Here is a 118,708-nt window from a genome sequence, read left to right as displayed (position 1 = left end):
TACCACGCCTATTAAACAAAAGCTAAAAAAATAAAAAAATTCAAGTATTTAAGAGTAAGATTATTGTTATTTCATAAGAATGATTAATGATTGTAATTTCATCGGAATTAAGCATCCCTAAAACCTAATAGGAGTTAAAACACTTACAAAGTTACAATTACTTGGAACCTTAGTTTACTAAAACCAATGGTTATATTACACATATTAAGTTGTCCACAATTTTCATTCATTCTATCCCTTTGATCCCATGATGGAGAAATTTTACTTTTATTTCTTGGTTTGATGAATATTTTAAAAAAATAAAGAATGATTTACTATAATGATTTATAGTGAAATACGTGTATCTTGTAGAGGAAAAAAGAAAGCTAATAGGTAAGAGAGATGGGGATTGAGGTTAAATACAAAAAGACAGCTGAGAGAGGAGAGAGAGAGAGAGAAGCGGCTTTTGGAGAGAGGAAAGAGGCGTATAGAGATGGACAAGGTATAATATGAAAGAAGAGGACGTTTTTGGATATAAGAGAGAGAGAGAGAGAGAGAGAGAGAGGGCCCTACCAAGGTTTTTTTTGCAGTTTTATGCGTCTCTTGCTAGTGGCCAATCCTAACCCATGAACCACTACGTTCCCTTCGTCGTCCTTTTTTTTTTTTTTTTTTCTGTCCCTTTTGTTTTTTGGATTCTTTCTTTCTCATAAAAAAAATCCTCCCTTGCCTAATTACATTATTATTCAATTTTAAAATTACGATTTTTTATTGATCTTCTGCATAATTACTTCTTAGTTTTTTTTTTTTGTTAGCACAGAACAGGAGGTCTTTCTGATCCACCTGGGGGATCGCAATAGGGCATTAGGCATCGCCTTCTCCGTTTTCTTGGGGAATGGGTAGGGTCCACTTCATCACCATCACATATTTTACGATATTTTTCGATATATTTGCATATATATATATATATTTATATATATATTTTTTTAAAAATTATTAATTAAAAAAAGAAAGCAGGATAGTGGGAGTAGGAGTGGGGGGTGTGGCAATGGGGTTTCCTGCAATGCTGCGTCTCGCCGCATTTGGCGTGGACCCCACGGAACCTTCTCTCCTCCTTCGGATGTGGCTCCCACCGCCACGTCATCCTCCACCAACTTGCTCTTCGTCCTTGATGTTATCACCCACATTGTCCACCATTTTTGTATGCTACCCTTCAACTTTGTCAATTCTGTGTATCTATCATGACATTTCTTCCCACTACCAATTTCTCAACTTTCATCTTTCACTGTTTGAAAAAATTCCCATACAATCTATTTCACTTAGCTGATCTTTCGTGATTAAAATAATTGCAATTTCAATTTTTTCTTTGGGATGCCATTGGCTTCCTAGCCGGCACTTTTTACTTAATAGCACTATAGTAACCAAATCATTTATTAAAAATATTTTTATATTTTTAATAATATATTAATCTATTATTGATTAATACATTTACATAATTTAATATATATATCTAATTAGACAAGATTTTCTAAGTTTTCAACTTTTTTCATCAATTATGCCTTAAAATGTCCAAATTTAGGTTAAAAAATACAAAAAAATATATTCAATATATAACCAAATGATTAATGAAAGAATTTGTCGTATTGGCTGGGACTCAAAGAAAATTTCGATAATGTGGACTGCCTTAATGGGCTCATTTGGTAAGGTTTATGAGCCACAAAAACTATACATGCGGCTTTTTTAAACGGCTTATAGAGTGCCATTGTTGTATTCCTAATCTTTACGACTGATTAATTAATTAACACATAAGTGATTCTTATCTACTTGGTTGGAAATATATAGTATAATATATATTTTTTTTAAAAAAAAAGGCAGAGAAAGAGGGAGAGGCTTTATTTTTCCTAGAGTTAAGTTAACCCAAGGTTAATTTAATATAATTAAATAAATGCGGAAAAAGCAAAATGTGAGGGTGGTTGGGTTCCCAAAAAGAAATACATTGTGGGCGAGAATATAATATAAAAAAATGGGTGGCCACCAAAAATTATTCTGAAACCAGACGACAAGGCAGAGAAGCTGTGACGCGGATTTCATCAACGCTCACTTTCATTGAATTTCGGCAACAAGCCACAAATTCCAAGCTTCTTGGTGCACACCCAGTTCCATTTTCTTTTAATCATTTTAAATAATAGGCTCCAATTCCAAGTTTTCAAAATATCCAAACTTTGGGTAGTCTTATTTTATTAACTATTGGTCAAAGATAAGAGAGAAACAGTACAGAATTAATGGATAAACCTCTCTGTATTCTCCAACGTTTTCTTGCCAGACAAACACGAGGGATTTTTTTTTATTTTTTATTTTTTGCTTAATTAATAATAGTAATTATAATCATTTATCCGTTATTAAGATAGACTTGGTTATTAATTAAAACTGAAAAGGCTTATAGTAAATGATTAAAAGATGAATAAATCAATAAATTATACGTAAATAAACTAATTAATAGCAATAGAAAAAAGAATAGGTTTATTTTAATTAATTAATTTATTTATAGAAAGTGGAATTGTTTAATAATGGCAAGTTGAGAAGCAAGTTGATGAAAATAGGGCATGGTGAAGCAGTTGATCAATGGAATGAAAGTGATAAGTGGGATGACGTTGGTTGGTGGCCATGTTGTTGGCTTTTGAGATTCGGAATACTGCTCTGCTGGGTTTTGCTCATTGGGTTTTCAACAAATGAAATAAACAATTTGACTGTTTCTTTATTTATTCTTTCCTCTTCGTGACCTTCAATGGGTATCTAGTATCTACTATCTTCTACGACCATAACCTTCTCTGGAGGGTTTAATTTGCATCTTTTTTCTATACGCATGTGGCCCTTCCAGAATTTTTAAAGCCATTTATACATATATACAATATACACCCTTTTATTTTATTTTTTTCGTTTTTCTTTGATGAAAAAAAAAAAAATATATATATATATATATATAAATGTTTGTCCACACAAAATTGCTTTATAACCTCATCTCTATAACATAGAATCACCTGGGCAATAATTAATAACATAGAATTTAATTAGTTTGAAAATGATAAAATCCTAATAACTTAAGCTCATATTTTTCATCATGTTCATCGTAACAATCAAGTATAATTAATCTGAAATGTATCATTAATTAATAGCCTCTATAATTCATATAGCAAAATTATTATTGCAGCTGTACGAGCCCAATTATTTTGGTCCCCCTAAATTATCTATATACATATATACATACTTTTGTCAGGTCAAGAGGAAAAATTATACATAAATAACAGTTGTTGCCTGTTGGTATTATATATTTAGAAGGTCAGGTTTCTTTTTTTTAGCAAAAAAAGAGAAAAAATGTCAGGTTTCCAACAATATTTGTCCAGGGAACATTATGGTCGAGCTCTGGCTCCTACTGAAACAAACAAAGCCAACCCAAAGCAATACTGTAATTAAATATGGATCCAGATTATAGATCTCTCATCACACCTCACAATTTTTATTTTTTTTTTAAATGTACATGATTAATTAGCATCTATCCCTTTCCTAATCTTTAAGTTCATGAAAATATGCCTTTATAAGTAGCATTTCGATTCCAAGAAGAAGTACTTTAGCTCCTATATCCAAGTTTGTGTGTATAGGCAGTAGGCTATAGATCAATAAGACCTTGTTTTTTGAAAATATTTGGGTAATATTTAAAAAGTGCTTATTACTTTTAAAAGCATTTTTAATTAAAATTGGTAAAGAACGGCTCTTTTAAAAAATACTAGAAGTATGCATACTCATTATGTAGCTAGTAAGCTTACCATAAGGCACATAGCTAATTTCTTGTAACTTGTTATTGTTTTCAATTATAAATATAAGCAAAGATAGGCTAAGAAATCTAGGTTCCATTAATCCTTTAAGGGTCCAGATAAAATAATATGTACATTAATTTTTTAAGTTAATTATATTTTGATATTTTTAACATTCAAAATTTTGCAATTCAAAGTTTTAAATTATTGACTTACAAATTTAAACACTTGATTTTTTATTTTATTGCAATTTAAGAATTTTTTATTTTTGATTAAAAATTATATCATATAATTAATTTTCAACTGTATCAAATTGATATATTATAGGTGAACTGTATCATCTTTTTCTAAAAAATAAAGGGTATTAAAGTATCAAATTTCAAAAGTAATTTTAATATTTTTTATTTTAGTATGTTCTAGTTTGAAAATTGTAATAAACTGAAGAATGTAAGACTGAAATTATTAAGTTGAAAAATTAAATATTGAAATTGTAAAATCCAAAAAATTTCAAATAACAAAGTGTAATTAACAAAAATTTTAAAACCGGATAATTTTACTCTACTATAATTCTCAATTCCATGTCCATAAGGATTTCATACAACTATTTAGAGAACTACCTTAGCCGTAATTTGTAAGCATATATTATATATTTGTGTGCCATTTGATCTTAAAGAAGAGTATATATGTATATATATTATATTGGAACGAGCAATTCAAAGTTAGAAATTAAAATTATTATATGAGAAAATAATGATTTTGTTATTAGACTTATGTTATGATATTTAAGTATAGGTAAAACATTTTCAATGAAAATTCTATTAAGATGATATCATTTTCAAATTTTAATATTGACATTGAGTTCCTTAATGCTAATATTAAATTGTTATTGTTAAATTTTAGCATGCATATATATATATATATATATATATATGTATATATATATTAATCTAATGAGAAATTGCAAATATATTTAATTAAATAAGAGAACGGCAAAAATATCATAAACGATACATAGGTCTATAAATCTTTTTCTTTATTTGAAAATACAAAGAATAATTCAGCCAAACAATACATGAACGAGAAGTTTATATATTTGATATGTAAGTATATAATATGCTATAAATTAAAAAATACGAAACAAAAAATATGAATATTAAAATTAATTATTTTTAGTACATATAATAAAAATATAACAATAAGATAATAATAGTTTAATATATTAAAAAATAAAAAAAAAATAGTAGATAATTAAGAGAATAAAATTAAAAAAAATCTTTTCATATACATTTTTTATGTTGTCATAAATGAGAAAAAATAATTAAAATTATTTATTTTTTAGAAATTTTTTTTTCACTTGTGTAGTATGTGTTTTTTTTTTAATTATTTATTTTCCCCAAAAAACATATATTTTTCGTTCATTTAAAATGATATAGAAAACCATTTTTTTAAAAAAAGAAGAAGAAGAAGAAGATGTATTTATGCATACTATTCATTTAATTTTATTTTTATTTTTTTATTCAAAGTTCAAACTAATAGTCTTCCATTTTATCTTTAAATTAGATATGCTTTTAAAAAATTGACACCATCACTTCCGGTATCAAATATAGAATCTCAAATAGTTAAATGACAATGTCGCAATTCAGCACTTTCCAATATTAGAGATAAAAAGGGTGATCAATATATTTTAACATCCTATTGTATGCTCTTAGATATATTTGAATTTGACAAATCGAGGGGGAAAAAACTTATATATATAAATAAAACTTACCTCCCATATTGGATCATCATCAATTTTACCTCTCTTCTATATGATGGCATAAACATTATAGTAAGTTTTTCTTTTCCTCAAGACTCATCGTAAACTGGTTCGGTAATGCTCTAGTATAAGAAGAGATAGCTTTATCAACCTATAGTTGTACCCGTCAACGATGATCTTTCCTGCAATAAGAACTTCATTCATTACCATTTTTAATTAAGCAATAGCACCAAAACAAAAAAAAAACTATTTTCATTAACTTTGGAGCGATTGCTCTATCTTTTGGTTATTTTTCATTTTTTGAGGGGATTATATGTTGTCTTAGTTGTATCAATATAGCTTTAGGAAAATAGACCACAACTTTAATTTTTTTTGGACCCCATTGCCACCAACGCGTGCACATGTCAAGAATTGTAAATGCAACACGGACTTTGATAATCAATTGTAATTAAGATTCCACATTATTAATCTTCTAAATTGGGATGGCTTATAATTAAAATATGAACATAAAATTTTACCATGCAACCACAAGAAAATAAAATTGATATGGTGATTATGACATTAAAATAATAATAATAATTATTATTATTATTATTTACCGATAAAACAAGTAAGGATATTTGCCATTTACATTAAAGGTCCTTCTTGTTTTTTTTTTTTTAAAAAAAAAAAAAAAAAAGTAAATTTGCGCACAACGACGGCGTACGGCAGGAGAGGAAACGTGATGGGAGATGGACACGTGTTCCAAAGTGTGTGGAAGGAAAGACGGTTGAAGGACCCGGGTTTTGAATCGGGTAAAAAGAAGCCGACACAGGAAGGCCTGTGGGGCTGGCAGCCTGAGAAAGTCACGTGACTACACCCCAACTGGGCGGAAAAATCTGGAGCTAATCCACGCGCCGATTCGTTGACCATCCGGACTTCACTCGCTCCCAGTGGTACCAGCTGAGCTGGTGCCACCGATGCACCCAAGATTTTCTCCAGACTATGGGGAGAGGAGAGGGTTAGGTTTATCCATAGGATGACGTCATAAGAATGTTTTTTTTTTTTTTTCCTATTTTTCTGGCATGTGATTAAGTCAGAGCTGTCTCGCTTCCCTTGGTTGCTCTCTCATCCTGATCAAGTACGCAACTATGCACTGTATACGTTTACGGTTAAGAGGATTTTCCACAAATTGTATGGTCCACAACACATCATCATGACCCCACCATGTCTATCCCTTTATGCTTTTGAGTCTTTGGACAATCGTTCCCTTGCTAACCCAACCAATTAAAAAAAAATAAAAAATAAAAAATCTTCTGATAAGATTTTGACGTATATTTATTGACAAATCCCAATTGCTCAGGTACACCGTACACGTACACCCTTATAGTTTTGCTTAATGTCCACTTTTTTGTTTAATTACCTTATGGCATGCTTTTGACTGGTTTATCTCCAAAACTGGTTTATGTTTTTTTAATGCTTCTTAATCATTCTCAATTTGAAGCTCCAGTCTTTTCTATACCATGGTTATAATGAATATAGACAATAACACTAAAATAAGATATTGCTAAAACAGTTTCACATTGACCTCATCCATGTTTGCTTAAACGAAAAAATGAAAGGAAGATTGCAATTTTGGACCTCATATCTTCAATTTATGATTTATTACAATTTGGTTTAATTGGATTTATGACAAACAAAAGCTAATAGATTTCCACAGGAAGACCACATAGAGTTTGATGGTATAGCTGTTAATCATTTTTAGATGAACATATAACCAGACCACATTGAAGCAGATTATAATTGAGAGTTTGAGAATTGAAAATACAATGTCTAACATTAAAAGGTCCTAAATTTTATCAACTAAAAGAAAAAAACAATCGAGAATATGTTAACTAAAAGCATTAAACAGCTTGACCAAAACAAATATTATAACACAAAAAAGAAAAAAACTTTATTAGTATAGCTAATTTGGTTTTTGAATATTGTTATTTGCCAACATTTTTTTATCACGCTTATATATATAGTGACATAACGCTACTTTTCTGAATTCCTTTTAAAAATATATATATATATATATATATATATATACACACACAAAATAACGTTATTTTAGATATCTCAGGTAACGAGGTCAATCAAGAAGATCATTTTTAGACATATCAGCCCACAAAACACGTCGTGCTTTGAATCGGTCCCTTGGGTTTAGGCCCATGGGCTACACATAGAGGTAAACATCCACTTATATTTTTCAAGTGGCATTCCATTTGATAATTTTATCTTTTCATCTTCAATACAGTAATTCCTATTATAAAAAAAAAAAAAGCAAAAAGAAAGTAATTCCTAATGTTATTTTTGTAATTCCTAATATTATTAGTAAAATAGCTAAGAAAGCAATAAATTGGACTTCAAAATGAGAAAGATAGAATGTTCATAACATCAAATTATAACAGTTTAAAAGAAATTAAGAAAGATTTTAGTGGAGTTCAGAATATAAATTAAATATATCATACCCTTTTACATTTTTTTTTTTTGGTTCTAATATGATCCTATGAATGTTTTCTCAACCCTAAATAAAAGAAAATAACAAGTTATTCGACACTATAATATTGTTTCAAAAAGAGAAAAGAGAGATGAATTTATTAAAATACATCATAAAGTACAGATATAGATTTTATAAGTAACTCCTAAATTTTATAGTTTTTATTCAAAGACAAAATAAATGGGTAATATTTTAATCAAACCAGGGGATAATATTTTATTTAAGTTATTGGTTTTCTTAGTCATGTATAGGCATGTGCTTATTGAGAACAACCCTTAATATTTAATAACAAAATGAGTTGGGCTTAAACAAAATATCTTTAACTTAAAGCAACCTAGCTTGCGTGTCAGATAGACAACCAATCAATATGCCATACCTACTCTCTTCGTGACGTGACCCAAAAACTGCCCAATTTTTCTACATGGTGAGCAAGATGTGAATTATTATATACCTTTTGATGAGGAATTTTAATTGTATTATTGTATTTATATTTTCACAGATAAACAAAAATAATTTTGTCTCACCGTAGAGTTTTTTTTTTTTTTTTCCTCTTGGTAAAATTATTATGGTCGAGTTTCACTTTCCATTATTAAATTCTTATATAGAGACTCGAACTTGGTGATTTTAAAAAGATAGATTTACACCCGGACTCTTACAAAACTAACAAATTATCAAGGTTTTTCAGTCCCAAAGCACAACAATTGAAGATTCAAAAGGAATAAGAACCAAAAAAAAAAAAAAAAAAAAAAAAAAACAACAGTAGAAGAAATATAGTTGTTATTGTCGGTGATAAATGACCCATAAAACCATTGTTAGCATGGTACTTGATAACTGGTATTATTTAACAGTAATATAATTTATAGGTATTAAAATATTTATCAAATTTATTTATCAATGAAATATATTAAAATATTATTGATTGATATATTTATATAATTTAAATATAAAAAAAAAATCTTTAAATTAATAAGTAAATTTTAAAAATAAACTAATTAAATGTAACTATATTATCTGCCACATTATTTGATAAATATTTTGATAACTCTAATATGATTGATTATTTAATTATGTGTTGATTTTTTATTTTGAAACCTTAATTTGAAAAGATAAACCTTTTTTTAAATAGTTATTTAAATTATCAAATAATATATGAATTATATTAATTATTGTCACTAACAATGAAAATAACATTTTATATTGTATACAAATTAAAGATGAGAGTAATTTTTCTTTTTTAGACTCTAATAACCACCAATCATCTATTTGTATCATAGAGACTTGCATTCAAAGATATAAATACAAAGAACATTGTTATTTATCAATAGTGATGATAATCATAAGTGAATTATTATTGAAATGCCAATTACTATTTAGCTATATTTTGTTATTTATTGATTTTTTTAGAAAATATGATATGGAAATTAAACCTTTTAAGGCAGCCGTTTCCAATGGCAATATGAATTTATTAGCGATGGTTATCGCCATTATTGATAATCATCATTGTATTAACAATCATCCTTAATAGACAAGAATTTTAATATTGGAAACCAAAGAAGAAAGGAGAATTTCACCCAAATTCGACTTAACTTAAAACCTGAAGGAGAAAAATAAATGGTTGGTAACTTAATAACTTCATTTAAAGTTTCGGACTGGTGGGACTATTAATAATCTTACTTAAATACATAAACTAATATATTTTTCTAATAAAATAATAGTGCCCGATGAGTATATAAATTATCACTTTGGGACAGTCCTCTTTGCCATGACCGATAACAATAACACATAAATCATGAGTTTAAGGCAAGATTATGAAATCTATTTCCCAAAAATATAAGTAAATAAATAAATAAAAGGCACTTGGTTATGAAATCTCCATCCCTAATTATTAAAAAAAAAAATGAATATAAAAATTAGTAATTGATTAAATACGCAAAGGAAATGATATATTTTAAGTACTTTTTTAAGTGATAATTTCAAATTTTCCAAATCAGCTCTCTCTCAAAATACTGAAAATATGTACTAAAGTCATTTACTTTTTGTTTATACCTAAATGCAACTCAATCTCATCCTTTTTTTATTTTTTATTTTTTTAATATCAAATAGTTAATTGAAATTGCTACTTTTTTTTTTTTTGGGTGAAATAAGACAAAAAAAGTGTTTTATCCCCCAAAAAAAAAAAATTAAATAAAAAAGAAAACATTGCTACTGCTTAAAAGGTTTTTCTTTTGGCCCAACAGTTGATAAAAACACAATCATTTTTTTTATTTTTTTTTATTTTTTTTTATCGTTGCAGGATTAACATATATTTATAAGTCATACAGTTATTGCTAACAGAAACCCAAAAAAATAAAAATAAAATTTTAAGTCATGAATTTATCTTTGATAAAAAGTAATACATATATATATATATATGCATGTAAAAAAACATAAAACACTTTTTAAATAATAAAATATTCAATTATCAATAAATTAATAAATTATTCAGTATAATAAATAAATAACCCCTCTAAAGTACTATTTTTTTCTTCTTCTTCTTTTTTTTTTTTTTTAAGTTCCAGGAGTATTATTTTATAGGGATTTTACTGTAATATATTCTGGAAAAATATTTTAATCACGTTTATTATGTTTGCCAATATCTGGCCCACTAAAATGGTTGAATAATTTCTTCTCAATATTGATCTTTACCCTTACTTTTTTTAGAGAACGTATTAAAATTGAAAGCAATTAACCCAATATTCTTCTCATTTCTTCATTTACTTTTTCATTATGGTTCTCCATTTCAATGCCGTACCACGTATCGAAAATTTGAGAGTTTTGTTGATATGTGAAGGAACAAAACATGTATCGTCATGTCTATTAATTTCACCTTATAACATAAACGTAAACAAAACGAAAATTTTATAAAACTCCAGGTAAGAGGCGGAAAAAAAGAATATTTAATATGAATAAATAAATATAGTTTTTTTTTTTGGTAATTAAATAAACAAATATAGATATCACATAGGATGATTAGGAACCATCCAAGAGGCTAACTTCCTATTTATGGAAATATTTCTTTTTTTGTCTTCTAAGTTATCAATTCCGAGAAAATTATTTTCCTTAAAAGTAGATTGAATTTTGTTGTAATCTTGGAACGTCTCGAATTGATATTGAATTTTGCTTCATTATCTCCTATCTAACAAAAAGGCCTCCATCTTTCAAATTATGCAAATATGTACATCCTTTCTCAGCTTAATTATCCAATTTAAGTACAAAATATCCAAATGTTGACAAACTATAACCACTAAATTTATTTATCTGGTTCACAAGCAAAATCTCACCGAATGATTCCACCAAACGATAGATCCAACTTATTAGAGAAGGCTCCACGTACGTTGGGGATTGCTACCAAATTAAGATTTTCGTTATCTATAACTTTAGTGTGAAAAATATGGTAAAAATTCCATATGTCAACGGTACATCTATCTGATATATAAGACATATATCGGATCATTGTGACATATAGTATCTAGATACAACTAATTCTCCAGCATTGGTCCATGTCCATGGAGTAATCCTATATTTTCATCTTATAAAATGCAAGTCTCATCTGTTGCTTGGGTGACTTCAAAATAAGAAAATGTCCATAATATCAAATTATAACAATTTAAATGTAAAATAAGAAATATTTTAGTGGGCTTTATGTGGATGACATGATCTGCTATCTTCATTAATAGCTTTCAGTCCTCCTACTATTTTACATTTTTTTTTTCCCAAAAAAACTAAAAAAAAATCTAACCGGATCGTTTGGCATTTTGTCAAGTTTAAATGGAAGAAATATTAAGTTATTGGATACTATATATAATCTTGTTTCAAGAAAGAAAATATATGCTTTATAAAGTACAGATATAGATAACAAACGAGTAATATTTCAATTAAGTCGTTGATTTTTTGGTCATGTATAGATATGTGTTTTATTGAGAACTGCCCTTGATTTTTTAATACCAAAATGAGTTAGGCTTTTAAACTAAAAATTTTAGCAACCCAGCTTGCGTGTCAAATAGAAAAGTACCCACCTATACACCTATTTTCATACCTACTCTATAGCCGACGTGACGCAAAACCGCCCAATTTTCAGGTCTAGATACATGTCTGGCCTTTGAACTTTTAAATCTTTTTCTACGTGGTGATTAAGATATGAATTATAATATACCTTTTAATGAGAAATTTCAATCCTATTTATATTTTCGCATATAAACTAAAATAAATTTGTATTATCGCATAGTTTCACTTTCATATATAAAACTTATAAGTTGTGACTTGAACTCAATGACTATGGAAAGATAAACTATGCCCTGTTAAATTACCATTTTTACATTAAGTTTAAATGGTTAGGAAATGGATTCGATATGTATATTTAACTTAGGGTTTAATATTTAGTCCCAAAGCACATGCAAAAATTGAAGATTCAAGTAACAAAAAAGAAAAATAAAAAAAGACAACAATATTTGAAGGAACTACGAGGTGTAATATTCGGAAATTGTTGTTATTGTTGTTGTTTTTGTTTTATTTATATATTTATTTTTCCTACAACAAAGCACCAATTATCTTCTCTGTACCATAGAAATTTGCATTCAAAGATGACATATATACATAAATACAAAATGGCAGAACAACAAAGCTTTCATTGATTAAACAAATAATAGACAACTGCATTAGATGCCAACACGTAATTCATGCTTGTCATTAATTTGCTTTACTAATATTCCATGTCTATTAAAGAAGAATAAACAACAAGCTCTTATTACGTAATGATTGGGTGGCTGTTTTGGCTTAATACCATATAACTCCATCAAACAACTAGAACTGAAAATTGAATTTATAAATATTAATGGGATTGTCCTTTTTCCGTAGCTCAACATTCGAAGTTGGTGTCTCTGTATCTTTGGCTTCCATACGTTTTGGGTGCATGATTTCCCTCACCTTAATTTTAAATTAGTTAATAATAATCCTAAACCAGTGTGCCTTTGTATAATGCAAAATTTAAAACAAAAAAACAACTGCTTTATCAGTTAGGTATCTCAAAGCACATGCTTTACATTCCTTACTTTCATGCTTAAGCCCCTTTATGTTTTTTATGTTGTCTTAAGCTTAAAAGAAAACCAAAAGAGACCATGGATGGCAGAGAATTCCCTTTTGAGAAACTCCAAAACATGCTTCATGTATTTTGCCATGGTCCATATGTCCTCTAGTTCTTGTATCTAAAAGTTTTAGGAATCCACCTCAAAATTCTCTCACATGGACTTATTAAAATCCATTCCTTTTAACTTACTTGATTCTCTTTATGTGCTTTCCATGGATTCTTCTTTTAGGGTGTGCATGTGTTTTGCAACTCTGGAAAAACAGAAAAAAAAAAAAAAAAATTCAAAATACCATAACAAAGAAAAGGTGACCAAAAAAGTGAGTCATTTTTCTCAATTTAAATTTAGTTAACACTATTCATTTCCACTTTAAACAGTAGCTTGGCATAAAAACCCAATTTGGGAAACAAAACAACAACATAAAACTTTTTTGCTACTTTGGTGACTTATATTTGGTTTGGTAACAAAAACAGGGCCGTATTACTTTTTGTTACTTTATATATATATATATATCAAAACCCAAGTGCATATGAATTTCATATTCTTTTTGTGATGCTTAAAGAAGAAAAATGTGGGCCCAAACAAAGATTTTGAAATCCTATACGAACCAGTTTAAGTTGAACGGCCAGAAAAATGGTAGTAGTACTGCATGCTCAATCTGCGAAAATGCTACAAAAGAATCCATTATATGAATGAACAACGGAGGGGAAAAAAGCACAAACTAGGTGAAAAAGAGAAAAAAGAGATGGTACATAAATCACAAAATGGTTTTTGAGATTAAAAAAGGTGAAGAACATTGAGTTGTCATTTTTTGTTTTTGGGGTATCTGGATTGAGTAGTCTATTTGAGGTGGGGTTGAGATTAATAGGAGGGAAACCAGTCCTTGAATAAGGGAACAAAAAATAAAGAAACTATATCACGTGCAGTATGCAGAGAACCACATTAGAGAGCATATATATTTTTATATCCACACATGTATATATATTTATATGTATGTATGTGTGTGTTTATGCATTTATATCTGGAAAATATATATGTGTATGTGAATGGACCCGTTACAAAGACGTGCCCTTCACATGTTATTCTCATATATTAGATTCCTTCTTCTTGCTACACTCAAATCTGCAGCAAAGTATCCAAGAACTGGTCCTGGATAAGATTGTATATCACAAATTTGAATAAGCAAAAAAAAAAAAAAAAAAAAAAAAAAAAATGAAATGAAAAAACTTTTGTCAAAGATGAAAAAGAGAATGATTGAAGAGCGTAAAATTTATGCATTCCTCAGAAAGCATCGTGTGGGGATTAGTAAACTTGTTGTACATGTGCTGATGAAAATACTAAAACTTCAAAACCACACAAAAAAAAAAAAAATAAAAAAAAAAGAGGAAAAAAAAAAAAAAAAAGAGTAAAATATGAAAGGGACAGAACCAGAATGAAAAAATACCCTCTAATAAACTCCTATCATGAAGTTATTATTTTATAGATTATTAAGAAATGCATGCTTAACCCAGAAAGCTAGCTCTACTGTTAATCACTTGGATTTGTCTTGTTCTTTTTAAATCATTATCAGTTATTTATTTATTTATTTAATAGGGTGATTTGCTTTTGTTCTGTGTGGTGTGTTAAATTTCTTTTTTGATGAATGGTGTGTTTAATTTCTTATTATTGCTAATGTACTTTGCTATATGCTCTTGACTTTCAATTTAGTTATGCGTCCTCGTCTAATACGTACTCTGTTTTAAATACAAACAAAACTGAAGGTAAGAGAGAGAGAGAGAGTAGGCCAGGGGACCCTCTCCATAAGACAAAGGAATGGTCATTGTCGAATTAGCCAATGAGCTAGGCATAGCCACTACTCTTTCAATAATAGTATTATCTTCCTATCTCGTTATCTCTCATTAAATGGAGACATGGGCTAATAATAAACTGCATATATTACACATGGAGTCCAAATCCAAAACCTTATACACCTAACCGATACATCACTATCATAGTATAACAATTTGTTAAAAAAAAAACATTCAATAATTATTTTTAGGAAGTCTGCGTATTCTATTTTAATATTGTATGTAATTATTGAACAAATATGGTGACTATTACATATAATTCTTTATCAAGATGAAGAGGCAGAAAAGGGACTATTTTTTTGGATATAAGTAGAAAAAAATAAAAAGAATGCAATCATAGAGCTAGTGTAACAGAGGAGGGAGATATGGAAAAACAGTGCATAAGAATGATTTGTTCATGATATGAGATCATGCTGCCCGTGATGAGTATAAAGCGAGTGAGCCAAAGCTTAACTGCCACCAATCACCCTCCCCTTTTCCCATTACATGCCAAAATCACAACTCCCACATAAAGACAACCCCATGGCCGGCTACCTCACATGCCACCAAAATCCAACACAACACCAAAAAAATGAAAAATAATATTAAAAAAAAGAAAGAAAAACACTCAAATAACCTCTTTTTTTCTCTCAATATATCATCCCCTTTCTCTCTCTTTCTTTCAGACCTGATCAAAGAAAAAAAAGCAGCAGCAAAGGCGAGATATGAAAAAAGAGGGATTTAGGGGATTAGTCCCTTTTGTAGCCATGAAAAGGTTCTCTATAGCCATATTGCACCTACTTTTACTGTAAAACAACTGAAAAGGAGTCTGAAATATTTTTCTAGGATGGGTCTCTTTTATGGAATTTGACTTCCCAACATGTTTTCTTTTAGGGATGAGAGTTAAATTTTGATCTTTCTCCTGATCAGTCCCTTTTTTATTTTTAGTTTTTAAATTTTCTTCTTGCATATATGAGAAAGAAAGAAAGAAAGATCAAAACAAAATCCCCAAAAAAAAGCTGAACTGTCTATTTTCTTTGATTCAACTGCAGAATTCTCTACTGGTAAAATTTCGGAAAAAAAAAAAAAAAAAAAACATTGGGTCGTTTCCCAATGTCCAATGGTACCCACTACTAGTCTGGTCTTTTTCTCTCTTTCTGCACCTATCTGATTTTCTGAAACTTTTTTTCTTTTGTTTTTCTATTTTCTTTCTCTCTTTTGCTCTCCTCTCAAATCTCAATTTCCTACCCTTAATCACTTCTTTTCTCTCTTCTCTCTCTCTCTCTCTCTCTCTCTCTCTCTCTCTAAATGATGCAATTCACTGAGATTCCACCACCGTTATTGCACCACACGAGTCCATTATTTTCCAATCAAACACTTATGAACAAAAATCAAATCCACCGAACTCGACCATGGCCTGGTTTCCCTTCCTCAAAGGCACTAGGAAACTTCGGAGACGCCAATTGCATGGAACAGCTACTCGTTCACTGTGCCAACGCAATCGAAAGCAACGACGCAACTTTGGCCCAGCAAATTCTCTGGGTCCTAAACAACATAGCTCCTGCTGATGGGGACTACAATCAGCGTCTCACTTGCGGCTTTCTTCGAGCACTTATCGTGCGCGCTGCTAGAAGCGGAAGCTGTACAATGCTCGCCGCCATGGCAAATGCAAACAACATGACCAACCTCACCATTCACACCCATAAGTTCTCCGTCATCGAGCTCGCCAGCTTCATCGACTTGACTCCCTGGCACCGCTTCGGATTCACCGCCGCCAATGCCGCCATTCTTGAAGCTGTGGATGGTTACTCGATCATCCATATCGTCGATCTCAGCCTCACGCATTGCATGCAGATTCCGACCCTTGTAGATGCCATTGCTAGCCGCCACGAGGTACCTCCTCGGGTTAAACTCACCGTTGCCGGCGCCACCGAAGACGTGCCGCCGATGCTCGACCTTTCTTACGAAGAATTGGGATCGAAGCTCGTCAATTTTGCTCGTTCGAGAAACGTAATATTGGAATTCCAGGTGATTCCTTCGAGTTACTCGGAAGGTTTTGCAAACTTAATAGAACAGTTAAGAATGCAGCACTTGGTTTATGCTGAAAGCGGTGAAGCTCTCGTCATAAACTGCCAAATGATGCTCCATCATATTCCTGAAGAAACTCTCTCTTCCTCCTCATCCTCCTCCTCCATTGATCCGAATTCGGGTTTATCATCTTACGGTTTCGAATCTTCTTCATCTTCGGCCTCAATAACCTCTCTAAGGACGATGTTTCTGAAATCGCTTCGGAGTTTAGAGCCTACTATTGTTGTTTTGGTTGATGAAGATGTGGATTTGACATCGAACAACTTGGTTTGTAGATTGAGATCGGCCTTTAATTACTTATGGATACCATACGACACCGTAGACACGTTCCTTCCGAAAGGAAGCAAGCAGAGACAATGGTATGAAGCCGATATTTGCTGGAAGATAGAGAATGTGATCGCTCATGAAGGTCTTCAGAGGGTGGAGAGGATAGAGCCAAAGAGCAAATGGGTTGAGAGAATGAGGAATGCAAATTTTAGAAGTCTTAGTTTTGGTGAAGATGCGGTTTTGGAGGTGAAGACTATGCTTGATGAACATGCGGCTGGTTGGGGTTTGAAGAGAGAAGAAGAAGATCTTGTATTAACATGGAAAGGACATAATGTTGTGTTTGCCACAGCTTGGTTGTGTGCTTGAAGAATTTTTATTCTTAGTTTAAATAATTAATATCTCAATTTGAACTTCTTCTTTTGTTAAGAGTTAATTTCTAGTTTAGCCATGAATTTTTCTTTGTGCTAGTATTCTTTTTAGGAGTTGATGATGATGGAAATTAGAGCTTTAAATTTAATCATGAGCGTTAATGTTACATATTTGCTAAAAATTTCATACATTTATCTTCTATGGATTACTATAATTAAATTAACTCCAAAGGAGCTCGCATCTTAAATATTGGTTTGTGTTTTGTATGCTTTTATGTTTCTGGCTTTGTTGGGTGGCTTGTATATATAATTCAAAGAAAGGCCAAATTTGAGAATATGTAGCTAGCTAGCTAGCTATCTTGAATCCTTGCTTTTGTGAGAAACAGGTTCTTTATTAGCTTAGAACATTGAAAACAAAATAGTGTTTTTACCATTTAGTTTTTGCTTAATTCTACATAACTAATTAATAGCAACAAATTATGAAAACTATTGTCGTGGATGAATTAAACTCCTTTTACCATTTCAATGTCAAATTTAGATATCAAATGATTAAACGAAATTTTTTAGTTTATTGTTTAAAAAAAAAAATTTAACAATTTTGATTATTAACTTTATTTGCAAAATGGCTCAGTTCGATGCATGTTTATTGAAAAAGTTTGATCAAAACTCGCAAGTCTACCAACTTATTGTCTTCAGTTTTGCGTCTAATTACATGTTTGATATAATTCTCCATGTATATGTATTATTGCGGGAAGAGCAAGAATCGATAGAAGAGAGCAGATGATGATATATAAGAGAAATGAAGCCATAATGAGATTAAGACAGATCGAAATTCGAAAGAGAACAAAAATGAATGATCACGTGCATTGCATATGTTTGTGGAAAACTAAGGTCATTGATCCGGCGCCGGTGTTTGAGTTTCTGAGACTATATTTCAGACGAAGAAGTCATCATCATAAGCTTGGATGGGCCAGGGAGTCTAAAAGCTCAAACTTTGAAATTGAATATTTTTTTTTTCTTTTTATTTCTCTTCTTCTGTGCGCTCGCGCGGCTTCTTTTCTTTGCAAGTTTTCATGGTCCTAATTAATTACATTGGGAATTGCTATTTTGCTGCTTAAAAAAAAAATAACAAATAAATATATAAAATCTAATTGAGTTAGAAATTAGAATTGGGAAACGCAAACTAAAGTAGCTCTGGTACACAGATTGGATCCGAGTTCTACAAGTGACCACCCAAGAAATCTTAAGGGTGAGAGAATCTTTTAAGGTTATACAGACTTGCAAATTACTCAAAAAACAAAAAAAGATTGAAAATTGAAAATATTAATTGCACCTATAGGGACATCTAATGGTAAAGTCCATTCTTTTTCAAGCATAAAATTTGAATTGGATTTTATTTATTTATTTATTTATTTTGATTTATTGGAGGTGGAGGTTTTAAACTCTTATCATTGAAAATATCAGCTTGTCAATATTGTAAAAACTCCCTTTTTTCAAAATCAAAATTATAGTGTCTAAAAAGCTTATGATTAATTAAGTGAATTTTTTTTTTTTTTCCAAAATTCAAAGTCCTTTAAGGGACAGCTTTTGTAACGTTTGTATTGGTTGAATATCCAATATTCTAAAAAAATATATTAAAAGAAAAAAAAACTTGGGTAAATTTCAAATAGACAAGTATGCTAGCTAACCGTACTATTATTTATTTATTTATTATTATTATTATTTTTTTTGCTCTGATAAGCGTACTATTATTAATTGTACATATGATATGTGTATATGATATATATATATATATGTATATACATATATATTCAAATTCCTCTTTCTTAAGCCATTAAAAAAAAAAAAAGTAAAAAACTCATGAAAAATATGTACATATTATTCTTTGTACTGCAGTACTGTAGCTTCCTGATTCATTCCTCCAAAATGCATGTATTGGTTGAGATAGCAGGTGGGAATAAATTGACCAAATGAAACGTATCATGTCCTCTTGCGAAATTTGATTAGGTGAATTGTTCAATAGAATCAAAACATTTCCATCAAAGAGAGTTGCCATAAGCATATCCAAGCAATTTACGATACAATATTTGAGATAACAAATGGAAATAAATTATTAAATATATTTTTTAGAACTATTCTAGAATGTGATGTTCTATTTAAACCCAATAAAATTATGGGAACAAAAATTAAACAAGAAAAAAAAAAAAGCTTTACAAATTAATAGCCTATCTTTCTTTTGTTAAGCAACTATAAAATGATACTTGATTAATTAACACCTCAGAATGCCAATTTAGTAAGTACCACCCACACCAAATTTAATTTGATGCAGATGAATTTCAATTGCAAGCTTGACCACTTTGCCCTAAGATACGTTGCCATGGAAGCTTGAGTTTGGGTTTTCTCTTAGAAGATTGGTATAATTTTATTTTTGGCAGATTTTTATGCATTTGGGGGAAGTGTTAGTATTGCTCTGTCCTATTGCCACCTCTAGTTAGCTTTCGTACACGTTTGTATTGAATTTGAATATACACCATTTTAAAAATATTAAAAAAAAAGAAAAAAGAACTAGGTAAAGACTAAAGTTCAAATTTAGACAGCAAGCTAATGGTACTGCCATCAATTGTACATGTTTAGAAATTCAAATTTAAGTAAAATACTCATGAAAAATATGTACATATCTTTCTGGCAGCACAAATAGTACTTATACTCTTCCTGGTTATTTCATCCAAAGGGCATGTACTGGTTGAGATAGCATATGGAAATAAATTGACCAAATGAAATGTATCATGTCCTTTTGATTATAAGTACATGGTAAATTCCACTTTGATATTCTAGAGTTGTGTAATTTTGACCTTGAATATTTGTTTGGGCAAATTGATTTTTAAAGTTTCAAAATTATTGCAAATTGATATCTTACTTAATTGAATTAAGTTTTAAATTTTCAAAATCGTTACACATTGATATACTGAAGTTACAGTATCATTAAAATTAACGATACTACCAGTATAATATCATGGTAATGTCATAATTATTTTTTAAAAATAAAAAATATTTTTAAATTTTTTTTGAAAATAATACATTCGTTATATTCCATTTTATATTTATGATTTTTTATTTAAAAAAATTATACCCATTTCTTTTTTATTTAAATCAAAATATCGACAATCATAATTAAATACTTTTGATCTAAAATTAGATCAAATTAAAATTAAATTGTAATTTTGAGACCAAAAATTAAAAACAATTTATGCCCAAACCCCAAAAAAAAAAAAACCAAAATTAAAAATAAAAATAATTTTTGAAAAAAATTAAAAAATATATTTGTTATTTTTTCATTTTATATTTATGGTTTTTCATTTGAAAACTTATATCATTTCCTTTTTATGTAAATTAAATAGCTCACAATCATAATTAAATATTATTGGATATAAAATTACATCAAAAAATAAAATTGGAATTTCTAAAAATTAAATATTTTTTTACGCCCAAACAAAAAAAGCAAAAAAAATTAGAACAAAATACCAAAATAAATAATAATAATAATAATAATTTTTTTTTTCAAAAAATAAAGGTTTTTTATAAAAAAAAATTGAAAAAATATATTTGTTATTTATATTTATAGTTTTTTATTTGGAAATCGTTTCCATTCCTTTTTTATTCAAATTAAAATATCCACAACCATAATTATATATTTTCAAACCTAAAATTAGATCAAAAAATAAAAATTAAAATAAAATTGGAATTTTTTATTTAATAAAAATAACTTTAGCAGATGAAAATTTTAAAATAATCATACCAAAATAAAAATTAATTTTTACATAAAATATTTTTAAAAAATGAAAAAAAAAAGTTAGACCATTCATTTTATAAGCCAAAATGGAGGCCAAAAATGAAAAAAATTAATTAGAATAAATCAAAATGGAAAAATGGAAAAATGGCTTACCTTTTATTTTTTTGGTCTAAGTTTTACGTATCCATTTTAAAAGGTTTATTTTTTGGTCAAATTGAAAAAAAAAATTCAAAATGGAAATATTGGACCATTTCAGTAAAAATTGGAGCAAATTTTTTTTTTTTTTTTAATTTTTGGCCTAATTTTTATTTTGATATTTTCCTCTTTTTTTTTTTTTTTTTTTTGGGGTTTGGGCATAAAAAAGATTTTTAGTTTTTGGTTTAATAAAATTATTTTTATTAGATCAAAAATTTCAATTTTATTTTTTGATCTAATTGTAGGTTCAAAAATATTTAATTATAATTGTGGATATTTGAATTTAAATAAAAAAATAATGAAAACAAATTTTCAAATAAAAAATCATAAATATAAAATAGAAAATAATATATATATATATATATATTCAATTTTTTTAAAAAAATATATTTTATTGTTTTTGTAAAATAATTATGACATCAGCATAATACTAACATGATGCCAACACATTAATTTTAACAATACTATTATTTCAAGATACTAATTGCAAATATTTTAAAATTTTAGGATCTAGTTCATCCAAATTCAAAGTTTAAAGATGAAATTGCACAAGCTGAATCTAAAAGACACAAATGTGTAATTTACCCTATATATTTTAAACACATTCATTAAAAAAAACAAAAAAGATGTTTAAAATACTAATTTTTTATGCTTAAAATATATTAATTTAATTCGATAAAGTAAGCTTTCTTACAAACTATTCAATTATTTTATTTATATGATTTGTTCAGGCTACATTTATACGGAATGTATCGAGTAAAGTTGCAATAACCATATCGAAGCCATTTAAGATACAACGACTTGAGATATCAAATGGAAATAAATTATTATGTATACATTTTTACAACTATTCTAAAATTGAGATTAAAAAAAAAAAAAAAAAGCTATACAAATTAATAGTCTATCTTTATTATTATTTTTTTTTTCCTGCTAAGCAACTACAAAATAATATTTGATTAATGTAACACTTTGGAATGCCAATTTAGTAAGTGTACCACCCCAGCAATGTTCTGCAAAAAGTAAATTATTCCTTACACAAATTGCTTTGTTCCAAAAGGAGGAAAAAAAAAAAAAAAAATTATAGTCGGTCCACAAGAACAACAAAATCCGAACTTCCCAAATGCTAAGAAAAGAGTGCACGCGGCCAAACATGACACTATTATTAACCGTACATTTCCAAATTTAAGTTAATCCAAACACGACTTAACCCAAGGGGTTGACCATTGATTGACCTTTGAGAGTGGTATGATGAGAGTTGTTCAATGGTTCGGGGGACTCTCAACTAACAAAGAAGTCATGTATGTAAATATTTAGCAAACACCGAAAAGAAGTTGTTGCTCATCTTCAGCATCAGCAGCTCGATCTCGCTCACATTTATTTTCTGCATAAACACACGTGCCTTTTTGACTCTCGTATGATTAAGAAAAAGTGATCCCAGAATTACAGTTCGTACAGTAAAGCTCAAAGGTCAAAATTCAATCTGCATACTTTGTGAAATTCGTGTTGGTTCTCTTTTCGCTTTTTCTTTGTTTTCAATTGTCTGAATTGCTTTATGGGGTCATCATTTTTTTCACTCAAATTCTGTATGTGGGTATCGATTTGAACTTGAATTTCTTTACTTGGAAGTTTTAGAAACTTCAATTTTGTAGGTTCTAACAGTTTTTCTAAGTTCGTTTATCTGCGAAATCGAATTCGAGTAGTGGAAATTCTGTTTATGTTGTATTTCGTGGTTCCTCTTTTTGATTTCGTCTGTGATTTTGCGAATTTGTAGTTTAGGTAGTAAAAAAGAAGTAATCTAGGTTGTCTTTGAGCTAAATCGCTATCTCGGTTTTGATCATTCTGTTACGAATTTCTGCAATTAAGCTTAATACCAGGAGGCACTATTGACTTCTCGTTCAGATTGGAATTTTATTGCCAATGGGGGAAACTTTAAACGGTAAAAGGATTTTGATTTTTAGATTGAGATGGGCAATGCTGGTTATTTGGAATTTGTAGGCTTTATAATTCTTAATCGTGAATTGTAATGCTGTTTCAATTTAGTCGATCATCAAAAAACTTGATTTAAAAAGTAAAATGAACGTACAAAATTGACTTTTTAGCTGAATGGCAATTGTTGTGTGGCTTTTATTTATTGAACTACATTATGTTATCTGGCATTGTTGAATTGTTTTGATTGAAATTACTTGTCGTTTATTACTATTAGCTTATGAAAAAAAGAGGGAAAAGCTTCGGATTTAGGTTGTTTAATTGAAATCTTGAATGCTGGTTATTTGCTTAATAGTGGATATTCTTTTTAACTGGTTGAATATTTTATTTTGATGGCAGTCAATAATTTGGAAACGAAAATGCTGGCAAGTCGATATTTTTCTTGGCTAGATACTATGGAGCTGAAAACTGAGATCGAGAAGTAGCTTGGGCGATCAAAAACAGAAGCATATAGTAATCTTCTAAGAGGATATTTGAGTCTAAAAATTTGCAAGCTTGAGTTTTGTAAACTTTGCATTGGTACAATAGGGAAAGAATATTTCCATCTGTATAATCATCTTATCAGATCTATTCTAAAGAATGCATGAATAGCAGGTTCTTTGAGTGTTAAAAGTGTCAAATGGATGCCAGAGAACTAGCCTTCAATCACTATACAGAGATTTTTCCCAATCGCTCTGAAAGGGGAGAACCACAAATCTTCGTGATCGCAAGTTCAGGGATTGATTGAGCCCCCTTGGGCCTCACAGGAAGGGTCATAGTATTATTGCATGTGAAGATTCAATACCTAAAATTCAAGAACAATAAAGTACTACAGAACTACTATCTATGGGTAGCAGACCCCCTTGTTCTGTGAAAGATGGGAAAGAGGTTAAACAAGCTGCTGGAGGCCCCAGCTTCCATGGTAAGAGTCCAGTTATAGCTCCTATTGGCCTCCCACAAAATGCTAAAAGGACAAGAAAATTGTTGTTTAGAGGATCAACACCCATAGCACATTTTAGGCTTGTCACAGTGATGGAGAGCTACCTGATACAAGCTCTTTAAAGAAGAGGCTAGAGCACAAATTAGAGGTGGAGGGATTCTAAATCTTTGGAGATTTTTCTGACTCGTCGAATTCTAGCCTTGATGATTTCCTGAAGAGATTGATAAAGCCATGTGTAGAACTAGCTAGTTCAAGATTTAAAGACAAAAACATAGACAGAGGACATTTTCAGTTCCCAAGTGTGCCCGGTTCTGCGTCCCTATGGAGCTGAACCTTCTGATACTTGGAGAAGCTTGTCCAACCACACTTGAGAAGGTTTGCTTGCATGCTTCAGAGGACAGCCCTGCAAAGTGATTAGCACATGATTTGGGTTAAGTTACAAGTGTAAGCTTGTTTTATGGTGAAGATGATTTGTGTCAACTCAATAAGCACTGGCTGAAGTACATAAAGAATAGAAGTCTTGGAAATTTTGCATCAAGGTAAGTAGATTGTATATAGATTTCCTACTGATTATATTTTGGGGTGGGATACCATGACATGATGAGGTAGAAAAATGTGGACACTTGAATATAGTTATAACAAATAGGTCAGTGGCCTTCCTTGAGAACTATCAATAGCTTGTTTCTTTATTTTATCAACTTCATCTTTGATAATAAAACTTACATTTGGAGCTAGCAAACTGTGATTGTTCAGTTTTTATCACATGTTACTCAGTATATTACATTTGGAATGATGAAATCCAACTCATTTAGTGTTTGGTGCTGTCTCTGGTTTTTAGTTTCTACATATCAACATACACTTCAATCTGATTTTGTTAAAGCCCTTGCATGGTAATGAAATCATTTTATTTCCAAAACTCAGTATTTCCAAGGAAGAAATCAATGTTTAAGAATGAGTTGTTATGAAAGAGTTGTCTAGGAAACTTGCTAGAAAAATTACATAAAAAATATAATATCCATAAAATAATAGCAAGGATGGGGTATAAAAAAAAAAAAAAAAAATTACAAATATTGGGCCTAAAATAATAAGCTTGTAAATATAAAATACAGAAAGCTTAAAAGAAAGGATAAAACAGATAAGTAAAGACTTGCTATATTTACAATAGCATGTACAATATAATCTAGACAAATAAAATGAACACAACATAGTATATAAATTATACTAATAAAAAGTATTATATAAAGAACCTGGTAACCAAGAAATCTGGACAAAGGTTTTGTGGTGAAGTCCGAGGCCTATGTTTTACACATTGCCCTTAAGATAGATAAGCCCCTCATTGGTTCTGGTGAATCTAGATGCATTTGTTTCCCATGATACAATAGAAGCTTCAAAATCTTGCACGTTTGAGTTTCTCCCGGAAAACTTGAAATTATCTTTTCTCTATCACACTAAAATCTATAGCCATTAAGAGTTACTAGACAAACACATAAAAGAAAAGCTTGAGAGCTTTTCAAAAAATCCATACTCAAAAACTAATAATGGATGTCAATTCATAGACTCATTTATGCAGGGGTACTAAGTCAGTGATTTAGTTTCGACATTTAATTCTGTAATGTATCTATTAATTTAATAATGTTCTAATTAATTCTGAAATGTTCAATTAATTTCATGATCAATTAAATTAGAAAACCATTACTAAATTAATTCCTCATAATGGTCAAATTAATCTAATTTATCTGGTCTCATAAGAGTCAACACCATTACAAATTTCATTCACCATTCAAGATGGTAATTAAGTACCATATTTTTTTCAACAAAATTTTTGTCACACAAATGGGCTGTTAGATTCCTACAAATCAACATACATTTCAATCTGACTTTATTAAAGCCATTTGACCTCTGCATGGTAATGAAATCATTTTTATTTCCAAAACTCGGTATTTTCAAGGAAGAAATCAGTGTTTAATAATAGAGTTGTTATAAAAGAGTTGTCCGGAAAAGATTTGTCACACAAATGGGCTGGTATGTTTGTTAATTATCTTATGGTGTGAAGTGTTTAGGCTAATGCTCATTTTTCCAATCTATTGGCATGCTGTTGATATCTGCTTTGCCTTCACAAACTAATACTCATACTTGCTACAACTCATGTTATATTCCTGAGCTCATTGATTTAGCTGTGTATCACATGCATACAAGACACACAAAAAGCACTTGTCTTGAATTAGCTACCCTACTTGATTATTTAGGAAAATAAAAGAGCAGAGAAACTAAAAGTGTGAAAGTGTTTTAAGTTCCACTGCATATAATTTTTTTCTTCTCATTTTTTATGTTACATACTTTTTCTCGTCACAGCTTTCTTGTTACTAAACAGTTGCAGGTTAAAAGTAACTCATTTTTTCCTTTTGCCTTGTAAATTCCAAACATTAAAACATAACCTTAAGCTTCAGTAAAATGGGAAAGAAAGAGGTAAAAAAAGTTAAAGTTGGAACAATCTCCTGCATCGAGATATAGTTAATCCATTTTGTTGTTCATTCTATCCGAACCCATGTTTAATCTTCAAAACAACCCCTGGCAGGTTAATTGTCAGTGTTCTTTTTCCCTTGAAGAGAAAACCTGGGTCATGATTTTGCTTCCCTCCATGCGGTGAGGGTTGGTCTGCACGAAGCTGTGAACTGCATTAGAGTTGTCTAAATTATGGCACAGTTCAATTTCAGTTGTTTATATACACCTGCTTATTTGATTGTAATTGGAACCTCTTTACTCTATTGGCTTGACGTATATCACTTTTCGGGTTGTTATTAGCGTATAGCGGGGTATGTATCATCTACAATAAGAACAACATTTATAGTTTTGTACATATAGTCAAAAGGGAAGTACTTCTTATTATTATGCACTTTACTGAACTGAAGGAGCTTGCTAAATCATATGTTTTTATTATGTAATCTGCATTCACTGAGAACAAGAAAACTGTTATGGGACATGCCTTCTGGTAGCCTTCTTCCAAACCTAATTTGAGTCTGATAGTGACAAGGAACAAGTAAATATACCTTCATTGGAAGCATCATATGGTAATGTATGGCACAAACCATTTTTCAGATTGCAAACTTTGCGTGTTTCTGTTTCCTGTTGGCTGTGGTTATAAAGGCATGAACCAGGATGTACACACACAACAAGAGTAACTGCAAGTAATTAACGTTGATATATGATAACCCTTTTGAAATGAATCCTTTCTATAAGCTAGCGCTTTTTCTGGAATTTGGATTTGTTTTTGTTTTTGTTTTTTGGTCTCTCTCTCTCTCTCTCTCTGTGGATTTTATAGCATACATCTGTGGTTCTTTATTGATTTAGAAAATAAGTCACAACATAGCATATTGCTTCGGAGTAACGGTGAGTGTTCTAACTGGTCCAAATTTGGTCTGAAGTCACTTCCTGAATACCCTAAGGTTTGAGTCTTTGTGATTTGCTGATACCATTTGAAGTAGCATTTGGAAACAAATCTGATGTAGAATGACAGTGAAAAAGCTAAAGGGTCTCGAGTGAGCAAAACAGGCCTTCTTTACCTATTTTCTAAGCTACATTGTCTTTGTCAATCTGTCCCAACTAGCACATGGTATGCTTGACAAAGACTACAAGGAATCTGACGAAGTTACGTGAAAATAAGCCCCCTATGGAAAGTACTATAGAATTGGCCACCGGCCACAGGTAGTCTCTTTTTGCTTTTTTAACTCTTTGAAGTAGTTTTGAATACAACCTTTTGCTCTATAAAATGGGTTTGGTTCGCTTTTCTACCTTGTGGTTGCTATTGTCTTTGCTTGTGATTCTTCATATTCCTTCGTACTATGCCAGTGAGTTGTCACACTTTTATAGGTTTTTGTTTCTGTTTTCAGAAATAATTAAATGCCCCGTTTCATCAATTTGAAGCTCTATTACGTTTCTTAACTTTTGCTTGTAGCATCTTTTATCAAAAAAAAAACTTTTACATGTAACATCAAATTTGCTTTTTAATCTACCATAATACAAACAAGATTCCTGATATGGGATTTATTAGTATTTTATATATTAAAGTGGAAGCATTATATGTTCAATGAATTAGAGACTGTTCTTTGCCCAAAAAAATTTATTAGAAACTAGTAATTATTAGCTTACTACAAAACAGACTGAAAGATTGGGGGCCAAATGTCGTCGAATTTTCCGACTTTTGTTTTTTCCATTTCGATGGTTGGAGCATCAAAAATCATTGTCAAAAAGGTGGTCTATAGCATTCAAGGAGCTTACGTGGGATTCTAAATGAAAAATAAGATCAAAATAGGCTATATATATATATATATACATATATGTAGATCAAAATAGGCTATATATATGTATATATATATATGTACATATAGACATCATCAAAAACTTCATTGGGCTTGGCTGCGTTCTTTTGTCAATCCAATGACAAAGGTTAATAGGGATGAGGATAATATAATCAAGGTCTTGAAAACGATCCCTTTAATCACATCAAGTATACTGTCATTAAAAATTGACGTGCAGAAGGTTACGTATAGTGTTTATCTTTGACTTTTTATTTATTTTTTATTTATTTTTAATTATTGGATGTTTGCTTTTGCTCTATCTAATTGTTGTGGCAGAAACCTACTTTGCGAGTAGGGATCGATGGAATTTTGTTCAATATTTAATGTACTATTTACACTCTTTTAAGTTATTTTTTTGTCCGTTTCTTCTCAATTTGGCTTATTAGAGTTCAATTATTTGAAAAATCATCCCGACTGGTACAGGAAAAAGAAAAAAAAAATGAAGAAAAAGAAGAAGAACGCAAAAGAAAAACCGTGCTTTCTTTCATTCACCAAAAGAATCAAGCAGGCTGCCTATGCCTAGTTCATTTTATTTTTTTGTCACCCTAAAATATGAACAGATTTATCTAAATTATAAGTTCAAATGAAAATACTAATAACAAAGAATTGATTATAATAAATAGTTTGAACTTTATATATATATATATATATATATTATTTTTATAGTTTAAAGATTTATATAACAAGATATACCAACATGTTAATCATTTTTGTCCAAAAAAATAGTGACCTATAATTCTTGAGCAAGAGAAAACAACATACTTTAAAGAGTCGGAAAAAAATACACCATTAGGAAACACAAAAGTTGATATGCAATATTTGACATTGACATTGCATAAACCAAGATGAAGAATTATCGCATGCAATGCAAACAAACCACCTCTGCAATTTGCATCAATATAATTGCATCCCAAAAAATAGTTTACAGCACATGGTATATACTCTAGGATAAAGAAAAGACAACGATTAGCGAACAAACTATAAGAAGACGTGAACTTTATCTACATCTTTGCACAAGTTTGGCTCTATATGACCACCTAACGACTATGATTATTAATGAAAGATAATGACCCCCATTCAGAATCTTTTATCAACTTCAAACATTGTGTAGCAGACTCGAGCTTTTTATAGGTCTACATCACAACAAACAAAAAACCATCTATCATTATTATTTTGTTGCAAAAAAGTCTTTAACATGATTAAGTTTGATACCAAATATTTTTCATGATTTATTAATTATTTGAGCTAGCTAGCTGTAATGTTTACTTAGGAAGAAGAATAGTATTTCAATATATTAGTCTAACGGCAAGAGAGGAACATTACAATTAATGATGAAGACTTCTTTCTTTTTCTTAGTAGCATGTTTCCATCATTATATTGATTAACATTTGGAAAATCACCATTTTATTTTTCTTCTTTCTTTTCCAGCACTACTACAATTTAGAATTATTAAATAAAATTTGACTATTGATGTGACAATGCATTAATATAGTAAACCTAACAAAAACAATGTCATATTTGTTACGTAAACTGGTATTTTTATTGGGGTATTTGGTGACTCTAATCTTGCTGTTTCCTTTTTACGGTAATGGACATGTAAGCTAAACAATTACAAATTAAAAGGTTAATATTAGTTTTATATAGATTGCAGATCTAATTTATCAGGATTAGAGAGGCTAAACTGAATGCGCCAAACACCACGTGCTTATCAATTTATTCCCAGACTATGAAAGTAGCTGAATTATTAAATTAATCTTGTAGATAAACAATGTTTGTCGGTGTAATAATTTTAATAGCAAGTTGGTAGGCGAAATGTGATTATCCTTTAAAATTAAAAAAAATGATAACATGTGAAAGAAAGAGAAACTCACATTTATTATTTAATAATACAATTGATTCAAACCCCAGATCAGACCACAACAAACCAAGCTGTGGATATTCCCAAATTACTTTTCATATAATTTTAACATCTTCTTTGCATTTTTATTCATTTTTGACAAATCCATGTAAATAAACACTTTCCTTTATCGAAACTATAAACTCCATTAATTAATAAAATCTAACTTCTTTTTTTTTTTTAATTTTATTTTCCAACTAAAGTCTTCAAGAAATCCGGGTTGCATTCCGGTTCATCTTCAAATTTTAAAAGAGGATTGGGAGGGGAGAGAGGATAGACAACGGCGTCGTCTTGAATTAATTAAAAGCACCACAATCTCTACGAATATTCCCATTTTTACCGGTTTTGACTCCGACCCGGCCCAACTTGGTCATGGCAGTGACGAAAGCTTTCTCAAAGGCCGTAGAACTGGTGGCCCATGCATTGACAGTGGGCCTAGATCTTTGGTCCGTAAAGAGGATTTGGTCAGAAGTGAATAGACCCAAACCTTGTTGAAGATTCTTGTAGTAGACGTTGTCAAATTTTCTAGGGGTGATCGGGTCCATGTTGATGGCTATCCTTGGGTCAACATCTTCGGGCACATCGCTTGGAGCTGACCCACATAAGTTTTGTTTATGGTGGGGTCGACTGGGTTTCCGTAAATCCGGTTCGCAAACTTGCTACAATGAGAGAATCCAAGGGTGTGCGCCGCTGCCCAAAACACATATTTATAATAAACTCTTTTTATCATTGTTATTTACCAGTAAAAAAAGATAAAATTAAATTTCTTCAAAGTTAATCATAAAATTAAATTTCTTCAAAGTTAATCACATATATATTTTTTTAATTTTTGGTAATGTTTTTCTTTTAGTCTTATAAAGACTATTCAAATCAAGAACTGGGCTAAACACTAGCTAACAATTTTAATTATAGTTATAATAGATTTATCTGAAAAACTATACGTTAAAAATTTTTCCACCAAAAAAAAAAAAAAAAAAAAAAAAAAAGCCAATTATTGTGCTTTAGAAACCAAAATCAACTTTTTGAAAAGTCATGTTATAAAAAACTAAATGAGGCATAATTTATATACATTATCTACTTATCTTTTGGTGGTCTAAATCCATGCAAACTTAATATTTGTGGTATTTTCAGCTTTTTAAAGTACCCAAAACAGAAAAATAAATTGCCGTGTCAGATGTGGCCCAGCTGGTAAGAAAAAAGGGAAAAATGGAATCGTTGCCTGACTCGGTGGGTATTGTCTACCTGAGAGAGCAATCATGTCAGTCTGAGTGAGGCCATGGGCTGCAAAGATGGAATTGAGCTGGTTGAGGTTGAAAGTAGGTTGTGGAAGCTTTCCATTTACACTTGCAGAGGTTGAACTCAGTCCGTCCAATCTTCCCAACTCAACCGCATATGATGGCCCACCAGACTGCATTATATATATGTACATACTTTATCTTTGTATGCTAATATTATTCTTAATGGTTGTTTGGGAAAGAAAGAAAATAAATTAATTAAAAAAAACTTTAGTTACCAGTGCAATGACATCTCTGGTTGCCATAGCAAGAATATCAGCGCAAGAGACTTTGTTTTTGCAAGCAGGAACTGCATCGACTGCGGCTTTGGCTTTGATCACTGTATCGAAACCATCTCCGGCTAATGATAGATTGTCAGGGTGGTCCTTCTCTGCAGTGTTTCCTCCAGCAGAAGCAATTATAACCGAAGCATCGCAGCCCTACATCATTAATTACTTCAGATCCAGATTCAGATTCATTTACTCGAGTTTTTCATTGCATATCCATATAAATGTGAAAATGGGTATCCATAAGTATAGTAAAATTTTACCAGCCGACACTGGACATTTTATGCTGGGGATGCCTAACTATATGTGATTTGTAAAGCACTTTGTTTCATGTTACATGTAATCAAATGTCAATCGGGCAAATAAAGTGTCCAACATCGCCTAGTTTACATAAATATATATATATATATATATATATATATGTTTTACCTGGACAAAACAATCATGGAAAAAGAGACGGAGAGTTGCAGGAACAGTAACGAAAGTCTGTTGGAATTTGGTCTTGACCACATTTCTAACAATGGATTCAACATTGGGGCAAACATTGGCGTAGTAATTTTGTTTGAGTTGCGCTGAAGAGGGAATAGGGAAGAGACACAACAAACAAAGAGAAAGCGACCACACAAGTAGAATATAACTCAGCTTGCCCATCTCAGAGGTCAGAAAGACAAAAAGTAGTGCAAATTGCAAATTGTGTTTGGGTTTCAAAGGAGATCGAGGTCGATCGGGGATATATATATATATATATACACATATATAAACGAAGGGTCAGAGAGACTAGTGAGGGTCATGTCTATTATGCCAGTTGGATTAAGAATCTTTTTATATATATATTTATATATATATACGTATACAAAAAACTAAAGGGCGTGCTTTTTGAAAGAGACGTTGATTTTGGGCAAGCTCTCTCTATGTCAATGGCCGCCTTCGCCCTATTTATTTATATTTTGCTCTTGTCCAAATATTATCAATCGGATTTACTTTTTGATTTTAACTTTTTGGAAACAAAACCAAATTCATTTGGCCTACAATACTTCATTAATGATCGCCAAACAAAAAAAAAAAAAAAAAGGACGAAGAAGGAAAAGGAAAAGGAAAAGAAAGGAGAGAAATCCCAAAACGTGGTCCAAGTGAGTAAGCACTAAATGAAAAGCGAAAAATGGACACAAATAGAAGTAGAATGCACGTTACGGTTGCTTCCTAGCTAGGGTCTTCCATGACCGAAAACAGTGTTAACATATAAACGACCAACCATGCTTTGATTCCTTGAAAAGACGTGATAGATTAGTACTACTCGAATTAGGGTTTTTAAGATCAATTTGGAGAATTAATTTGGTGAATAAACTAATTACCCGCTAGAAGGGTAAAATCTTTATTTCAAAAAATAAAAATAAAAAATAAAAAACAAGGCTAGGCAAAACCTAGATGCAGAATCAGATTGGATGGATATAAGTATGGCCCACCATTTTAGACTTAGAAAACCATGCCTTCTATTGAGCTGAGAGTTAATCAAGAATATTACACACATGGTCCCAGTTGTCAGTTGCGTAGTTTAGTCTCTCGCCCTAATTAAAAGAATCCTAAGAAATAACAACTTAATTAATGACAAGTTCATGTACATTAAACTAAGCTGCCGAGCAAATTGTATACATTTTACTGCTGTTGTCAGTTATATATATATATATGTATATTTTTAATGAACCGAGATAGCTTAGTTTTTGTCCATGTCCTTGTTACGATTTGTGAGAATGCTTACACAAAATGTCTCAAACATCAAATTTTCATCATTTCAGAAAAAAGACAAGACGTGATGTTATTATTATTATTTTTTTTCAAATAAAAAGAACAACAAATGTTACATGATATTGAGAATATATATGATATAAGAAGATTTACCAAGTTGCTTAATGTATTCACCAAAAAAGTAAAAGCTTAACTTTTTTTTTCTTTTTTTTTTGAAAAAAAGAAAAAAAATAGTTCGAAGGACTTTTTATTTTTATTTTTTTTATAAAAAATTTTCTAGTGTCTAATTATTCTTGCTTTTCTTTGTTGTTTGGTATAGTTTTTACTCAAGATGATGATAATGAAAATAGATTGGTTCTAGTCAAGATATAATAAATATTTTGATAGGAAAATAAAACATCATCCATCAATGAGTAGCATATTGGCTAAATTTTATTACAAGAATTATTAGGGGGGTTTGACTTGGAGCTAGAAGTTGGCAATTGAAAGCTCAAAACCCTGCAGGTGTATTAAACAACTATGTTTGGCTTTGTAGTAAAATATTAATTAAGAGGATCTGGATCATAGGGTTTAAATTCCGATTTTTTTTTCTCTTTTCTTTTTCTTTTTTCTATTTATTAATCAGGAACATATATAGAATATGATGGGTATCTTGGATATCCAAATATCATACATACACGCAGCCTATGCATACATATATATATATATATATGTATATGTGTTTGTGTGTAAATCCAATTTGCCTTTATGAGTCATGCCTTACAGCTATTATATATATATATATATATATATATATATGTATATATAGAATTAGTGAGAAATCCGGGCCCTTCGTAAGTTGTCATGTAATTGTCTGACGTAGGGGAAGGTCGTTACTTGGTGGTTTGGATAAAAAAGGGGGATTAGAACATGTTAAATGGAATAAAATAAGTGTTGGGTTGGTGGAGAGTATACTGTCTTAACATGAATAGCCAATTTGATGTTTAACCATTCACAAATTCTCCCGCCCACCTCTTCTTTTTGGAGTAAAGTCAACACATATGAGAAACATGATGAGAAAGAAAAATAGATTAAACTTTCCACGTTTTGATCAATGTATAACTTATAATCTTAGGAAAAACAAATTTGAGATTAATAGCATTTTAATACTATTTGGTTTTGCAATTTTGCATTTTCGACTTTAATTCAGTTTTAAAACTTGTCACTTTACTATTTTCATTTTGATCATACTGTTTGGCCATTTAGACTTTAATTCAGATTTAAAACTTGTCACTTTACGATTTTCATTTTGATCATACTGTTTGGCCCATTTAATTTTTCTACTGTAACGGAAGAATTAATAACTTATCATAAATTAAATACTACTAAAATGTAAATTTTGAAATTCTAAAATGTGAAAATATATTTATTCAAATTCAATACAAATTAATGCGCTGTAATTTTAAGATTTTGCATTTTAATACTTTTGAGTAGATGACCATTAGCACCTTCATAATCAAGAGTCAAATTGGGCTGAATTACATTAAATTGAAAATTTATAATATAAAATTGTGAATTTAAAAACCAATCGGTCAAGATTACAAAATTCCAAAACTAAAAAAATTATCAAAATGCAATAGTTTTGGATTTGATTATTATTATTATTATTATAATACTACTTCGTGAGACCAAACTATATGTAGAAATTAAGATGGTGGAAGCTGAGGGATGGATGGATGAATGGCTGGCTGAAGTAAGAGGATATGTAGAACACATAACACGAAATTTGAGAACACTGGATCAAAACCTCACCATCATGGGGTCCGCATTCAATGGATTTTTACCATTTAACTTTATCTATTAGACGAGGAAACACTTCTCTCTCATAATTGACTCTTTATTCACAACATTTTATTATATTACTTCATTATTAAATGTGTTCTGTTTCGTTACCTTTTTTTTAACTAGATATATATATATATTTTGGTGGTGGAATCCAAAACAAATTTTCAGGGGGTACCTTGTCACATTACATTTCTTTGTCTCCTTGTTTAGGGCTTATCTTTGTGGACCTAGAATGATCAAGGGGATTATCTAGGTCTTATCTTTGTGGACCTAGAATGATCAAGGGGATTATCACTTTAGACACTCCGAGTTTCCTCCTAATATTAAATTGTCCGAAAAAAGTATTAATTATTAGTAGAAAAAGTTCTAGAGATATGATGACATGTAATTGTCGCACTAGTTTGTTACTATACATCAATTCTTAAAAGCCCTTAAAAAGGTATATATGATACTAATCGTTCTATAATATAGCTTGATGTTGTGATATAGTCGAAAAGAGAGGTAGAAGAAAGAAGTTTCTTTGCAAAGTTTTTTTAATTATTATTTTTGGACAAATATAGCTAGGCTAACAAAAAATATAATATTAATTAATTAAGAATATTTAATAAAGTAAAGTAAAATGGTTAATTTGTATGCTTACATAATCAATATATAGAAAAATTAAATGCTTCTTTTCTTTTTCCCTTTTTTTTAACCTAAAATTTAAAAAAAAAAAGAAAAAAAAAGTTCGATCAATTAGGAAAACACCTATATCCATCTTAAACCATTTCATCCATATATATCAAATATGTGGATTGTCTTCTTCTTCTTCTTCCTTTTTTTTTTTTTTCCTCAAAATATCAAATCGTGGGATTGTTAAGAGAACTCTAGTTTTAAGATACTTTTTTTTATAGTGGGACCCCCTCATCCTCAATAATTCATTTCTCCAGCATATTCCAGTTGATAATAATTAATTATTTCATATAATATTGCTTTGCGTATAATTTTCCATACTATATTAATTAGATTGTACTACCATATATATTGTATGGATCTTACATATCCTTCTGCACCACATAAAAGAATGAAAGATGGAGAACTCTCGGTTGAAACCGGTATCTAGTCTCTCCCGTATAAATTAACATCAACCAGAAGCCATGAGTACTGGCTTATAGCTGGCAGCAATTAATTTCATTTTCACATTAGTCTTTGTCCTTGGGTGGCCAATGGACGGTATTTAAAACAAATTGACCTCTATGGGCCAGATTCGGGCCTAGCCCAATCTTCTAGCAACAAATCGGACATTTTGGAAGTGTGGACTCGTACCATATATGCATCCGGAAAGTGGGCCGAACCATCTGGCAAACCAAAAAGCTAAATGTGCAACAAAGACTTTCTATATTTTTGCTTCCATTTTTTCAACACCTATAAATATATATATTTGTATTGTTTACCTTGAAACATTTATTATTTTTTGTTTGTCAGGATTACAATACAATTATAATCTAAAAGAGAAAGGGAGGGTAATTCGTGGCCTCGAAGATATGGATATAAGGGGCAGAGCATTAGGCTTCTCGATCATGGAACTAACTCATGGATTGTATTGATCAGCTTTGTCCAAGACCTAACATTTTCTTGCCCTTTTCTCATCTAACCAAAAAAAAATATATATATATATATATATATATATATAAACGGTTTTAGATATGGACTTGTAGCTTTATGAGTTTATGACCAATAGCTAGTAATTGCTTCGAAATTGAACCGAAATATTTTTCCATTTCATGGTGGGTCATTACGTTGGGGCACAAAAATTGGATAGTCTTCGGTATCATGCATTCGTTGACCACCCTATTTGTTCTTCATTGGGCTCTCAGGGAATAAATGGTTGGAGCTGCCCGGTTTGGCATCTTTGTGTTCTAAATGTACACCAAGTCACCAAAAGACAAAACTTCCTTTGCTTCATGACAAAGTGGTCACTTTGTCAGCAGTGATATCACTTTTAACTTTTTCTTTATTATTATTATTATTTTTTATTTGAAGTCCCCAAATCAGATTTCTTAGGCATCTTTCTTTTTCCTTTTGTACTGAAATATTTTATGGATCAGCACCCTAAATTTCCAACCCATTTTGCATTTTAAAGAATAAAATGCATGCACAAAGACATGCGAAAAGCAAAATTTTTCGGGTTTGTGCTGGTGGTGTGGTGAATTGGAGGTGGCGACGAAGAGTTTTAATTAATTGATAAAATATATTATTCTTATAATAAAATAATAAAAAAAGGTGGATTGAAGTGAGTCCATATTGGGTTACAGGGTCCTGAAATGTGTGCAAAAGCATGATGGTGATGCTAGAAAGCATGTACAATTCCCTTGACCTATATACTAGTTTTTGGGTCCCACTCATCTATAACATTTTCCCATGGACCCTCACAACTCTTCATGTTTGGTTATTATTGGTGTCTTACGATTTATATTATATTGGAGGGTGTTATCATGTTTGTAATTATTCTTTTTCAAATCTTTTGTAATTTTAATTAATTTTATATAAGGGTTAATTAGTTCTTTATTTTTCTGGAACTTACTTTATTTATTTGTTTTTGTGGGGTCCAAGAATTGACATTTCCTATGGGCATCAACATCCAAATTCTAGTTTAGGCAAAGACTTCAAAAATAATTCAATAATTTACCTTTGGCTTGCTTTCATGACAAAGTAGCTTTGTTAAAATACTTCTTTTTGCTTGCATATAATTATTTTGTGGTAAATGGCAATGGCATACATTGTATGTTGAGAAAAAATAAAATAAAAAATGAAGCTGGAATTAAAACATACCTAATAAAAGAAAGCCATAGTGCTTGGATTTCAGAAGCAAATGAATTACATAGAGAGAAAAGGACAACTACATCGAACTGAATCGAAAGAGGTATTCAAACATTTAACCAAAAAAAAAAAGAAAAAAAAGAAAAAAGGTATTCAAGCAAAAAACTTTTCTATGGTTAATAACTAACTCCAAAAATTTTAAATATTCATGAACCCATGGCCTACTCATTATGAATATTCATCATATTCTTCTGTTGTTTGTTTTTCCTATTCCCCCTAAAATAAAGTGTTGTCTTCTGTTTTCATCCCTTCATTTTCTCTAATGCAGATTTAATATAATTAAAAATCTGTTGGTTAATTTTTTTTTTTTTGGGATCTTTTGATCGCTTTATTAGTTTTATATTTTTAGTTTCAATCTGTACATGATCGATATGCCTAGTACAATCTAGGATGAAGGAAAAGATTAATCAGAGCAAAATCAAAGTGTATCAATTTAGGCCTTTTCTCTGCATCATCATAATAATTTTTTTCTTTTTTTTTTTTAGTAGAAAAGGTTTCCCACACAGTGATTGTAAAACTACATCATATTCACTCTGTATAGGATATAATATATGCTTTCGTTTCATTTTCTGCTTCACTGTCCTGTTTTTTAGTTATGTATATTAGTGAGTTTTTTTTTTTAATTATTTAATTTTTTAATAGGTAAGGTTGTGGCTTGAAATCGTTGAGTAAAATAGCTGCATGCATATGGTAGTGATCAAAATGCCTAATTGTTAGTAATGTGTTATTTATGGAGCATTACGTGTGCACCACTTAGTAGGGAGATCTCCCACATTGTTTATTTACTTATTTATTTTTAATTCAGAACAATAAAATAAAATATCATTATCTAAAACATTTATTAGATTTTTTTTATTTTTTTTTTTTAAGAGAGACAAAGGAAATGAAACAAATGAGCGGAGTAAGAAGATCAGTGAGAATGGAGAATCGTTTATTATTTTCTTTGATTAATTTAGAAATATTCACATTTTTTTTTTATGTTTACATTTTATTTGGTTTTAGTTTTTCGCCCATAATTTTCCTTTAATAAACAATAAAATTAATGTTCCTTTGAATTCTTTTATTCATTAATATTTTTCTTCATTTCCATACTTCAGACATAGCCTTGCTTACATAGGATAAGTTCTCATCGGCCTTCCTATTATCTTCATCATTCCTCTTATGTCATTCTCATTTTTCTTATTTTCCTTTCTGGATTACCATCTAATATAATATTATTCATGATTTATAAATTCAACCTTAGACTATCATTACAGTTATTATTTTATATAACAGTTCGATCTAACATCGGCTTTATTCTAGTTTCCCCGGAATCTCATCTTAAAAAAACAGTTATTTCATATTAGATGCATTAATTTTCTAGTTAATTAATTGGCTACAGTAGTAGACTTTTATATAATCAAGTCCGTGACAAAGAAAAAGAAAGAACCAATAATTTGCATTGCGGATGATCGATAGTGACTTTTAATCTAATTCTCAACACTTAAATAAAAGAATTAAAATATTTCAAAAAAAAAAATAAATAAATAAAAAGAAGAATTGAAAATGAAATCATGTCATAGCTACTTCTTATAGAGAATCTTATTTGTCTAGTCCCCTAATCTTATAAATTATATATATATATATATATGTAAGGAAAATGATTTTAAAAATATATCAATAAAAAAACTCTAACAAATAGGTGTCCATATATTTAACTGCTATTGTTCCTCTTCGTTATTAATAACTTCATCATAAAAATAAAATAAAATAAAAGGAACAGATTGAATGAATAAACAAGTAAAAATACATAACTAAAAAATAAAGGGGAATATATATCATGAGAGTTACAGGTTATGCCCCTCTTTTTGCCTTCTTTGAATCTTAAATCTGATAAAGCATGATCAAGTATGGATTTATTTTGTTCCCCTTTTAATCAAGTCAACTGGCAAGTATAAAGTGACTTTAATTTCAACTTTTTTACAATATTCACATGCATTTTGACTCTGCAATTTTGATTTGCATGATTATATATCCTTTCTCTGTTCTTCCAAAATATCCTCCGACTCGCCTCTTTTCACATCAAATGATACTTATTTCATACAGTTTTTAATTCATTGGCTCAGATCTATACCTTTTAATTTCAACCTAATAGGACAAAATATAATATAAAGGGAGGATTCTATACTTAATTTTCACGACGGATTCATTTTCTTCTGAACAATTAGTTCTAACTTTGCTTGCTTGATTGTACATGTTTAGTTGTGTTAATTTTTAATTAAAAAAAAATTCTGATGGTGCAAATATCTTACTAACCAATTGACCCTTAAACAAAAAGAAAAAGGCTTAAGTACGAGATAGTTTTTAGTCATCAAATTAATTTGTTTATCAAAGTTTGAATTGCATAAATAAAATTGAATTAACTTGGCACATGTTTTCAGACAAATGGTAGGAAAGAAGTTGCTTGATCATTCACTTTGGAAGTTTGGTACGAGATGCTTCTTAAACAAATACATACATATACATATATATATATATATATATATATATATATTTATATATATATATATATATTTATATACATATATCTATGTATGTATGGTTTTATTTGAAAATCTTAAATATTCTATAATTAATTAATTATATATACTTCCGGTTCAAAAGTCATTATCACCACATCACTTTGAAGTTAAGAGCTAAATTAAATTGAATCAACCAAATTGAAATGACTTTATCATCCCATTTCTTGTCTCTTACAGGATTATCAATCACACTTTAAGAACATATATATACATAGATTTGATTTATTAGAATTATAGTTCTCACTTTATTATATTGACACTATTAACATTACAAATATTAAAAATTATTATTTAAAACTTTGACTGCTTATAATTTAAATAATTTGATGTAACACCATTAATATTTAGTACGTCAATTTAGCATGTCAATGCATTTCAATTTTACAGCGAGAACATGTGATCATTTCTCTCTCTCTCTCTCTCTATCTCTCTATATATAGCTAGTCAATGGGTGGACACATTAATTGGCTGTTGTCCTTTTCACTGTTCATAGGTTTTTGTTGGATTGCTAAGGCTTATCATTTCCTTATGTGGCTTTGCTGAGTTCAACCTCGATAATGTGAGGGAGTATACGTAATCATGGTCATCACTCAATTTAGCTATCTTTAATAAGGACTACTATTGCATCACCCTCGCCACTTTATTCTCAGCAAAAAATTTGGACCATTATTACTACTTTAGGAATTCTACTTCCTACATGTAATTAATACACCTTCAAGATTATCTGTTCGTTTGGATTTCACCAACTTAGATCCTCACTTCGTTTCCATATTTCATTTCATTTTAATTTACCAAACAACTTGATTTTATTTATTTATTTATGGTAAAAAATAAACTTGTTTAATAGGAAAGCAGGGTAACAAAAGAGCAATGCCTTAATTTATCATCAATATTTGAATTGTAGGCATAGCCTTACTATACAAATATATATCCATTTATATGCAATTTATAAAATAAAATATCTATCGCTAATTTGATGGATCTGTCCTCTATGTCAAAATCTGAATCTAAATTCCTGTGTGCAAAATTAGTAATAGATAATATAATGTGTAAGAAAAGTGGAAATCAGAAGAATGCAAAGGAATTTCCAAAAAAAAACTGGTGACGTTGGTGAGGTGGGGGTCCATGAGGACAACAACATGGCAGGGCCAGGGATGGATCAGATTCCCTCTGAGTCATGTTTGGAAATCCTGAAACACACTCACACTGCTAGCAAAAGTGGTTGGACCATCTTCTCTCTCTCTCTCTCTCTCTCTCTCTCTGGTTTTAAAAACACCAGAGAAAATTTGACAATTCTTTTGTTTCTTTCTTTCCCCACTCTTAACTTTTTTAATTATTATTATTATTTTTTTCAATTAAATGGTCTCTGGATGGAGGAAGGGAGATATGAAGAAGAGAAGAGGGTGGGGATGGGGGTGGGACCAAAACAAAACAACAGCGCGAGGCCATGGCTCAGCCTTTTACAGCAAACCCAATGGACCCACCGCCCCATACCACTGCACCTTCCCACACCGGCAACGCGTGCTTCTCTGTCCTACTACCCTTCTCCTCTCTCTTTCTCTCTCTCTCTCTCTCTCTCTCTCTCTCTTCCCCTAACAACCAAGTTTTTAAAAAACACCTAGAGAGAGAATATCCATGTGATCCTCTTCTTTGTTAAGTTCTAGTTTCAATTGCATTTATACTCTTTAAAATATTTGTATATATTATATAATTTTTTTGGGTAACAAAATCCATGCATTTCTCTCTTCAATATATATATATATATATGTATATATTTGAAAATATGGTTAAGATTAGTGTTTGGATAAAAGAGATTGGTGTTTGGATCTTCCTCTCTTCCTATGTGTCTGTTTACAGCTCCCTCTGTTCCGCATAACAAAGACAAACCCACTTCGGGTTTCTCTCTCCCCTCAACCCACTAAAAAAAATATATATATATATATATAAATATAAAATAAAAATACAAATACTTATCCAATCTGCCACAGAAGTTGGGTGTTTTCATCATCATCTTATTGTTAGATTTTATATTTTTGCCTATGTGGGTCCCATTTATCTGGACCGTTGATGTGATATCTGGCTTCGATTCTTTTCTAAAACACTACCCCCACTTCACATGGCCAATTAACGGCCACAATCATTGTGCTGGGTCTTCCTTGATGGCCGTGATTTATATATATATGTAATAGCATATAAAATATAATACATGTTACACTTATAACAACTCATCTGTCATATTACATTGTACAGATACATTTAATGCATGATTTCTTAAACTCTACCCCTTCCCCCTAAAATGGGGTTTTTCATAAAAAACTAATAAGCAATAATGATAAGTTTAATACTTTAGTTTTGTTGGATTTTGAGATCCTGTGGCCAGACTTAACTTACCTTTTGGATTCTTTGAAGAGGGTGGTACCCCACTTATCGTACGGTCGCGATCTAATTGTCGGCTTGCGAGAACATGCCATCACAATCTTTTTTTTTTTTTTTCCCCTAAATGAGTGCCTCTGCCTCTGTACTCGTATTAATGCAATCCATATGATATAACATAATATACATAATTGATCAGACAACTGTTTGGCTGTGTTACACTAATATATAATTCTTGAGTGCATGTGATTCAGCTTGTCAGGCTAAGCTGTTAATTAGTTTTGATGATAGTCTTGAGTTTAGCAAGTGTAATAAAAAGCCTTTCTTGTGTTTGTCATCCTCAACCAATTAGCTTTATATATAATATAATCGGTGATTAAGTTATATATATTTAATAATATTTTATGAATTTAATATATTTGCTGTGCTGGACTTATCTGAGGCATCTCTTTCACAAAACTTGAATAAGATTGGCTGAGGCACTGGGATTTGTTTGGCATGCCTCAAACCCCAAGTGCAACAACACTTTGGTTTCTGTGTGTGTGTGTGTGTGTGTGTGTGTAAGAGAGAGAGAGAGAGAGAGAGAGAGAATCTTAAATTCTTCAACACTTTTTTTTTTAATATTTTATTTTCATGTGTTTGCAGTATATACTGATGGGGAATGTGAAGGCAAATTCTTATTTCTCTATCAACCAAAGCACAAGTTTGAGTTTGTAAGAAAAGAGAGCTAGCTACCAGTTTTTGCATTCCCTCCAAACAATTCCTTAATATCTTTTATACATCTTCTTATATACATCTCCAACCAAAGCTGTTTTCTCCTCCTCTTTTGAACCTCTTACAGGTGAGAAAATTCATAACTTTTTTATTCATGTCTGTTAACTTATAGATGGATATTACCTTTAAATTGGATTTGTTACTTTAAATGTGATTGATATATTAGTCCAATTCTGAGTGATGCATTTGTGTTTTCGTTTTCTTCATGTTGATGCATGGTTTTATTGTGTTTTGAAATTCAACAAATGAATCTTTGTTAGAAAACCAAGACCCTTTTCTTTCTTATTGTCCTCTCTCTTTTTCCTGGATGGCTGAAAACAATGGTTAAAATTTCAAAGCAATTACCTCTGTAGAAATTTGCTTGGCTTCCTCAATTTCCAGTTTGCAGCTGATTTAGAATACTTCCCTCATTGATATGAATATCAGATGTTACAACAGCAAACCATATATAGTTATAAATGTTTTTTGTATATAGTATTAATCAGTTTTGTGAATATAAATGAATTTTATAAACCGGATCACGAAGAGCTGAAAAATCAATAATGTCAATGCCTAATAATAATAAGAATTTTATGTGCTTGAAACTAAATGAAGGTTAATTTGCTTAGTTAATGTAAATGTAATTCTTACATAAAATTCCAAAGCTTTTATTTTCCTTCTGATGATAATAACAAGAAGAATATTTCGTCATATCTATGTGATATTTGAAATACAAGATTGGTACGTATTCCGACAAGTCAACGATATTATCATAACATGTAGAATTAATATTAGGAACATGAAGAAAGAAAAGAAGATCTCTTAGGAATTGATATTATAAGCTGCAGGAAAAATGACCCAAAAAAAAAAAAAAAAAATTGAAGATCAGTAGGTGGTTGTACCTGAGAAGCAGACAATTTGAAAAGTGAAGGATGGATAATAACAAAAAAGCCACAGATGATATAAGAAGGGTTATTACTGTGCTAAAAGGATGATTCCCTGTCATGTGTGTTGGAAGATATTTTCTGTAATACAAATTATTATCGTGGCCCAAAAAGACCCATTGGAAGACTAGAGAATATCAAAAAAAAAAAAAAAAAAAAGAAGGCAAACAAATACTGTGCGAAAGACCATTTAAATTGTTATATTGTTATCAACCATTTGTTCTGGTGTTTAAGATTCCTGTCCCTCTTGCTCTCTCTCTCTCTCTCTCTCTTTCTCTCTCTTTGATTTTTTTCCTTTGTAATTAAACAAAAAAAAAAAAAAAACCATAATCCCATCAAAATAAATTGAAGTTCTTGACCATTAAACATTTGCAACTTTTTCCTCATTTGGCAGGTACAAATTGTGTGAAAAAGGAGTTAAAAGATGCTTTTCTGAGTTTTACAAACTTCCTGCAAAAAGGGAAGCTGTTGAATTGAATTACTTCCATAATTCAAGTTTCAGTTTCAGTAATTTTGTAGAAAAGAAACTTGTTTTTTCAGCTTCAAATGGAGAATCTTTTTAAGCCATATGATAAGGAATTCATGAAGATGGCCATGTTAAAGCATGAGGAAACATTCAAAGAGCAGGTATATGATTAAATTCTCATTCTGTTATATATTTGAATTTGAATTTTCTGAACCCCTTTCTGAGACATTCTCTCTACAAATTTGAGTTGATTGCAGGTATATGAACTTCATCGTCTATATCAAATTCAGAAGATATTGATGCAAAATATCGAAAAGAACCGGTCTAATCAAGAGAGGTGGAGCATAAAGAAAGAAATTTGCTTCCCTCAAATAGATCATCATCATCATCACCAACATCATGATGAAGCACAGAGGAAACTGGATTTAGAACAGCCTGCTGAGGAGTACATTGCAGACTCCGATGGAAATGGAATGGTAGAGATGATAGATGAGAGTGAGATTGAGCTGACACTGGGTCCGACAAGTTACAACAGCAGAAGAAGGAAATCAGAAGCACAACTAACTTCAGATTCAGGTCCAAGTTTCTCTTCTTCTTCAACCGGATCCAGCCACATAAACAGGACAATTTCATGGACCCATCATCATCATCATCGGATAAGGGATACAACAAGACTAGGAGTGAATGGCTGTGAACTTGGGCTCGTCCGAGTGACTGACACGACCTCAGGATGCCAAAATTCAAGTAAAAACAATATCGATGTAGAAGAACAATTAAGACAGGAGAGGCTGAAACAGTCTCCTTGGCTTTTCCAAGTTTTGAGCTTGAACATGACTTGATTTTTAATTAAGGTCAAATATGATAAGTTTTTTTTTTTTTTTTTTTTTTTTTTTTTTTTTTTTTTTTTTACTTCCTTAGGTTGTTTCTTATCAACTAATTGTGTGATTGATGGCTTGAGTGAAGTTTTCTGATTAGCTTTTCTAATGTAATAGGGTCATCAATGTCATGTATAGAGATTACTTTTCTCCTTGGCTTGGAATTACTTTTCTCCTTGGCTTGGAATGCCTCAAATAATTTTTTTTTTTTGGAAAAAATAATGACATTTTTATTCGTTACAGTTTTTCAAACCTATCAAAATCTGTGGTGATGCCTTATATGTTGGCCAAAAACTGTAGAAAATGTTCAAACAGAAGTTCACTGTATTGGTTAAAAGAAACAGAATAAGATCTAGTAATTTAAACCCCACTATAGTCCTGCTTGAATTTGAATTAATCCGCGGACCATGCTTTATAAGTATGCAACCAGATGTTTACTGTAATTTTGATTTGATACCATGGAATATTAGTCATTTTTCTCAGCTTATTCTTTCAAATGTTAAAAAAAAACTAAATTATTGGAGAACAGTGACACATTGTGGAACTTTAAATCTATGGCCGTTTCATTTCAGATTGTCCTACTAAGGTCAGGTCTGACGGCTATTTTATCTGGGATTTCTTTTCAAATTTTGACTAGGAAATGGTTTATATTCATTATGTCAAGGAAACTGAGGTAAGAGCTTGTTGAAATATTTTGCACATAAAGTCATTTTCAATTCCTCAATAAGTATATGATCGACGAATCATAACTTCCTTCTCTTCATACTTTTGCTAAATCCACAAAGGAACTTGAATCTTCATATATCCACAAGTAGAAAAAAAGCAAAGTTATGTCTGCCACTGGGTGTACCAGATCACTATTTTAAACTGTTAAAAAAAGAAAGATCTCTAAATAATTTTTGAGTAAGGCCTATCCTAAACCTCAGAAAGTTGAAAAAAAATTCTTTGTGAAGATCCATATTTTGAAGGGCATCATCTTTTAGGTCCATGATGTTTTGCCTTGGACATGGACATGCTCTACTGCTAGCCTGTCCCTCTACTTGGTATTTACTTTTCCAAAAGCTCTTTATCTGAAAGGGATTCAATAATTTAGAGAGACCCCACGAACAGCAATAATCGGGTATTTTTCACTTTGGGGTCCTAAAGTTTTTAGTTTCAACTTTGAGAGAGGTTCTGATTGTACCCTGGACTTCAATTCACTTACATTACAAACAAACTTAAGTAACTCTACTGAATAATGAACCAAAAGGGTGCCTAATAATATTTCAGATGAATGATTTCGGAGATTCATATATTACCTGCAAAGCATTGAAAGTTACCAATTTTCAGAGTGATTTCTGACGTTGGCTTCTATCTCGTTATCAGTATGCTAATTAATCTTTATTTGAGTTTCTTAGAGTTTGAATTAATCTTTATTTGAGTTTCTTAGAGTTTGATTGACCATGATACAAATAACTAGGAGCTAAATGCAATGCTGACAGTGAAGCTACTAGTTTTGGGCAGAATAAAACATGTCCAAAAGCAATACACTCAAATCAATTCCACTTGAACTTATGTAGCTTGTAGTAAACATAGAAAATAATATTATTTACAATATCACAGAGTGAAGCAGGAAACAAAGTAAACAGAAGAGAAAAAGAGAAACAGAAAAACCAAATATATGTAGTAACTAGTCATTATCAAGCCTTAAGAGAGAAAAACAACTAGGAAAGCAGACTGCTTACAAGGTAAACACAGAGCTCCCAAAATAAACAATGCCTCAAGATATGGAATGCCGCCTCGCTTTGTTCGGTTTTGTACGACCTTTTGGATGGGGAGTAGTGAGTCCATCAGCACGCATAAAGGGATAAAGTCGACTGAGTTTCTTGGATACAGAGTGTATAAAGGATTTCCGAGGCAGAGGTGGCTTATCAGAAGATGACAAAGTGCTTGCTGGACTGCTAGCCGTAGATTTTATTCCTCCTGATTTTTCAATCTCTTTCAATCTCATTTTCATTTTCACTAGCTCTAGCTTCAGGTCCTCATTTTCTCTTCTTAGACTGGAAAGCTCATCTGCAACTGGGAGTATGTCTGTAGAATATAAATTTGGTTTTGAAGGAAGAGCAGGGGATTCACTGCCTATTAGATTGCCATTCATGACATCTCTAAGGCGTTGTTGCTCATAGTAAAGGACTTGAACCACTGTTTGAACGGGTAGACGATCATTCTGTGCAGCATGAGCACAGGCCTCACGGGAAAGTTTCTGACAATCCATTAAGCTGCAAACTTTCTTCCTCTCCATATCACTCAAAGCTGGATGAGCCTGTCAATCATATTAAAAATATATATAAATAAAAGGAAAATTTTCCAATTGGATATCCACTGAGATTAATAGCAGGACATCAAGTTTTCAATTTGTCAAGTATTTTGGTTTGCGAGTACAACAGAAATATGGAAATTGACAAATTCATTGTATATTCTTTAGGAACATTTCAAGATCCTCATTTGTTATGCATGTTATATATCTCATAATTCATTTTATATTCTATAGGAACATAAGAATGTGTTCTCTCTCTCTTTATTTTTTATTCCTTGAGGATGAAGTTAAATGGGGATTAGAGACGTATGATGATATGGTGTGTTCGAAAAATGTTCAAAATGCTCAAAGAAATTTACTTTCAAAAGTACGGGAGGAAAGTGGTTATTACACAAATTCAATTACAGTGGAGTTTGAGCACCTATTTCGTTTCTTTTTCTTTTCTTTTTTAACGTAACCCTCTAGTTTTACCTAAAAAGGGCCAAAAGAATTATGAAAATGATATGTCACAGGAATAAAAGTGAAAGAAGATGTATATGAACTTGAAGTACACAAAACGGTATGCACCTTTAGGTAGATATCTATGGCTCTATAAATCCCATCTTCTGTCACCCTTGATTGTTCTGGAATTAGTTCAGCTAGGCCAATGAACCTCGAAACAGATAAGTTGCGGTCAGAGGCTATTTCAGCAAGGTAGTTCTCCATTAGCTTCCCAACTCGTTCCATGTCACTTGGTGGAGGTGACACGTACTCTTTCTCTGCACTGTACCCCAAATTGTTCCCATCCAAGTCATAGTCAAGGAAATTCATCATAATACGCTGCACAGAGTCCACATCAAACAATGTATCCCCAGTAAATGAATATGAAGGAATTAAGAGATCATCCAAAACTGCCTGTCCCAATTGCATCCCCATCCTCTTCTCCAAATCTAACCGGCAAGCGACTGTTGTTTCGAGATATATTGCAGCACGAAGCAGCATGGAAAGAAAGCTAACTGACATTGTATTTTTCTCCCTTGGCAGAAGACTCACTATTGTTTCCAACACAACTCTCTTTTCGTGTTCTTGCTGTGGCTCAACTTTCTTCCTTCCCTTTCCAAATATTTCCTGCACCAGAAAAAGACTTGGCGTTTAAACACATAAGGCCTAAATTGAAACAGCATAGTTCATTTTGGAGTGAGATCTCACCAAACCTCGTAGAGATTTTTGTGCATAGAGCATGAGTACTGGCCCAAGAGCATATTGTTTAAACCCTCTTGCCATCATTGCAATCAAAACCCTTTGGAACATATCAATTCGAAGAACAGTTAAATCTTCAGCCCACCAATCAACCATGGGTTTTGGCTGAGGCACAGTGGAAGAAATCACACCGTCGGATATGCTCTCGCTACTCCTACCTGACATGCAGAATTGGCTCTCCTTGCAGGCCAAATAAGCAATAGCATCTATGCATCTGCTCACCAATTTCACTTTCTCTGCTATTGGAAGGAACTTTTCTGACATGTGCAAAATGGAAACTGCACCTGATAGGCTTTTTAGTGCCACTTCATTCAAGTAGGCATCGGTTCTGCCCACCAAGTTTCCAACAGCATAGTCCTCTGTCATCTCAAGATACTCTGCCACACATCTGAGCATGACAATGTTTTCTGTGCCTATCTCGAAGTTTATTCCATAGCAGAATTTGGCTGCAAGTTCAAATGCTTCTGCTCCACCCGGAGCATTGTGAAGCTCGATGACAGAAAGATCGGCATCGCTTGATTCTGATACCAGTTTCCTAATGTGTCCACACTTTGAGACTAATGGAAACTGCAAATCAAGATATTAAATGACTATAAATTTAATTATATTCAAACAATAAATACATGTTATAGATTTTTGTTGCAGCTCCATGTTCCTTTCTTTTCCATTCATACCAAATAACAAACAGCAAATATTCGACAGGTAACTTAGATATATAGTTCTCTATAGATAGCAGTTGTAATCTTCCCATATGATTAAATCAGTTTCATGCCTCAAACTGAAAATTAAGTTACCTTATGTAATGAGAAAGAAACACCTCCAACATTAATACTAACATCGCTTGGAATCTCCTGAGAAAAAATCCTGTAAATTTCAAAACACCATCTTAGTGATTTTAATTTTTATCTTCTTCAAGAAGAACAATCAATCAAATGGCATGAGAAAAACATAAGTAAAGCCTGATGCTTTAGAAGAGAAGAAGAAAACCCAGAAAACCAAGAAATAAAATAAAAGAAAATAAAGCAAACCATTCACTGGTTCTCTTCAGGGCCGTGGAAAGAAGCTCTTTCTTTTTAGAGGACATGTTGACAGTACTAGATGCAGTTTCCTTCTGATCAAGATCCACCATGGCAGTGATTAAGGAATCTTTATCATGATGATTTCTCCATCATACAGTGGATGTTTGAAGCCAATAATACGACCCTGAGATATACACTTCTCCAACAAGGTAGCAGTGGTGAAGTTAGACTAATCGACATTTATCCCCGGTACTCTTTTGTTTCTTTTCAACTTTTTCAAACTTTCAATGAGAAGTTCAACTACAACATATTGGTTTTTCAATAATAATAGGAGTTAAGAAAGTGAAGCTCAAAAACTCTCACTTCCTCTAATAACTGAAGTTTAGCCAATCTCCAACCTCGCACAGAAACGTCACATTCAATGAATTATCTAAAATGGCCTCCTGACAATGGCTAGACAAATTAAAGAATTCGAAGGAGAGTAGAAGAAAAGGAAATGAATGGGGTATCAGGTATTAATGGATTTTAGAGGGGCAGTAAAAAAAAAAGGGAAAAACCAAAAATGGGGGAGGTTCATAGTGTGTGGTGTGGCTTGGGGAATTTGATTTTATAAGGATGAGATAGTTGCATGCTTATTGGCGGCTAACGTTATACGAAACAATCCCATCCACAAGATAAAAGTACCCAATACCCATCTTCCATTTTTTTTGTTTTTTTAATCAAACTTTTGATTATTCAATCTAAATATTAAATCCAAAGACTAATAAGCCTAAATCCAAGAACCAGAAAAAGAACAATGAGATAAAAGTAACCGAAAAAAAGGCATATTAAAAAGATTTATTGTCTCATTGATCACAAATTAGAGTTTGTCACAAATTTAGGACAGTACAACATTAACCTTCTGTAATTATAAACCTTTTTTCGTAGTCAATGGTTTTAACTTTTCAAGGTTAGAAGAAGAAACCAAATTGTAGAGAGAGAATTGGGTAAGATTTTCCGAGAAAAGTTACATTTTTTCCTATCTAACTAACTCTTTGGAACTCGCTGTTCTAGTTAATCATATTTTCATCTTCATACTATATTCATCTCCATACTCCTAAGTCATACATGGAAATTTTTATAAAGATGACAACTTTCTCTGCATTGACGTCAACGTCAAATACCTCTAAATGCAAAGAAAGTAAGAAGAAGAAAAACTTCGGTCTTCTGAAAAGTAAATCTATATATCTTTATCTTTATATATAAATATATATAAATAAACCGCATTCAATCCCGTTAGACCTATCCTTTTAGTGGTTCATAACGTTAAGGATTAAATGCATTAATTTGTTAACCGAGCTGTATTCCCTTCTAACTCTGATTAGGAAAAATTTACATATTGCATCTCGGGAAAAAGAAAGGTAATTGGAAAAGAAGTGAATTTGATAGAGCTTACTATTGAATGAAGAAAATAGCTCCAATCCTAGAAATCAAATGAGCTACTTCTAGGAAGTACCTTCACATCAATGAAAAAATTAATATGGTCCCTTCTAAATGTTGATTGAACATTAGACAGAAAGATCCTCCAATTGATCACAATGTGCAAAAGTAATCATACAACATTTGTATATTTCATTGAATTCGTACTGCAAATAATGCAGCACAGCAATTTTACGACCCCATCAATCAGCCTAAAAAATCCCTGCCTTCCTGGCCTCTACCAATTTCTTTTTAGAATTAGCTGTTAATAATTCAAAAAGCTTAGTTGGAAATTATTTAAAAAAAGAAAAAAAAAGGAAGGCAGTTTGCTTGTTATTGAGCCTGCAATTTGTCAATTTCCATATAAGATCCGAACAACTTTTAGACCCTATTTTTTTTTTTTTTTCTTTTTCCTCCCTACTCTTTTTTGATTTGCATATATAAAAACACTTATTCAGTGTAAACGAAACGGCAAATCAATAAATGTGTAGAATATCCAACAGAAAGAGACAGATAGAGACATAAAAATAAATCAATAAATAAAACATTGTCTTGGCAATGTTACCAAGTAAAATTAGAGTAACTACACGAAAATTCTATAAACTTGACAACTATTTTGTTTGTTACATAATATGTACTTTCCTTATCTTTATACAAAAACATTATTACAATGAAAATTATTCTTTAGCTTGATCCAGACGGTCTTATAATTCACAGATTACAACTTAGCTGAGTAAAAACATTTGGAAGGAACGAAGAAGTTGCTACCCCTTTGGACCCATATTGACACTGCATAATATTCTGTGGTGCCGAAGGTGCAAGGTGAAGCAAAGCTAAAAACCATTTTTTTTTTTTTTTTTTGTTTTTGTTTTTGTTTTTTTGGCTAAGAAGATAAGAAATGTGACCTGCACTCACATAAGAGGAAAAAAAAAAAAAATGATGATTTCCCTTCATATAAATATATATATGTGGGGTGGGTAGTGTACGGCCTACCGGAGGAAAATCATATACTTGAATGAATTCATCAACCAGATAGACATCATAACTAGTTTTGAATGTAATTCTGTGATGTATATCAAAAGGGCCATATATAAAACAATCAAATCAATAATTTTCCTTTTTTTCCCCACAAGCAACAGTACAATTTAAGATCCAGAATTTAAGATCCCTGCCGAATTTTTGATTTGTACCTTACACTTGAAAAAATTGCACTATAATTTGAGAGAGAGAGAGCTTGTTGGTGTAGGATATGTCACTTCAGATCAGCATATATAGCTCTTTACTTTGGCTGTGTGAAATTTTGCTTAAAAGTCAGCCATAAAAAGGACGATGGAACATTTCTATAGCTAAAACAAGACCCATTTGAAATGGTCCCCTTCACGTGGGGAGTGTAAATGCTGTGTTTGAAGAATTTGCTTCTGATATGTTCAATCCAGAAGTTAAAAAAAGAAAAAAAGGGAAAAATCTACAGCTACTGTAAGAAATTGTTTGCCTCAAGGCTATTGAAAAGACCTGGATTTTTAGGTCTATATTTTTGTAGCAGACATGCAAAAACATGGATCACGGGTTTACTATTTTTAAGGCTTATTGAAAAAATCTGTGATGGTGGAAAATGGATAAAGGGTGAGTGAAAATTTATGTGAAAGGGAAGATTGTTGACAGTGTAAGCCAAATTAGATTTACCACTATTTTTATATTCCAGTCCCACCAACAATCCTGGACACAAACTTTGAAATGACTACTAGCTGTTTGCGAGACAAAAATTTTAATAATAAATAAATAAAGCTTAAATTATATAAATGTCTAAGTTTTGTTAGAGCAAAATACCATTCTTAGTTGCAGAAGAGTTTTTCAGATGCTCAGGAGCTCTTTTTCTCCTCAAGTTAAAGTCGTTTCTTTTACCCAATTCAAAAGGAACATCTTGTTTTTGTCTCTTGAGTAGGCATATAGACTGCTAGAACAGGCCCTGAGTTTTCATCATATAATTGTGTTTTTCCTACTACAAGCTTTCCAACAAAAACTGTCATATAGCTATTTTACATACTCGTATTAGAGTGGAACATGTTCATGTGACAGCCAGGACATATTCTTTTTAAGAATTTTATTTGTATATATAAATAAAAGAAAATTAGGGGATAAAGTCTAATAATAGTTCAATTTCTAGTTTAATTTTTTCCTGTACCCTCAATTGCCAAAGTTCTATCATTGATTGAACATGTGGGTTGCTTCATTGCTTGGTGCATCCACATTTCCTTTTCAATTAAAGGAAAGGTGTATCCATTGCAATATTTTATTTTATTTATTTATTTTTTTGGGGTAACAAGTATCCATTGCTTTCTTGTTTATATCATATGTCTGGATTCTACACGTGTCATTCTCATATTTGCCATAAAATGTTGACTTGGAAGCATCCCTTTAAGAGATGCTTTAAATATAAATGTTGAAGACTTGAAGTTGTTTTCAATACAAATTCTAGTTGAAAGTGTAGTGTCTGGCCTGCTAACGATTTCCTTTTGGGATTGCATATGGTAATACATAGGATTCAATGAATCCATGGTAGCATACAAATTCTAGTTTACTGTGCAATGTCCTGAAACTAGAATTTTGTAACAATCTGTAAGAATTCCTTTCGAACCTATGAATTACAATATTGGCATCAGGGTCTTCTCACCAATATTCAGCAAAAAATAAAAGTCTTTCTTACCAATAACCGAATTGAGAACTATTATTGATTCTCTTTTGAACATCGTTTTTTATTATTGATTCAAATACTCTAGGTTTTAAAAAATTTATCATAAAGTAACATATGTTTCCTCGGCCAAAGATCTGGAATGATGTGGAATTTAAATACTTGCATTCAGAAAATAAACAAACAAATAAGTAAATATATATATATATATATATATAAACAACATTGATTTATTTATAAGGCATGTTTTATTTAATTTTGACCCAAACTATCTATCAAAAGCTAAATTCGAATTACAGACAAAAAAAAAAAAAAAAAAAGGTTAGAATTTGAATTTGTGGGTGATTTTTCATAGTTGATGTAGCAATAGAAATATATATATATATATATATATTCATAGTTAATGAACCAATAGAAACAAATATATCTCTATATATATATATATATATCATTGCTGTCAAATCCCAAACAAAGTTCTTGGATAAAGTTATTTCACAAATAATTTAAACCCTTAAGGCATATCCAATTACATTATATTTTTCTATTGCAACATGATTTATGTGTTTTCTGATAATATATTAGAGTATCTTCAATGAATTGTCATTTTAGAATTGCATTTCCAAATTAAACTATAACATATGAACAAATTTTACCAATGCCATTTTTGATCAAATTTGATAATAAATTTACAATTAGCAAAATTTACCATTAGGCTCCATTTGTATAAAGTTTGTATATCTCATGTCATTTAACAAATTAATTAATAGTATTTTTGCTTTAAATTAGTGAAAAGTAATTAAAGTGGGTCATATTGCTATATAATAAAATTTAAAATTTGGCATTGCTATCTTTTTAACATTTGTTGTTGGAGCATGAATGTAAAATTTGACATTAGCATCGGTATTTATCAATGGACAACTTACATCGATATCAAATTATAAAAATGGCCATGCCTAAATAAAATTTCCCATTGGAGATATTCTTATAAAAGATAATAATTGCATTTTTTGTGCTAGATTTGGCATCAAAAATACAATTGACATTTTTTGATAGTGGACCCTATTACAATTAAACCTGTGAGATCCACACCATTAAATATTATAATTTAAATTTTTTAATTGTTAAAATTAAAAGAAATGAGATTCAACCCAATATAATAATAAGATTAAATAATATATATATATATATATATTTACCAATGCCACTTTTTGTCATATATCATTAGATCATATGTAATGCCAAAGTTTAGCATTCGTATTAATTTACCATTGAAAAGGATATACTGATGTCAAAATTTAGAAATGTTAATGGAAAAATACAATTTGCCATTGAAGATATTTTTAATTAATATGATCTAATGTTATAAATTTCTCTTGTATAAAACCTATAAATTTTTAATATTCATATCCAAATACTCTTTTTATCATTTACTTCATTATTTATTCATATCCAAATACTCTTTTTATCATTTACTTCATTAGTTTAATGCGTTAAATAATATTTCTCTCTCTTAATTAAGTATTTCTTTCTCTTCAAAACCTAAGTATGCGAATTTTTTTTTTTTGGAACCTAATTTTCCAATTTCTAGTAGTATAAATCTATTAGAGCATCCAAAAGCTCATAAACCAAAAAGAAACAAAGAAGAACAATTGGGTGGAGAGTTTTTATGCCCAACAAGGTAAATTTGGATTAATGAACAAAGGATTGGTTGAGTGCTTGGATTTTCTAGTTTTTCATATGTTCAAATTGGGACTCAAATTTTGACTCATTAGATTTTTTTATTTTTATTTTAAATAATGGTAAGAATTGAGGAAAAAAATACGAAGAACTGTGCATTTTTTGTGCCATTTCACAATATTTTGTTCTAATAGATTGTTTTGTTGTATTGTATTGTCTTGTTTTATAAAGCATGGATTCTACATTAGAATTATAAAGTGGATAGATTTTTTTTTCTTTGGGTTAAAGGATAGATGGGTTTTGAAGGGAGAGAAGTATGGTTTGAAGCTTAATCAGGAGAGAAAAGTATTTTATTTACCCAAAAAAGGATAGAAAAGTATTTAATTAAGAGAGGAAAATATTGTTATAATAAGTGAATAATAAAAGAATATGTTTGGATATAGATATAAGGAATTTAAAAATTTTAAATAGAGTAAATTTATACAATTACATCATATTAACTAATAGTTTAGATTATTTGTTAAATATATTTATCAAAATTTTTTATTTGGGGGATACTCCTATATATATATATATCTTTGCTGTCTTTGTTTTGTAAATATATGTCTTTCTTGATATTTTCTATCTTGTTCAAAGGAATTGTCGCATTAATCAAAAGGATGTGCCACAAAACCGCAAATTTGTTTTACTATATATAATATTTGTTTATTAATTTTATGAATATCAACTGAAATTTTGTTTTTGTATTTGATTTTTAATTATACAATTAAAATGCTATTTATTTATATTTAATCTATATTAATTTTTTAATCACATATTATTTGATAAATAAATTACAAAGTTTGCTAATGTATATAGCATTACTCTCGTTTTAAGCGAAAAATGAATCCCTACGGCCAAAACCAAACGGAATGGAAAATATCCGAAAAACAGGAGCTAATAAGCTTATGCCACGCTTCCCCCACCTTATCCAGCCTCTAAAACCCTGCAAAACACGTCGCACTGTGCAAAACCCTCCATCAATGGCGGACCAAACCCAAGCCCATGATCACGCTGCCATTTCTCTATACTAGTTTGCACTGAAAACCATCTCAACGTTTTTATCAAACTAATTTAGTTATGGAACTTTCTTCTTATTCTTCCTTCATACATCTCCAGAAACCATGCTCATCCCCCTCTTGTAGCAATTACTCTTTCTCATCCTCCTTCTCTCCCTTTCCAATCCAAATTCGACAAAACAACCACAAATTCACAAACCCCACATCGCAAAATTTTCGAATTCTTGCTGTCGCTGTGGACCCACAAAAAGAACTCCCCGAAAACAGTCCCCAGAGACTCCTCAAAGAGCTCGCGGAGCGCAAAAGAGTTACTTCACCGAAGAAGAAGGTACCTCCAAAGAGATTCATACTCAAACCACCATTGGATGACAAAAAGCTAGCGCAGAGGTTTCTTAATAGCCCCCAATTGTCTCTTAAATCATTTCCTTTGCTGAGCTCTTGCTTGCCTTCTTCGCGGCTCAACAATGCCGATAAGACTTGGATTGACGAGTATTTGCTTGAGGCCAAACAAGCACTTGGGTACCCGCTGGAGCCGTCCGATAGGTTAGGGGATGAGAACCCGGCGAAGCAATTCGATACCCTGTTGTACTTGGCGTTTCAGCATCCCTCTTGTGAGAGAACGAATGCCCGGCACGTGAGGTCGGGGCATTCGAGGTTGTGCTTTCTGGGTCAGTATGTGCTTGAGTTGGCTTTCGCTGAGTATTTCTTGCAGAGGTATCCGAGGGAGGCTCCTGGTCCGATGAGAGAGAGAGTTTTTGCGTTCATTGGGAAGAGGAATATGCCCAAGTGGATTAAAGCTGCTAGCTTGCAGAATCTGATATTTCCTTATGATGATATGGATAAGATGGTTAGGAAGGACCGGGAACCACCTGTGAAGTAAGTTTGTTTCTGTTTTTCAACTTTGTCTTCAATTGTTTTTATTGTTTTCCCTTGACATGATTATGGATGCTTGATAATGTTGCTAATCAGTTGGATAGTCTTATTGAAGTTCAAAAGTTTTGAGTTTGATATTGACACAGTATAGGCAAGATTGTTTTATAAATAGGTGTTTAAGTAGTGCAGCAAATGATACTTATGAATCTTTATTGCTCGGCTGCATGAGCCATGAACATAAGAGTTTCTGGATTCAGAATTATATTTATCCTGTTGCCTTCTTCCACGGCTTTCATTGATTTCCTGGACCTTGTTAAAGGGCTGCTTACTCTTTTTTATTGTTCTATAGTCTACATGAGTTCAAACCTTGTATTACTTGTTTGCACCTCATGTGGAAGGTCCTATTGACACTCATTTAATTGAAGGTATTAAAGCATTCCTTGTGCATTTTATTGGCAATACTTGTTCAAATGATTTGATGATTTCAATTGGTAATTCTTTAGATTCCTACAGCTTCTAATTAGCAAGAGGATAATATTCTTTGGAAACTTTCTATATGATACTAACAGAATCAGTTTAAGGAAAGTCTCCTTACCCTTGTGTAAAGGGGGGTTGAAATTTTGACAATTGACAGAATGCAACATAAAAACATTTACATGTTTTAAAATTAAGATGCTACAAGGCTGCAGTTACCCTTCATACAAGACAACCGAAAGATTTATGCAAATGTTTTGTTTTTTAGTGTGAGAACTTTTCATGCGATGGAATGCTTATTTTATCAAACATATATTATTTCCTTTGACAGGTCTGTTTTCTGGGCCCTATTTGGAGCAATCTATTTGTGTTTTGGTATGCCAGAAGTATATCGTGTTCTTTTTGAAGTATTTGGAATGGACCCAGAATCTGAAGATAGCCAGCCAAAACTGAGGAGACAACTTGAAGATGTTGATTATGTTTCTGTTGAATTTGAAGGCAACAAACTTAGCTGGCAAGATGTAGCTGCCTACAAGGCAAGCTTTGTATTATTTTTCTGTTTTGTTTATATGGTTCATCCATCAAAAAGGAAATACAGAAATAATGCTCAAGCCTCCAGTGAGCTTTCGTAGGATGATGCAGTGTTATGAACACACTTTGCTTTGCTTACCCAAGCATGAGAAGTGAATAAGAGAAGTGATTATTATAGACATCTAGACATGGATGCATGCAGCTTCTGTTTAAGTCATAAAAGGGCAGTAGCTTTTCAAGTTGAGTGTCGAGGTTTTGTTGAGACCATAAATTAGAGGACTACTTAAGTACTTCTGTACTGGACAAGCATCTGCACTTTTATGAATATAGAAGCTGTTTTAGAAAAAGAAAGAGGGTAGCAACATTTCCAATTAATCATTCATGTTGCATTATTAAAGTAGTGATTAGTAGTCAAAAATTTCAATTATCTATAGTTTCAAAATATCTTGTAATAATATCTTTTATCCCTTTACAGCCTCCAGAAGATGCTCTTTTTGTGCACCCTAGGCTTTTCAGGGCTTGTGTTCCACCAGGCATGCATCGATTCAGAGGAAATGTATGGGACTATGATAGCAGACCTCATGTCATGCGAGCACTTCGATATCCCTTGGAAATGACAGATAGAATACCAGAAATTACAGAAGCCAGGAACATTGAACTTGGACTTGGGCTCCAGGTACTTCTTTAGCTTCCTATGTCTTGAAACGTATCTTGCTAACATTCATTGAAATAATATAGTGTACTTTAGAAGTGATGATGAATGAATAACCAGGAAGAGTAAATAAATGTTATGAAGGTGCATTGTTGTACAATCGCCACCTTTTCCTGACCAAATGCTCATTTTGTTTATTCTTTGATATGATATCAATTATTATTGATGGCTTATATTTTGTTTATTCTTTGATTTCCATTACATACAGCTATGTTTCTTGCATCCATCAAAGTATAAGTTTGAGCACCCACGGTTTTGCTATGAGCGTTTAGAATATCTTGGCCAAAAGATCCAGGTAAGGAATTTTAATGTATCAATGCAAAGGAAAGATAAATGCTTTTGCTCAAATTTTAGTTAGACTGCAATTTTGTTTTCTCATTTGTAATTAAATATGGGCTAGACATAATTAAAAACTGTCTATTCTTGTAATGGATAGGACCTTGTAATGGCTGAAAGGTTGTTGATGAAGCATTTAGATGCTCCAGGAAAGTGGATACAGGAGAGGCACCGCCGTCTTCTCATGAACAAGTTCTGCGGTAGGTATTTGAGAGACAAGCGACTCCATCAATTTATCATCTATTCCGAAGAGGTTCAAGATAAATACGAGCACAACCGGCGACTGAGAAATCCTGCCACAACAGCTGTTCAACAAGCCCTTCATGGGCTCTCATACACTGTATATGGGAAGCCAGATGTTAGGCGCCTCATGTTTGAGGTTTTTGATTTTGAGCAAATCCAACCTAAAGCTGTATGAAGAAATGAAACGAATATGGATCTCAGATTGCCAGCAATATATTGATGGAAAAGCATTCTTTCTCACTTCCAAGTTTTGAATTTTTCTTTTCTCTTTTTTCTTTTCTTATTATTATTTTTTTAAAATTTTGTTTTCCTCCTCTCCAGACAGAAAGGTATACTTGCACCCATAAAATTGAGATAGACCCTGAGACAATTCTTTTTTATCTAAAATAGGGCTGATGTATTGTGTGTGTCAAAGTGTCAGTTAGACAACATTGTAATTGCTTTGGAAAAAATTTAACTTTCGGCAAATTGGGTTGTTGTCAATGGCTAATCCCATATTTATCAGTTGGTGGATCGGTTTGGAACCCATATAGATACCATAATCATAAAAATTAAAAAAAAAAAAAAAGGGGTCCACATTTCTACATTTTGTGGGCACTGTAACGCACCCACAAGAAAAAGCCAACGCAACCATATCCAAGTGGCCGCAATTCACTGGTCTTTTAAGCTGCAACATTCAAACCTACCAGAATATTCAGTCACCTGAAAAAAAAAAAAAAAAAGACAAATGAAGTGTCTACGAAAAAATCTTTCTAGCATATATGGGAGTGTGAGATTAGGTAAAAAAATTCAGGTTGTATTTAACTCATAATTTAATAGATTTAAAATGAGTTATAGAATTTAAAGAGTTTAAAATAAGTTTTAAAATTTAAAAAATTTTACAGATTGTTATGAAATTTTATAAATAATTTATAAGAATTCAAAGAAATTTTTGGATTTAAAACTGAATTTCATATTAACAATTTTTTTTATAATTTTACTATTAAAATACTTTTAAATCAATAAAATCTATTATTTTTTAAAATTAATAACTTTTTAAATACTACTAAATTTTTAAAAAAATTTATAAAATTTTAATTGAATAAGATCTAAATTTTATAAATATAAAATTTATTAAAATTTAAATTAAATATTACTAAATTTGTTTAAAATCTAAATCTAATATTTATAAATTTTTAAATATTTTTAAAATTCTCCATATTCTATACTGAATACACATAATTATTTGCCAACTCAATAGTTAATAAAAATTGCCAAACAGATAAATCTAAAGCACTTGGAGAAAACCAGTCACGATTTGCCACGTATAGCGATGATTAACTCAGACGTAGAATTTAGGTCCAAGTAGATATACGGGAGCAAAATTTGACAGCCTTTTTCAGGATATTTACCGGGCCGAAAAGGCAACCGAACGCAAACCAAAAAAAAAAAAAAAAAGGAAAAAACAAACCAACCCAACAAAGACCGCAGAGAAGGGAAAGAGTGGGGGTGGTTTTGGTAACGAAATAAAGCGGAGCGCATGTTAATGGGGTGGTGGTGCGGCACATGAAAGATGCGCATAAGCCAGCACTACTCCTCCGCATCCTCCTAGTGTTTACCCTTCTTGCTAACCGTGCGCCGGTTGCGCACCTTCCTATCCTGCGCTTCTCTTTCCTTCCAAACCTACCTAACAACAACAACAACAACAACGACAGCATCGACAACAACATCATCATCAGCCTTTACAATAAGGTCGACCAGACCAAGCCTGCTGCTGAGATCTTGGGTTCGAATCTCCCACTACCACCCATGTCGAAAGCTCGTGTCTACGCCGATGTCAATGTTCTTCGTCCTAAAGAGTACTGGGACTACGAGTCCCTCACCGTTCAATGGGGGTAAATTTTATTTTTTTTTCCTAAATTTAGTCTTTTTCATGTTTCTTGAATTGAACAAAATGCTGATATTTTCTCTTTGTGATTCGATTTGGGACCGTGTTGTTGCGTTTTTTGGTTCTGGTTGCTTGCCGGTAAAATTATGCAAATGGAAAAGGAAAAAAAAATGGAGATTCTCAATTTTAGAATCTAGGGCTTTAGTTGGTGAGCTTTAAATTTACTATTTTCGTTCATTTTTTTTTTTTTTTTTATATTTTCCTTGAAGCAAGTAGGATGTAGGTGAGGAGATTGTGTGTTTTTTATGCTTGTGTCAGCTGGTTTCTGTGTTGGATCTTCTTTCTTGATTAGTAATTCTATTTGGAGGGAAGTGAGTGAGAAAGCTGTAATTTTTGTCTTTCGATAGCCCTGAAAAGATATGCTTTAATATTGTGAAAGTTGAGCAAGTTGTACTTGCATGTGCTTGATTATGGTTGATTCAGACAAGATGTATAGGTATATCAGAGTGCGGGAGGGAAGTAATTGTCTCACTCCATTTTCGGGTATAGGGCTATTAATTGAGTACCCTTAATTTATGTTGGGAATTCATTTTCCTCTTTGTTTTTATGCATTTTGTTTTATTAAAAGCTTTCTGTTTTGTGCCCTTTCAGCGATCAAGATGATTACGAGGTTGTTCGGAAAGTAGGAAGGGGAAAGTACAGTGAGGTTTTTGAAGGCATAAATGTCAACAGCAATGAGCGGTGCATTATCAAGATCCTTAAGCCTGTCAAGAAAAAGAAGGTAAGTTAATCTTTCAATCCAGGCGGACAGGTAGGTATAAATGATTTATGCTTTCATGGAGTCTATGATTGCAGGGATCGTGCTTTGTTTGCTGTTTGATTTGCAATATTCTAATCTTGCTCATGAGAGAAAGTAGCATATTGGTTGGATTTGTACCGAGTGCATTAGGAATTACAAGATACAAGTAGAAGTATTATCACGTCTAACGTTTGTAGTTTTATATCTGTGGTTATTTTGTTGTAAACATAGCTGTAATTTCATGATTATTTTTAAAAGCTAACTTATCTTTTTTAAATGATGTTTTTGCAGATAAAGAGAGAGATCAAAATACTCCAGAACCTTTGCGGTGGCCCAAATGTTGTCAAGCTTCTTGATATTGTCAGAGATCAGCACTCTAAAACTCCTAGTTTGATATTTGAGTACGTGAACAGTACAGATTTTAAAGTTTTGTACCCCACACTGACTGATTATGACATTCGCTATTATGTATATGAGCTTCTCAAGGTAATCTATGCATGAATTTATTACATTCTGCTTCTTTCTGCATCTTTTCAGTTTTAATCTTTCCCTGTCAATTTTTACATTCTGCGATGCTGCATTTTGTTGGATGGTGATAAGGATTATAACAGTATGGAACTAAGTAACCAATGGATTTGTCTTTTAATTTTAAGGGGAAAAAGAAAAAAAAGATATATTGAAATGAAAAAGTGCTTTTTGTCAAAGGCTTTCTCTGTTATTAATATTGTTTTCCATCTTTAACAGCGTTGGAACTGTGACTAGTACATATTTAACATCTCCTAAGACCATGATGCTGTTCATTTATTTAGTTGACTGGGTTTAGTGTGTGTAATGTGTGTGTGTGTTATTGCATGGCCACTAATCTGCATGTAGAAAACTGTTGATTCATTTTTTATATCTTTTCAAGCTATAAACTTCTCTAATGTATTTTCATATCCTATGATATGGTGCTATTATTCATTATCTACGAAGGTTGGTTTGCTCAATTACAATAAATGTGAAAATTATCCGTAACTGCTCAAAGCATGTTCGAAGTTTCAAGTTTTCAATGCGTTCTATGATATTAATGTCTAGATCAATATGTTCTTGTGAATATTCATGAGCTTGTATCTCTTTTTCTCTTACTACTTAAAAGATCTTAAGTTTTTGGATGCTGTGAGTTATTTTGTCTCGAACTTTACTCCAATGGATTTTTTCTTGCTTTTATAGAGAATTGTTCATTTATTCATTTTTAGATTATCCTGTTTTTGTGTGGTTTCATGTATTAACTCTTAAGCATATATGTAAGATCTGTTTTCGTGCTACCCATCAAATACTTAATTGACTATTGAAACAGAAAGAGAGAAAATAAAACTGTTAATGCCAAAGCAACACCTTGATTATCCTTGCTTTGCAGGCGTTAGATTATTGCCACTCCCAAGGAATAATGCATAGAGATGTCAAGCCTCACAATGTTATGATAGACCATGAGTTACAGAAACTTCGACTGATAGACTGGGGACTTGCGGAGTTTTACCATCCAGGAAAGGAATATAATGTTCGTGTGGCTTCAAGGTAAGTTTTCATAAGACATTGAATTGATATCAATAATAATGCACGGATTTTGCATTTAAAATTTTTTTCTGTTACTTTTCATATTTCAGTTGTAATTTTTATCCCTTGTGGAAAGATCAAAAGTTTCATTTCCTCTTCTTTTCAGATACTTTAAGGGTCCTGAACTTTTAGTTGACTTGCAAGATTATGACTATTCTTTGGACATGTGGAGCCTTGGTTGCATGTTTGCTGGAATGGTGAGATTCTAGTAATTGGATTCTACTTAGCATGCTTATTCTGCTTGACCCAAAATGGAATTTAAAATATTCTGCAGATAATTCAGTATGGTTCTAAAGGATCTATTTTCAGGTGTGGTTTCCTTATTTGACTTGTAATTTATGCAGATATTTCGCAAGGAACCATTCTTTTATGGCCATGACAACCATGATCAACTTGTCAAAATTGCCAAGGTGATGCTAATTCTGTCTTAGCTTTAATAACCTAAACCAATATGCACCTACAAACATTCTGTTAAATTTATCTCTCTAGCAGAATAACATATAATAAGCGGTTTTTTTTTTAATAATTTTTAATGGATTCATAGAATATTTATTTTAAGAACAAAGATTATGATGATATTGCCACTTTTTTTTTTTTTTTTTTTGTTACATGTTTATACATATGCAGGGATGCTGTCCAAAACAAACACACATGTAGAGACGGACATCCATGTACAAATATACATATATATATGGATATATATATATATATATATATATAGATAGAGAGAGAGCTTCTACAGTGCGGACCGTCCGCATAGGGACCGCACTCAAAAAGCATCGGCTTTGCTGTGTATGCTGTGTACACATACACAGCAGAGGGTGCGGTTCGCATGCGGATGGTCCGCACCCTAGAATTACCCCATCTATATATACAGTTTAGCTCCAATGAGGATGCTAACTTAAGGATATTGTGCGGTCGTGCATCATGCAGCATGTTGTGTGACAGACTTTGCTCCTGCAATGCACATCCGCACAATATTCTTAAATTAGCATCCTCGTTGGAGCCTAGTTATATATATTTTAAACATAAGTTATACTTTTCTTTTAATTTTTTTTAAATTCAAAATTATGATTATTGTGTACATGTGTATTTGCAGGTACTTGGGACTGATGAATTGAATGCATATCTAAACAAATATCACTTAGAGCTTGACCCTCAGCTTGATGCTCTTGTTGGGAGGTAACTTTGAAATAATTACTTTTGATGTGCAATGAATTCTCTGTGTTTATTGGAACGTTGATTTTTATAGTCTGTGACACTCTTTGCAAATATCTTAATGACAATGCCTTTTTTTCTATGAGTGTTGAAGCTTCCATACATGATTGAAGTCCTGCTGAACAATTAGCAGCTTAGAACCTGTATTTCCCAACATTTATTGAAACATGTATTGATATATATTTATATTCATCCATTTTCATGCAGGCATAGCAGGAAGCCCTGGTCTAAATTTATTAATGCAGACAATCAGCATCTAGTTTCTCCAGAGGTCATTTATCTTATATTCATTTTTAGCACCTTGAACCTTTAAATTTTAGATTCTTGAACAATGAATGGTAACTCTGACAATCAGCATTGATGTTTCTGAGGTATTTCGTGTGCAGGCCATTGATTTTCTTGATAACCTCCTTCGCTATGATCATCAGGACAGGCTCACTGCAAGGGAAGCCATGGTAATGTTACATGAGGCTGTTTGTGTTTATATATCTCATGCTCAAAACTAAACGAAAAAGGGGCTTGTGGCAGTGCTCATTCTTCTTTTCCTTTTTTACAATATTTTCTTTATATCGGTTTATTACCTTAATTTGTCATTCTATGGGGCAAAAAAATAAATAAAATAAAAATCCATCTACACATACCAAAGTCATGTCCACACGTTTTCTAATCATTTTTTTTTTTTTTAACTTTCATTTTCATTTTTTGGGGTTGTTTTTCTTGAACAATTCTCTAATACACAATTTAATCTTTTACAACTCATCTCCAATCCAGAGAAGTACACACTTGTTCACAGTTTCAAGTTTGACATTCTGATTTTTTGGGGGGCAATAGATTTTTGCTGAAATGATGGTACTTTTTACTGCAGGCCCATCCTTATTTCTCTCAAGTGAGGGCAGCAGAAAGTAGCAGGATGCGGACGCAATAGCTAGAGCGTATCACAGTCCATGTACAAACCAGAGTCGTGTGATTTGGGAATGTATTATGTACTGAAAGTGTTTTTTGCTGTCATTTCCCAAGCATTGGGCAGTTTAGATTGCCTAATTGACTTTTAACAGTATGATTGTTTTACTTTGTTTTGAGTTTGAGATAATATAGTATTTAAAATGCTTGACGCTACCAAGATTTTTAGGGTGTTTAATATTTTGGCCTACGCTTGATCATTGTTAGGTCATTTTATCATACTCTGTGTCATGAAGCTTGCACGGGTTTATCGTTTTCCCTTAAAAAAAGAATTAAAAATCTTTCATCTGTCTCTTGATTCTTTTAATAATTCAAACTCAGCTTCTAAATTTCATTTCCAGTTCCGGCTGACTCAGAAACAACCATCAAATTTGCGTGCTTTGTCTAAATGCTTTTGAAATTCACAATGACCCTCAAAAACATAAATAAATAAGTAGGCAGAAAGCTAGTTATGCCATTAGAACGCCCAATTGTTAAGAAAGTATTCGTGACTCCAAACGCACTCATTTAATGAATACTTGCTCGACATTGCTTTATAGTCGGGTAAATTGGAGATGCTCATATGGCCATATCTGTGAATGTATCGAGAAGAATTTTTATATCCTAATTGCATGTAGAGTATTGTAAAAGCTATGGTTTGGGTAAACTTTTATACATATTAAGGTTCAACTTTTTAACAAAACCCTACTGCTCTACACCGGCTTTATGGCTTAATGTTGATAGCCAGCAGAACTCCACATTCTTTTTAACGTTCCCTCCCCACGAGGGCTCTTATGATTCTCTATCCCTTCTAGAAGGAAGGGAGGGGAGAAGGAAGGGAGGGGGGTGGGGGTGGTTTTAAACCCAAAAATCTGAACTTGTGATTTCTTCTAGTCCTTCCACTGCACCAAAAAGTTCGAAAAAGAAATCTACAAATGAAACCAAGTAATCACAAAACCCTCCTTCCAATATGACCAGCAATGATTCATAATCATTAATGACCAATTTTTAGTTGAAAAAACAGATCATCACACACATACATTTCAAATTCTGTATCACGCAGTCATTAATGTAGAAGAATATTTGATAAATACAGTTCCAGAAAGCTTTACATGAGAGAAACTGAAGTCCACAGTATTTCCTGGTACAGGTCTTCTTAACATAGATCATTTCTTGAGATGAGGGAAGCAAGTAGTAACATCAGATTTGGGATGCTTTGCCTCTGCATGTTCCCTGCACTTAACCTCTGATGTGGTGCACATAAATGTTTGCATACAAACCTTGCACTGCAGACAACATACCACAAAATTATTCAAGTCAAAACATTATATAAATCACATTAAGCAATATAATAAATGAATGAATTGAGTGAAATTAGGTGGACCATCCTCAGCATTTTAACCTCGTATCAACGTTTTCGGACACATAGTTGAAAGCAATAGATAACATCATAAGTTGATTACAACTCACAAACTATCAAATCAACAAATAGTATTTGAAAAGAAGGATCTTAAGGAATCTATTAATACTAGAAAACCAAATACTTGAAGAATAAATGTGATACAAATTTAGAAACCGAGGCCTAGGGAACTCCTAAACAAAACAAATACATTTTTATGTGAGTAAATTGAATTGTTACAACAGTTAGCACAGGAGCATTTCTTGTGATCAAGAAAACATTCCACGCAGACATGATCCAAGGTTATAGAAAATTAACTCAATTATATAATTTAATAAAATATTTACAAGAGGAATAAGACTCAGGATAAAGAAATACATATTCTAATGTGTTTTCGTTGCTTCAAAGAGATTACTTCCAATCATCTTCCTAAAGGTTATTCCCTACGTAATTTAGTAGAGATAAGACATATACAATCAAGGAAAACATGCTCATATATCGCAGTTGATTTTATTGACAACTAAGTAAGAAACATTCTTTTACAAGATCCAAAAGTGATGAAGCAGACTGAGACCCCCTTCTTCCTCACAAATGCATCATAAAACATCATGTTAGCCAAGCATAACGACCCGGTATCACATTTAAAGTTTGCAAAATAAAAGCAAAAATCATTACCATCAAATTTCAAAGAATAAAAGCCACATTTAAACAGTATATCTTAGACAGCAATCTTATACAACCTATTACTTTCATAACAAATTAGCAGACGAAAAAACTCAATTCGTTCGAAACCCATTCAAACAGTCTCTATATCACACACTTGATCTGATTAAGTGAAGTAAAAATCTACAACAACTACATCTACACAATATATATATATATATATATGTACATATATAAAACATTACAAATTATTTAAATAATTAACAAGATTACCTGGATCGTCATCGCTTTCTTGTTTGATTCAAGCTGGCTTCCTGCATAAATCACACAAATTCATCGATTATTTAAGATAACCAACTAGATCTACGTCTAATCCATGTTAAATTTTCAAACAAAATAAAATTAGATTTAATACTAAAAATGATATCTTTATTATGGGATGCTTATTAACCCTAAGGATTTGAATTACAGAAAGGCAATTCTGTATAGAGAGAAAGGCGTAAAAATTAAATTAAATTCCATAACCATCTAAACAGAGTATAAATATAAAAACCAAAAGATTACCCTTAGCAGAAGCTTTACTCTTCTCCATGTTCTTCTCCCGAGCCATCTTTGCTTTTTGGCCGTTGCCTCCTCCCATTGCTAGCAATCAAGTTGGGATGAGAACCTGAAAACCCTAACTTTACGAGGAGCTGTTCGTGTGATTGTGCTGCCCAGAGAAAACAGCGATACTGTGTGAATAGGCTTCCATTTATAGCTCCACTCCAAAGCAAAATTATTTATATCACCCCGGGTAGCACCAAACCCCAATGTGAACGCCAAAAAAAAAAAAAAAAAAATTGCAAGAGTTTATTTAGTTTATGTTATACATAATTATCAGTTGTTATAAGAATGAGATGGTATAACTGTTATATGCAATTTTTTATTTTTATTTTTATTTTTTTTGGGAAAGATTGATCTAATTTAACCCATTATTTGTTTACTGGATTTGAAATAATGTAGTGTGAATTTGTCACATAGAGCAAAACAAATAAATAAACAAAAATGCATTTTAATTTTGAAAACTCTTCACATGTTAAAGTCATTGACTGGCAGTCAAGGTAAACTTTTTCTTTTTCTTTTTTTCTTTTTTTCTTTTTTTCCATGAAAGTCTAAGATAGGTTAGATTATTAGTTTGCAATATTATGGAGAAATTTTGATAAATGTTCAAGAGACTAGTCTTTGATAGGAGCTTAAAAGAAAGAATGGTCTAGGATAGAAGGGACTTTAATTAATTTATCTATCCAACCATTTCTTTGAAAACAAATTTCTAATGTAGATCTCTAATATGTCACTTCAAATTTTAAAGAACAATATTGATCATTAAATTGACTATGATGTAATAGGTCGGCTGTTGGCAAAATTCTTGACTACGACTTAATTCTTAATTTTTGCCAAAAGGTAGATGCATCAGTTTGTCCACTAACCTTGTTGGGAGTTGGGACATCTCCATTCTTGAAATTTTTTCAGGCCACTGTAAATAAGAGTTAACTAATTTTTATCAGGAATTATAACATACTTTATACTAAAAAGGTGAGGAAATTTAATCGGATTTAAAATTTAAAAATATATTTTGAATAAATTTTTCACTTAATTAAATCTACCAATACAAATCTAATTTGTTTATGAAATTTTCAATAGCAAAATTATTTCTCACAATTTATTTTTATATTTATTGGATGTCATTTATACAAATTAGTATCCTCTGCTATTGCTCTTTGAAATTGGGTCCAATATCTTATTATTAAAGTTTTGAGAAAATGATGCTTATCCATATGACAATGAAAAAATAATTTGAGCCTAGTGAATATTGCAATTAGTATTCCTATGAATTTGTTAGGCATTCAAGTACATATAACAAAGATGTCCACCACATGGCACACTTCATTCTAATTGTCAGCCAGCCTTCATATATTATCTTTTATTTTATTTTATGTATTTTTCTAATTTATTTATTTATATTTTTTTCTCAGAAGGCAATCTTCAAATAAAATCAATCTATCATGCGCCGCATCCATTTGGTAACGTATTGAGTTTATCTTTACTGCTACACGTATGAGGACAGCATTAATTATTGTACTATATATACATGCGTATTGGAATTAACTGAGAATTAAACATTTTTTTTTAATCATTGATAATTGTTTTTTACCGGGAAAAAATATACGCAATGTAAATGAGTCAAACTCATATTGAATTTTGTTATTCATTAGTTGTTTTACACGCAAATTAATTGATCAAGAATCTTATTCCTATACTGTAACATGTCCAATAAATAAGTGTATTATTGTAACCTATCACCAAAAAAAAAAAAAAAAAATTAATAAAAGGAAAAACGTGCATTATTGTTACCAAAACCAGACTATTCTCTCCAAATATAAATCTGTACATATAGGAATGGATTTTTGACCGTATAATACAACCTCCATATGCTTGCTACTATCAAACAGATAGCATTAGATTTTATCGAATAATCAAATTATTTGTTTAAAACCATAATATTCTATGATTACATTTGCTTCGCGGCAAATTTCTTATTATATTGCCTATGGAGCTTCTTTTAGCCTATTAATAAAAGCAATTTCTTAGAAGATAACGTAAACAACATATGACATTCATAAAAGGGTTTTTGTTTTTTATTTTTTATTTTTTTTAACATGCACGACTAAGAGCAAACCTATTTTCCCATATCGTTTAAAAATTAATATTTTTCTCCGTTTAACGTTGGCATTATTTTATATTATATGAGGCTTTCGTGAATCACAACAATGCCCAAAAACAACAAAAATTGAACCATAATTGGTGGAATATATATATATATATATATATTTTTAACGTAATTTTATTTATTTTAAGATATAATAAACATGATTAAGTCATGAAACAATTCATGTAGATCTAAAACTATTTTTGTCACCGAAATTACTGGTCAGTGAAAGAGTCTTTTTCCAATATAACTTTGGCTTTATAAACACTTTTTTTTGATAAATTTTGGCTTTATAAACACTTGCCAGCATAATGGGACCGACACCTAAATAGTAAGAGCAGAAGCAGAATATACTTTGCTCTGCTCTGCAAAATCCTCTCTGCGCTCTCTGTTTATCTCTCTTTCTTCGTCGTCGTCATCATCATCATTCTCGTATTTCATAGATTACAAACAAACTTTTGCCACCATCTATCTAATCCAAAACCATGGAGTTTTTCGCTGAGTTTTTTCTCACCATTGCTTTTGCTGTTGGGCTCTTTTACGTCATCTTTAGGCTCGCGTCGGCGGTACCAACCAACGATGCCGAGGATGTTAACAGAAAAGTTGGTGTTTTTGAGTTCGAATCCGAAGTCGAATCGGGTTTTCGCGATTTGGTTAGTGAAAGGCGAGTTGGGTTTGTTGGGAAAATTGTGGAAGTTGATGAATTCAAAGGTGAATCAGAACCGGAAGAATTCACCGTTGAAGAAATTGCAGATGAAAGGAAAGAAATTGCAGATGAAATCTGTGGATATTCGGGATTGTATGAAGGTTCGAAGAGTGATCACGAGGATGAAGTTTCCCTAGAAGTTCCGGTTGGTTCTTTGACAGAGAAACTTACTGAAAAAGAAAGCCACTACTTTGTAAACAAGTCGGTTGATGAAAGTTCTGAGAGGGATAATTTGGAAGAGCATGAGGTGGATTTGATAAAGGATCAAGTGGGTAAGTGTGAAAGCAAAGATATTGAGGTTACAAAGTGCGGTGACGATAAAGAAGATCAAGTAGAAATCGATGGAGCTAAAAACAATCGAGAAGTTGATGATGTAAAAGTGGGGTTGCTTGATGATGAGGATGATTGGGAAGGGATAGAAAGAACTGAATTGGAGAGGCTTTTTGGTGCTGCGGTGGCGTTTGTTGGGTCTAAGAGTAATGCTGATAAAATTTCTGTTCTTAATAATGAACTAAAGATGAAGTTACATGGGCTTCATATGATTGCCACACAAGGGCCTTGCTTGGAGCCCCAACCAATGGCATTGAAAGTCTCTGCACGAGCAAAGTGGTAGTAGTTAACTTCTTCTTTTTGTTCTATAGTATGTATATATATATATATATGTATATATGTATGTATATATAATGATTGTTGGTATGGTAATTGATTTTGTTCTTCTGGTTATTGCTATGTATAAGGGTAGTTTCGTGTCCATTGATACCTTTGTTCCGTCTCTCAAAGTAGTCTTTTTGATGGGGATTAAACATTTATTATCTCCCATGGCAATCAAATGATTAGGTAAAATCTGGAATTCATAATCTTTTAGTACAGTAGGTTGTAACATTAATGGTAGCGATAAAGATTTTTTTTTTTTTTTTTTTCCCCTCTCTCCTTATTATGAGTCCAAAACAAACCGTTTTCAGTCTCTTATCTGCATCACTGAGGCGCAACCTATCTTAATATTCTTACTCTGTTGAGTTTCTATCAGTAATCTTCAAAACTTTGGTGTCATATTAGATGGAGACAGAGCAAGCAGGGACTTGGGATGGATAATTTTAAGCATGAGTGCTAAGGTCCAAGGATAAAGTATATAATAACACAGAATTCAATCTCAAAAGTATCAATGCAAGTGAAATAAACATAGTATTAGCTTGATTCTTTTTGTAATGAAAGAGTTGTGCTTGATTTAATTGATGGGAGAAACTTTTAAATTTTGAAAGGAATGCATGGCAAGAGCTTGGAGAAATGAGTCGAGAAACGGCTATGGAGCTCTACGTCTTACTTCTTTCAAGAAAGATTCCTGAGTGGACGCCAGAGCAAAATGAATTTGGTGTAAGCATTTCCTTTACAAGGCAATTGTGATCTTTCTATCTTCGTGCTTGGATATTTTGTTGATGTAGGAATTACATGGTAAGCAGGTTTTTCCGAAAGGTGAAGCATCAGGAAAGGTAGCTTCTTTTCTGAAGACTGTGATACAAAACCAACCAGAAATTGAAGTGGAAGGTATGTTAGTTTTAAATCTCTGTTGTTAGGACAGATGGTGCATGGTTTAGAAGATATGCAGCTTCTCACTTTGTTTACTTGCTTACTTCTTACGCATCCAATTTCTTTCTACTACTTTTGTAGAAAACTTGAAGAACTAAAGCCTTATTCTTAAAGGCATGCTGTGAACAAGAGTCAGAATTTGTTTGGTAAGTTTGGTAGTTGTTGTCCGGAGAATTTTGGGTACATTTTCTTTATGTTGAATCAATATAGAAAAAATTACTAGTAAAATCCATGTCATTGTTTTCAATACCTGCACTGCTTTCTTACTTACGCAGAATTAACATAAGGAAAAGTAATTAAACTGAAATTCGATTCACAAGATAAATTTAATGGTTGGCTCAAATGTTCATTGAATTTTGTCTATTTTTAGTGTATTATATTATCGAACGAGTTCTTAATAGATGTCCTAACCAAATAATATGCAAATATCAGTCAGACTCACTTTTGATTGTTATTTCCCATATAACAAAGCTTAAAATCCTGGTTTTTTTCTCTAACTTGTTTTTCTTTCCATTTCAGGACAAATGGAAAAGCTGCAGAGTTCCTGATTTGCCAAAGGACGAGCACTCTCAAGGCTTGTTGGCATTTAGCTCCATAAAAATAACCTAGCCAAGTGTTCATTGCATTAGTTGTGATCCCTCTTGTTCCGGTTTCTTAGAGTCACTGTAAATTAAATTTAGGATGCAATTGGTTCGTGTTTTAAATATACTTTATTTTATTGAAAATCAACATTGTATTATGAATCAACCCTCACCAGCCAAAAAAAAAAAAAAAAAAAGTATATATTATGATGATTCATAAAATTGGATTAAAATATATATATATATATATATAAATGTCTATCAGTCTATATAATTAGAATAGGTAGAGAACAAGAAATGTCGGTGTGTATATAATTATTTTCATATCTGTATCGCATTCAAGAATAAAAAATAAAAAATAAAAATATTGTTTTGGCTGGTAAGTCCGGGACATAAAGTCCCACCCACCGTTGAGTATTTTATTTTTTGCCTGTTTACTTTCCATACATTTACATATATATATATATATATATATATATAAATTCTATGACGAGGACGTTTCTATACATTTATATATATATATATATATATAAATTCTATGATGAGGACTGTCTGCATGAGAACTGCAGTATTAGTGATAGTTTTTCATAGTATTAACGATGATTTTTTAGAAAATCATCACTAATATTATAAAAAACTGTTACTAATACTATGATCCGTATAAAAATCGTCCACATCATAAATAGATTATATATATATATATATATATATATAGACAATGTAGTTCTGTTGTGAAGCTGGGTTGGTAATAAAATTTAGAAAGAGAATTTTTCTTCTCTTTCTTTTTAATTGAAAGAGACATATTTTCATATTAATTATTGTTTGTGAGCTAATTATTATTATTATTATTTATGACCCAACAAAATGAATTTTTTGTGACGATTAATTATTGTTTGTGAGCTAATAATAATAATTATTATTTATGACCCAACAAAATGAATTTTTTGTGACGATTTTCATTTTGTTAGACTGAAATGGAAAGGCAATAATGCTACGTGACATAATATGCCAATTTTTTATTAATTTCAGGTTTACTAACAAAAGTGCTACGTGACATAATATGACAAATATTTTTCATTTAAACGACAAATTAAAGATAATATGACATATATAGAATGAAGGAAAAAATATATATTATTATTTTATTTTATTTTATTTTTGCCTTTTGTTTTTTGAAGAATATTTTCCCTTTCTTAAGCGTTAAACCAAAACGTTGGGAGATCAAGAAACTCGTTTGATAAGGAAAAAAAAATAAAAAAACGGCGTCGTTGAGGAGCTTACCTCTTTGATACCTGAGCCTGCTTTGCAGTTGGCAGTTGCTTTTACGGTTTTGATTACGCTGGCCGGACCGAATTCCGTCGTCAATCCGCTCCACCACTCTGAGATCCGAAAGCCGAACCCGTTTTCTCATTGTTCTAGCAATCCTAGCATCAATGGCTGGTGATCTAGGGCTTTATCTGAGATCCAATCCTTATTAATTTTCTTCGAAATCCTTATTTTCAGACCAAAAGGAAGAAAAAATCAATGGCGGTGGTGATTGAGAGCTCCGTTTGGGAACCAAATCCATGGATATACGTATTTATAACAGTGGCGTGTCTCTTATCGATCATTGTATGCCCTTATGCCTCCAGCACAACCAAAACTCCCAATGTCTTCGACCATGGAATCTCATCCCCTTCCTTTCTTCGTTTCCAGAGGAACTTTCTTCTCATCTACTCTCTTGCTTCAGGTCTGTAAAATTTCCTCCTTTCTATTTGGTTGCCGAGAAAATGTAGGAAAAGTGAACGACCGAAACAGAATTTTCAGCTTGAGCATGTAAAGCCTTATTTATTTATTTATTTTTATGCATCTTTCAATTTTCTTACATTTTCTAAGCAACCATAGAGGAAAAAAAAGAAATGGTGAAGTTTCGGTAATTTGCCATGTGAATTCGGATAAGTGATGTATGAATATTTTCTGTCAGTCATGGGAGGACTGTGGTCGGTGTTCGGTGAGTTTGAGTTAGCATACTATGGTATAAGCAAAGAGCAGATGGTAGATTATCTTTGTGTTGGATATGCAGCTGCTCTATTCGCTGGTACTTTTTTAGGTCCACTTTCTGATTTTATGTAAGTTTTCTCATCTGCTTGCGTCTATTACTTTGATCAAGTTAATCTTGTTTATTTCATTTTTTAGTAGTCAATTATAGAATTAGAGACAAACTTAATTCATAAAATATGGATTTCTGAATTGTCGAAAATTGTAATTTTTATTTGCAATTCAGCATTATGTTGGGAAAGTGTAGGCTAAAGGTTTGAAAATCTGTTGATGATGCAAATATCGATTTTAGAAAAGAACAATATCTGTAATCTGTTATAGTAAATAGGTAGCCTTAGGGACGATGTGCATGAATTATGGGATTACATCTTAAATTCATTAAGATTTGGAAATTTACTGAATTTTATAATATGAAATTTTAAGGGAGAGTTTTGGTGTAATTGCACTCCATTTGTCTACCACAGCTAGCACAGCTGTGAACTTTTGGTCTGCTTATGTCAATCGACAGTTGTTTGTGTATATCTTATCTAACTTTAGAAGTCTCAGAAAGTTATTATAATTCAATGATTTAAAATGAGAAAAGAAACTATATGCTTAACATTTTTTTTCCCTTAGATTTAAGAAACTGTTTTACTTATGTGCTTCTGAGTCTGTAGTAATTTATGCTCTGATCTCATGCTTTTGCAATGAATGTTTTATCTACCATTTTATAATTTATGGAACAGATGTAGTGACCTAAAGAATTTTTTTTATTCTGTGTTTTGTAGAGGTCATAAGAAAGTTTGTTTGCTCTTTTGTATCCTACACCTCTTCATCGGCTTGTGGAAGAGATTTTTTGCACATCCGAGTATTATGGTGGCTAGTATCTGTTTATCTCTTTCAGCTTCCATATTTTCATCCAGTTTTGAGACATGGATGGTACTTCAACATGAAAAGGTTTGGATGGGATATAATTCTTCATTTCCAGTTTTCACCAGGCAGTGTATTAAGTCTGGGTAGCCTTCTTTATGTTTTTCAGAACCCTAATGGAGTAGTTAGTTCCACTTTCTTGTCTCAGATATAGACTGCATTTGCTATTTAATATGGTGTTTACATGTTTATCTATGCAGCAAGGGTACAGGCAAGATACTTTAAACGACACATTTTGGTTAATGATTTTCTTCGAGTCTTGCTCTCTAATTGGGGGCCAGATGCTTTCTAATTGGCTCATTGGCGATAATATGGAGAAAAACATTTTGTCTCCTTCCTCGGCAGCTGTCTTAATTGCAATAGTAGGCATCATTTTTGTTGGTAGAGGATGGATGGAAATCCCTCAAACAACAACTTTTAATGAGTATAAGATGTCTTGCTATGCATATATTTTTGGTGGTAAGATTCCCATGCTTTTTATTTAAATTTCGTCCCCTTTTTTTCTTTTCACATAAGCTAAATTGCTTGAATGCTATCTGTTTGATATTTAATTAATCATTAAGTAAGCTTGACTGATACTCTAGTTGCACAACTAATGTCTAAAGGTCCATAGAATGATAGAAGTTAAATGGGATACAGAATATTGAATAAAAATTTATTGTTGAGGACCTATGTTTTATTTGCTTTTATTTTGATATCCCTTGCCCTTTCGTTTACTGCTCCTGTCTGCTTGCTTGTTGTTAAATTCATCAATCCCTTTATGAAAACCATTCTTCATCATATTTGTATTGGTTTATATGGTTAAAATGCCATTGGCTTTGAAAGAGAAGATGGACACTTTTCAACATTTAGTATCTGTATTCAAGCTGTGCTTTTGCGTTTAACTGTGGTTTTGCATGTGTATCTTTGTGGTTGAGGGGATTGACAATAGATAAATGATATGCTATTTTATGATGACGAAGCCGATCTTTTTTCATTGTGCCTTCATAGTTAATGCTGTAAGTGGGTGTGAACTTTTTTGTAAAAAGACCTCAAATTTATCAACCTTGAAATGCTCATTGAAATATTATTGGTAAATTTTTTCTGGTGATTGGCAGATAAAAGGATATGGCTGTTAGCATGGGCACAAGCTTGTCTTCACTTCTCCATTGCTGTTTTCTGGATTCTTTGGGCCCCAACATTGGTGGTATGATATTGAGATTTCAAATCTAATTACTAATAGAGGATTAGGAGAACTTGTTTTAGAATTTGAAAGCCATAAATTTTATGATACAGAACATTTTTTCTTGGCCTTGTTTATAAATCCAACCAATGAAGCAATAGAGAGTTGGTCAAGTCCATCAGTTACATGTGGAAAGAGACTTTTATATTATTTTTTTTCATAAAATGTTGCATCCTGAAAGGTGGAGGTTACACCTTTTGGATTATTAGATATATGTAAATACTGAAGCTTCAAGTTCTGTTTTTGTATCTTACATATGAATGGTTTTAGGCTGATGGACGAGAAGTGCACCTAGGCTTGATATATCCGTGTTTGATGGGCTCCAGAATGCTAGGAAGCACGGTATTTCCATGGCTTATTGGCGGACTATCATCACTTAGAACGGAGGAGTGTTTAGCATATGCATTTATTGTACTGGGGCTTGTAATGTCAATTATAGCTTATGATTATCAGGTAATGTTGTCTGTGGTCTAAGTAAATAAAATTATCTGTTCTGCTTCAAGTCTTTCTGAAGCTTAAAACTTTTTGTTCATGATTAATTTACAGGAAATTGGATTTCTAGTTACACTATTTTGCTTGTACCATGCTTGCATTGGCCTGATTTTGCCATCACTTGCCAGATTGAGGACAATGTATGTTAGACTACCTTTCTTTTGCCTCAAGAAAAAAAGCTTCATTAATTCAATTTTACTTTGAAATTTCATTATAATATGGATTTTAATTTGATTTTCCTGTTTTCTGCTTGGTGTTCTCAGGTATGTGCCAAATGAGTTGCGTGGAGGGATTATCACCCTTTCTCAAGCTCCTGCAAATGCAGCTATGCTGCTTTTTCTGTTGCAAGTGCGTCTACTTTTTCTTACATTTTTCTTACTTGAACACAGAAGATCTAGAAATAAAACTCCCTCCACCCACTGGGGTGATAATGGCCATCATGAACAGAGAACTGCATGATTTAACAGCTAAAAGTTTTTTTTCTTTTTGAATTTTTTATTGATCTCACTAATAAAATTTCTTTATCCAAATTGATCTTAATTGAATACCCCAGGCTAATCCATAGCCAGTGAACATCTGATTGACCTACAAAAGTTGGAGCAAAGTTACTTGTTTTGAGCATTTATGTTTGTTTCTGTTGTTATGTGCTAGTAATATAGACTTTAATTGCTAGCATGTTATTGTTGCAGGGAGGGTATTATCGAAACATTGGGAATTCAACAATTATGGCAATAGCTGCTCTTGGGCTATTTTCAGCAGCCGGTGGCATGCATGTTTTAAAACGGTGGGGAAAGCAACCTTATCAAAACTGGCACAAGCTGTAATTGAATTCTGGACGTCTGTTAACAAATTTGATGCATGATTGATGGAAACGACAAGTTTTACAAAATCAAGTGCCCTTTTCCAACTGAGGGACATGAAAACAAAAACAAAAGAATAATTAAACAGATGAGGATGAACAAGCGGTGGCAATCAGATGCTGCTGCTAAAATAAATTTACTAGCAGCACGTGATCTTCAGTGCACCATGATTGGAAGAGCATCTATATCAGCACTTCATTTTCTTCGTTGTAAGCTCCCCAGCACACCCCAAAAGAAAAACGAGAGAGATCAGAGCGATAGTAACCTTTTTTTTTTGTTTTTTTTTTTTAATCTTTTATTTTTTGTATTGAATAGAGATGGAAAATCCAATGTTACAATAATTAAATAGCTCCAAGAGACAAAATGGGATGCCAAATGGTTATTTTAGATATATATTTATTGGCATTAATTATTCATCATGTATAAACTCTTTAATCGTCTTGTTCTTGATCTCTGATCCACTTTGTTGCCACCCATTTTTTCCCTTTGATTACAGGACAGCTCCCATGGATTGACGTCTGTAAAGGTGATCAACCAAACATCACAATTAGAAAAATTAAAAAGACATCAATGACAACTCACAGAATGATGGATGTAAAAAAAATCAAGTTGATGGAACTTTTAGTGAAAAGTTTGTGGGTCAGTAAGGTTCATTTTTCAATTTTTATCTTTTTTCTGTTCCTTTTTTATTCTTTTAAATTGTATATAGTTTGTTTATTATAATAGTTTGTCAACTTTAATTTGGTTAAAATTTGTTAGGTATATCAATTAACTACAAAAGTGAAGAGAAAAAAAAAAATTGTAAGTAATGTTTGATTTTCTATTTATGTTTTTTTTTTTCTTCCCCTTTTTACATTTATAATTAATGGAGATGTTAACTACCATCAACAAATATTAACAATTCATTTAAGTAAACAAACTACATATAATTTAAAAGAAAAAGAATAAAATCAAAAAACGAAAAATGAACATGTTTGATAACGAGGCTTAAATGTCGGTTATGTGTAAAATGGATTAGTTTTGTGCTAAGATTGACTGATGATTACACCAGCAAGGTTGACGAGAACAAAAATAACTGGCATGTAATTGAGCGCAGAAAATAGCTTCACTGTCCCGAGACAGGAGTGGTTTACTCCTAATTGCTAAGATAAACATGTATGTTCAAGAGAAATGAGACTAACCACATCAATTGTACCATTTGGCAGCAATGAATAAAACAGAAGTCCATCACCTTTGCGTGGCTTCACTTTCAAACCAGTGCATTCTTTGAAATCATAGCTCCCATCCATGTTAAAGCCATTCTGCAGATCAAAGAACAGGATTACTGCTACTACTTTTTCTAGAAAATGACAAACCCCTAAAGGAAAATTAGAATAGAAACAATAAAAGAAATTTAGATCTTGAAATTACCTCAAATGGGAACATGGTTTCTCCACCTTCTTGCACATCGGAAAGATACAATAAGAAAGAAGCAACCTGTATTAAGTCAAAACAAGACCAATATTTCAGCGATAAATGTTCCAATCCAGTTAACATACAACCTGTTACATCATGCTTTTCAATCTAAAATGAAGCAAATTCCATGCTGGAATATTGTTTTATTAATATGTTTAAATAGTTCTAAAATTTTGCAACTTAACTTTCACGGCAAGTATAAAATGTATTTGGTTCATATATGCAATTCTAGATATTGTAAGAATTGATAAAAGAGATCACTAAGTGGGAAAATAATATTTAGCAAGCAAATTCATTGCCACTGCACATATGTGAAGTGTGTGCCCTACTGCACAGGAGAGATCCACAAACTATAAAGTCCTTCATTAGTTTACAATTAATGACTAAAGAAAAACAACTATTGTATGCTTAAGATGTACCCTTTGGCTCTTTTGTGGACCATATTCAGCAGGATTGAAGGCGTCATAATGAGAATTATACCTCTGTCCAACCTCATAGCGCAAGACATTAAAAGCCTGAAACATGATGAATCTCAGACAAGTTTAGAATTTCCCTGAAATTAAAGGTTAACTAATTCAACAAACAACAAACACTTTATTAAATACAGTAGTTTGTACAAGCAAAAAAGAACATAAAGATTTTGGGAAATTTAAAGAAACCAAAATTAATCGAGAGATGACAAATATTTAGCAGAAAATGGGCAAAATTATGAATTATTCAATAAATATTACCTCCCCATGCATCCTGGGAAGCATTGTCACTCTTGCAATCTTTTCCTCAATCACATCCAAAATCCCAGTTTTGTCTTCAGAAGCACTAATAAACACACCAGAACTGTTTGACAAGATGGGGTCAGCTAAAAAGTAACATCCAACCATATGGGAAAAGCTTGGTTCAGCGCATCTATAACTATTATTATTGAAAAATAATTGCAGCTTATTCACATGGAGATATAATAACCATAAGATGCTTAGTTGTTTATCAACAATCGGTTTCAACCTTTTGTCTACACCCATATCATGTTGCATTCCTCAAAATGTGGATAACTATTAAGTTTAACCGATATGATGTAATTTACAATAAGGGATTGTTAAATCCAGTTCCAAAAACAATATAAAATTTCTCTTGAAGTTTCAGATTCCAATATCGGAGAAGAAGGAAGATATGAACCAACTATTGGGACATGGGGTAAAATTCAATACAGAAATTTGTATTGTTCGTGTCATCACAATTAAGCATATTCTTAATGTCAGAGGAACTGCATCCAAAATCAGTTCCTTATGGGAAAAAAAGGAAAAACCAACAATCCTTCAGGACAAAACCTAAAAATCAATTTTACTTACAGAGAACTTCAGTCTAACCAAAATCTAACGGACTGAGAATAAATGATAGGTAGCTTACCTTGTCCGAATTCCTTTAGTATTTTCGACTGTCTCTCCTTTTCGCAGAGCCAAAGTGGACGGTCTAAGCCTTGGCTCTGCGATACTGATTATGCTATCACATTGTTCTGCTGTTGCAAAATTAGGAAAATATAGCGCCCGAGGATTCCAGCTCAAAACCTACACCAACAGATAAAAGAAAACCAAAAGTTCAAGAATTTGGTTCACATTGACAAAAACTCAGAATCAACCATTTAATAACTTAATTTAACTCCATTTCTAATCACACAAATTCCCTTCAAACACAGATTAATACACAGTTCATTTGCCTAATTAGGCTATACCATTCTCTACAATACCTTAATAACAAAACATGATACTACTGGAAAGTCGCTTTAAAATCATAGAACATCACGTAATTGAGACAAAAAGAGAAATCACTGCTTAATTATGGGAAAAAAAAAAAAATGAAAACAACCTGAAAGGGAATAGTGGTTATAGAATCATCTCCAGTCTCTCCGTTCGGCAACAACTCGTACTCGTTCTCGTAGTTCGTCGACTCCAGCAATCTCGCTCTCCCTCTACCACCACCATACACATCCTGAAATGTGAAACAACAAGTATATATATATATATATATTCAATAAAAAAAATATATACATATTAAAAAAAGAAAAAGCTGAAGAAAAAGAATTTCCGACAACGAAAGTATGAGATATGGACCTGTACGACGAAAGTGGAGGCGAACAAACCAGCAAGGAAGAAGAAAGCGCAGAGAAGGAAGACGGAAGGTAACCCTAGCTTGGTCTTCAAGGTCCAATGGGGCTTCACGCTCTTGCCTCTCATGGCTTCCCGACCATAAACCGTCGAATACCACATGCCAGCTAATCCACCGTATTTATTGGAGAATTAGTACACCAGTAGTTGTAATTTTAATAGGGGTGGTGTAGCGGTTTTAGCAAAGGACAGAGGTGGGTGCCCAAAATGGTGGTGTTTCGCGGTCAATCAGTGGTCAACCAAGGTGGAGATTCGTTCCCTCTTATTATCATTGAGTGTCTGCACGGGCGGGAGTAAAAGCTTTTTTTGATCCGTTGGAAAAAAAAAAAAACAAAAAAAACAAAAAAGATTGAATTAATGATTTTGAGGATCTGATTATGAAAGTTGAGAGAATCCAATGGGCTGGGATTGGATGGGATAGGTATATTATTCTCTTTTTTTTTTTTTTTGGGGGAGCTGTTTCCTTTGTTTTTTATTTAAAGTGCGGTTTGGCGTAATTACCAAATTACCCTCCCTGCATTTGCCCCGTAGGACAAGTAGCCCACAGAAATCAATAATTATAATGATTGTTTCGTTTTTTTAACAGACCAAGCTGTGATTTTTTCTTGGCATCACTCTTCAATCTGTACGGTTCTGCCAGATGCAAAATTATGGGGGTCCATTGATTGATTCGTTGGCTTACGAATTTTCTTATTTCAGTCATAAATTGAAATAAATTTTTTAGTCTGTATGTACAAGCACGTTTCCATGAATATGTTAAAATAAATAATAAAAAACTATTTCCATGGAAAGAAAAAGGAATAAATAGGCAACATAATTTTCTTTTTGTTATTATTCTTTTTCTTTTCTTTCCTTTTTTTTTTTTTTTGGTAGATGTAGAATTATTATCAAATTTAGAATTGTATGTAGATTTATTATCAAATTTAGAATTGTTCTTTTTTTTTTTGGTAGATGTAGAATCCTATCATATTTATTAAATTTTAATATCTATGTTAATCTAATACTTAAACTAATAATTAGTACATACAGTTCATCCCATATCAACAAGGATTAATGGTTTTAATATTAATTTTTTTATTAATTTTTTCAATCACATTAACATTTACCTTTAAAAATCAATTAATAATCTTCAATAATATATTAAAATTCTATTTTTTCAAAATGTATCCTATAATAAAGATTTAGAGATGATAAATATATTTTTAAAGCCATAAATTTTTTTTTTAATTTAAGCTTTCGAATAATCCAAAAATTTAAGATAAGTTTGGAAGTGCCTTTTTATACATATTTATTATATATAGCACTTATTTGAATAGCACTTTTATAAATAAGTATTTTATAAAATAAATGGCAAAATATTTGATTATATGTAATAAAAAAATTTTAAACTTATATGTGATACTTTTATATTTTAATTAATGAACTGAATGCTACTTTTTTTTTTTTTTTTCATCGAAATCATTTCTTTGAAAGATCACCAACTTATTTATTTTGGTGCTTTTAAGAGAAGCACATAAAGTATTTATTTTTTTATACAAAAAGCACTTCTAATATTTTGCCAAACATATAACCAAGTGTGTGTGTGTGTTTTTCTTTTCTTTTTTTGTTATTTTTGTTTTGACATTTCACCAAAAGAAGTAATCTAATAAAGAAAAACTTTAGTTTTTTTTTATCTCTTGCAAAAAAAAAAAAAGAAAAAAAAAAGAGGCTTATTTCTTTTATTTTTTTTTTATCTATATCCATATATAACATTGCCCAGATATATTAAAAATTAAAATTTTATTTCTTTTCATTTTACATGCCTCTTACTCTTTCCGTTATATATGCTCCCAACCTTTTTCTACTCAACTTAGCAATATTTTTTTTCTTTTTTTTTTTAAAGAAGAAGACATGACTAATTCAACATACATTTCAAGAACAGAAGCGGACCCAAAAACGTTACTAGGGACTCCAGCTTAAAAATGCTTTTTTTTTTTTTTTTTTTTTTTGGGGGTAATTTAAACAATGCATTCGTTATTATAAAAAAGAAACAAAAAAAAAAATTAATAATAATAATAATAAATGCAGCGATCTATTCTATTTGTTTGATTAGAGTGTTTTTTTTTTTTTTTTTTTTTTTTTTTTTTGGGGGTAAATTTGTTCAATTGGAGTTGGACCTTACTTCGGCCCAGTGACAACGTGAGAACTACACGCAGCAATGGCGTGCAAGGGAACATCTGCCACGTTGCAAGACCAAAGCCTCCAAAAGCCCATTTTTCCAGCCACAAAAAAAATTTATATCTTAAAAACGGGTCACATTTGGATAATGCAGTTCATAATTAATCACTCATTTTTTTTCCAACTTGCCCCAAATTTTTTCCTTTCCTGTCTAGAAATAAATAAATAATGATTTTTGAAGCCACACTTTTCCTCCACGCAAAAAATGCATGGTCCCTGAAGAAAACACAGCCATTCCCCCCATTTATATACAGTGCTCAAAAACCTTTCATTCCCTCTGTTTTATTTGGGTTTCACCAGAGACTTCATCAGAGAGATTCAAAACTATCCCTCTGGTGCAAACCAACCTCAGAGCTCAAATTCTGAAAGATTAATAGATGCTTCGAGCAAATGTGTATTGCACTTTGATTTCTAGCCCCTGCAGACAAGCGAAGGCTAGCAGCAGTACTAGCTATGGGTCATGGGTCATCCAGTATCAAAGTAATCGCAGAACATCTCTAGGAATTTCTATCAAAGCCCTGAAAGATGAAACCGGAGGCGAGACGAGTGGCTTCCGTGGCCAGAGCTGGGATCCCGGGATGGAAATTGAGGTTCCTTTTGAGCAAAGACCGGTATGTTTATGTTTTATGTTTCGGTACATATATATATGTATAGAGAGAGAGAGAGAGAGAGAGAGAGAGAGAGAGAGAGAGAGAGAGAGAGAGAACAATTAAGCTTCTTAATTTGAGCAACTTAAAGAATTTTTACTTAAACAAGTATGAGGTTTTATATATATATATATAGGTGAATGAGTACTCATCTTTAAAAGATGGTACCTTATATTCATGGGGCGATCTGGGACCAGGACCCTTATTTCTTCGCCTTGGAGGTCTTTGGTTGGTAACTTTCACAGTTCTAGGGGTGCCAATTGCAGCTGCAAGCTTTAATCCTTCAAGGGTAAGACTCAAATATTCCATTTTGTGAAACATAAATCATGAAATATGGCATGAAGATTCTTGTGTAGGCTGATTTCTCTAGAACAATATATAATAAATAATATTGGGATAATTCATTTACCATTTTCTACTTGTCTGTTCCTACGCTGCAGGAACCTCTACGATTTGTGCTAGCTGCTGGAACAGGGACTCTTTTCCTCGTGTCATTGATTGTTTTACGAATTTATCTGGTACAAATCTTCCCTTCCTTTTCTTTTCCATCTTCATCTTCATCGCTGTTTGGATATGTATGAGTAGCTCAGCAGTGAACATGAAAAATAATTAAGCTAAAATAATGAGAATAGGATGAGAGCATTTTCTCCAAATAGATTATATATATACATATATATATTTTAATTTTTTTCAAAGGAAAATAATCTTCAGATAGACCCATTTGAACCACGTGTACTGCAGGGATGGAGCTATGTTGGTGATAGACTTCTATCAGCAGTTATACCTTATGAAGAAAGTGGATGGTATGATGGACAAATGTGGGTAAAACCACCAGAGGTTAGCATTCTGTCTATATAAATCCTTTGCTTTGTCTATGTATTTTCTTTCTTGGAGACCCCGGATTAAACTGCTCAAAACCGGATGAATTTACCTTCTATGAAATCTTCAACCTACAAAATCCCACTCGATTTTCAACTTTAAGGCAGGGGTTAAAGGGAATATAATTATCGGAGGAAAATAGTGCCATGTCTTCTTCCAATATGACAGTGGAGCTCTATGGGACTGTGACCTAATCACATAGAAGAATCGCTAATGACACTGCAAAATTCAAATCGCTAATGACAAGCATGCTCTAGATGATTAGTTGAGAAATAAACAAACTTATTTTGAATTGAAAACAAGATCGAAAGGATGTCTATCAGCAAACGCAGATTTATGCATATAAAAGTGTTCGTATTTTCACTGTTAAATAACAGCGTGAAAAATAAAATATACATTCACGAAGATGGACATGCTTTAATGAGTAGGAAGACAAATAAGAAAATATTTTATTTTGGTTTGATCTCCACTTCATAGTTCAGGTTGCATGAATAATCAAGTACCCAATTCTGCAATTCAAAGCTAATGCTTTATTTTCGTTTTTCCTTATAGGTCCTCGCCCGTGACAGACTATTGGGCTCTTACAAGGTACTAACAGATGAAAAGTTCTGCAAGCTTTACTTTTGGTTTGAATTTTTCTTTTTTCAAGTACAATATGAAATTCATATGAAAACTTGACATGGATATTATGCTTCAGGTTAAACCAGTGGTCAAACTGCTTAAACAGACACTCGTGGGAACGGGGGTGTTACTAGTGACAGCAGTTTTTCTATTTATATTTGCGACCCCAGTGGAGAATTTCTTTCATACTACTTTCACCACAGAAGAAAATCAGTCAAAAAATCCAGCTTCGACGGTCAGCTCAAAATTCAATATAAGGTATTAATAATAAACAAACAGATATTGCAAGTCTCCTACCTGGGTATCAATTTGTATGTATTCCTACTCTGACCTCTCAACATGTCTTGTTGAATTCTTAGGAAAGAAGAGTTGCTTAAATTGCCTTTAGAGGTGAAAACCGATGATGATCTTGCGGCAGCTGCTGCTGAAGCTGCTGATGGTAGACCAGTCTACTGCAGAGATAGGTTTTACCGTGCATTAGCGGGTGGGCAATACTGCAAATGGGATGATCTAACTAAGTAAAGGGACAAAAGGGAATTGTACCCAACTCCATTTTATACATGTGCTCTGTGATTTGTACTAAAAAAAAAAAGATGAAGGATTAGAAAGTTTGATCTCATTATTTCAAGGAAATTACAGTTTAGAGCATAAGAAACGTCAGCAAAGTACGAAAGAGATAGGAACGAAAATATAACAAATAGTGACATGCTTGATTTATAATATAGTCATACATTATACATTAAGGGGAAGAGAGAAAAACAGTAACCTTCAACATAAGCCTTGCAGCTATTATCATAAGAAATCATAAACATATATAACCTGCTAAGTCAGACCTAATACCGCAGAATTGAATCTTCATGAGTTTGCATGGAAGTTTAAATACTATAAATTTCTTCTCAATTAGCCACCACCTAGTAATTATTTTGAATAAATTACCCCAGAATAATTTTAAATTTACCAGTCCTTCCATCCCTGAAGCAATGCCTTAGCACCTTTCAGAATATGTTGCAATAGCAACTGGATATCCGAAATATCCAAAAAACAATCTTTACAAATCCTGGTAGTAGAATGATTTATGAACATCAGAAGCGGGATACAGAATCGCTGATCATCATCCTTTGATTTCTTACAACCTTTATCAGCTGATAACAATGCAAAACCAAAACCGATCCTCTAACTTTGGACATGAAGCATTACACCAAGGCAGATGGCTAATGAATATGGTGTAAGAAAGCCCCAAATAATATTTTGCCAAATAAGTTTCTAGCATCTGCTGGATACTCTAGTCAACTGTCCTTTGATGATATACCAAGAGTTATCTTTGTGATCTCTATAGATCACTTTGACCAAGATACAGAGGACAAGTGATTTTGCATGATTACTGCTCTTTTACTTTGCCTCCAATGGCATCGAGAAAATGAAAAATGGAGTGAAAAAACAGATTATTCCTCTGTACTCCAAAATAAGGCATTCTCAGTGCGGAGAGATGAAGCATTTGATGTGTCAAAGGGTACATGTGTCCCTTCTATACAAGTTTTTTACACCACCTGAGAATTCTAGATACTTGTTGTTCAACAACCACTCTGGCATACCATTTCCTTCTTTTTGCATCTTCAAGATCTAAAGTTCTATATGCAAGAGCAAGAACATACATTGCAGGATGGAGTCTTCTGCAGTTAACACGAATGAGATAGTAAGTTTCCAAAGGCATGCATCCAGAACACAAGAGATACTAAATTTATATATATATATATATATATATTGCATAATTTATACTATCTAAAAATGGTGCATGATATTTGGGGTCAGGAGATATTATAGTGTCAACATTGTTCTCCATGCAAGCAGAACTCATTCTCTAGTTGATTCCAGACCTTGTAAGAAAATCAGGTTTATGTTAGTTTATTAGAAAACCAAAAAAAAATAAAAAATTCTGAAATAATGGCGACTGATAAGTCATCAGTCTTTGAATGACAAAGCTGGTTTATTAGCAAACGGAAAAAAATAAATAAATAAATAAACAAATAAAAATAAAAATCAATTTTTAGGAAATAGTAAGAAATATGCTGATATTGGCATTGCTTCTCAAAATGATTTAAATGTAATCTAAAAAGTTATGTAAGGTCCTAAATTTTCATTAAACTACTTAGAACTTTTCTGGTTTGTAGCATATACTATAAGTTGATAATGGCAAAAGAATCAACAATTGATGCAAAACAAGTTTGTAACTAAATGTCTGTTCCATCTAATAAAGTGGTCAATCACTAAAGCAGAGACAAGAAATTAAAAAAGCTCAAGCAAATGGCATCTACTTACTTATCAAGTTGTTCATTTGTATCAAAGCCATCCCAATACCGCTGTGATAGGACTGTCCGGCCTTTCCTGTCTCTACCAAAAGTTTCAAGATACCAACCACCTATATCATGCATGCCACATCGAGGCTCAAATAGCCAAAATCTGTTTGCATAGGCAAGTTTAGAAAATTGTAAAGTTTCTTCTATACATATATAAGAAGAATATTTGAAGTATTACAAGTAGGAAATCAGGAGAGTTATTTAGCATGATAGGGGTCATGTGATATTTTTAAATGACATAATTGATGACTGCAAACAAGAATTAATCTCAACCAGAGAAAACTGATAGTTTTAGATGCCGGTTTTAACTTCTTGATAAACGAATTAAACATTAAAAAAGATCCAAACCATTTTTCAGCTTTATAATTATGACAATTACAAAAATAATCATTCACGGAACAAACAAGCATGCATGATAAATCCGTAGCATCCTCTTCTGTAGCAAAAAGAACCACAACTATGAAAGCTCATGTACTTGCATAATGAACAACAGATTATATCCTTTTACTGTCACCTATGCAAAGCAATCATAGAATGTTGCAGCTTACTTGCTTGGTGGTAACCGGGCTCTACTGCACCTGCACTCACAAACAGAGACTTCTTCTCCAAGTTCATACCAGTGCATGTGCTTCACCTGATAACAATTTTTGTAAGATATATCACTATATAATGATCACTCGAGTCACTTGTATATTGAATATTGAGACCACAATGACACATATAATTACAATGACACAAGTAGACAAAGATGACTAAGAATAGCTCAAGACTCAAAAGGAAACATAAACTCGACAACCCAGCCAAATATAAGTTGCATAAGGAATCAATTGCATTCGAATGCAAATAAATAAGTTCAAGTTGGAGGATAAGTTGTATCCCAACAATGATAAACACTTGAAAACATAGAAGAAAAAATGACCAGTTTTACAAACCATCAGAGTCCTATGCTTCATGATCAGATGGGTTTTGGTACCACTGCTATTGTAGACAAAGCAAGACCCTTCTTCTGGGCTAGTCCCCAGTCCAGATATAGTTCCCAAGGGAATTCTTAATCCAACTCCATCGCCTGAAAAGGAATTCTTTTGAAATCCTTCATTAATATGTGTGGGATATTGAGATGAGTTAAGAAATACATGAATCTTATCATGAGTGTCTTCATTCTGCATCCCATCACAGTAGCCTTTAGGAGGGACTCTCGTTGCCATAGCAACCACCCTTCCAGATACATGCAATTCTAAATCTCTATATGCATCAGATGCATGGTCTTTTAGGTTGCATGTATTCACCTGTGAATTCTTTACGTCATTCATACCCTCAGAGTTCATAAAAAAGCTCACATCCTTGACAGATTGACGGACACCCATATCGCCAGAACTGAAAGATTCTAACTTTTTGTTACTGTAAAATGACAGTTCTGGAACTTTGTTTACCAAGCAGACCATCCCAAAAAGATCACGCCCTGAAACCAAATGAAGCACCTCAGGAGTTTCATACACTGACCTCTCCTCAGCTTCGAAGCACTCGGGAAGAAAATCCATAGACTCTATTACAGGGCCATAGAATGCTGCATGTATGGCTGAATAAAAATCCCTTTCAAGTACATCAAAATATCCATTCCCAACAACCACTCTTTTCTCTGACAATATATCATTTATAGCTAATCTATACCACTTCAACCATTCAACAACTTCCATTTGCTTATACGTTGTAGCATGGGTTTTATAAGTGTATAATGCTGCGCCCTGACCAGATTGTTTTTGTATAACCTTTCTCTGAGATAGTAGATACCTGTCATAGTGGGTCCTCCTTTCAGAATCAGAAAGAATCTGCAATCCATTATTGATTATGCCGTTAAGTCACTATACCTGTATATTAAAGCATAGACAAAACTACAAATCACCATTACCCACTATACAGAATAGTAATTATGATATCCCAGAATAAAATTCAGTGTATTCCCAAATGAAATTTAAATAGTAACAACATAAATAATATAGAAAACACAACCAACTTTATGAACCTTAGTTAAATTCTGGACCAAAGCAATGTATGAAGAATGAACTAACAATTTCCAATCCAATCCACAACTGCTCATGAAAAACATATTGGATGTATAATTTATAGCTTAAACGCTAGTCTACGTTGCTAAATACCATCCCAAATACAATGAACAGAGAATATAATGGCCCATAAATCTCCAATGTGTCCAGAATATCAGTACGGTATAGATGAAAGAAATGCATCGAGAGCCCGCGGTGTCCTACTCTTTCCTTTGTGCCGGCAGAAACATATGGTTGGTTAGAGGTTAATCATGAATTGTCTTATACCAAACCTTTCAATTTGATAAATTTACTATCACCATCACCAATATAGTACAATTCCATTGACGTGCGCGTGTTAGAGAGATTCAAAAGATATATATGAACAAAAAAAAAAAAAAAAAAAAAGCCATGAAAGCACCTCATAGGCTGCAAGTATTTGCACAAATCTCTGAGAAGCATCGGAATCTCTCTTGGACTGTGCAACGTCAGGATGAGTTTGCTTGGCCAATTTGTGAAAAGAAGCTTTGATTTCGGCAAATGAGCTGGTCTCTGAAACTCCTAAGAGTTCGTATGCGTTTTGTTTGGAGAATTCGGACCCAACTGAGTCCGCACTGCTACTAAACCGCTGACCTCTGCAACTCGGATATAAGACCAAGAAATACGACGAAGTTTTGCTGGGATTTCCTTGAGTTATTACCAGAGGTATATCCCGGCGGCGATATATTCCGGCCATATTGGAATCACCGACGAGAGCAGCCATTTTATTTTATTTTATTTTTTTCCCTCTTTTTTGGTTCGTTTGATTTGGAAGGTTTGGAAACGGTGGCATTAGAATTTGGCCTGCTTTGGAATTTTTTTTTTTTTTTTTTTTTTGGGTGGGGGCCAAGGGATAGTGAAGAGGCCGGAGAGCAGGCATTGCTAAACTCACACCGATTTGCATGGAATTTGATAGGTGTCACTCTCGATGCCACGTATCCGGAATTTTGACAAGAAGTGAGGTGTCCACCTTATATTTTGTTTAATTTTTGAAATTAAACTAAGTATGTAAATTTGTATTAAAATATAAAGGAAAATATCTCAATTTACATGAGAATTTTTGCTGGAACTCGGTTATAGTGTTATACATGTAAAGATAATTTAACATAAGAATAATTCATGATGCCATTTTTTATTAATTTATATTTTGTTATACTTTGTTTCAATATATATATATATATATATATATTGCTACACTTATCACATCATAATTGTTTACTTATCTCCATTTACCTTTTTTAAAGATTTATCTCTATTTATGTTATAATAAATTTTTAACTACTAAAAATATTCACAAAAAAAAAAATCAACTATTAAAATAATAGATATCACTTTGCTATATCATTTTAGTAAGCTTTTGTTGGTAGTCTTTCACTGCTCATAATTGTTTTTTATTAGAACTGCTCATACATTATTTTTTGATTTGATTTGATTTTTAGTTTAAATTATCCATTGTGGATCAGTTAAATAGTTTCATTTTTTTCTGGATAAAAAATAGTTTTAAAATCGAACTTTTAAAATTAAATTGTTATATGTCCTAAAAAAAATTGCTATTCATTATAATAACTAATAATTTAAATGTAAAATTAATATATATATATATATATATATATTATTCAAACCAACTATTTTTTAGTCCAAATATTTATTTGGTTGGGTTGATTTAAAAAGCTTATTGTTTTATTTTATTTTATTTTTTCCTATCCTAATTCAATGCCCTCAAAAACCATGAAAATTGATTGGACCCGATTTGGAGGATGTCAGGCCCTTGTTGGACAACGTGGCTCTTTAAGCCCATTATACTTATGTTCGCGGGCTTCTTCATAATTTCATGGGAAATTTGGCCCAATGCTCTCAATAAGGATGAGCTTCACGATTTTTATCTTTTTATTTGTTATTTTTTTTTTCTATCTTTCAATATCTATTTTAACCTTAAATCAATAAAGAATGACTTAAATATCTTTTTATATTTTAAACAAACAAAGAACAAAAATCTATTTTTTAAAAAAAGAAAACAAAGTACATGAAGTAATTGTTTTTACAAGAATACATAAAAATACAAAAAAACAAAACTTGCTGTGGGGAAGCCAAAGGAAGCTTCATCTCAGCACAAAAAAAAAAAAAAATACAAAGAAAAAACAAAAAAACAAAACTTCATCTCATCTCAACACTCTCCGAGGTAATTTGTTTTAATATTTTTGTTTAATTGTTGCCGTGGACCGGTGTGGATTTGTTTTTGTGTGGATTTTTTGCCTTGCCGTGACCGGTATGGATTTGTTTTTGTGTTTATTTGTTACCTTGTCGTGGACCCGTGTGGGTTTTTTTTTTTCTTTTTGTGTTTATTTGTTGCCTTACCGTTAAATACTTACAAATTTAGTATAATGTGAGACATTGAAACTTATGGTTTGTGTTTAGAACCGGTTAAAAATGTGAAATTTTTGAAGATTTAGGTTTTTGTATGGAAGTGATTATAACCTAGATTTTAGGATAGATTGATATTGGGTATTAGTAGGAAATGAAGAGAGGAAAAAAATGGGACCGGTTTGGCCTTAAACGGTGGCCGGAGGTGGGAGAAACAACCGGGTCAAGAATCGAATCGGGACCGGTTTAGGCGGGTTCAGGTCAACCCAGACAAAGGTTGAAGATGGATCGAACGACATGTCCTCTGGGATGAACGACACCCAGACGACACGTCGTTTTTAATTTTTTTAATTTTTTTTTAAATTTAATTATTATTATTATTTTTTTTTTTGGGTTCCATCGACATCCCTAAGCATGGAAAATAAATAAAGGATGAAGGTAGGAAAATCAATGAATTTGATGAAGAATAATGTTAGTTTGTAATAATGTTAGTTTGTAATAAAAAAACATAATATATGTATATATATATATATATTTGTTACAACTTAGGGATATAAGGATTAAACCCTGATCGAAGTTTAAATCCTAAAGCTAAAGGTGTTATCTCACTAGTGCATGATACTCAAACTCTGTCTAGAAAACTGCTTTTGTGGGTTGAAAAGAAGAATTTTTTTAAAAACGTACTTGACCCTTAGGAAACTAATTATATTTCTTTTTGGATTTGTATACAGATAAATCCTTGACCCTAAACTAATTATACAGATAAAATAAATATAAAGTGAATGATTTGTATAGCATATATAGGTGTCTGTAACACCCCGTCCCGAATCGCACTGGAATCCGTGCACGTTGACCGAGGTTGACCGTTGACCGAAGGGGTCAAAAGTTGACTTTTTGACTCGGTGGGAATTTCGAGTTGACCAGGGTACCGTGGCGAAGTGCATGACGCCCTGAGTTCGTAGACTAGTAGCACGTCGAAAACGGAGCTACGGTTTGAAAGTTATGGGCAAAACAAGTTGAAGTGTAAACTGTCTAAAAGGTGCCGGGAGTTGACTTTTTCTTGTGATGTAATTGTGAGTTGACTCTTGTATGGTTGTAAAGTACTCGTCGATACGAGTTCACAGACTAGCGGCACGCTCAAAACGGACATCCGGTTAAAAAGTTATGGACGTTTGAAGTTTACCGGATACCGTATTATTTTAATATTTTTTTTGGGTCGGTGAACAGTGAAACGCCACGTGTCAGTTTCTGATTGGTCCACGTGGCATGAACAGTGTCATGCAGGGGTTTTATTTGTTAAAACACTCGGGGAAGAGAGAGAAAGAGAGAGAAGAGAGAGAAAGAGAGAGAGGAGAGAGAAAGAGCCACCGCCGGCCACCGGATTTTGTCACTGTTCCGGCCGAGTTACTGTACATGCGCCGGACAGAAAGCTTGCCCACCTCATTTCCGGCAAAACCTCCAAATTTCACGGCGAACGGCCGCCGGACGCGCCCGGATCGGACGTCCGAAGTTTGGCGGCGATTTTTCCCCTCCACCGCCGGCCACCGCGAATCGGCACTATTCCGGCCGATATACAGTACACGCGCCATACACCCAGCATCCTCTCCTCAAGTCCGGCCTACCCACCAAAAATCACGGCCATCGGACCACCGACGCGCCGGGATCGGAGCGTTTTTCGGCGAGGGGTCGAAAATCTTCAAACGGTGATTTCTCCGCCGTCCGACCTCCGTTTTGCTCACCGTCGGTCCCGTTGGATTGCTCTCCTCACGATCTACAAATCTGCAAAATTTCACAGCAAACGGCCACCGTCGGAAATTACTGTTCCGGCGACGGTTGCCGGTGACGTGGCGGCCGCCGGAAATCACTGTTCCGGCGAGTACCCCGAAAATTCCGGCCAGCTCCAGTCCGCAGTGTTCGACCTCCTGAACCCAAATCCGACTTCCGTTTCCACCAATTCGCGACGGTTTGGGAGAATTGCGGAGCCGAAACCCGAAAAGCTTCCCGATAAAATTCCGACCCCGTCGGGTACGATCATCGAAAATTAAGACCGGATCTGGGATTAGCATCACTCGAGCTTCGATTCGGTATATAACTCGTAAATTCTAGATATCGTTTGTGTTTTGACCCCCCGGGTACCGGGTATTATTTACCCGATTAAAATATTAATTTATTTGACTGTCTGTGAATTTTGTTCTAGGAGCACCGGTGAATCGTAGAATTGATCCCGTAGTGGATCATGGGTTAATTGCGTGCTCCAGGTGAGTGACCCACCTTCAAATTAATTTTGGGGAATTTAATTGATGAATATATTATGTGTGAATTAAATATTTGGAATTTAATTTCTATATGCCAAATATTTATTGGATTTAAGAAAATGCGAATTCTACAAAATTATGCCGTGTGGAATTATTTTATGGTTTTGAGGATTTTGAAATTGGTGTGGTTTTAATGGTAAATTGGGCATGATTTGATTTTCAAATATTTCAAAGAAAATATTTGGTTATGTTGGTGATTTCAATTTTTATGAAATATGCCCATAAAATATTATGGGATTTGATTATGATATTTCGAGAAATTATTTATGCTTGGAAAAAATGTGGATATTTGAATTGATGGATTTGGGAGTTGGTGGATTTGAAAATCATGGGATTTATGGTATTAATTATAAGGAAATTGTGGAGAATTTCCCGGTTCAAGCGGATGGATTATGCCCGCTATGCTTATGAAAAATGTGAAATTTGTTTTATGATTTAAATTTATGGATTTTATGATTTTTAGATGCACCGTGCACGTACTGGTGTTCTGATTATGTGATATGGTATATGTGATATGGTTAGTGTGCACACGGTTGTGATTAGCGCGCAGGTGGGTGTGATTAGCGCGCAGGTGATGTGATTAGCGCGCAGGTGGGTGTGAGTAGCGCGCGGTTGATATTATGAGGGTGTCCTGTGGATGCCATCGGAGAGGGCGGCCACCCCCCTTTGGCCGGGACACCAGGTTAGCAGCGGCGCAGTGGGACGCCACGCGACCGTATGCCGGTTTCTTTCTATAACCTCCTGTCTGGCGGTACCTTGGGACGCTGGGTACTGTTGGCGCCACTGGTATATAGTGGGTGCATCAAATGATTTTCAGAACTGTGTTTTAAAAATAAAATGTTTGGAAACTGAATTGGAATTAAAAATATAATTGTTACCGCTTCTGGTATTTAATTGATGTCTTGGTTTTCGGGGATTATGGATAAAGGGTTTTATGAAAATGTTTTAAAAGGGGAACCTTTCCAACTGAGAGAATTGTAAGGGTTTTGAGAGAAAATATTATTTCCAAATAATTATTATTTATACTTATTACTGTGATATTATATGGTATAGTAGTAGGGTCGCTCACTGAGATGATTAGCATCTCACACTCTTAAATTCCGTTCCTCTAGGTACCAGGTTGTCGGCGTTCACTCGGAGCGGACTTGATCTTCCTCGCTGTTTTAGTTCGTGCTGTACCCTGTTTTTCTTTTATTGCAGTTGTAATATTTCTTTCATTCTTGTTGTATTTATTATGCACTGGATTACTGTATTTATTTTGAAGTGCTGCAATTTGTGGAATCAATTTGTAGTATTGTGGGAGGAATAAGGGGATATTTTTAGAAGTGTGTTTTCAGTGCAGGTAGTTTGTGGTAAGTAAATCCCTTAGGGGAGGCTCTGCCGGATTTTCCGTTGGAGAGTTCGGTAGGGTTTCCCTGGGATCAGGGCTGTCTAGGGTTCCGGGGAAGGAATTTTGGACGGGTCCTGACATGTTAGTAGGTCTGAGCTTTTATAACCAAATCAGGTTAAACACAAGCAGTATAGGGAAGAGATGTAGCTACATTAGCTGACATACTCATATAGAAGTGGTGGACATGTTGCAGTCCAGCTTAACCTATATGTTCAGATTATAGTCTGCAACTTTCTGTGCACATTTTTTAGACATATATTGTATGTTAAGAAATAATTAAATATAACATGAATATGATATGTATATATACAGTCTAAGGGCTGCTTTTGATTGGCTTATAACAATCCGTCTGTTGCATAGCTTCTATGTAGTCTTCCACCTCTATACTTCACTTTCTTGTTTTTCTATTTTGGGTGAATTGTCTACTTCCTCTCCAGTCATTTCAATATTTCACTTTATCTGCTTCTGCATGTAGCATCATAATTGGCCACAATTGTGGGTTGCTCTATTAAAACCCCACTTTAGACTATAGCTGCATTAGAAATCTTAGTTGCTTTTCAGACTTTCTTTTTTCTTTTAAGTTTTTTCTTCTTCCTTTTTGCTAGGGTAATTTATTACTAAAAATCAGTACTTGGAGATAAGAGAAAAATACTTTATGATTAATTAGAATTGAAGTTGAGAATTCCAGAGTTAGTACTTTTTAATTGTTAGTACTTTGTAAAGGTATATATATATATATATATATATGGAGAGAGAGAGAAGATCGGTGCATAAAATTTTAGGTACATGGATAGCTAGAAGCAAACACGCAAACACTTTATCCCCAAAAAAGAAAAAAAAAATTAAAGAAGAAGAAGAAGATAAAAAGATTTAGAAGTAAACACACTGCTATACAGTAAATGTTTTGTAGATGGCATACACAATATCCTTAGGAAGAAAGCGTATGAAATTGAGGATTGCGGATATTTATATATGTATACATAGTTGACAATGTGGTTAAAGGTAGATAAAAATTTATTAATGTTGTCAATGTACATTTGTAGGTTGTACTTTATAATGGCACCAAAGAGGAACTTGCGACGTCAACCGAAGAAGGAAGGTAAGAAGGTGGAAAGTAAGAGACGCAGTGGTAGCACAGCAACACCCGACTCTAAGCGTCGACGAACTACTAGGCAGAAATCTAAAGCTGAGACGGAAAGCGCCAAACTTCGAAATACTTTCCTCTCCCCCATCTGATATGGTAAGTTTTATATTCATTTATGTTGTTTTGTGCGGTAAATGATAAGACATCTGTCAGTATTTATTCATGAATGTGAAAACTCAAGAAAAACTTCACCCGATGGCCATTGGTAATTGCCGATAGGCCATCGGGATTTTTTTAGTTCATTGTAGGTTGATTACCGATGGTTACATCGGTAATTACCACTTGTGCAAAAATGTGAACTCATATGTCTTAAGATTTAGTTGGAAATTATTATTATCAAGTTAGGTTGGAAAAATAGGGTATGATTAAATCGTTGAGGTCAGTTCCATTTATGTAATTCATTTTGCAGCCCATCGATGCTCCAAAGGAACGGATCTTTCAGGATGCCGATATATTTAAAGTTCGGGCACATTCATTTGGGAATCCAATAGAAGCGAACAAAGTAATTACAAGTGTCCTCACAAGTGAGCAGCTGGAAAAGTATAGACAAACATGTTTTGGACACTTACTTGACATGAAGAACCTCCGGTTCTCTGGCCAGGTAGTGCATCACCTGCTTTGCAGACGAGTTGTGTCCAACAATCCAGAAGTACTGGAGTTTAACTTCGGCAGATCTGGAATGCGGTTTACGAAGTGGGAATTCGCACTCATTAGTGGCTTAAAGTTTTGTAGGTACCCTTCCATGTATGATATGCAAATTTCAAAAGGAAAGGAGCTGCTGATGAGGTTGCTAGATGACAGGACTGACTTGAAACCGCCCGAACTGGAACGAATATTCAAGGGTACACTTTTTGTGGATGATTGGGATGCTATAAGAATTGCGTTACTATATTTCTTAGTTCATGGTGTACTCGGAATGGATCCGAGGGTTCAAATAAATAAAAAATTCATTGATTTGGTTGCTGATATCGAGGTATTTAATTCCTACCCTTGGGGCATTTTGAGCTACAAGGAGACGATCAACTCATTCCACAATGCATTCCAGCACAGAGGACGTGCAGTAAAGAATAAATCACAGTATTATGACCTAAAAGGTTTTCCATTGGCGTTTCAGGTACGGTAATATATTAATACATGTAGCGTTTACTTAAAAATTATATTTAATAACCTATAATTTATATTTTGTAGTTGTGGGGGTTTGAACCAATCTTTGATTTTGGTAACCAATTTGGCGAGCGGTAGGAAACCTGTTGTCCGAGGATCCTTGGATGGCATGCTACAAGTCAACCGAACCATTTTGCTGTCCATAATTGGTTCACTTCAAATAGCAATGTAAGGCAAATTTTTTTTAGACTACATGGTACGACTACATTCAAGTTACATTACCAAAGTCAGTTTCCAAATTTACTTTTTTTTCCTTTCTTCATTTCATGTAGTATGTTGTGCACTAGAGGTTAGATGCTATCGATGAGGAGAAGACTATGGATTACTGGCGAACAATAGCAGTGAACATACATGAAGTTCGCTATACGGCACCACCACTCGTAGCACCAATAGCCACCGTTGGCGCTAAAGATGCATCCAAAGCTGAGGAGCATTCTAGTGGCCCTCCAGATGCTAATTTCAGGGTATGCAATTGTTACTTGCATGCAAATTTGTATTTCATATGTTGTACTAATATATGTTGACTTATGTTTTAGATATTGATATTGATTAGCTTGCTTGCTTGGAGACAAAATTTGATGAATTAAATAAAGAGATGGCATCGTTAAGGAAGATTCTTAGTTCTGTTATTGACCAACAAAAGCATCAGGTATCATTTAGACAACTTAGTATACTTTAGTGTTTCAGCATTATTAAATTATATATTATAATTCAGCAATTATTTGTTGTTAGGGTTTAGGAACTGCAAAATAACCATTGTGTTTTGCAAGCCGAACATCATATGCACAGCCATTCACCGTCATCTTCGGTGCGACCATCATCCCCTGTGGCACCGTCATTTGGAGAGCAAGCCGAAGAATTTGATGCACCCATAGACGGTTCCAATGGTAGGAAGGAGGATGATGATTGTACTACACCGTTTAAGCCTATTGTACTTGGAGGACCCTATGTGGAGGATTCCTGGGCTTTGGTGCCATATCGGCCTTTGCATTTGGGGTGGGATATCGGTGCTTCAGCTGATAGTCCACATCATGACCAATCAATTGAAATTGAGGTGGAAGATTGGACGCATAACGTTGGTGATACAAGCCGATTCGGTAAAGTTTACCACCAGTCACATCACGTCATCTCTCCTTACACCGACTCGTGTAAAAAGAAGGTCAAATTTAATCTTAATCGACATATTGATGCATCGAAGGAAAGGGTGTTCGATGAGTGGTATAGGGTGGCACCGAAGGAAGCAACCGTGCTTACATCTTATATGACGGTGGGGAAGAAATTTTTTGCTGAGCTACTTACCTCTGAAGGATGGTTGACTTCCGATGTAAGTTATATACTTTATGTTCATGTAAAATCATTGTGTTCCTACGTTTGGAATGATGTTTTATTTATCACCTCGCACTTTTATTTATTTCCTTTAATGTGGTTTTGCAGCATATTGACACTATTTTGTATTTCATATGAAAAAGGTGGTTTGAGAATGAGAAGATGTTCACCCACACCTGTGATATTAGACGTGTTATTTTGGGTAAGATGATGGGATGTTACTACGTTGCTTAATGTTATATTGATGATATTTTATATTGTATCTATTTCATTATTTGGCAGTCATCCATCAAAGGGCGTATATGGGGGGCATCTCGTAGCACATATATATGTGATGCGACGCTTCGTAGCTATGTGCGTGGGAAGTCACCCAAACCTAGCATGCCGTGGCGGAGATGTGATTATGTAATTCCCTACATATATTTAAAAAAATTCTCACTAAGTTTCCCATTTTGTGGATAATGAGGTTATGTTCTAATTTGCAAGTGTACATCCCTGTCAACAATGGAGGCGTGCATTGGTTGGCAGCATGTGTGGACTTGAAGGCCCGACATATTGATTTATACGATCCAAATATGGGAAATAAATATGTCCAGAATAAAGAGTTGAACAATGCGGAATGCCTTACATATATGCTGCCATACCTATTGAGGGATGGGGGATATTACGAGAAGAATCCCGACGTGCCTCCCACTTTAGAGCCATTCATGATGACCATGATCAAAGATGCAACGCGCCAAGATAATGGGTATGAATGTGTTGTCATTTCAAACAACTTCTATTGCTGCTGTTTTATTGTGGTTACGTGTGAAAATACACGTGGTTGGTTTTCATTAATACTAATCATTAATGCTATTCTGCAGGGGTGATTGTGGCGTCTACGCTTTGAAATTTATTGAATACAAGAGTAGTGAGGAGAATCCTTCATTTGGCCCGCAAGACATTAGGTTTTTTAGAAAAAAATATGCTGTTGATTTGTACTTTAATAAACTTTCAATGTAGATCGTATGTTTAATGTTATGACACCCTATACTAATGTTATCTTAATATGCTGAACCTATCTTTAGTAATGATAACCGTTGAAAAAAAAAAAAAAGAGAAAAGAAGACCCTCGGTTGTGATAAAAATTAAAGCAAAGATGATTACCGATGGTGCATCGATAATTCCCGATTCACCATCGGTAATTACCGATACGCTTTCGATAATATCAATTAACATTTTTTTTTCTCCAAATACTCAGCTAATGGGTGTTTCCGGCAACAACATGCAAATTATACATTCATCAATGGCCCCAAAAAGAAAAACCCCAAATGTTCCGAAAATGTTCTCCAATTGGCAAAAATATTTAATTACCGTAGGTTTCATCGGTAATTACTGAAACCCCAGTGATAATCACATTTTACCAATGTTATGGCCCCCATAAGTACCCTAATGTGTGTTCAATGCAAACACATGAAAAATATGGATTATCAAATGATCCTAATGAGAGAAAAGCCCAAAATTGCTTAAAAAGTTCTCATATTGCCAAAAAAATACGATGATTGTAGACCTTCGGTAATTACCGATGAAACCCTTGGTAATCAATTTATACCCTCTGGAAAAATTACCGTAGGTTTCATCGGTATTACCGAAACCCCAATGGTAATCACATTTTACAAATTGTTTTGGCCCCCACAAGTACCCTAATGTGTGTTCAATGCAAAAACATGCAAAATATGGATTATCAAATGATCCTAATGAGAGAAAAGCCCAAAATTGCTTAAAAAATTCTCATATTGCCAAAAAAATACGATGACTGTAGACCTTCGATAATTACCGATGCAACCCTCGGTAATCAATTTATACTCTCTGGAAAAATTGCCGTAGGTTTCATTGGGGTTTCGATAATACCGATGAAATGGACGGTAATATTTCCAGAGAGTATAAATTGATTACCAAGGGTTTCATTGGTAATTACCGAAGGTCTACAGTCATCGTATTATTTTGGCAATATGAGAACTTTTTAAGAAAGTTTGGGCTTTTTTCTCATTAGGATCATTTGATAATCCATATTTTGCATGTGTTTGCATTGAACACACATTAGGGTACTTGTGGGGGTCAAAAAAATTTGTAAAATGTGATTACCATTGGGGTTTCGGTAATACGGATGAAACCTACGGTAATTTTTCCAGAGAGTATAAATTGATCACCGAGGGTTTCATCCGTAATTACCGAAGGTCTACAATCATCGTATTTTTTAGGCCAATTTGAGAACGTTTTCAGAGATTTTGGGGTTTTTCCTCCTTAGGATAATTTGAGAATCCATATTTTGCATGTGTTTGCATTTAACACACATTATGGGACTTGTGGGGGCCATAACATTGCTAAAATGTGATTACCACTAGGGTTTCGGTAATTACTAATGAAACCTACGGTAATTTTTCCAGAGAGTATAAATTGATTACCGAGGGTTTCATCGGTAATTACCGAAGATCTATAGTCATCGTATTTTTTTGTCAATATGAGAACTTTTTAAGCAATTTGGGGCTTTTCTCTCATAAGGATCATTTGATAATCCATATTTTGCATGTTTTTTGCATTGAACACACATTAGGATACTTGTGGGGGCCAAAAAAATATGTAAAATGTGATTACCATTGGGGTTTCGATAATACTGATGAAACCTACGGTAATTTTTCCAGAGAGTATAAATTGATTACCGAGGGTTTCATCGGTAATTACCGAAGGTCTACAGTCATCGTATTTTTTTGGCAATATGAGAACTTTTTAAGCAATTTTGGGCTTTTCTCTCATTAGGATCATTTGATAATCCATATTTTGCATGTTTTTTGCATTGAACACACATTAGGGTACTTGTGGGGGCCAAAAAAATGTGTAAAATGTGATTACCATTGGGGTTTTGGTAATACCGATGAAACCTATGGTAATTTTTTCAGAGAGTATAAATTGATTACCGAGGGTTTCATCGGTAATTACCGAAGGTCTACAGTCATCATATTTTTTTGGCAATATAAGAAATTTTTAAGCAATTTTGGGCTTTTCTCTCATTAGGATCATTTGATAATCCATATTTTGCATGTTTTTGCATTGAACACACATTAGGGTACTTGTGGGGGCCAAAAAAATATGTAAAATGTGATTACCATTGGGGTTTTGGTAATACCGATGAAACCTATGGTAATTTTTCTAGAGAGTATAAATTAATTACCGAGGGTTTCATCGGTAATTACCGAAGGTCTACAATCATCGTATTTTTTTGGCAATATGAGAACTTTTTAAGCAATTTTGGGCTTTTCTCTCATTAGGATCATTTGATAATCCATATTTTGCATGTTTTTTGCATTGAACATACATTAGGGTACTTGTGGGGGCCAAAAAAATGTGTAAAATGTGATTACCATTAGGGTTTTGGTAATACCGATGAAACCTACGGTAATTTTTCTAGAGAGTATAAATTGATTACCGAGGGTTTGATCGGTAATTACCGAAGGTCTACAGTCATCATATTTTTTTGGCAATATAAGAAAATTTTAAGCAATTTTGGGCTTTTCTCTCATTAGGATCATTTGATAATTCATATTTTGTATGTGTTTGCATTAAACACACATTAGGGTACTTGTGGGGGCCATAACATTGGTAAAATGTGATTACCACTGGGGTTTTGATAATTACCGATGAAACCTATGGTAATTTTTTCAGAGAGTATATGTTGGTTATTGAAGGTGTAATTGGTAATTACCGAAGGTATACAGTAATCGAATTTTTTTTTCCAATTTGAGAACTTTTTCAGAGATTTTGGGGTTTTCTCTCCTTACGATCATGTAACCATCAATATTTTCCATGTTCTTGCATTTAACACACATTAGGGGACTGGTGGGGGCCATAACATTAGTAAAATGTGATTACCACTGGGGTTTCGGTAATTACCAATGAAACCTACGGTAATGTTTGAAGCAAAAAAAATTGAATGTTTTCACTTATTAATGCCATTTGATCTCTTACTTTGTCAGAAGTTATCATTAATAATGCTACATTTAGCATGTTATTGGTTGGAACACACATGATTGAAGTTGTCCGATGGAATTGTGGTGATTCTTTTACGACGGTGTAGAAATGTCAATTACCGACGATGCATTGGTCATTACCATTGGGCAGTAATATCATCCATGCAACAATCAGAAACATACAAACAACTGAACCAAAAACTGAACACAGAATGATATGTTATCAAAACAATACGACAGATGAATTTGACAACAAAAGAACACATAAAACCAACGTCTATTATGCCAAAACACATGTTATGCAGTTGAGCAACTAATTGCATTCCTGACTACATTGCATACACACGCATACCGCATAACATGGCCCCATTGTCTTAATATAGCATTGCGCGATTGATGGGCCTTCGGTTCAATGGTGCTGTTGGTTGGTAGTGCTATCAAGAGGTACGGCGGCGGAGCATGATCGGCTGCTGTGACCAATCTGTTTGCACCTCCTGCATCTATATTGATGACGCTCCTCTCCTTGAGATTGAATCCTCTTCTTTCTCGGTCTTCCTGACTGTTTGCCAATTTGAGGTGGAAGTACAAACTGGTTTATGACATCATCTGGAGCATGCCACTGACATTTATCTCCAAGTGGATATATGGTTTCCGAATATGCATCACGGAGTGAGTCAACTGAGTAATGCACCGAGCAAAGGATATATGGAGAAATATGTTGAAGCTTACATGCTGCAATTGCATGGACATAAGGAAATCCATCAATGTCAAATTCCTAGCATGAGCACATCTTATTTTCTAAGTTAACAACTCCAACGAACATGCCATGGCCAACAACTTGAAACTCATATAAGTTCATTGGAATAACACGTAAGCCTCTGCCATTATTTGAGCGCTGTTGCATGATATTTTCCAACCAATTAGTAACAGGAGTTTGCATTGCAGCTGCGTTAGTTCGACGTTCATACCACCACCTTTGCAAGATATCACGAATGTGATCTATTAATGGCAAAACAGGTTTATCCCTAGCATCAATAAGCACAGAGTTCATGCTCTCTGTGATGTTAGTTGTCATTATGTTGTATCTATTGCCTAGAAAATGTGATGTAGCCCATTTTGTAGGACTTGCATCCTTGAGATATTGTACAACTTCAATACTAACCCCTTCTAAAAGCTGCATGGCCTTATCAAAATCCTCAACAATATATGCTCTAACTGCATTATTAAAAGTTGATATAATCGCATTGACATTACCTTTAAACTTCTTAGCACGTAAATTTGTACCAAGATGATATGTGCAGTGGCCATGGTGATTATTAGGGAAAACTGTACGTATTGCTTTTACAATGCTCTTGTGTCTATCCGATATAAAAGCTATATTCGGATCATTCCCAAACGCTTCTTTAAAGCTCTCAAAAAACCACGTGTAAGCCGCATCTGTCTCCCCAGGGCCTATTCCATAAGCAAGTGGATAAATTTGATTGTTCCCATCCAAACATGATGCAATATATAACAAACCTCTATATCTATTCTTTAGTGTAGTTCCATCAACAGCTATGACTCTTCGCATATGTTGAAACCCTCTAATGCTAGCTCCAAGTTCCATGAAAAAAATATAAAAATCTGTTTTGATCGTCAGTTTCAATTCGAGTAAACGTGCCCGGATTTTTGCTCTTCAAAACGTGACTCCATAAAAGAAGTTTTACATATGAATCTTCTGGCGTGCCCCACAAACCTGATAGTGCAACTTCCTTAGTGGCCCATGCTTTGTTGTAGCTTATGTTTACTCCGTAATTAGAGCGAATATCATGCACGATATCTCGAGGTTTGTATTGCCTTGAAATCCCATCAAACGTTGGCTGGATGATGTCTCCGATAACTGAACTTGTTGCTTGACGATGATCCCTTTTCATGATATTTAAAGAGCAAATATGCTCATCCTTGAAGGCCCTAATCATGAAGGCCTCTGTATTATCACCATGTAGTTTGGTAGCACGCATTCACCACATGCAATTGTCGTTTGCACATTTCTCCTTAGTGCATAAATACTAATCTTCTTCTGTAGTGCATTCTTACTCGCAAAGAGTTGGTTGATTCGAATGATTTCATGGGCATTGACAGATGAGAAGCGACGGTTAACCCTAAGTTCAGCCATGGATGTGGTAGAATCCTGTCGAATGTCCAAATGGTTTTCGGTACAAAGAGAGGCAAGCACATCATCATTCACATTATCAATTGGACTATTACCATAAGGAGACTCACCATGTCGACTATCACCAGCTGAAAGTCCCGAATGTTAGGTCCAACAAATGTCACGTAACCCATCTTCACTACGATCAGTGTTGACCTCAACCTCAAATTGTTCATCTTGATCATAATCATGTCCACGATATTCATTCATATCATTAATGTCGAAGCACTCATTATCATGATCATGTTCCACAGATTGCACATTGTTTTCACAAATTTAATTTTTGAAGAATCTAGGTTGAGTTTCCGGCACATGAAGTTCGGTCGCTGAGGACTGCATGTTAGCATCAAAGGTACAAGTAGCTGTCTCGGGAACTGCAGATAGTAGGGCAATAGTCATAAATCCTAAACTTGTAGGTATCCTATTCACAACACATCCAGCCGTATTAATACTCTGTGGAACCCTGGATAACACATCAACAATAAGTGAAGATCTGTCTTGAGGTCTGTGTGAACTATACTCTTCTATAAAACTTTGTAGGTCTTCATCATTTTCCACAACGTACGGCTCACATGACAAACACACATGGTATATGAACTTGAAGATTAATTGATGTTGTGTAGAATTTAAGTTGAGAGCGTTGTAGACAACATCTTCAAGTTCTGCCAACGTACAATTCTTTTTGATACGTATATTCTTGGTTCTTTGACATTGGTGTCTCCAAGTAACTTTAGAACATACACTCTATGTTCCATCATAGAACAGTAAAACTGAAATTTGCGACATTGAGCACAAAGGGTTTACCAATTCAAAACATACTAAGTATCTCCTTGTCACAAGCTTGTGGTAATTCGTGAGGTCGTATGACTAAAAATAATTACAATCGTAGAATCTTTGCTGGAAGGTTTAACTATAATCCTGAAACAAAAGTAATGAAAAAATACAAATGCATTTTCAGTAAATGAGTACAGAAAATAAGCCAAACAATTATGTTATTAACGCTTAGTGGAATAGCATTTAAATGCAAATGAGTAGAATAGCATTTTAAATACAAATACAAATGCATTTTCAGTAAATGAGTAAAGATAAAATACAAATGCATTTTCCGTAAATGAGTACAAATGCATTTTAAATGTTGCATATTAACACCTAGTAAAATAGCTACTCGTGACAGACATAGTGGATCAAGTAGATTAAAATGTCAAATTTGTGGCACATGTGCTAAATCATAACATAACGTTAGCTTGAATGGATGCAATGTTGACAATGTGGTGTTCTGTGGATTATTTTGTTAAACATCATAAATATAGTTACATTTAGCATGTCATTCATTTACAATAACATTAGAAAAGTGGACAAATTCGATTGTCCAATCGGTTTGCTTTTAGAAAATGGAAAAATTAAATATTCTAATGGAACCGCCATTACATTTTCCAACAAGCAAGTGTTTCATATGGACCGTATGTAACAAACAAAGGTTGTAATTTTCAAATGGAAATTTCCGAACCATTTATGGATTGTTTTACATAAAATAGCACCAACATAGAACTTGCACTTATATATCATGTCAAAACGTGACAAATAATGAATCCAATATAAGGGAAAAATGTATACATATCTGTACATATATATATATATATATATGTATATATATACACATACCAAAAAATCTTTAACTCTGATCCGCAGAAATGTACAATTTAATTACACCCTTTTGAAGTGTATGGGCTCCACAATGAAGATTTTCAATCTTGTTGTTATCACAAAAGGTTGGGGGTATGCAGGGAGAGTGAACTGAACTGAAGGTGGTATTGTGTTTTCTGTAATGGCTCGTCAGTGTGAAGAAAGGCTGAAAGGTATGTAACCAACAAAAGAGAAAGAGAGAGGAAGACACACAGGATTCATTTAATGTGGTAGCAGGGAGAGTAAGAGAGAGGGATAGATGTTAATGAGGGTAGATGAGAAATGAGAGATGGTAAAAAAATTTGTTTTAATATTTTCCACTTTATTCGACAGTTAATGAAAAATGAGAGTAGATGAGAAATGGGAAACTGTTACATTTATTTTACACTTTCATATCCATTTATTTAAATAGTTTCCACAAGTGCACAATTAATTCCCTCCTTACAACTCTGGTTTGGACATACTACCATGGAGCCGCATTTTAAAAGTGATTGGAAGAAGCTTGCAAGCTGGGAATAGTCTACAATCTAAAACTAACTACATTTCAATGCATATCATTCAAACAAGTTCTAATGGTTAGAAACTAGAGAGCCAATATTTGAGAACTCAATTACCATCGATTTAAATTCTCATCCTTCTTATTTATTGCTTTTCCACATATCAAATAATATGGAGAATTTAATAATGAAATTGGATCCTTACACATCATCTTGACATGAGAATCATGTACAAAAACTAAAAACAAAATCTGAATTAGCAAGAGGAAATTGTACAAGTGTTTTATGAATAAAAACTAGAGAATATTACAGCTCCTACAAAAGCCTCTGTTGGTATCAATCCCGAATTGATCCAATGTTCCCCATCAATGTCAAAATCTTGAACACCAACTGGCACCACAATTGGTATAATGCCAAACTTTAGTGACAGCATTAAAAGCATACGGGGCACCTCCACTAAAACGGAGACCGATTTGATACCTGGATGAAATCAAACGAAATATCTGCAGTCAGTTACAATATTTAGCATACAAGTTTTAAAGAAAATAATTAAACACCTAGAGTATCCATAAAGAAGTATAAAGGTTCAAATATAACAATTGAGGCAATAGCTCATACCCAGTAATATCCTCTGCTCTCTATGAATTGTATAGAACCAAAATCCAATCTCATAGACTGATTTGCTAAAGGATGCCCAAATCTCCAAAACAGCAAAAAAAGGAAGAATGTGAAAATGTTTTCCGTCAAATTCTTTTGCTACTTCCTTGTCAACCTCTGCCAACCTTCCAAAGTGCAGCATCAAATCCATCCGCCAGTAATCTAACAAGTACAAAACATGTAGAAGAGAATAAATTACACATCACAGATGCAACAAATCAAACAAAACATCAACATGATCAACATTCAACAATGCTTTGGAATGCCAAAAACCAAAAATTAATAAAAATTAATAAATAACAAACAGTAGAAGAATAAGAAAAAGCATACCATTACACAACACAACTACGGTAATAAAAAGATAAGCAATGGCACCAGGCAACTAAGTACAACAAAGACATACATTAAATAAGTATCACATGCAACTACGTAAAGCAATAAATTAAATAACTATCACATGCAAAACCGTGACTAATGAACAGTCGAAGTTTTACCCTTATTTTGCAAGAGCTCATTTGTTCTATCTATGGAGAAACCACAAACATTACTTAAATTTAATAGAATCTAGCTACCATTTTTAGAGCTGTCAAGGAAAAGATTCATACAAATCTAAAAGACCCAAGTATCCATGCAAAATAACATACACCTAAATGCAGATAAAAAAATTGCCACTACAGTATGCATCATATCTGCAATACCAATTGCAAATTATCAAACACGCAGGAACCTTAAAGGCAACAGATTTTGCATCATAATTGGATGCATAACCATAAGCAACTAACCATCATTACTTAATCAAGTTTTCATACCAACCACAAATTTTCAATAAATGGACAAAATTATTCTAAATTTCATAAAATGTTTTAGAGCCTTTAGCATATATGTTGAAACATTCCTTACATAATTTCCAATGAAGAGTTCACGTTAATATTCAATTTCATTTTTGCCTTGTCATTTTCCAAATAGACCTTTCAACAAAATAACTAACAAATCTTCGGTTCTTATTCAACACATATTCTGCTCGTTAGCCTAAAGCCACTTAAAAATGATTACATAACCTCCTGCACCTTGATGTCAATGGAATAGGGTAAGCCGTAAGTCTCAATAGCTCCAAAATTGTCCATGACCCTCCAAATAGAAGTTTGAAACATCCATCTTTCAAACTAACTATTCAAAGGGCAATCTTTTCTTTTATGGAGTTGGGGAACTGTATTACAAACCCCCAACTTTAACCAGTTCAGCCATCAAGCTCAATAGGAAAAAAGGAACTCTTGTCCTAATAAAGTTAAAATTACTTTTACATATATATATATAATGAACAACAAACAACAAACAACAAAAACCAAATGCAACCCCTAAATCATCATAGGAGACGCTTTTGATGAGTGAGAAATAAGAGATACGAGAATCTAAACCTTTTGGTCGTTTTCTTCCCTCCTGAGATAGAAGAAAAACTTCGTGTAAAGTGAACAGCAGACCCAATTCCAAAAACTCCAATGGTTTCATTCACATACAATCAGGATTTTCTGTTTCCTTCGACATAAAAACAGAGGGAAAACCTCGCAAGACTCTGACTGACAGGCAAACCAATCCAAAGCTTTCGCACTAGAAGGCACAACGACCTTTAGAAATCCTCACAGAATCACATATGAAATGAAAACCAAACAAAATGACATAGTATCAAAACAACAAAGTCTTACGGAATTTTCCAGTACCTGAAACCGAAAGAACCCATTGGAGGTAGAAGGAGGATTCAGCTTCAACTTCCCCACAGCATCTTTGATACTCTCTAATCCCTTCTCAAGCGTCAATGCCGGGGGTAGAGTATGTGTAATGCAAGTCTCCACCACAAAATCCCCGTCCTCCATTCCCGAATCCTTGCCGATTTCCATTATCAGACCGTCAAATTGCACACCGAACACTACCTAAAACAAAAATTACAAAAGCATAAGGAAAAAAATTACAGAAATAGCAAAAATAAAAAAATATAACCCTAATTTCGATTCCAACTTATCCCAAAAGCAATCAGGGAAAAAAAAAAAAAAACCCCACAATTGTTTTAAATAAACCCTAGAAACCACTCAAATACAAAAGTCAAAGGAAAAATGAAGCAAACAGACCAGGCATTTTATCAGAGGCCAAGTGAAACAGCAAGCTTAGGCATCTGCTTCCGCCATGCAGTACCACCCTTGAGCTTCGTATACAAATCCACGTCCTCCTTCTTCACAATACCCTAATTTCGAATTCCAAACCATCAATTTCTTTCTTTGTATGGAATTCTGGTGACCGAAGAGACGAAACGGGACTGTTTGGCAAAAGGACAACTAAGTGAAGAAAGCTTGATGGATGAATGAGAAGAGATGAGCCAGCTTTAGGGAAGGGTGATGAAGGAGACGAGAACAGTCGGGTGAAGAAAAGAAAGAAATAACATAAAATAAAAAAAAAGTAAAAATATTTAATTTGGATATAAGGGTATTTTGGGATTATTAAAAATTGGAAGGGTAGAAAAAAAAAGATAGCAAATGAAGGGGTAAAAATCGTGAAGCTCATCCCTATGAGGGCATTGGGCCAAATTCTCCTAATTTCATTGGGTAGAATTTTATCAATCTGCTTCTTGTGCGCGCACACTAACAAATTGGCTTCTTTTTTCTTTTTTGTGTTTTGTTTTGTTTTTTTTTTTTTTAACAATTATCTGAGAGACCGTTGGCAATAATAGAAGCAGAGATCATAATGCTCCAGTTGCATATTATTAGGATTAGCCAGCCATTTAACAGTGGACTGCAAAGAAACTACTTTAAGAAAGAATTTGACCCTACTTATATATATATATATATATATATATACTGACCGCATGGGTTATATGCGGACCAAAAATGTGATCAAAATGGCAGCCCTTCGATTTGCACAGATGGCATCTATGGCCCAGCTTTTTTGCAACTCTCACGTGAGAATGGCTGGCCAAATTTCCCTAAGCCCTTCCCACTCATAGTAGCTCACATTCTCGCTCTCACCAGCTGGAAAGGACTTTGCCAAAATTTCCAATCGCACCAGCAGCAATCAGCATTGCCATCCTTGCCAACCCACCAGATCGCACCACCATTGCCACAGCATTGCCATCCTTGCAAACGCACCAGCTCGCACCACGATTGCCACCCTTCGCTGTACCCACTAGCTTGCATCTCTTCTACTCTGCATGTCTGTATTCTGGCTCTTCTTATCTGTGAGTGAGTGAGTTTATGTTTTGTAATTTTTTTTTTCATTCTATTTTTATATTGGTTATTTTCTATATTCTTGCATAGTTGAAATTGTTAAATGTGGGATTGTGATTTGGGTTGAGAAATAACTTGAACGAAGGCCAATCTTCATGATGATTTTCAAAAATTTAGAAAATGATACTTTTCACAGAAAGTTTGGAACCATTTTCGCAGAAAATGATACTTTTCTTCATTTCGCAGAAAGTTTGGAACCATTTTCAATTTTGTGATTGTGTTTTTTTCCTGTTTAATTTAGAAGCTAGCTTTTTTAAGTTTGTAGCAGGTAAAAAGTCTTAACCATTAAGCACCAGATAATTATACACAACTATCCCTCTGAAACATCGTAAATGGTAATGACCAGTGGTGTTTATAATCATTGAATACTCGATTCAAGGTTTGATCAAGTATAAAGAAACATACACTAAATTCTGTGTTGGTGTTATTTACTCACATACAGGCTTCATGGGTATAGAAATCAATACGAAGACATAAAATGTTCAAAAATGTAATAATAATAATAATAATAATAATAATAATAATAAAGGTACTAGAAGAAGTTGAGTGAAATTAAAGTGATGGAAGAGGAATTTTGTGAACAACTCAACCTTCCGAAGTACTACTATGTTTTACTGCAAGGTGAATTGGCCAAGCGTATCCCATTACTTCCTGCATTCAAGGACAAAAGAGATATTTGCACCACTTGTTTTTGGGGTATACGAATGGCCAATCCATGCATGCTATACAAGAGAAAAGATGTTTGTTATAATTGAAACACCAAGTAATTCTATTTTGTAATTCCTATATCTACACACACACACACAAAGACATATGTATATATATCCTGTTGTGTTCTGTTCCAAAAGTGCTTAGTTTAGTTTTGAATAAGAACTTTGAATAATTATAATCCCCTTAATATGCATGACATATAGAGTTAATAGATTAAATTGATGTCATTGCTTTTTATTTTTATTCTTTTAATAGCCTTTGTGTAGATTGGTTAACCTCTCATTGGTTAAAGAGTTATGGATCAATATTTTTTTTCCCTTTATCTAGCAAAGATGTAATTATTTCATTGTTTTGCAACTTACATTTTTCATTTTCATATGTACTATTAACCTTTTCGAACCCCATGATTCAGATTTTTTTTTTTCTGTTGATGCATGCATATTTGTTTCTTTCATTATATAGTGTGCTGGATCAGCAACCATAATGCAAACTCAGCAGATTTTGGCTGAAGTGCCTTATTTTTTGTAACATTTTTCTCTTCTATTTAGAAACTAAACTTTCTTAAAATAAAAGACATTACCACCTCTCATGATGGTTTTGCTTTGCTGTCTACCAGGTTACAAATTGATCAATAGGAAGCTGGTTTGAGTGTAGAACAGTTGGAAGCAAATTCAGATTGGAAACATGAGTGTAGAACAGTTGGAAGCAAATTCAGATTGTAGACCAGTTGAAGACATATCCTTGCTGTCACATTCAAAATCCGTGGATGATGTTTACATTCCCCAAGTGTCCGAAAACTGCAAACCAAAGGTTGGACAAGAGTTTGAATTGATAAATGGGGCACATGAGTTCTACATTAAATATGCAAAAGAGGCGGGGTTTAATGTTCGTAGTAGTTCAACTAAGAAATGTAAAGATACGAATGAAGTTGTCAGGAAAGAATTTGTGTATTTTAAGGAAGGAGTATTTTTTATAAAGGACGGTGAGAGAAAAAGATGTCGAAGGATGACAAAAGAAAATCGTAAAGCTAAACTTGCCGTGGTTATGTCAAAAATGGGGAAATTTGTCATCACTGTATTTGTTGAAGAACATAGTCATCCATTATCAACCCCTCGAAAAGTGCATTTATTGTGATCACATCGTAGTGTGTCTGAAACCAAGAAGTCACTAACCTTGCAGTTTTCAGCAGCAAATGTGCCAACTCATCAACAAATAAGCGTTCTTGAATTTGAAGCTGGAGGTATCGAGAATATTGGGTGTACAAAGAAGGATATATATAACCATGAAGCTAAGGTGCGGAATGAATTAAGAGGACAAGATGCAGAACTATTAAAGGAATATTTCCTAACTAAGCAAGAAAAGGATCCATGCTTCTTTTTTAAAATAGATGTAAATGATGATGGTAAATTTAAGCGTTGTTTTTGGATTGATTTGGTGTCTAAAAGAGCTTGTGGATGTTTTGGTGATGTAGTTGTATTTGATACAACTTACAACACTAATCAATATGGTATGATATTTGCACCCTTGGTGAGGGTGAACAATCATGGTCAAACGGTGCTTTTTGCATGTACCTTTTTAAGTGATGAAAGAACGGAATCATTTGTTTGGTTGTTGGAGCTATTAAAGGATAGCATGCCGACTAACAACCCAAAGATGATCATTACCGATCAAGATCCTACAATGACAAAGGCTATAGCTCAGAACTTACTGAATAAATTTTATAGGTATTGTAATTGGCACATACTTGAGAAATTCTCTACGTATTAAATGCAATCACCTATAGAGATTTTTATAAAGACGTCCAACAATGCATTTGGGAATCATAATGCCCTGAAGAGTTTGAAAGAAAATGGGTGACTACCATTGAGAAGGCAAGCCTGCATGACAATAATTGGTTAAAATCAATATTTGAGCTACGTTCAAGATGGGTACCTGCATATGTTAACCATATATTCTCAGCTGGAATGTCAAGTAGCCAATGTGCGGAAAGCTCCCATGCATTTTGCAAGAAATATGTTTCGAAGAGAAACTTAATGATGGATTTCATACTTCGATTTAATAGGACGCTTGCACATCAACGTCACAAAGAGTTAGGGGCTAATCATGTTGATATTAATGAGAAGCCTGTTTTGAAATTTCCATTGGAAATGGAAAAGCAAATGGCTGAGATTTACACACGCAAGATTTTTCTTAAGTTTCAAGATGAGTTGTGGCATAGCTTATTACCAATGCCACAATTTGTTTGTGAAAATGCTACACACAAAATGTATGTGGTCGAGAGTAGTCCAAAAGAAAGTGTTCGTAGAGTCTGGGAAATTGCTTATGATAAAGAATTGGACTTTGCATCTTGTACATGTAAGAAGCTTGAGAGCAAAGGACTACCCTGGAGACATATATTGGCATTCTTACAACTAGTTGGTAACATTCCTTTGCCAAATCAATATATCATGAAAAGGTGGACTAGAGGTGCAAAATCACAGATAATAACCGATAAGCAAGGTTTTTGAGATAAGTGGACAGCGTAGTTCAATGTTGAC

The 118,708-nt window shown here is 32.8% G+C and overlaps 14 protein-coding genes and 1 long non-coding RNA gene across 19 annotated transcripts; 9 read left to right on the top strand and 6 right to left on the bottom strand.

Moving 5' to 3' along the window:
• Window positions 1–15,614: 15,614 nt before the first annotated feature.
• On the top strand, window positions 15,615–17,811 carry LOC107424941 (scarecrow-like protein 32). Its single transcript, XM_016034843.4, has one exon. It carries the CDS (start codon window positions 16,317–16,319, stop codon window positions 17,727–17,729), a length of 1,413 nt encoding a protein of 470 aa, XP_015890329.2. The 5' UTR covers window positions 15,615–16,316; the 3' UTR covers window positions 17,730–17,811.
• Window positions 17,812–24,061: 6,250 nt separating this feature from the next.
• LOC112492471 (uncharacterized) lies at window positions 24,062–27,599 on the top strand. Its single transcript, XM_060819274.1, is given in 5 exon segments — window positions 24,062–24,310; window positions 24,312–24,696; window positions 24,699–24,938; window positions 24,941–25,160; window positions 27,197–27,599. Coding segments are annotated over 4 exon segments (969 nt in total). The 3' UTR covers window positions 25,036–25,160; window positions 27,197–27,599.
• A 3,228-nt stretch (window positions 27,600–30,827) lies between these two features.
• On the bottom strand, window positions 30,828–33,237 carry LOC107424909 (peroxidase 51). The gene is given in 5 exon segments (XM_016034799.3): window positions 30,828–31,448; window positions 31,451–31,563; window positions 32,116–32,281; window positions 32,387–32,587; window positions 32,864–33,237. Coding segments are annotated over 5 exon segments (981 nt in total). The 5' UTR covers window positions 33,086–33,237; the 3' UTR covers window positions 30,828–31,169.
• An 11,137-nt stretch (window positions 33,238–44,374) lies between these two features.
• LOC125418124 (uncharacterized) lies at window positions 44,375–47,347 on the top strand. Of its 2 annotated transcripts, XM_048466405.2 has the most exons (3): window positions 44,375–44,635; window positions 45,886–46,118; window positions 46,215–47,347. In XM_048466405.2, the coding sequence occupies exons 2-3, from the start codon at window positions 46,038–46,040 to the stop codon at window positions 46,794–46,796; spliced, it is 663 nt and encodes a 220-aa protein (XP_048322362.1). In that variant the 5' UTR covers window positions 44,375–44,635; window positions 45,886–46,037; the 3' UTR covers window positions 46,797–47,347. The 2 variants fall into 2 exon arrangements, with proteins under 2 accessions (XP_048322362.1, XP_048322361.1); XM_048466404.2 differs by lacking the exon at window positions 44,375–44,635 and having other exon boundaries at window positions 45,413–46,118.
• Window positions 47,348–48,344: 997 nt separating this feature from the next.
• LOC107424968 (BTB/POZ domain-containing protein SR1IP1) lies at window positions 48,345–51,947 on the bottom strand. The gene is made up of 5 exons (XM_016034880.3): window positions 51,396–51,947; window positions 51,162–51,231; window positions 50,317–50,934; window positions 49,696–50,235; window positions 48,345–49,134 (listed from the first exon to the last, which is right to left on the bottom strand). The coding sequence occupies exons 1-5, from the start codon at window positions 51,494–51,496 to the stop codon at window positions 48,592–48,594; spliced, it is 1,872 nt and encodes a 623-aa protein (XP_015890366.1). The 5' UTR covers window positions 51,497–51,947; the 3' UTR covers window positions 48,345–48,591.
• A 1,433-nt stretch (window positions 51,948–53,380) lies between these two features.
• LOC132804549 (uncharacterized) lies at window positions 53,381–54,905 on the bottom strand. The gene is made up of 2 exons (XR_009639755.1): window positions 54,672–54,905; window positions 53,381–54,132 (listed from the first exon to the last, which is right to left on the bottom strand). It is a non-coding gene; the product is annotated as an uncharacterized LOC132804549 (long non-coding RNA).
• A 3,196-nt stretch (window positions 54,906–58,101) lies between these two features.
• Window positions 58,102–61,677, top strand: LOC125419895 (ribonuclease III domain-containing protein RNC1, chloroplastic). Its single transcript, XM_016034818.4, has 5 exons — window positions 58,102–59,144; window positions 59,947–60,151; window positions 60,622–60,822; window positions 61,067–61,153; window positions 61,295–61,677. Exons 1-5 carry the CDS (start codon window positions 58,330–58,332, stop codon window positions 61,610–61,612), a joined length of 1,626 nt encoding a protein of 541 aa, XP_015890304.1. The 5' UTR covers window positions 58,102–58,329; the 3' UTR covers window positions 61,613–61,677.
• A 1,176-nt stretch (window positions 61,678–62,853) lies between these two features.
• LOC125418123 (casein kinase II subunit alpha-2) lies at window positions 62,854–68,030 on the top strand. 2 transcript variants are annotated; one of them, XM_016034857.4, is made up of 10 exons: window positions 62,854–63,311; window positions 63,956–64,085; window positions 64,395–64,589; window positions 65,500–65,657; window positions 65,803–65,893; window positions 66,041–66,106; window positions 66,796–66,878; window positions 67,122–67,185; window positions 67,301–67,369; window positions 67,780–68,030. In XM_016034857.4, the coding sequence occupies exons 1-10, from the start codon at window positions 62,983–62,985 to the stop codon at window positions 67,837–67,839; spliced, it is 1,245 nt and encodes a 414-aa protein (XP_015890343.2). In that variant the 5' UTR covers window positions 62,854–62,982; the 3' UTR covers window positions 67,840–68,030. The 2 variants fall into 2 exon arrangements, with proteins under 2 accessions (XP_015890343.2, XP_060674817.1); XM_060818834.1 differs by lacking the exons at window positions 67,122–67,185; window positions 67,301–67,369; window positions 67,780–68,030 and adding an exon at window positions 66,324–66,367.
• A 769-nt stretch (window positions 68,031–68,799) lies between these two features.
• LOC107424952 (uncharacterized protein At2g23090) lies at window positions 68,800–70,670 on the bottom strand. The gene is made up of 3 exons (XM_016034858.4): window positions 70,480–70,670; window positions 70,189–70,229; window positions 68,800–69,139 (listed from the first exon to the last, which is right to left on the bottom strand). Exons 1-3 carry the CDS (start codon window positions 70,553–70,555, stop codon window positions 69,020–69,022), a joined length of 237 nt encoding a protein of 78 aa, XP_015890344.1. The 5' UTR covers window positions 70,556–70,670; the 3' UTR covers window positions 68,800–69,019.
• Window positions 70,671–72,955: 2,285 nt separating this feature from the next.
• On the top strand, window positions 72,956–75,676 carry LOC107424938 (acyl-CoA-binding domain-containing protein 3). The gene is made up of 5 exons (XM_016034838.3): window positions 72,956–73,976; window positions 74,627–74,738; window positions 74,825–74,909; window positions 75,033–75,097; window positions 75,471–75,676. The coding sequence occupies exons 1-4, from the start codon at window positions 73,147–73,149 to the stop codon at window positions 75,047–75,049; spliced, it is 1,044 nt and encodes a 347-aa protein (XP_015890324.2). The 5' UTR covers window positions 72,956–73,146; the 3' UTR covers window positions 75,050–75,097; window positions 75,471–75,676.
• A 1,032-nt stretch (window positions 75,677–76,708) lies between these two features.
• Window positions 76,709–81,466, top strand: LOC107424958 (uncharacterized). The gene is made up of 9 exons (XM_016034868.4): window positions 76,709–77,261; window positions 77,496–77,640; window positions 78,337–78,505; window positions 78,679–78,937; window positions 79,576–79,664; window positions 79,971–80,153; window positions 80,247–80,332; window positions 80,456–80,540; window positions 80,882–81,466. Exons 1-9 carry the CDS (start codon window positions 77,057–77,059, stop codon window positions 81,014–81,016), a joined length of 1,356 nt encoding a protein of 451 aa, XP_015890354.2. The 5' UTR covers window positions 76,709–77,056; the 3' UTR covers window positions 81,017–81,466.
• LOC107424959 (probable prolyl 4-hydroxylase 9) lies at window positions 81,319–85,063 on the bottom strand. Its single transcript, XM_016034869.4, has 8 exons — window positions 84,610–85,063; window positions 84,365–84,487; window positions 83,909–84,066; window positions 83,239–83,341; window positions 82,927–83,022; window positions 82,463–82,528; window positions 82,234–82,353; window positions 81,319–81,570 (listed from the first exon to the last, which is right to left on the bottom strand). The coding sequence occupies exons 1-8, from the start codon at window positions 84,763–84,765 to the stop codon at window positions 81,484–81,486; spliced, it is 909 nt and encodes a 302-aa protein (XP_015890355.1). The 5' UTR covers window positions 84,766–85,063; the 3' UTR covers window positions 81,319–81,483.
• A 1,944-nt stretch (window positions 85,064–87,007) lies between these two features.
• LOC107434656 (protein CONSERVED IN THE GREEN LINEAGE AND DIATOMS 27, chloroplastic) lies at window positions 87,008–89,649 on the top strand. The gene is made up of 7 exons (XM_016046141.4): window positions 87,008–87,491; window positions 87,664–87,816; window positions 87,968–88,045; window positions 88,269–88,364; window positions 88,959–88,994; window positions 89,104–89,285; window positions 89,387–89,649. The coding sequence occupies exons 1-7, from the start codon at window positions 87,258–87,260 to the stop codon at window positions 89,547–89,549; spliced, it is 942 nt and encodes a 313-aa protein (XP_015901627.2). The 5' UTR covers window positions 87,008–87,257; the 3' UTR covers window positions 89,550–89,649.
• Window positions 89,650–89,716: 67 nt separating this feature from the next.
• Window positions 89,717–94,285, bottom strand: LOC107434673 (uncharacterized). Of its 3 annotated transcripts, none has more exons than XM_016046160.4 (5): window positions 93,842–94,285; window positions 92,314–93,207; window positions 91,930–92,015; window positions 91,344–91,484; window positions 89,717–90,694 (listed from the first exon to the last, which is right to left on the bottom strand). In XM_016046160.4, the coding sequence occupies exons 1-5, from the start codon at window positions 94,181–94,183 to the stop codon at window positions 90,553–90,555; spliced, it is 1,605 nt and encodes a 534-aa protein (XP_015901646.3). In that variant the 5' UTR covers window positions 94,184–94,285; the 3' UTR covers window positions 89,717–90,552. The 3 variants fall into 3 exon arrangements, with proteins under 3 accessions (XP_015901646.3, XP_015901645.3, XP_048322347.2); XM_016046159.4 differs by having other exon boundaries at window positions 89,717–90,697; window positions 93,842–94,283; XM_048466390.2 differs by lacking the exon at window positions 89,717–90,694 and adding an exon at window positions 90,704–90,901 and having other exon boundaries at window positions 93,842–94,284.
• A 22,570-nt stretch (window positions 94,286–116,855) lies between these two features.
• Window positions 116,856–117,938, top strand: LOC107433458 (protein FAR1-RELATED SEQUENCE 5-like). The gene is made up of 2 exons (XM_060818872.1): window positions 116,856–117,245; window positions 117,351–117,938. Exons 1-2 carry the CDS (start codon window positions 116,856–116,858, stop codon window positions 117,936–117,938), a joined length of 978 nt encoding a protein of 325 aa, XP_060674855.1.
• Window positions 117,939–118,708: the final 770 nt, after the last annotated feature.

The sequence above is a fragment of the Ziziphus jujuba genome, chromosome 7 (genome assembly GCF_031755915.1).
Source record: "Ziziphus jujuba cultivar Dongzao chromosome 7, ASM3175591v1".
Taxonomy (NCBI): Eukaryota; Viridiplantae; Streptophyta; class Magnoliopsida; order Rosales; family Rhamnaceae; genus Ziziphus; species Ziziphus jujuba.
This window is presented reverse-complemented; position numbering and strand designations above follow the sequence as displayed.

What these genes read in the sequence shown, in the direction of transcription:
- LOC107424941 (XM_016034843.4), top strand. Translation starts at nt 16,317, where the DNA reads ATGATGCAATTCACTGAGATTCCACCACCGTTATTGCACCACACGAGT.
- LOC125418124 (XM_048466405.2), top strand. Translation starts at nt 46,038, where the DNA reads ATGGAGAATCTTTTTAAGCCATATGATAAGGAATTCATGAAGATGGCC. An exon ending in AGGAAACATTCAAAGAGCAG is followed by an intron (nt 46,119 to 46,214) that starts GTATATGATTAA and finishes AGTTGATTGCAG; the next exon opens with GTATATGAACTTCATCGTCT.
- LOC107424968 (XM_016034880.3), bottom strand. Translation starts at nt 51,496, where the DNA reads ATGGTGGATCTTGATCAGAAGGAAACTGCATCTAGTACTGTCAACATG. An exon ending in AAAAATCTCTACGAGGTTTG is followed by an intron (nt 50,236 to 50,316) that starts GTGAGATCTCAC and finishes TTTCTGGTGCAG; the next exon opens with GAAATATTTGGAAAGGGAAG. An exon ending in CCATAGATATCTACCTAAAG is followed by an intron (nt 49,135 to 49,695) that starts GTGCATACCGTT and finishes TATGATTGACAG; the next exon opens with GCTCATCCAGCTTTGAGTGA.
- LOC125419895 (XM_016034818.4), top strand. Translation starts at nt 58,330, where the DNA reads ATGGAACTTTCTTCTTATTCTTCCTTCATACATCTCCAGAAACCATGC. An exon ending in GACCGGGAACCACCTGTGAA is followed by an intron (nt 59,145 to 59,946) that starts GTAAGTTTGTTT and finishes TTCCTTTGACAG; the next exon opens with GTCTGTTTTCTGGGCCCTAT. An exon ending in AACTTGGACTTGGGCTCCAG is followed by an intron (nt 60,823 to 61,066) that starts GTACTTCTTTAG and finishes CATTACATACAG; the next exon opens with CTATGTTTCTTGCATCCATC.
- LOC125418123 (XM_016034857.4), top strand. Translation starts at nt 62,983, where the DNA reads ATGAAAGATGCGCATAAGCCAGCACTACTCCTCCGCATCCTCCTAGTG. An exon ending in AGCCTGTCAAGAAAAAGAAG is followed by an intron (nt 64,086 to 64,394) that starts GTAAGTTAATCT and finishes ATGTTTTTGCAG; the next exon opens with ATAAAGAGAGAGATCAAAAT. An exon ending in AATGTTCGTGTGGCTTCAAG is followed by an intron (nt 65,658 to 65,802) that starts GTAAGTTTTCAT and finishes TCTTCTTTTCAG; the next exon opens with ATACTTTAAGGGTCCTGAAC.
- LOC107424952 (XM_016034858.4), bottom strand. Translation starts at nt 70,555, where the DNA reads ATGGGAGGAGGCAACGGCCAAAAAGCAAAGATGGCTCGGGAGAAGAAC. An exon ending in GAGTAAAGCTTCTGCTAAGG is followed by an intron (nt 70,230 to 70,479) that starts GTAATCTTTTGG and finishes TGATTTATGCAG; the next exon opens with GAAGCCAGCTTGAATCAAAC. An exon ending in AGAAAGCGATGACGATCCAG is followed by an intron (nt 69,140 to 70,188) that starts GTAATCTTGTTA and finishes TGTTGTCTGCAG; the next exon opens with TGCAAGGTTTGTATGCAAAC.
- LOC107424938 (XM_016034838.3), top strand. Translation starts at nt 73,147, where the DNA reads ATGGAGTTTTTCGCTGAGTTTTTTCTCACCATTGCTTTTGCTGTTGGG. An exon ending in GTCTCTGCACGAGCAAAGTG is followed by an intron (nt 73,977 to 74,626) that starts GTAGTAGTTAAC and finishes AAATTTTGAAAG; the next exon opens with GAATGCATGGCAAGAGCTTG. An exon ending in CAGAGCAAAATGAATTTGGT is followed by an intron (nt 74,739 to 74,824) that starts GTAAGCATTTCC and finishes CATGGTAAGCAG; the next exon opens with GTTTTTCCGAAAGGTGAAGC.
- LOC107424958 (XM_016034868.4), top strand. Translation starts at nt 77,057, where the DNA reads ATGGCGGTGGTGATTGAGAGCTCCGTTTGGGAACCAAATCCATGGATA. An exon ending in GGTCCACTTTCTGATTTTAT is followed by an intron (nt 77,641 to 78,336) that starts GTAAGTTTTCTC and finishes TGTGTTTTGTAG; the next exon opens with AGGTCATAAGAAAGTTTGTT. An exon ending in TTATAGCTTATGATTATCAG is followed by an intron (nt 80,154 to 80,246) that starts GTAATGTTGTCT and finishes ATTAATTTACAG; the next exon opens with GAAATTGGATTTCTAGTTAC.
- LOC107424959 (XM_016034869.4), bottom strand. Translation starts at nt 84,765, where the DNA reads ATGTGGTATTCGACGGTTTATGGTCGGGAAGCCATGAGAGGCAAGAGC. An exon ending in CCTCCACTTTCGTCGTACAG is followed by an intron (nt 84,488 to 84,609) that starts GTCCATATCTCA and finishes TTCACATTTCAG; the next exon opens with GATGTGTATGGTGGTGGTAG. An exon ending in CAAATGGTACAATTGATGTG is followed by an intron (nt 81,571 to 82,233) that starts GTTAGTCTCATT and finishes TCACCTTTACAG; the next exon opens with ACGTCAATCCATGGGAGCTG.
- LOC107434656 (XM_016046141.4), top strand. Translation starts at nt 87,258, where the DNA reads ATGCTTCGAGCAAATGTGTATTGCACTTTGATTTCTAGCCCCTGCAGA. An exon ending in TGTGGGTAAAACCACCAGAG is followed by an intron (nt 88,365 to 88,958) that starts GTTAGCATTCTG and finishes TTTTCCTTATAG; the next exon opens with GTCCTCGCCCGTGACAGACT. An exon ending in AGCTCAAAATTCAATATAAG is followed by an intron (nt 89,286 to 89,386) that starts GTATTAATAATA and finishes TTGAATTCTTAG; the next exon opens with GAAAGAAGAGTTGCTTAAAT.
- LOC107434673 (XM_016046159.4), bottom strand. Translation starts at nt 94,183, where the DNA reads ATGGCTGCTCTCGTCGGTGATTCCAATATGGCCGGAATATATCGCCGC. An exon ending in GCCCGGTTACCACCAAGCAA is followed by an intron (nt 91,485 to 91,929) that starts GTAAGCTGCAAC and finishes CTATGCAAACAG; the next exon opens with ATTTTGGCTATTTGAGCCTC. An exon ending in ACAAATGAACAACTTGATAA is followed by an intron (nt 90,698 to 91,343) that starts GTAAGTAGATGC and finishes TGTTAACTGCAG; the next exon opens with AAGACTCCATCCTGCAATGT.
- LOC107433458 (XM_060818872.1), top strand. Translation starts at nt 116,856, where the DNA reads ATGAGTGTAGAACAGTTGGAAGCAAATTCAGATTGTAGACCAGTTGAA. An exon ending in TGGGGAAATTTGTCATCACT is followed by an intron (nt 117,246 to 117,350) that starts GTATTTGTTGAA and finishes CTAACCTTGCAG; the next exon opens with TTTTCAGCAGCAAATGTGCC.